Genomic DNA, 144179 nt, shown 5'->3' with positions numbered 1-144179 from the left:
CTGCAACAGGCTCTGATTTATACAGGGGATCGATCTCTAGTGACAAGGTCCCACCTCTGACCATTGTTATTGAACAAACAAATTACATCACCGGCAGTGTCTCAGGTGAAAATGCTGTAGGGATGGAACATTAACACGTCAGTATCATTGGCATTACCTCAGTCAGATCCCTCTGTGTAATTAGAGCAAAATGTGTAATGAGACCAATAAGTGAGCAATGAGCGGCTCTATTTCCAACATTCCACAGTTGTATTAACAGCGGTCACGACTGTTCCCATTTTCCAAATTGAAACTTTCTCTCTGATTCTCTTTCCACAAGCATTCCGGAATCGCTGCTTCCAGCATTTTCAGCAATTTTCAGTGTCATGCCTGATATTTGATCGACAATTAGATCCGGTTTCCCATCAGATTGGATCCAGGGACACATGAAAACCCCTCCCAGTCTCCTCCAGCAGACTTTCATTTTATTTTTACACAGCAGCTCCACTTTGTCCGTTCAGTCACCAAACCCACCACACCCACTTCGTGCCATCAGATATGAAACATGCCCGCTGTGTACAGAAACACCCTGTCCAGTTCCCCATCAGACACCAAACACAGCTCGCCCCGTGTCCATGCCATTCCCTCCGAGGCGCCCTTGTAGAAATAAATGCAGGATCGCCAGGTAAGGTCACATCATCAGATAAGGTCAGATTAGAAACCGTTATAATCACACACACACGCACACACACGCACACACACACACACGCACGCAGACACACACACACACACACACACACACACACACACACACACACACACACACACCAGTGCATGTATTGAATTATTGCCCTGCCCGTTCATTTATCTTCCCTCACTGAACCCGTTAAACAGGGTATTGTACGGCCGATCATATCATCGGTAAAGGGACAGAAGAGACATTTAAACAGCCGCAGTACCTTTTTGCAGAACCGAGAGAGATAAAATAAGAATAGTGAGTTGGGAGAATACAGCGTAATTACTCAGCCTACCAGAGAGCAAAGTATTTATTATGCAGTAGGCTTCAAGCTGAAAATGTAGAGCGAGTTTCTGTGCATTTCACATGAAATGAGTCACTAGTGAGAGAGAACGACAGCAGTGCAGAGACAATCAACCAACGGGAGACATTCAGTCGAATTATATGAAAGTGTTTGTTTAAATTTATACTTGATTGTCGCCGGTGACGTGTGGCTCATTTTATATCCACCTGGCTCTAGTGCAATGTGAGAGCATGGGGTTCATTTCCTAGATTGAGAGTGTGGGCTTCTGTTTGTATCACTCTCTGGTTCAGTATGAGATAGTACATTTCATTCTGTATCTATCCGTCTCTATTACAGTGTGAAAGTGGGGATTTTGGGTGTCATTCTTTATCTGTTCGTCTCTTCTCGAGCATTACGTGTGTCGTCTCAGTCCTGTACCTGTGAGCCTCTGATTCAGTGCGAGCGGGCCTATTTTCCTCATTTTTTCCGCTGTTTCTCAAATTCAGAAAATACTCTGAAAATAGATTCTTTATTCCCTGAGCTATTTTTAGAACAAGAGTCTCCTGCAGTCGATTTATGTTAAAATTGTGAGAGAGACAGTGCATTGATGAATAATGACGGCTGTATGATGCAGTACATACTGTTTAATAGAGTCATACGGCAAACAGACCAATCGGCCCGACATTATTCTGCTTGCGACTGTTGATAACACATAGAGCCAATAGAACAGCACTCAATCTGCAAAATTTCTGCGGTTTGACAAAACGATCACTGAAATGTTGAACGAAAAACAGGAAAATAAATATTTTAATTAATTTGATCAGATAAGTGTATAACTAAATTAATACACAGATCGAAATGAAACCCATAGAGTCACCGAGTTTCATGTCTGAGTAGGATTTACTCGGAGCGATTGATAAGTTTGTGGGTTAATGTAGAACCCATTTTCTTAAGGACCATTTTTTTTTCGACATGGTCCCCTCCTTCATTTACACACTTAGTCCAGCGGTCGTGAAGGGTATGGATTCCTTCTTTGTAGGAGTCCCCGTCCTGGACCTCCAGAAGTGGTCCACAGCAGGGGTGATTGATGTTCGAGGGGGATGAATTATACAGTTCACGTTACATGCACGTGCATTTCAGCACTTTGAGTAATTACGTGGAAAGTTTGAAGTTAACAACTCATCATAACTCATTGAAAAATAAATGCACTAGTTTTCCAATGTTGACTCCGTCTACCGCAGACCACGAATTTATCAATCACCCCCGGTATAGACATTTCTCTCACAGTTCTAAATGCGCCTTTCATCGTGTATTCTGCACTCTTATATTTGCCGATTTTGTCACATATTCCTCAATGTGCACCTGACCATGAATTAACTAGAGTTATTTCCCACTCACAAATAATATAATATTCATTTCGATTTTCTTATGACAGCTTCAGACTGCTCTGCAATATGCCATGCATTTTTCATTGATAAAATCTTGTCAGCCTTGTTCTGTGTAGCACTGAGAGAGTTTGTGAGTGGGAATGCGAGGGAAGCTCAGTTTCACATTTGGAATCATCCAAAGCTGCTCACTGCAGCACGCGGTTGATGGAAGAATCCTGAGAATTTGGCGTCACTGATTACGTCACTGCACAGCCGGGAATGTTCCCCTCGTCAGGGACATGATGGGCGGAAGAGTTGCTCCTGTGTTGCAGGACACAGTGTCCTATGTTACACCCATCAGTGCAGAAGAACGAGATGAATGGGGTTGAATGGACCGAAGATGATGAACAGACTGATGTCACAATGTGAACACATCACTTGGACATGTTGGGATCATGGAACAGCGGAGAGCAGGAACAATCCCTGTGACTCACTGCTCCTGCGCTCAACAAGATACCGAATGAAACTAAACTCTGTTGACTGTACATGACCCATCTCCATTCATTCCCTTCATGTTCATGTGCTACGCCAACAACGTGGTAAACAACAATGTATTACCGACTGCCACACATGACAGATTTTCCAGTCACCCACCATTATCTGTGGAAAATCCAAACTTGTCCCGCATCTCCTCTAAGCTACTGTCCTCTCGTGTTAAATACAGACCATCAAACACTAGATATTTCTACCTTGGCCACAATAATTAACCTTCTTGGCCTCTCATAACTCTATCATGTTCCGCCAGATCTCCCCTCAGTCTCTGTGCTTAGGAAGGCGAGGTCGATGGACCATCCAACAGTCCTCTCGTTACAGCCCCGAAGTGGAGGGAGTGAGCAGTTTCAATTTCACTGGTGTTAACCTCTTTGAAGATCCATCCCGGGTCCAAATTATTGATTCAATCTCAAAGGGAGAACGACTGCGGCGATCGTTCATTCAGAGTTTGAGAGGAATCGGTCTGTCACAAAGGATTCTCGCACATTTCGACAGATGTACGTGGAGAGCATTACAACTGAAAGCATCACCGTCCGCCATGGAGGGGCCACTGCACAGGATCAGCACATTGGTAGAAGAAATGAAAGCATTGAATCTTTTCGAAATGCAAACAGAAAATACAAACAGAAGCTCAGCCGCAAAGGGACCTGGGAGCTCCTGTGTAACAGTCCATAAAGCGGAATTTGCAGGTGGAGTCTGCGGTGAAGAAGGCGTGCAATGTGAGCGTGGATTTCCAGAGAACCAGAATATAAAAGCAAGAAAGTAACGTTGAAACTTTATAAAGTACTGGTGAGACCTCACCTGGAGTATTATGAGCAGTTATCGGCCCCTTATCTTAGATGTGTTTGACTGGAGTTGGTTCAAATCAGTTTCAAGAAAGCGATTCCAGGATTGGATGGCGTTCCATCTGAAGAAAGTTTGATCGCTTTGGGTCTGTATTCACTGGAATTCAGAAAAAAAAAATAGGAGTGGCCACATAGAAAACAATCGAATAGTGAAAGGTCTTGATAGTGGATGTGGAGAGGATTTTATGGAAGGCAATCCTTTAAAAACAGAATTGAGGAAGAATTCCCTCAGCCAGAGAGTTGTGAATCAGTCATATTTATCAGTCATATGTGTACCCCAAGTGTTTCTGTATATTTAATGCACTGTGTAATAGACTCTTGATTGTTCAGGACATGAATGGTTGTGGGTGGAAGGCAGAAGACTGGAACTGAAAGGAAAATTGGATCAGCCATGATGGAATGGCGAAGCGCACACGATGTAGCAAATGGTTTAATTCTACTCCTACATATTATGGTCTCATGGTCTTATGCCATTTCTGGTTAAACAGCCAATGAGTGGCACCTTCTCAAAGGCCTTCTGAAAATCCAAGAGCACAACATCCAACGATTCTCATGATTGACACAACCAAAGTAAACCGGACGTGGATCCCGTCCGAAGTTCGGGCTATGGGACAAATTTGTGAAAAATAGGTGGAAGCGTTGGTAGTGCTGAGGAGACAATGTGATTGCAGAAGGACACAGGCAAATTTGAAGAAAGAGCAAAAATGTGCAGATGGAATACAATATTCCATGGATTAATACCTGGAAATATGATGTTGTAGCTATTAGTGAAACATGATAGCAGGAGGGGTGTTATTGGCAACTAAATATTCCTGGATTTCGTTGCTTCAGGTTTGACAGAATCGAAGTAAAAAGAGAAGGAGGTGTTGCATTGTTTGTCTGAGAAGATATAACAGAGGTGCTTTGGCAGGATAGATTAGAGGACTCATCTAAGGAGACTATTTGGGTGGAATTGAGGAATGGGAAAGGTGTAGTAACACTTATAGTGGTGTATTATAGAACACCTAATGGGGAGCGAGAATTGGAGGAGCAAATGTGCAGAGAAATAGCAGATGTTTATAGTAAGCAGAAGGTTGTGATTGTGGGAGATTTTAATTTTCCAGACATAGACTGAGAAGCACATACTCTAAAAGGGATAGATGGTTTGTAGTTTGTAAAATGTGTGCAGGATAGTTTTTTTGCAGCAATACATAGAGGTACCGACTAGAGAAGGGGGCAGTGTTGGATCTCCTGTTAGGGAATGAGATAGGTCAGGTGACGGAGGTATGTGTTGGTGAGCACTAAGGGTCCAGTGGTCACAATGCGATTAGTTTCAATATAATTATGGAGAAGGATAGGACTGGGCCAAGGGTGTAGATTTTTGATTGGAGAAAGGCTAACTTTGAGGAGATTCGAAAGGATTTAGAAGGAGTGGATTGGGACAATTTGTTTTATGCGAAGTATGTAATAGAGAAATGGAGGTTATTTAAAGGTGAAATTTTGAGTGTACAGAATATTTATGCTCCTGTTAGGTTGAAAGGAAAGGTTAAAAGTTTGAGAGCGGCATGGTTGTCAAGGCATATTGGAAACTTGGTTCGGAAAAAGAGGGAGATCTACAATAAATATAGGCAGCATGGACTTGTTATGTGTGCTGAACGAACCAGATGGAAATGAAATCCAGAGCTGAACCCCGCTCCCCCACCCCCGGGAACTATCCTGCTAATGAGAGAGAGAAAAAGTTGAAGAACAGAGGTAGAGACTTCTGCTACAGATAAGAGAGTGAGACGAAGGATTTACGTATTATGGCTTCTTCAATTATTATTTACCTTGTTCTACAAGGACTCTCCTTTGCTCGTTTACATTCCTGAGGAGAGAGCAGGGAGTGGACTAGTTTGATGGACATGGACATGTGGAATTGATGGATAGCTGATACCCCGTCAGTGGGGATAAAAGACGGGCCTGGGGAGACACATTCAGACACCCCAGTGGACATTGAAAGAGTGTTGTGCACTCACAGGAAAATGGGGGCTGGAGGAACGGTTCAGAAGAATCGCTCCGGGACACGGTGTATGAAGGCAGCCCGGTGGGGACGCGTGTGTGTGTCCGCCCTTGCCTGGGTGACGAGTCCATCACCGAGGAACGGTCTAGCCTGGAACGAAAGGGTCATAACCGATTACCCCAACTGTACAACGGAACCAGACGACGGAAGGTTTGCCTGCTGCGCTGCTCATCTCTCTCTCTCTCTCTCTCTCTCTCTCTCTCTCTCTCTCCAACACTGCAGCACAACAACTACCTCAGCGAGAACTGAACTGATCTCTGTATTCTCTTATGACAATTCAACAATTCATTTACCCCTAGACTTCGATAGAGCTCGTTATTACTGTTGATTCCTATTCCTACACTTCTGTATCTATCATTGCTAACATGTTTTATATGGATATTGGCATTTTTGATACTGTATTGTTTAGTTTACTAATAAACACAGTTTAGTTACAATACCACCAGACTCCAACGTATCAGTCCATTTCTGCTGGTCAGTTAACCCAGTTACGTACGTAACAAAGGAAAGAAGGAAATAAGAAATGCGGTAGTCATAGGGGATTCCATGGTGACGGAAACAGTCAGGCGGTTCTGTCAGCCCGATAGAGATACCCACATGGTGTGTTTCTTTGCAGGTGCCAGGGTACAGGATGTCTCCAATCGGGGCAGACTATTATTAAGGAGAGAGTGAACAGCCAGAAGTCCTGGTACACGTCGGTACCAATAACATAGGTAGAAAAAGGGGAGGAGGTACTAAATGAAGAATTCAGGGAGTTGGGTAGGAAGCTGTAAAGCAGGAACACTAGGATAGTAATCTCAGGATTGCTGCCTGTGCTACGTGCTGACGAGCACAAGGATAGCATGCTTAGGGAAATTAATGCCTGGCTGAGAAACTGGTGTATGGGGTAGGGATTCGGGTTCCTGGATCATTGTGGGCTCTTCTGGGGGAGATAAGACCTTCACAAATTGGGCGGGTTACACCTGTACCCAAAGGGGTCCAATCTCCTTTCCGGCAGATTTAATAGAACTGTTCAGGAGGGTTTAAAATAATTTTGTAAGGGAATGGGAACCAGAGTGATAGGCCTGAGGAAGGGGAAAACTGAAATAATCAAAGAATTATGCAAAAGTGATGATAGAAAGGACAGATAGGGGTTGAGGCATAATCACAGCCAGTGGAGAGGGTTATATAGCATTAGAAGTGTGGTTCAGTTAAAACGGAAAGCAAAAATACTTGACTGAACTTGTAATGTTTGAATCCACGCAACATTAGAAAGGAAATGGACGATCTTGAAATTCAGCGGCAGATTGTCAAGTATGACGTATTGTCCATCTCTGAAACATGGCTAGAGGATGGCTGCCATTGGGGTCTGAACGTCCAAGGATATACGGTGTATCGGAAAGTTAGGTCAGTAGGCAGAGCAGGTGGTTTGGTCCTCTGTATAATGTTATTTCATTGGAACGGGATGATATAGGATCGGAAGGTGTGGCGTCTCTATGGGCTGAGTTAAGAAATGACAAGGGTAAGAGGACAGTAATGACAGTTGTATAAGGCCTCCAAACAAAAGCCGGGATGTGGTTTACAAATTTCAGAAGGAGATACAAAAGGGCAGTCAGAGGGGTGTGTCATGATCATCGTCGGCGATTTTAACATGAAAGTAGATTGGGAAAAACAGTACTGGACCCCAAGAGACAGAGTTTGTAGATTGTCTGAGGGATGGCTTTTCAGAACAGCTTGTTGCTGAAGCCCATTATAGGATAGACTCTGCTGCATTCTGTGTTGTGCAATGGTCCGGAGGTGAGCTCAAGGTTAATGAACTTTTAGGGAACAGTGATCACAATATGATTGAATTTACATTGAAATGTGAGAAAAAGAAACAAAATTCCACTGCGGTGGTATTTCAGTGGAATAAAGGAAATTACAACGTAGAAGAGGGGAACTGGCCGAATTTGACTGGAAAGGGACACTTGCAGGAAGTACGGCAGAGAAGCAATGGCCGGAGCTTGTGTGAAAACTGAGGGAAGTGCAAGACAGATAAATTTCCAAATAAGAATACATTTCAGATTATTGTCATTTAGAAACCACAAATGCAATGTAGTTAAAAAATGAGACAACGTTCCTCCAGAATGATACCACAAAAGCACCTGACAAAACAAACTACACCAGAAAGTCCACATAACGTTTGGCAATCCCCAATCTAGAGTCCGGAGAGGCTGCTGCGGATTAATATCGCGCTACCGTCTTAGCGCGTTCCCTGGAAAGGAGCTCCAAATCCATCAGACAAACAAGACCAAAAACTAAAGCTACAAGACCTGCACAAAACCACATTTTCGAAGGGAAGAAGGTCACCACCGTGGCTGACAAGTGAAGGTTGAGCCAATCTAATAGCAAAAGAGCGGGCATGCAAGGAAGCCTGAGCTAGTGGGAAGATAGGGGATTGTGGCGCTTTTAAAAACTTACAGAAGGAAACTAAGAAGGTCATTCGGAAGGAAATTATGAACTATCAGAGGAAAATGGCGACTACTATCAAAGAAGATACTAAAAGATTGTTAAGTATATAAAGGGTAAAGAGGAGTAGAGAGTATATATAGAACATAGAATCATAACATTCCGCTTGGGGACTCGGCCTGTCCTGTGACAGACAGATCCCTGCACACAAACACACACACACACACACACACACACACACACACACACACACACACACACACACACACATACACACACACACACACACACACACACACACACACACACACACACACACACACACACACACACACACACAGACCTCCGCTATGTTTCAGTCTGATCACGTTCCCCTCACAGGCGTGGGGGAAGGTCTGAGCGAGGACAACGTGAGAGAAACTGGGAGTAAAACACCGTGAGCGTCACTGAAAAGGATGAAATACAAAAAAAGGAGAGAATGGAGAAAAGGGAGAGGATTCTTCCTTACTGGAACAACCCAGTGTAAAACGCTGTCAGATGTAAGGGAGATTATTAAAGTAAAACGGACGGGGCCTGACTATAGACCCTTCATCGGGGTGAATTACAGCTGAGGTGACCGCTACATATTACATATTTGATGAAGGACACATTTCACCCGTATGGGGTAAACAGCGAGTGAAATATATTATCACAAAACACATGCGTATTTCAGAGCGCTCAGCTGTTACCAGTGGTTCAACATATCGGCAAGTGGATAGATTATGGAGGAAACATGGTGTTTGACTGAAATCTCCGGCAGAAACCAACAAGTCGCTCTATGATTTAAGGAATTTGGTTAACAGTTTCATCGGGTATTTCACCGCGTTCTTCAGCTCCTCTCTGAACTTGCTTGAGTCACGGCGTAAATACCTGTGTTGGTGCAGGAGCTGAGGATCTGCAGCATCGTCGCCGTGGATTCTGCGATATAAATCCGATCAGTGTCCGAGTAATGAGGGATGTTTGCAATCAGTACGTAGAGATCAAAAACCAGCAGTGTTAACCACAGAAATATAAAACTACCGGTTATAGTGAATAGTAAAACCACCGATTTCCTTCGGTTCTCCATCTCCGGGTCCTTGTCATTCTTCCCGTTGCTGCGGCCCCGGAGCCCCATCCCGACATTATTAGCAGACACAATCCGTCTGACTGTCAGAGCATTGAACAATAAAATCAGAACAAACGGGAGACAAGGCATGAAAATGCGATGAATCACAAGAAGTGCGGCCAACGAGGGAGACGTATAGAAGTTCTGTTTGGTGACACAGCCATAGAAAACTCCATCAATTATCACCAAAGGCTCGAATGTAAAGTAGAAAGGGACACTTTCTGAACAGCCCAGAACACTCACTGTCCCGATAACCACAGCCGCCGTTCTTTCCGTACAATATTTAGTTTTCAGCTTTTCACAACAGATGGCCACATATCTGTCACAGGTGAACGCGACTGTCAGCCAGACAGAGACCACAGTGCTTCCTATGAGCAGGCAACGAACAACCCTACAAACGGGAGTCCAATAGAGGAAGGAAGAACTAAAGTATATGAAAACAGTCCACTTCAACAAAGGATCAGAGATAACGACCAGGAGATCGGCCGCTGCCATCCCAGCAGGTAGCGAGTGATGCATTTGGAGAGACCGCACTTTCCTCGGGACAGGATAACAATCGCCACCAGGTTAACTGCAACAGAAAGGGGAAAACAAAACAGTGAAGTTACTGACCTGGCAGGGCAATAGATAAAAATTATTATTATTATACTTCATCTTGCTTTTATTTTCTGCTTCAAATGGTGGAAACTGGACCAAGAACATATGACCCCGCTGACAGTGTGCAATATCGGCGTGACAGAGAACTCTCTGCGAGTTTTGTAAATGGGTTCAATCTGGGTGAATTCCCAAACCGACCAAACGACAGCTGGTTAAATGTTTCCTGGCCGCAAAAAAGATTGGGTCTGATATACCAACGTCTCTGCTCTGAGCCGCACAGGAATGAAATGAAATCCACACCGGCGGTTCTCTCTGCTCATATTTCTAACGTAAATGAGACATTCGCGTTGTTCCATCACCCAGTCAGGCAATTCACAGTCGATTTATACGGAGATGCTGTGCAGCCCGGTGTCCTCATGTGTCGACTTTTGACTTCACAATTTTTACAGGACATCGAGACAGCGGAAAGGATATCAGTCAAAGGCAGCATCTCGGCTCCAATATGGAGCTCTGTCTGCTCCGAACGCAATGGGGTTAATACTGTCAGCGCCTTCCGCCCATGACCGAAATGCGGGACCGGGCGGGTGGCTGCGGAAACAAGTAGCGAGAGAAATACTTCAGAACATCGGAATTAACTCTCTGTTTCTGCCGTTTACAGGAGTGACAGCGGTTTCCCGGGAATTCCAACGGCTGAAATAACAGGGTATAAATGTTTTCAATCCGCCAGATTACTGGATATTCCATTTGAGTGACGCAGTGAATATGATTGCTCTGAATTCCACAGCTCGGCAAGACACTCTGGGCTGACGTACAGAAACAGGCTCTGATTTAAACAGGGGATCAATCTCAAATTACAAGGTCCCACCTCTGTCCATTGTTATTGAATAAACAAATTACATCACCGGAAGTGTCTCAGGTGAAAATGCTGTGGTAATGTGACATTAACACGTCAGTATTATTGGCATTACCTCAGTCAGATCCCTCTGTGTAATTGGAGCAAAATGTGTAATGAGACCAGTAAGTGAGCAATGAGAGGCTCTATTTCCAACATTCCACAGTTGTATTGACAGCGGTCACGACTGTTCCCATTTTCCAAACTGAAACCTTCACTCAGATTCTCTTTCCACAAGCATTCCGGAATCGATGCTTCCAGCATTTTCAGCAATTTTCACGGTCAGGCCTGAAATTTCATCTACGGTTAGATCCGGTTTCCACTCAGTTCGGATCCAGGGACACATGAAACCCCTCCCAGTCTCTTCCTGCAGACTTTCATTTTAGTTTTACACAGCAGCTCCACTTTGTCCGTTCACCCGGTTTACCCGCTGTGTACAGATACACCCTGTCCAGTTCCCCATCAGACACCAAACCCACCCCACCCCGTCCCACTATGTGTCATCAGATATAAAACATACCCGTTGTGTACAGAGACACCCTGTCCAGTTCCCCATCAGTCACCAAACACACCCCACCCAGTCCCACTATGTGTCATCAGATGTAAAACATACGCGTTGTGTACAGAGACACCCTGTCCAGTTCTTCATCAGACATGGAGAACATCGATGTTCTCGTCTTTGAAAGTGTTGGTTTAAATTTATACTTGATTGTCGCCGGTGAAGTGTGGTTCATCTTATATCCACCTGGCTCTAGTGCAATGAGAGAGTATGGGGTTCATTTTCTAGTTTGAGAGTGTGGGCTTCTGTATGTATCACTCTCTGGTTCAGTATGAGATAGTACATTTCATTCTGTATCTGTCCGTCTCTCCAACAGTGTGAAAGTGGGGATTTTGGGTTTCATTCTTTATCTGTTCGTCTCCTCTCGAGCATTACGTGTGTCGTCTCAGTCCTGTACCTGTGAGTCTCTGATTCAGTGTGAGCGGGTCTATCTTCCTCATTTTTCCCGCTGTTCCTCAAATTCAGAAAATACTCTGAAAATAGATTCTTTATTCCCTGAACTATTTTTAGAACAAAAGTCTCTTGCAGTCGATTTATGTTAAAATTGTGAGAGAGAGACAGTGCACTGATGAATAATGACGGCCGTATGATGCAGTACATCCTGTATAATAGAGTCATGCGGCAAACAGACCATTCGGCCCGGCACTATTCTGCTTGCGTCTCTTGTTAACACATAGAGCCAATAGTACTCGATCTGTAAAATTTCTGCGGTTTGACAAAACGATCTCTGAAATGTTGAACGAAAATAAGGAAAATAAATGTTTTAATTAATTTAATCAGATAAGTGCATAACTAAAGTAATAAACTGATCGAAATGAAACCCATAGATGCACCGAGTTTCATGTTTGAGCAGGATTTACTAGCGGCGATTGATAAGTTTGTGGGTTAATATAGAACCCATTTTGTTAAGGACCATTTTTTTCAACATGGTCCCCTCCTACATTTACACACTTAGTCCAGCTGTCGTGAAGCGTACGGATTCCTTCTTTGTAGGAGTCGCCGTCCTGGACCTCCAGAAGTGGTCCACAGCAGGGGAGATTGATGAGTTCGAAGGAGATGAATTATACAGTTCATGTTACATGCACGTGCATTTCAGCACTTTGAGTGATTATGTAGAAAGTTTGAAGTTAATAACTCATCATAACTCATTGAAAAATAAATGCACTAGTTTTCCAATGTTGGCTCCGTCTACCTCAGGCCACGAACTTATCAATCACTCCCTGGTGTAGACGTTTCTCTCACAGTTCTAAACGCGCCCTTCACCGTGTATTCTGCACTCTTATGTTCGCCTATTCTGTCACATATTCCTCAATGTGCACCTGTCCATGAATTAACTAGAGTTATTTCCCGCTCACAAATAATATAATACTCATTTCGATGTACTCATGACAGCCTCAGGCTGCTCTGCAATATGCCATGCATTTTTCATTGATAAAATTGTGACAGCCTTGTTCTGTGCAGCACTGAGAGGGTTTGTGAGTGGGAATGCGAGGGAAGCTCAAGTTTCACATTTGGAGTCATCCAAAGCTACACACTGCAGCACGCGGTTGATGGAAGAATCCTGATAAATTGATTGCGTCACTGATTACGTCACTGTGCAGCCGGGAATGTTCCCCCCGTCAGGGACATGATGGGCGGAAGAGTTACTCCAGTGTTGCAGGACACAGTGTCCTATGTTACACCCATCAGTGCAGAAGACCGAGACGAATGGGGATGAATGGATCTAAGATGATGAACAGACTGATGTCACAATGTGTACACATCACCTGGACATGTTGGGATCATGGAACAGCGGAGAACAGGAACAATCCCTGTGATTCACTGCTCCTGCGCTGAACAAGATACCGAATGAGACTAAACTCTGTTGACTGTACATGACCCATCTCCATTCATTCACTGCCCACTTGATATATGTACTTCGGTGTGAAAGAACTGAAGACTCCTTGGATATGCAGGGGTTAACCTAATCGCTTATGAATGCTCTTGAAAGTTAGCTGAGGTCTGAGTTGCAAGTCTTAGAATCCAATCCTTGCTAAAGTGTTATCAAGAATGAATGTTCTGGCACCATATTTACGTCATGCTCTTGTCTGTTGAAAATTAGTCCGAAGTTCAAAGTCAGGATGTGTGTTAAAATCTAGTCCTAAGTTCACAGTCAAGCAATGTTATTCTTAAGTGTTTCTAGTCACCTACGCTGTGTCTATATAATAAATTGGGTCTGCAAGATAAGTAGAGTCCCTAAGCACCGCTTTTAGGTGGAAGGAGGCTCTCCATCATATCCTTTAGTCTGACACAATTCTCTCAGTCTGCCTGATTTATTCTATCTGTTCCTCCTCAGATTTTTCCAAAACACTTGGCCACAATAATTCACCTTCTAGGCCTCTCATAACTCTACCACCTTCTGCCAGATCTCCCCCAGTCTCTGTGCTCAGGAAGGCGAGGTCGAGGGACCATCCAACAGTCCTCTCATTGGCAGACCGGAGGTGGAAGGAGTCAGCATTTCCAATTTCATCGGTGTTAACCTGTTTGAGGATCCATCCCGGGCCCAGTATATTGATGCAATCTCAAAGAGAGCACAACTGCGGCGATAGTTCATTCAGAGTTTGAGAGGAATCGGTCTGTCACGGAGGACTCTCGCACATTTCCACAGATGGACCGTGGAGAGCATTCTAACTGAAAGCAACACCGTCCGCCATGGAGGGGCCGCTGCACAGGATCAGAAGAGTCTGCTGGAAGATGTTTCCTCGCCAGGCTGCATCATAGGCGCTAGCCTCCCACGCACACAAGACACCTTCAAAAGGCGATGCCTCAAAAAGCTGTATCCATCAGTAAAGAGCTCACCGCACTCCCCTCGCTCGCCGAGAGGGCACAAGGGCCCGACCACACACACTGAGCGTTTCAGGAGCAGCTTCTTCCATCCGCAATCGGATCTGAGAATGGAGATCGATCAGCTGATGAAATATTCCTCTGTATTTTTCTCTTTCGGTCTGCAACGATGTATATAATGCATTTCGGTACACACTGTAGTTATTGTAATTTATAGCTGTGTTATTCTGTAATTGAATGCACTCTTATCGCATGACGACAAAAGCACGTGACACGCATTCAGGATCAGTTCCTGAAAATTGGAGAGTGGCTAATGTTGTCCCACATTTCAAGAAGGGAGGGAAGGAGAAAACGGAGAACTATCGCCCTGTTAGCCTAACGTCAGTCGTGGGGAAGATGCTTGAGTCCATTATTAAGGACGAAATAGTGCACATCTAGATGGCAGAAATAGGATTAGGCCGAGCCAGCATGGATTTACCAAGGGCAAATCATGCTTGACTAATCTGGTTGGAGTTTTTTGAGGGTGTAACAAGGATGTTAGACGAGGGTAAGCCAGTGGATGTTGTGTACCTAGATTATCAGAAGGCATTCGATAACGTGCCACATAGGAGATTATTGAGTAAAATCAGAGTTCATGGCATGTGGGGCAGTGTTTCAACATGGATAGAAAACTGGTTGGCAGATAGAAAGCAAAGGGTAGCAGTGAATGGGTGTTTCTCGGACTGGCTGGAGGTGACTAGTGGGGTACCACAGGGCTCTGCATTGGGACCACAGCTCTTTAGGATTTATATCAATGATTTAGATGAGGGCATTGAAAACTATATCAGCAAGTTTGCTGACGATACTAAACTGGGTGGCAGTGTGACATGCGAAGAGGACGTTAGGAGAATACAGGGAGACTTGGATAGGCTGAGTTAGTGGGCAGATACTTGGCAGATGTCATTCAATGTGAAGTTATCCACTTTGGAAGCAGGAACAAGAGGGCAGAGTATTGTCTGAACGGTGTAGGGTTAGGTAAGGGAGAAATGCAAAGAGACCTAGGAGTCCTAGTTCACCAGTCAATGAAGGTGAATGAGCAAGTGCAACAGGCAGTGAAGAGGGCAAATGGAATGTTGGCCTTTGTTACAAGGGGAATTGAATACAAGAGCAAGCATGTCCTTTTGCATTTGTACAGGGCCCTGGTGAGACCACACCTGGAATATTGTGTACAGTTTCGGTTTCCAGGTTTAAGGAAGGACATACTGGCAATTGAGGAAGTGCAGCGTAGATTCACTAGGTTGATTCCTGGGATGGCAGGGCTGTCTTACGCAGAGAGATTGGAGAGATTGGGCTTGTACACGCTGGAATTGAGGAGATTGAGAGGGGATCTGATTGAAACGTTTAAGATAATTAAAGGATTTGATAGGATTGAGGCAGGAAATATGTTCCAGATGTTGGGAGAGTCCAGTACCAGAGGGCATGGATTGAGAATAAGAGGTCAGTTATTTAAAACAGAGTTGAGGAAGAGCTTCTTCACCCAGAGAGTTGTGGAGGTGTGGAATGCACTGCCTCGGAAGACGGTGGAGGCCAATTCTCTGGATGCTTTCAAGAAGGAGCTGGATAGATATCTGATGGATAGGGGAATCAAGGGTTATGGGGACAAGGCAGGGACTGGGTATTGATAGTGAATGATCAGCCATGATCTCAGAATGGTGGTGCAGACTCGAGGGGCCAAATGGTCTACTTCTGCACCTATTGTCTATTGTCTGTCTGACTGCAGCTGTGACAGACGGAATGACCTGAATGACGGGACCTTTGAGGACGACGTTGCTTTCTTGAGGAGACGCCTCCTGAGGCTGGCATGAAGGAGCTCAAGAACGAAATTAGGAGAGCCGGAAGGGGCCATGAGAAGGTCTAGATGTACAGGATTAAGGAAAACCCCAAGGCCTTCTACAAGTATGTGAAGGGTGAGGGGATAGGAAGTGAGAGAATAGGACCAAACAAGTGTGACAATGGAAAAGAGTGCATAGAACCGGGGGAGATAGCGGAGGTACTTGATGAGTACTTCGCTTCAGTATTCACAACGAAATAAGGATCTTGGCGATTGTATGGATAACCTATAGCGGACTGAACAGCCTGAGTATGTATATATTAAGGAAATGGATGTGCTGGAGCTTTTGGTAAGCATCAAGTTGGAGAAGCCACCGGCTCTTGTTAAAAGCCGACAGCAGCAACGCTCCCGAAATCAACCAACGCCACATCGACGATTGCACAGTTGCTGCTTCCCGCACTCGTGCAGAGCTCGTCGATTTATTCAACTTTACCTCCGACTTCCACCCTGCCCTCAAACCTACCCGGTCCAGTTCCGACTCCTCTCTTCCCTTCTGCATCTCTGCCTCCACCTCGGAGGACAGTCTATCCACTGGAATATTTAATAAACCTCCAGACTCACAGCAGTCCGGACGGTACCTCTTTCCACCCTGTTACTTGTGAATAATGCCACCCCTTCTTTCAGCTCCTCCGTCCCCTCTGTATCTGCTCTCAGGCTGAGGCTTTTCATCCCAGAGCAACTGAGATGTCCTTCTTCTTCAAAGAAAGGGGCTTCCGCTCCCCCAACATGAACGCTGCCTCACCCGCATCTCTTCCATTTCACACACATCTGCCCTTACACCACCCTCCCGCCGCCCCATCACGGAGAGTGTTCCTCTTGTGTTCACTTACCGCACCACAATACACACTCTGCACATAATTGTACATAACTTCCACCACCTTCAACAGGATCCCACTGCCGCGCACATCTTTCCATCCTCATGCAACTCTCGACCATTTCTGCTTTCTGCAGGGATGACTCCCAATGTGACTTCCCTGTCCCGCCTTACTGATCTTCCTCCTGACATTTATCATGGCACCTAGAACAAGCGCAACATCTGCCCTTACATCCCCTCCCTCAGGGCCCAGACAGTCCTTCCAGGTGCGGAAGAACTTCACCTGCGGGTCTGTTGTGGTCATCTACTGTATCCGGTCGTTGAGAGCTCCTATATATCAGTGAGACCCAATGTAGATCGGAAGGCCCCTCCCCCTCGTCGAGCACCTGCCGCGAAAAGCGCTGGCCTCCCCTTTCGATTCTACTTCCCGTTCCCATTCTGTCAAGCCAGTCCGTGGCCTCCTCTACAGCCAAGACGGCGACACACAGGTTCGAGTACTGACACCTTGTATTCCGTCAGGGTAGCCTCCAATATCCTGGCATGAACATCGATTTCTCTAATGGCTGGTCATTGCCCACACTCACCCCCACATCCTCTTCACCATTCCGCATTCATGTCTCCCTTTCACAAGTTCTCTTCTCACCTGATCATCCGCACCCTCTGGTGCACTTCCCTAACCAATCCCACCTCCCCCCACCCCACATTCTTCCCTTTTTTCTATGGACTTCATTCTGATTCAACCTTCTCCAGACATTCATTTCTTTCACCAATCAACATCCCAGCTCTTTGTTTCACCACTCCCTCTCTTCCTGTTGCATCTATCAACTGCCGCTTTAACTTTTTCCTCCCCTGCCGCAGTGTTTTAATCTGACTCCTCCCCTTCCTTTCCGGTACCGATGAAGGGTCTCAGCCCGAAAAACAATGATTGTTCACTCTTTTCCGTAGATGCTGCCTGACCTGCTTAGATACTCTAGCATTTTGTGTGCGTTGCTTTGGATTTCCAGTATCTGCAGACTCTCTGGTGTTTGGTATATCTGTCCGAATTTATTTACCCGCGCCTCCACGGAGCCGACAAAAAGGCAGACATAGCTGGGCCGCCTTGCGAGTGCTCATGGGTACACCTTTTGTTGTAAGGAAGTGGGAGGATCTAAAGGAGAAATGATTGAGAGTGAGGACAAGCTCCGCCAGTCGGAGGAGAGTGATGGTGGAATGCAACTCGTTGGTCTGGTGTCCAAATAGAAATGGGGAGCTTTAGGAACTTCCTTGTGAGGGATGGGGGTGTATAGGGACTGGGCATCGATGGTATACATAATATGATATGGATCAGTGCACCAGACAACATTGAGATGAACCAAAGCGTGTGAGCTGTCATGGATGTGTATAGGAAGGGAATGAACTACGGGGATGAAACTGAGTCAGTGTATACAGATATGAGATCAGCGGGGCGGAACTAGCTGTAACAATGGGTCTACCTGAACAGGCAGGATTGTGGGTCTTAAGTACGAGTTCGAAACTGGAGATGCCGGGTGCGGGAACTATGAAGGAGTTGCAGTGGAAGTTGATCCCCAGAGCTAATAAGGTCAGTGCTGGTGTGGCGGACAATGGCCTGGTGCTCCGCGGTGGGGTCCTGGTGGAGGGGTAAGCTGGACAAGATGTCTGAAAGCTGTCGCTGGGCTTCCGTAAGGTAGATTTGTCTGAACGAAAATTAATATGCCTGAATTTTAAAGCAATTATCAAGATCTGATCGCGCCTAATATTAGAGGTGAATTCCTAGGGGCGAGCAAAATCATATCTGATCCGTACACTGGGGCTTCGGTGTTTGCTAAAACTAAATAGCTTCAGCCAGACAGAAAAATAGAGACAATAAGTCTCCCAGCAACGTGCTGATACAGTCGGCAAAGCAGAAATTTAACTAAGGGAAATCTCCAAACATCAGAGAAAGAGAATGGATGTAGGGATTGGCAGACTCGGCCAGGTCATTCCAAAGGTATAGATAATGGGCATTTCCAAAATGGATCTGTGTGTTTGTAATACCGGATATTAGGGGGATTTAATGTGCAAGGTAAAATACATTTTACAGAAGAGAAATTACCTGAGCAATCTAATCTATAATAGAAAAATAAATGTTTTTCTTCTGAAATAACAGAAAGACAGAACTGCTGGGAGAAGTAACGTTTTCAGGGAGTTCAGTTCATCAATATGCTTGTAGAGCAGGTCTGATTATATTTCGGAATTGATTAATTATTTGACCCTTTCAACTGAGCGGTACAGGCTTCAAAAGTATTTCAAAATTAACACAGCTGTGGAAAGCAGAACTTTCACGTGCTCTCTGAATCTGGTCTGGGTCACTCCGTAGATAAAAGTATTCGTGCATCTGCTGAAATTCTGAATCACAGAACCCCAAAACGGTGCATGAAAAAGTCGGATAGACATTTCCAGGTCTGTGAGGAGGCATCGATGAGAATGAAGACCAGAGTTGTTGTCGCCCAACACAGAAGGAAACTCGCCGACAGGCTGAAGAGCAGAAAGATGGATTGTCTCCGACTCTCCATCTCCGGATCTCTCTGTTTCCCGCAATGTCCCCGTCCCTTCAGTCCCCTGCGGACTCTGCTCGCCGCCAGTATCTGTCTGACGGTCAGAGCATTGCGGGTCAAAATGAGGAAGAAGAAGTAGCGGATTCAACAGACGGTCCACCCAATAAAACCCCTCAAACGATGGCGAGAAAGGCACAGCAGGTCTACTGAAACAAATCCAATTACCCCTCACCAACAACGCTATTCTTTCCATATACATGAAATAAAATGGTATGTTTTTAAAAAAGAAACCGAGAGATAGTGCGCCCATCACCATACCCGCAATTCTGGGGGTGCAGTATTTTGCTTTAAAAGTAGGCGAGCAAATGGCCACAAAGCGATCGAAAGTGAAAGCGACAGTAAACCACACGGAACAGTCAACGGCCACGTGACACAGGACGTAGTGGACAAGGCAGAACGGAGCGTTGTCCAGGACTCCGTAATTAAATCGGTATGCTCGACCCATCTGGTAGAACAGGACTTCGATAATCACCACCATTAGATCCGCCGCAGCCATCGCCACCAGGTACCGCGTGACGCATTTGGAGAGACCGCAGTTTCCTCAGCTGAGAATGATGATCGCCACAAGGTTAACTGCAGTGACAAAAAAGACCAAAAATTAGAATTTTAAAAAATCTAACACATTTTACGTGGAGATACAGCCATGATCTGTTCCCTTGAAGTAAAATCCGTTGTTCATCTCTGCTGGACATTATCAGTGGAAGTAAAGAATACCCGTGTTTTTGCGGTTTGTTTGAAAGCCTGACTGCAGCACAAAGCGCTTTACAGGAGCACCTGCTGCATTGTCTCCTCACGTTCACCGATGCAGCAGCGATGAGTAGAGTCCAAGAATGATAGATCACAGAAACGCTCCCTTCGGCCCATATCTCCATGCCGACCGGCACGGCCATCTGAGCTGATCGCGTTCGTTCGCGTTTGGATCACATCTCTCTAAGGCTTTCGCATTTCTCAAACTGTCCAGGTGTATTTTAAATATTGTTAACGACTCTGTATCGCCCATTTCCTTTGTCAGGCTGTTCAAAACACAGTGACTTCTGTTTGAGAAAACGTCGCTCGGAATCCAGCTACATTTCTACCCTCTGATCTTAAGTCTACACCCTCTTGTTCACGATTGCCCAACCACACGGAGATGAATGTCTGTATCAATACATTATCGTGGCTTTATGCATCTTTAATAAGCCATCCGCCAATTGCCTGCCTCAAAGAATAAAATGCCACTCGGCCGAACCTTTCCCTGTAACTCAAGCCCTGGAGTTCCGGCAGCATCTTTGTAAATATTCTTTACATTCCGTTCAGCGTACAACTGCCTTTCCTATAACAGGGCGACCAAGACTGTTCACAGAACTGCAAGCGCGGTATCTCCATGGAGAGAGGTAGTGTAATTGAAGTGCGCGTCTACGCTTCTTTCTAGAGGCTTTAGTTATTATTCGATTGCAAGGTCAGATTCTGAAACCAAGATCTCGCACCCCAGCAACCTTCGGGGACAAACCTTTGCTCTGAGCAGAACCTTGTTACCCGGTCTTAAAAGTGCTCGGCACTTGTAATGTTTTTCTTATATTTGGAATATCCATGTCAAACAATGATAAAACACAACACAAAACAGGTAAAGGCTGTCAGGCAGTCACCCCTGACAGGGAGTGTGCCAACGTGAAATGTTCTGACTGAACGGCGTTGGTGGTTTCTGTCTTTATTGTGACCATTTTTGACAGTGTTGCAACCTGAAATAATGACAACACAAATAGGTTGAAGCTCTAAAATGTTTCAATGTAAATGTGGTACGTTTAGTATTTAGCACATTTATGGATTATATTCAGTAATACAGTTAATTTCACGGTATTTCATAATTATATTAACAATGATTTCAAAAAAAATATTTACAGAGTGACCCATTTCAGTTCTGGTGCAGCTGCGTACCCGCACATCTGCGAGGGAACAGTGCTGATACCAAAAAAACATAGATCAAAATTTGAGACTGGAAAAACTTGGGAATTATCAAAGAGTAGAAAATGGATCGTCCTTCAATTGAACAGCGCTGGGAGGGGAAAATAGAAGGGGGAAATGAGTTTACCTTTCAGAAAGATGGAAGAGAAATTTTTGGAGGAAATTGGTAAATTTGCACTTGGGCGCTCAGCCGCTGGAAGATGCGTGCGGGAGTGTTTGAGGAGCGACAAGAGTCTCTGGATCACAGCCGTGGCGGCGCACCGCTTATGGTGAAATGGAATCCCACCGCACGGAATCCCTGTCTTTAGACGAGTCTCTTTCACCCTTCCCTAACAAGCCGGCCTCGGTGACGAAGCACACGACACTACTGAATTGCTGTAAAGCCTCATTTGTTTCATAAATGTCCTATAGGGATGGAGAACATTCGCCTTTATCTGGATTTTATGTGACTGTAGACCCAAGAATGCTGTGGTTTGTTCCATTAATCATCATTTGATCGTGAAAATTAGAGAGACCGTAATAATATCAGTATTGTCTGCGATGCTCACTTCCCCTGAACCTGAATTAGAAAAGGGAACAGAATTTCACAAGTTGAAATCAAAGCTATTTACTGTGAGTTTAAACGCCAATCTACTGCTCACGTGACAGGGTTGGAAGGAATGAGGTCCGCTAATGACGGGAGGCTTTGCTGGACATGGGTTGTTTGTGTGGGGTCTGTACAGTTCTAGGTCTCACGTCACAAATGAGAAGATTACAGGCAGTTCCACTGGCAAGACCAGGTTAAAATATTAACAGGACAGGAGATTGAGAGGAACGAGACAGCGTTTTAGGAATTTTTAATAAACACCGATTAAAATCAAATCAGCAGTAGCTGAGAGCGGCGGGACGTATGTTTCTGTATAAGTAACGAAAGGCACTTACCCGGGATACCGACAATTATAATCACTGTGTAACAAATAGCCCTCTCTTCAAGCATTGTTAATCCAAGGCTGTTAGTATTTGCAATTCTTTTCGGAATATTTCCAATTTCTAAATATCATAAAAGTTGTAAATAGCCATTAAGTAAACTCAAACAGCTATAACAACGCCCAGAGAGGAAATTTCTTTTACGCCTGCAGACGAAAACTCTTCACCGATCACACGTTGTTGAGAGTCCACCGCGTCTGGATGTTTCCGTCCTCAATGTAGCTGAAGCACAGAATGACATTCTTTTATAGAATAATAGGTTACTAATGATGAAAACAACTTGAACATTACTACTATTTAATACTAATAATTACTACTAATTAGTATTTATTTCTCTGTTTTAGCGAACCGTAATGCCAATGGGGAAATAATACGCCTTATTTCATTGAACTGAAAACAACACCAGTCTTGTAGTCTGAAGGGACGGCTAACGCTGGGACCACATCACCTTTGCCCAGTAATTCGTTTTATTGCACATGTTAAATACAGCAAAATAATACAGAAAGACGTGGCAAAAGTAAAGGCAAACAAAATGAGGTAACAGTAAATTTCACTTTTGCCCAGTAACAAGCCTTATTGCATTTCGTTGTAGCTGTCGTCCCTTTCATCGGTGAAGACACAGCGGATGTAGGAACTGTTTCCAGCGCCACCTCTCTGTGGGAGTGGGGAAGATGTTGTGCAGTGGTGCATTGGAGCCACCCGGTGGTCTGTGTGTCCGTATGTGTTGCTATTGGAGTGGCTGTGAAGCTGGTATTGTGGCGAAGAAAAGTACTCGGGGTGAGCCATCATATTACTCATCATTGCAAATCCCTCTGTAACAGAGTTAGTCAGTTTTTCAATGTTCGTCAACAGTCGGGTCATACTATCCGTGAACTCCCTGTCTGTTGCCTCCATATGCTCCAGTGTTTGCTTTTTTTAACTCCTCCTGCGCGTAGCCAACAACTGTCAGTCGTTTGGCAATTTCCTTTCAGGTTTTTCTAGTCTCACCAACGCGCACCAAATCCTTCATGGCGAGGTTCGACACCAAACATGTCGCTTGATTATGTAAATGAGTCCGACGCATGCCCAGTAGGAGGAGATTCGCCCAAATAAACATTTTAATGTGGACGGAGGTACTTTCAAAAACGCCTGGTGTGGACGCGTATCGTTTTTACACGAAACCGGCGTTTTCAAAATTATCCGGTATAATGTGGACGAAGCTTCTGATTCACTTACTTTGCTCCGGTGACCTTTTCCTGGATATGATACATTGACATCAATATTTTGTTTTTTGGCGCAATCCCTCATTGTTTGCACTGTCACCGAGTCAGTTGCAAACACAGATGTTGGCAAGTATGCGGTGCGAAATGCAAACCAATTACCCCAGCATTACAGACATTATCCGCTGCTGTAACAGAGAGAGAGAAAAATAGTAAGCATTGTATCAACATCGGTGTAAATGCAAATAGCTGCCAGTAAAGATATTACTGAGTCACCAGGTTGGATTTCAGAAAGAAATTGATTCAGGGAAAAAGTGCGTATTAGCTGCTAAAGTTACGTATGTAAGTCTGTTCCTCTAATATATCTTATAACGTATCTGTTTAAAATTTCCTACTCGTTCTGTGGATTTTGAAACGGTGAAGTAACGGACAAAGCAAATGATGAATCCACACGAGGAACAGTGAGATGCTGAACAACTGTGGCGCGCAATTCGCTGTTGGAATACAATGGGCTCATAAGGCTGCCATTCACTGTCCTGTTGGTTACAAGCACAACCATCCACACCTTTCCCCCTGGTGGGAATACCGGCATAATTTAACAGAATACTTTCCGCCCTCTATAGATTCCAAACCGATTCTTTTCATGGTCGAACGTAAAAATGCCCGTGTTCTTGGCGTTACCTTCGCGGTGCCGTGCAGAAATAAATGCAGGACCGACAGGTAGTGCCACACCATCACACAAAGCAATATTAAAAGCCATTAATAGCAAACACACAGGCAAATGAATGTCAGCACATGTATTAAATTCTTTGTCGATCTCCCAGTTCATGACTTTCTCCTCCCAGTCGGAACGCGTTGAACACGATATTTCACGGTGGAGTCAGAATATCGATTAAAGGAGTGAAGAAACAAAAGCGACATTGAAACAGCTGCAAGGCTATGTTGTAGAAACAAGGATTATTCAGAGCAGAATGAAAGAAAAAGAACAAAAAATTGGCAGAACAGTGTCATAGGCCAGTCTTCCAGAGAGAGGAAAGGATTGAGCATGCAGTTGGCTACAAGGTGAAAATGAAGAGAGGGTTACAGTGCTACAGTGTGAGAGTGTGGTTGTCATTTTGTATCTGTCAGTCTCTGCTACACTGTAAGAATGTGGGGTTCATTCTGTATCTGTCAGTCTCTGCTACAGTGTGAGTGTGTGGGTTTCATTCAGTGTTTGTCAGTCTCTGCTACAGTGTGAGAGTGTAGGTTTCATTCTGTATCTGTCAGTCTCTGTTACAGTGTGAGACTGGGTTTCATTCTCTATCGGTCAGTCTCTGTTACAGTGTGAGAGTGTGGGTTTCATTTTCAATTTGTCTGCCTCGGCTCCACTGTTAAGTTTGCCGTCTCAGTCCTTTACCTGTGAGACTCTGATTCAGTCTAAGCGAGAGTATTTTTTCTCATTCTTTCCCGCTGTTCCGCGAACCCTGTAAATACTCTTAAAATACACTTTGTATTTCCTGAGCTATTGTTAGAACACGAGTTGCTTATAATTGTGAGATGGACCGTGCACCAATGAATTATGACGGCTGTATCCAACAGGACATTCAGCATCGTAGAGTCATATGGCAAACAGACTATTCGTTACTGAACCACTTAGAGCCAATTGAGCAGCACGTGATCTGTCTGTGGTTTGGCAAACCAACCTCTTAATTGTTTAATGAAAATAATCAAATTAAGTAAATACATTAATTTATATAAATAAGTGAGTAATTAAATTAATAATTTGATTGAAGTAAGACCAACCGAGGTAGAGCGTTTCATGTTCCAGCATCATTTGTATGAATACATTTCTTCTCAGCAAATCCAAATTGTTACCTTCACCGTGTATCTGCTCTCTTATGTTTGCCGATTCTGTCACATTTTCCTCAATGTGCACTAGACCATGAATCTATTCGAGTTATGTCCACCTCATAAATAATATAATATTCATTTCGGATTTCTTCTGATAACTTCATACTTGTCTGCAAATGCCATGAACTTTCCATTGCTAAACGTCTGTCTCCGTTGTTCTGTGCAGCACTGAGAGAGTTTCTGAAAAGGAATGCGAGGGAAGGTCAAGCTTCACATTTGGAATAATCCAAGTTCCACATTGCAACATCCGGTTCATTGATGACGTCCTGAGAATTTGGCGTCACTGGTTACGTCACAGCTCAGCCGGGAATGTTCCGCTCGTCAGGGACAGGGTGGACGGAAGAGAAGGCTCCTGTGTTGCAAGACACCGTGTCCTATATGACATAGTGCTGAAGAACGAGATGAATGGAGGAGAATAGATAGCTGATAATTAATAGATTGATATTACAATCTGAACACGTCAGCTGGAGATGTTGGGATCCTGGGAACAGTAGAGAACAGGAACAAGCCCTTTGACTCCCTACTTCTGCGCTGAACAAGGTACCTAATGAGATTAAACTCTGATGACTGTACATGGCCCGTCTCCCTTCATTCACTGCATACTCATGTGCTTTGACTGAATATTTACCGTTACGGGAAGCTAGAGGTTATATATCAAAAGATGGCAAACCTGTACCATCAGCTCCCATGTTGAGGTAAATATTTGAGGAGGGAAGTGGAAACACTTATGAATTAAACAAGAAGGTTAAGGCTCATTTACAGACTTCCCCGGAAGGGAGCAGGAAGACTGGTGGGTTCGGCAAACCAGAATCAATCTGCGTGGTGAAAGGGAATCCAGATGTAGAGCTAGGGATGACGGAGAAACCAGCAAACTGTACAGATATGGACTTAGTCATGACTCATTAACAGGGTCAGGAATTAGCAAAGATACAAAGAGGCGAAGATTCTGAAGAGTTTGGGAAGTATCGAGGGATACAGGCACGGAATCGGGTTGTACTTAATAATAGCAAATTTGTGGTGCCAAAATGGCGAAAAAAAATCAGGTGAGGTACTGGCACCATGACATTTGTGGGCATCAAGGATCAGAGAGAACTATGGAACAGTTGAAGAAACTGTGTTGGTGGCCGAAATTGCGATGAGATGTACAATATTATTATAAGAATTGTTTGATTTGTGCTCAGTGGTAAATCGGCTAGGGAAGCAGTTTTGAGACACCTCCCGTAGAAGGACCATGTGTTAATCTGCAGGTTTATTTTGTTGCTTCTTCACCTCCATCGCCTGGAGGACTGAAATAAATCCACGAGATAGTGGTAGCGGTCAACAAGTGGATAGAAGTTTCCACAACTAGATCATGAAAACTGCTGATGTTACAGCCAGGATTTTGTCCGAGAGAGTTTTTCCCCGTTGGGGACTGCCATGGACCCTAGAATCAGCTCATGGTCCCCGCTACACTGCAGAGGTGACATGAAATATAATGAAACTGTTTGGGGTAAAACGAAAGTTCCATATTCTCTAACGAGCACAATACTGCGCGATTGTTGAACGGATGAACTGGACTTTAAAGACAATGTTGTCTAAAACGGCGAAACGGCTCCTGGGTAAGTGTCTTACACTATGTTCTTATGATAGTCCTCGTCATAGAAGCATCCCCTCCTGCATTTGCACGTTATAAGCTGACAATTCGTAGAACAATGAAAGTGTTAGTATTCCTGTTTGTCTAGACTTATCACAGACTGAGTATGATGGCATTGGAAAGGACAAATGCAAGCAGCAATTAATTGAACCTATTAAGGAGGCCCATTATGATGCCGCCCATAATACGTGACGGAAAAAAACGGCAAAGCAAAGTTTGTTTCAAGGTGCAAGCAAAACCGCGGGCGTTGGAAATAGGATAGAAGGTTCTGATGACATTGCACCAGCAGAGCCCCTTTACACCTTCCAGATTTGTCGGCAGCGATCCAGTCCATCAGCATATCGAATCCAGACCGCTCCAAATAAGATCGGAGGGTTGTGACTAGTGGTCTCCCACAAGGATCCGTTCTTGGACCTCTACTTTTCATGATTTTAACTAACGAGCTGGATGTGGGGGTAAAAAGTTGGGTTGGCAAGTTTGCAGACGACAAAAAGGTTGGTGGTGTTGTAGAAAGTACAGAGGATTGTCGAAGATTGCAGAGAGACATTGATAGGATGCTGAAGCGGGCTGAGAAGTGGCAGACGGAGTTCAGACCGGAGAAGTGTGAGGTGGTACACTTTGGAAGGACGACCTCCAAAGCAGAGTACAAAATAAATGGCAAAATGCTTGGCAGTGTGGAGGAACAGAGGGATCTGGGAATACATGTCCACAGATCTCTGAAATTTGCCAGACTGGTAGATAGGGTAGTTGAGAAAGCTTATGGGGTGTTAGCTTCATAACTCGAGGGATTGAGTTTAATGGATGGGATGCAATGATGCATCTCTATAAAACTCTAGTTAGGCCACACTTGGAGTACTGTGTCCAGTTCTGGTCGCCTCAATATAGGACCGATGTGGAAGCATTGGAAAGGGTACAGAGGAGATTTAGCAGGATGCTGCATGGTTTAGAGAGTATGGATTATGATAAGTGATTAAGGGAGCTAGGGCTTTACGCTTTGGAGAGAAGGAGGATGAGAAGAGACTTGATAGACGTGCACAAGATATTAAGAGGAATAGATAAAGTGGACAGCCAGCGCCTCTTCCCCAGGGAACCACGGCTCAGTACAAGAGGACATAGCTTTAAGGTAAGGAGAAGAAAGTTCAAGGGGGATATTAGAGGAAGGTTTTTCACTCAGAGAGTGGTTGGTATGTCGAATGCACTGCCTGAGTCAGTGGCGGAGGCAGATACACTAGTGAAGTTGAAGAGATTACTAGACAGGTATATGGAGGAATTTAAGTTGGGTGGTTATATGGGAGGCAGGGTTTGACGGTCAGCATAACTGTGGGCCCAAGGGCCTGTAATGTGCTGTGTATTCTATGTTCTATGTAATGGCAAATAATAGCACAGTGTGGAAACCTGCAGATTGTTTACAGATTTCACTTGCTACTTTTGTTCAGAGAGAAAGGATGGAAAATAGTGATAGTATTGTGGCAGGTTTGAGAATATCTTTAAAATTAAACAGACTACATCGCTCGTCACGGGTATGTGGTGGTCAAGTCATTCACTGAGAGAGGGCAGGCTCCTGCCAAACGGCCCATGAGTGCGCTGGAAAACATTGCCTTCAAATTGTCCACAGCCCTCGCTAATTTCCAGAGGACACGTTCCATTTTTGGCCACAGGTCTTTGAACGTGTTTGGAGGAATATGGCAGTGTATTTTATTGTAACACATGTCAGCTGTCACTGTGATTTCCATCACTCAAACCGCCCGGAATGACTGGAACGAAAGAAACAAAAGAATGAACGAATATTCCCCTTTAATAAAGAAGTGTTCTCCATTTCACCTGCCAGAACAAACTCCTTCCCTCAGTTTCAGAAGCGAATGTGCTCCGTCAAATGTTACAAAATAAATGGACTTCAAGCTAAAAGCCTACTTTGAAAGCTACGCTGACATTAAAAATATCCTAATTAAATAGCTGAAGCCATGTATCCTGGAAAATAACATGGAAAATTCACATCATATTTTGCTTTAACGAACGAAAAGATGAATGAATATTCCCCGTGAATAGAGAAATGTTCTTCATTGCAGCCGCCAGCTCCTTCCCACAATTTCAGAAGCGAATGTGCGCGATCAAATATTACAAAGTAAACTGACTTCAAGATGAATGCCTGTTTTAAAGCAGCAATGATATAAATTTATGCTACTTAAATAGCTGAAGCCAGGTATCATTGAAAATAATATCCCTTGAGGAGTCAAATTCGGGATACGGGAGAAGTGAGTAAAAATAGCTTAACGTAAGTGTTTGTGCATTTGTTTGCCACTAATGTACCTGACGTGATAGCCACGCTAATTGCCGCAGTGGAATTTCTCTCACCCCAATAAAAGTCCACTAAACCAATCCCCAGTCCATCTGAGCAGCTGAAACGCTCCGTACAACTGAATGCTGTTTCTGACGGAATATGGGATATGCGGCGATTTACTACATCGCGGCCATTTTCTATCCCACACTTGTCGCGGTTGGTGTCCCCGGTAAGATGCCGGAGCTGGTCACTTTATGTATGGTGCCGTCGTTACTCTGCTGCGTTATCCGCACTGTTACTGAGCACAGATACTACCATCGGCTGCAACGTGTTTCCTGAATGTGGATTCAGGCATCTAATGGTTTTATTTCCATTTTCCATACTTCCATAGCGGTGTTTTCTACTTTTGTTAATTAAGTTGGTGCCGATATCGTCACTGTTTCATAATTTCACCTCGAAAGGCTTTCGGAAGTGATGCTGGTCTCTGCTTTTCTAGGCCCGAGTCGCTATCAGTGCAGACACTTCGACCTTATAACAACGTGGCAGCTTATTTAAATGACTGTCCAGTCTATTTTCAACACGTAGGGCCGTTCTTCGGTAAGTCTGTAAATGAGAACTCGTGCTTTATATCTCCTAGACTCCACTATGTCACCGCTACAAACAATCCCCTCAGCTATTTCACCTCTAATAACGGAAGTGGTGTTGTTTACAGGAGCGATCGACTGCTCACCGGTCCGTGAGTCGTGGAACTCGGATGCCTCGCTCTGCACTGTGGGAAGGTCGCCAATCCACTGACACTCACATCCGTCATTGTCCTCCAGCCGGAGTGCAGCGACGGAGACCTCACACACTGCATTCCCGCTTTCCACTTCCAAAGAGACCATCCCTGCATAGATTCGGTAAAATGGGGACAGTCAGCGAACTGACCATATTTCTATTCTGTTTTCAAATTTATTGCAGTTAACTTAACGGCGATTGTGATCCTTTCTCGGGGAAAATGCGGACTGTCGAAATGCATCACCCGTTACCTGGTTGGAATGGCGACAGCGGATCTGATGGTGGTTATCGTTGTTGCTTTAGTGGAGCAGACCAACAATATCTACATTTATTCCAGATCCCTGCTCATCACTCCGGTATGCGCTCTGACACTTGTATTTCGGGTAGTAACGACGGACTGTTCTGTTTGGTTCACGGTCAGTTTTACCTTCGATCGCTTCATCGCAATATGTTGTCGAAAGCTGCGGGAGCGATACTGCACCGAGAGAACAGCAACGGTGGTTATGGTGACCGTGGTTATAGTGAGCTGCGGGAAATGTGCCCCGTTTTACTTTGCCGTTGAACCTTACGTCATCATTGACAACACGCCGTGGCGGTGCACCGCCACATATGAATACGCCACTTTACCCGTGTGGAGAGGATACCAATTACTGCTCAGTATTTTAAAACCATTGCTACCAATCGGATTAATTCTGGTGTTTAACGGGTTAACCGTAAGACATATCGTTGTGGCAAATAGAGTCCGCAGAAAGCTTCGTAACAGCAGCGACAGTCAGAAAGATGCCGAGGTGGAGAAACGCAGAAAATCGATGATTTTGCTGTTCTCTATATCAGCTAATTTCATATTATTTTGGATGCCCTATGTAGCCCATTCCTTAAAATGGCAAAGGCAAAATTATTTTTACGAGAACAGATATTTGAGCTCCCCCGTATACATCCTCCAACAATCTGGGTACATTTTGCAAATCCTCAGCATATGCACCAATACCTGCATCTATACACTGACACAGAGGAAATTCAGAGAAGAGCTGAGGAATGGAATGAAGTATGTGTTTACATTAAATGGCCATCTGTGTTGATAACGCCCGTGTCTAACGGCAATTCAGTGGAGTTTTCAAATAAAGCCATTTTACAATGAACAAGTTTGGCAAATATGTCATAGATTCAAATAATCATATGCCTTGTCATCCGGAAATTGCAGAATTGGCGGAAGATTGCTAACCATACATTTCGGGCAGCTAGCTATACAAACGCTCAATGCTGCTGGCGTGATTGTTGCATTGGTTGAAGTATCTTCCAAACTATCACAGATACTCTACTCTCACAAGTGCAGGAATGGCTGGTGGACTTCAGGGCTTTCCGGATTTTAGATGTTGAAGAATTGACAGGGTTGGGTAACAGAGTGTAAAGGGAGTGCGATGGGTAACCAGGGATAGCATCGCAGACCGAGAAAGGGAGGACAACGTGGAGCGTTCGTTTGTTAATAGACTGGGAGACGAACACAGAAACGTGATCTCCCCATTTGGAGCATTCTGTACAGTCGCCCACCAGATCAACCAAATAAGTGCAACGGGAACAGTAAAGAAGCGATCGTAGCGGATATTGCACATCGATCATGTTATTGGCACGGGTATCTGAAACTTCCACAATATTCTTTGGCATCTCCCCAGGGTGAAAGTTTCAGGTAAAGCATAATTTCTCAGTTGTGTCCAGGAAGGATTCATGTCACTATATGAAGACAGGCGGACTAGCGAACAGGCGGACTAGCGACTAGCCATACCGGATGTAATATTAGAAAAAGAAACGTATCAGGTGACAGATCTCTGGGTGGGTCAGCAGTTCAGAGCAATAGGATAGATCTGCCCTCGATCTACTTTGCACATGGATAGGACCAGCGAGCATGGAATCTGTTTCAATGTCAGTCTGAGAATTCTGGTGCTACCTGTCAGGAACTTGGGAACGTACATTGTGAAATGATATAACTATAGAAATATGCAACAGATATGTGGAGATTGTTTAGGAAGACCTGTTATGGGGTTCAGTAAGGACTTGTTTCATTGTCGCAGGACAAGGATAATAGCATAAGAATACCCTGGGTGACAGGAAAGTTGGAACAACTCGTCAAGAGGAAGAATGAAAGGCACTTAAGATCTAGGGAGAAAGGATCAGGTAGGGTTATGGAAGTTCACAATGCAGACAGGGGACTTAGAAAAGACTTAAAAAAGTTAGAAGGGGACTTGAGAAGTCCTTGGCGAGTTGCACTGTGAAGAACAGGAGGAGACTGGAAAGAGTGTGGGCAGATCAGATGTAAAAGAGGAAAACTTGTGTCTGGAGTCCAAGGAGGCGGTGAGGCTCCTCACTGAATACATTGATCAATGTGAACTTAGGGTAAAAAGGCAGATATGCTCGGATACGACGACGCTGAGAAAGAGGATGCGCTAGAAACTTGGAAAACATTATGATAGATGATTCCCCGATGCCGGAAGGGAAATAGTCCAGGTGATTTTGAAAGGGAACAAAGACATTGCTGAGCTTCTAGACAGGATATTTGTGTTTTTCCTGGCCAAGGAAGTAGAACTAGAAGATTAGAGGTTGGCAAATGTTTTTCATCTGTTGAAGCAAGATAATAGGGATACTCGTTGGAAGTATAGACCAGTGAGTCTTTCATCAGTAGTGGGTAAACTATTGTAGAGGATAATTGAAGAGGAAATTTATGAGTATTTGGAGAAACGTAGTCTGGTTACGGAGAGACATCGTGGCTTTGAGGGGTGTGTTGTCCTATATAAGCCAGATTGAATTATTTGTTAAAATGAAATAAAGCAAACAGAAAAATCTGAATAGTCGATGTAGGTGTATTAATTCAGAAAGTCAGGCAGTATGGGATCTAGGTAACCCTGCGTTGACAGAAGGCAGATGATGTAGTAGATAGAGTGAATACTGGCTGGAAGACAGCGGGCAGCCGCGTCCCACTAGGAGTGTGGACATTTCGGGATATTTTACAACGTTTGCACTCTGCAGTTGCAGTGTTCCGAGAAATAGGGCTGAGGGAAATAATCGATTTAATCTGACCACAGAACGCAGCTGGATAATTTATGGAATTAGGGCTGACAAAGTAAGCAAATCGCTGAGCTATTTACTACACCGACACATTATCTAATCTGGCCTGTCATTTACATATTACAGGGCAGATGCTACAATGACCTCAAAGCAATATTTTCCAATGCAGGCCTTCATCTTAAACCCAGTATTTAAAAGGTTTCAGAGCAGCTTCTCATTAAAAGAACCGACCTTCCAGAATGACAATTCAAGTACGCACCAATTTATCCCAATACCCCTGAATCATGCTTTCATCGTATCGGCTGCAGATACGCACAAACCTCGATCCATTTAACCCTGAATCCACATGGCCAGTGTGAATTCCGTGTCTCGCTCTGAAATTAATAATAAATGAAACATACAAAACGACACAAACTAAAAACAGCGAGCAAAGCAAACATCCGGTCTCACAGTTGTCTTCCTTCAACACCATCGCAGGAAATTGGAGAATATAGAATAAACAACTTCCAAAGCAGAAGGCCTGAGCACGTATTCTGTGGAGGAGATGGGAGAGTGAGATGTGGAGACCTGAGGCGAGCATTCCTCAGCACATCATAGAATTTCGGAAATATACGCAGCCTCCGAATTTCACATCATTTCCTGGAAATCACTTCTGGCAAGGAGACATTTTTTTTTTTTTGGTCACGAGTATGATGAAAAAGAAGATTAATTAAATCACCCCCCAAACACAACCTAAAGAAAACACGACTCACATAAAGCCATTTATGACCCTAATCTTTCTCTCTCTCTCTTTCAATTGACATCACTTTTGTCCAAACCGCATGCTGTATTTCAAATCGGCAATGCATTCATATTTTCAAAATATCACAGAAAATAGCATGGTCTTATTTGTTCCACAGTTAACAAACAGCTGTAATGGCAAGCAGACAACATTAAATAAAGCCTTTCGATTCCAGGTCAAAGAGACACAGAAAGTAATACATCGTCCACGAGTTAATATTCAACACAATTAAAATCTCCACAACTCCAGGCATCCAACGACTTCCAAGGCTGCTCACCACCAATTTCTGATCAAGGATAGGATTCGGATTAAATGACCGTTTGTTGTATAGTATCGGGGCGAATGATCCCTATTACCACCTCTGAAGCAACAGATTTGTTTACTGTACTGGGACCACTGTCACACTCACCTCCAACCCGGAACTACTGTCTCTACCGCCTTACCTGTAGTGTGATAATCCCTTCATGATCTCACATCTGCACTTCACTCTTCTCCTGCTATAACCACCCATTTTACTCCGTCTCCATGCTTCAGTGTGTGCAAGGACAGAGGAATCGAACAGTATCAACGTCTTTCTAGATCGGTCGGTGCTGTGAGACACTGAAGTTCTAACCCAGACAGACAGTGAGACAGTTGTAGGAAACCACTGCACAGAGCAAGGATCTTCAGCCCGTCAGGTCCGGGAGAAATTATTTAAACAGCCTACTCCCATCGACCCGCACCCGGTCCATGGCCATCCATTACCCATTCAACCATGTAATCATCCAATCATCTCTTAAACGTTGACATCGGAAACTCAGTTACCATTTACATTGGCAGCACCGTCTACACTCCGACGACCCTCTGGGTGAAGAAGTTTCCCCTCATGTTTCCCTTAAACATTTCACATTTCACCCTTCACCCATGATCTCCAGATGCATTCTAGCCCAATATATGTGGAGAAATCCCGCTTGCATTTACACTCTCTATACTCATAATGTTGTCTACCTTTATCAAATCTCCCATCAGTCTTCTACCTGCTAAGGAATAAAGTGCTGACAAATGTAATCTTTCCTTTTAATTCAAAACATTTAGTCCCGGCAATAGCCGTGTAATATTTTTCTGTATTCTTTCAAACTTATTTACAGCTGTCCTGCAGGTAGTTGAGACAACAGCGCACAATATTCCAAATTAAGCACCAATAAACAACATCAGCACAACATCCTCACTCCTGTACTCAGTACTTTGGTCTGTGAAGGCCAATATGGGAAAAGCTTCCTTTTTTACGACCCTTTGTAACTGCGGACAACTTTCATTGAATTATGGACCTGCATTCCCAGATTCGTTTGTTCTATCGTACTCCTCAGTGCCCCATTTCTCATTGTGTCAGACCAACCCTGGCTGGTGTTCCCAAAGTGCCAATTCTAACACTTGTCTGGGCTAAAACCGATCGGCCATTTTTCAGCCCATCTCTCCAGCTGTTCCACATCCGCCTCCTGCTGCGGTAGTATTCCTCGCTGTGGACTACTCCCATAGTGTTGGTGTCATCGGCAAATTTGCTGATCCAGTTAACGACATTATTATCGAGATCGTTGATTTAGATTACAAATAACAACGGACACAGCGACGATTCCTGCGGCACTCCTCTCGGCACTGGCCTCCAATCAGAGACAACCGGCCATTCCCACACTCTCGCTTCCCCAACATTGCCAATGGCGAATCTAATTTACTACCTCATCGTGAAAGCCAAGTGACTGAACCATCCCGAGCATTCTCCCATAAGGAACCATGCAAATTCCTTGCTGAAGTCCCTGTAGACGGCATCCGCTGCCTTGCCGTCAACACCAGTTCTGGTAACATCTTTGTAAAGCTTTGTAAGTTTGGTTAGACATGACCCACTAGGCGCCGGCGACTCCTGACTATCGCTAATGATCTTGGTTGTCCGGATACTTCCCTTCATAGCCCAGGACCAGCGTAGTCTGAACACCGAGGACAATTCCTGATTGCATAATAGTTGACGACTCCATTCTGAGCAAAACTATCATTATCATCCTGTGGCCGGCATTGACATTTACGTCGTATTGTTAAATTATCCTGCAATGTTATCAGGCTTATTGAGGGTAGTTAATTAACAATTAACTACTAAAGAATAATTAATCGACTGGACTTAAATAGTGAGATGCGGTACACTTGATAGAGCACAGAACATAGAATATGACAGCACAGTACAACCCTTCGTCTCACGAGGTTCTGACAGGCTTTCAACTAATTCAGAATGACGCCTCACCACTGCAACAGAATCAGAATTAGAACCAGATTTAATATCACAGGCATACGTCGTCAAATTTGTTAACTTTACGGTAGCAGTACAATTAATCTCCCTCCCGGTGGTAACACTGTGCAGAGCGCGGGACCTGTTGGTGGGCAACTTTAATGATGGACGCCACTGTTACAAGAGTCACCCCCAGTAATAATGATCAGTGAGGATCAGAAAATCTGCATTTGCCAACAAGAAACTTTTATTATTTCAACTAAAAAAACACGTAGGTTCACACACCATCTTCACTCCATGACTCTCCATGAACAGTCAATGAAGAGAAAAGATAATACTCGGGAACGGAGTCGACGCCGGCCAGAGAGACGGGAGAGAGGGACTGGGGAGAAAGGGACGGGGACAGAGACTGGTGAATTAGCGAGAGAAAGGTGAAGTTAGAGAAGTCCGGGAAGTCTAGAGATCTGGCGTGGGAAGAGAGTGGGGGTTGGGGAAAGGTTTTAGATGGGGAGGGAGATCGGAGTCGGGAGTTTGGTGTCGGTAGAAAACGAGAGGGGGATAGTCGGGACAAAGAGACGTGGAGTGGGACTTAGCAGACACCGGGGGCCGAGAGAGTGTCTGGATGAGAAACGGATGGAAGAGGGATAGACTGGAGGGAGAGCGATTGGTTGAGGTAGGTAGAGGGAGAGGTCGGTGTTATGGAGAGACCGGATAGAGAGATTGGGAGAGACGGGTGGGGGGAGAAAGAGACTGGGGAATGTAGAGAGACGACGGCGAGAGTCTGAGAATAGAAGGACGGGTGGAGGAGAGGGAAGAGAGAGAGAGACGGCCGAGATTCTAAGAGAGGAGAAACAGCAGAGGGAGAGGGAAACTGAGTGAGACAGAGTGGGGGCGGGGTAGACTGATAATTCTATGACAGAGCTAGGGTAGAGAGATGAGGCAGAGACTTGGGACGGAGGGACTGAGGGGAGAGTCAGGGAGAGAGACCGGTGAAGCAGAGAGAGATCGACGGGTTTGAGAAAGACGAGCGGGAGGGGGCTGGGAAAGTCGAGAGTTCTGGGGTGAAGAGAAATATCTGGCAATCTGAGTGAGGAGGGAAATTAGAAGAGAACTCGGAAGGGGAGACTCCGAGTCGCGGCTCTGTGATGGATAGGGTAGGATTGACGGCAGGTAGAGAGAGAAACTCGTGGGAGGGTGAGGTGGGAGGGAGAAAACAGGATTGGGGAGACAACCGAGAGAGATAGAGGCGGTTTAGGTACTGTTGGCCGGTGGGGTTGGAGAGACAGGTGAGCAGAGTGAGACGGGAGATTATAAGAGCTGGGGAGGAAAATAGACACGGGAGGTTGAGAGAGAGAGAGAGAGTGTGAGAGAGAGAGAGAGAGAGAGAGAGAGAGAGAGAGAGAGAGAGAGAGAGAGAGAGAGAGAGAGAGAGAGAGAGAGAGAGAGAGAGAGAGAGAGAGAGAGAGAGAGAGAGAGCGAGAGACTGGGGTGAGGTAGCAAAGTGTGAGTGAGATAATGCAGTCCATAATTTCACTGAGCGATTAGAGGTCTTCCCTACCTGCAGGGCATTCTGGGATTACAGTGCTTCCATTCTATAGTCTATCTGAAAAAAGCAACCCAAGCCAGCTCGCTGACCTCCCGCTCCCCTTGCACTTGACCAGCGTCCTTCCCACACCGTATCCGCGATCTCACTTTCCTCAACCCGTCTTCGCGATATTCATCCTCCCTCCCCGTCTCTGTGACCACAAAACACTGCGGCTGTAACGAAAGCGCAGACGAGTATAATGAAACTATTATACTGAGTCATGTTAGTAACGGAATACTCTGGGCAATTTACAGCGTGGGAGCTAGGAACCGAACCAACCCAGAGGCGAAAAATACGGAGACTCGAAATCCCGCGCGAAGACAGCGCCTAGTACGTTCAAGAGGTCCAATCGACAGTTGATGGTTCAACTCTATTTTGCTTAAGGATTTAAATATTTTTAATTTCATTAAAGAACCGATTGCATTTTTCTTTTCAACAAACTCAAAAAGAAATTTCCAGTGGACTTTATGGGATACCTTTTGAGTATATTGTCATGAGTGATGAACAGCTCTGATGGACAATGGGGTGCAGAGTTACCTCCCCCCCCCCCCTCCCGAGAACCAGGAACGATTACTGTTACTATGCTGCTCATGAAAGAGAGAGAGAGACGAAAAACAGGTAAGGACATCAGTGAAGGATAAGAGAGAGAGAGAGAGAGAGACTGCTGATTGAATGCATTGTGACTCTTCCTGGATTATTTTTTCTTTTCGCTGAAAGGACAGTAGATTGCTCGTTAACATTCCTCAGTGGACTGCAGGAGTGGTATGATTTGATGGACACAGTCATTCAGAATTGATGGATAGCTGAGACCCCGTTGGTAGGGATAAAAGACAGGTCTGGAGAGACACCCTTCAGCCACACCAGTGGACCCTGATCAGTGTGGTAAACCTCACGGGAAGGTTGGGGCTGCGGTGAACGAACCAGGAGATCGATCAGTAAAGCTATCAGTGTTACAGCAGTGCCGGTGGGGACTTGTGTGCGTGTCCGCTCATTCCAGAGTGACGAGTCCACCACAGAAGAACGGTCTGGCTGAAGGACAGAGGGGTGATAGCCGAATGACCACAAGGGTGCAACGGAATCAAAAGCCACAGAAAGGTCTGCTTGTTGCTGCAGCTGTTCCAACTCTCTCTCTCAAACGATTACAACACAACAACCATATCTACCTCAGCACTCATGAACTGAACTGAACTTTATACTTTTCTATGACAAACTGATTTACCCCTAGATATCGAAAGATATTATTATTTATTATTATTCCCACACTTTTAGGTTTATTATTGCTAACCTGTGTTATTTGTATATTTGCATTATTGGTATTGTTTTGCTTATGTTACTATTAGTATTACTATTACGATTAGTAAAACTTTTGAATATAGTACCACCAGACTCCAATAGATTCTTCTCTCTCTGCTGGTCTGACCCACAGTTACGCTGTACGTAACAATATATTCGTGCGCAAATTATTTCATACTCGGTCGGATTGGAAAAGAAAACGAATTAATAGCAAAATACGTACATTCATTGTTAAGATTAAAGACATTGATATAAAAATTCTATTACTCCCAATCTGGAGCTTTATAAAGAGAGAATTGAACTTCAGATGCAAAATAGTCTGTCATTAACATCCCCGATTAAAAATCAATTACCTAAAACGAAGAGTTATTTTAGATACATGGTGATAAATTATTTGCTAAGCAATTGATAGCTGCTTTGGTGAAACGTCAGATTAACAAAGTTCGTAGACGGGATGGTATCTTGACGGTTGATCATGATGAAATTAATAAATCTTTTCAAGAATTTGATACCAATTTATACCAATCAGAATTTCCTGATGATTCTACCATATTACTTGAATTACTGAAGTAACTGAATATTCCGGAAGTACCAACTGATGAGCGTTTAGCATCAGATGTACCCATTACTGAAAAGGAAATAAGGAAAACAATTTTATTGACGTATTCTAGTAAAGCACCTGGTCCGAATAGGTATACAGCTGAATTTTAAAAATATTTTTCAGATTTACTTTCTCCCTGGTTATGTATATTTTTTTAAAGATGTTTCTTATTTGTAGGTAAATTATCACAATCCCTTTATGAAGCATCTATTTCTTTAATTGCTAAAAACGACAAAGATCCCACTGAATATGCATCATACAGACCCGTATCTTTCTTGATTGTGGATGGTAAAATCTTTTACAATGTATTAGCGATTAGATTAGTGAAGACATTGCCACTAATTGTGTCCGAGGATCCGACAGGATTTATTAAAAATCATTATTCACATTTAAATGTTAGGAGGTAAATGAACATTGTATACACTACTTCATCTAATACTCCAGAAGGTCTTTTTTCGCTTGACGCCGAGAAGGTGTTTGACAGACTTTAATGGAAATATTTATTTAATATACCTGAAACTTTTAATTTTAACCCCAAATTTACATCTTAGGTAAAATTCAAATATCATACAGCTTTGGCTGCTATATTTACCAATAATCAGAGATCCCCCTTTTTTGTTAAGGCTTTTCCGAGGTCCTAGACAGTGTTGTTCATTGCCCTTACTATTTGATATTGCCCTGGGGCACTTGGCAATCGCTCTTCGTGATTCACCCAATATATTCGTCATTATCCGTGGGAATGGGACGTATAAAGCATCATTATATGCAGATGACCATTGATCATCGGTACGCAGTGCATAACGGAAAAGTAACTCACTTCGTGTAATCCATAGGAGTGGATTTATTCGAATATCCCATGAAACCACGTGTGTGTTAACCCTTGCCTGGGTATGTTGTGTGGCAGCCCCTGGAAGAAGATATTCCTGTGACAGGTCACTTTTGGTGATAATTCTTAGGTGGATGCGGAGCGACTCGACGGGCACGATCCTTGGTGACTGTTATCTCGTTTCAACAGCGCGGGACCTGTGGAATTCTACGTGAATCAGCCTGTCTCTATATTCCACTCTGTATAACAAAACAAAACCCCAGCCTCTCCGCGAAAAGATAAGTCATCTAAAGTTTTACTTCAGTACAGCTCTGTCTCTCCGTACGAAGAAGAGTTTTGTCCGCCGTTTCTTTCTCGATGGTCCGATCCAAGATAAATTCTGTCCGTCGTCTCCTGCCTACCTGCTTTTCCTCCTGATACCCTTTCACATCTGTATCCTGACCAAATCTCCGTTCCTGTGGCCTGCACTTGGGTTCGCTTCATTCGTTGTAACAAGAACATCCTTTGCCTTAACATCTAGACACTTAATCTTTTAAGTCGACTGCAAGTCATATCAACTATCGCCAAGATTCTTTTCCTTCATGTAGTGAATACTGAAGCAAAGTATTCATTAAGTACCTCTGCGACCTCCTGCTGTTCCGTACATACTTTTCCATGCTCACAATTGATTGGTCTTATTCTCTCACATCTTATCCTCTTGGTCTTCACATACTTTTAATCCGGCTTGGGGTTCACCATAATACAGCTCGCAAAAGACTTCTCAGAGCACCTCAGGCTCTCGTAACTTCGTTCCTAATCGCCATTCTGCTGGCATTAAAATCTTCTGGTTCATTATCATTACCTGTTCTTTTGGACATTTCGGAAGCATTTCATTCTCTATCTGTCAATCTGTGCTGTAGTGTGAGATTGCGGGTTTCATTCCGTATTTGTCAGACTCTGTGAGAGTTTGGGTTTCATTCTGTATCTGACGGTCTCTGTTACAGTGTGAGAGTATGGGTTTCATTCTGTATCTGTCAGTCTCTGTTACGTGTGAGAGTGTGGGGTTCATTCTGTATCTGTCAGTCTCTGTTACAGAGTGATAGTGTGGGTTTAATCCCGTATCTGTCAGTCTCTGTTGCAGTGTGAGTGTGGGTTTCACCCTATATCTGTCAGTCTCTGTTGCAGTGTGAGAGTGATGGTTTCATTCGGTATCTGTCAGTCTCTTTTACAGTGTGAGAGTGTGGGTTTCATTCTGTGTCTGTCGGTCTCTGTTACAGTGTGAGAGTGTGGGTTTCATTCTATATCTGTCGGTCTCTGTTACAGTGTGAGAGTGTGGGTTTCATTCTGTATCTCAGTCTCTACTACAATGAGAGATTGTGGGGTTCCTTATGTATCTGTCATTCTCTGCTACAGTGTGAGAATGTGGGTCTCATTCTGTATCTTTCTGTCTGCTCAGTCCAGTACCTGTGAATATCTGACTCAGTGTGAGTCGATGTTTTATTTTCTCCTTCTATCCCTCGGTTCCACCAATCTAGTGAATACTCTTAAAATAGAATCTGTAATCACTGAGCTATTCTTAGAACAAGAGTGTTCTGCAGTTGGATGAAGTTAAAATTGTGAGAGAGAGAATGCACTAATGAATAATGACGGTTGTGTCTTAGGGTCATATGGCAAACAGACCGTTCTGCATGTTATTCTTTGCAAAAGCGCACAACGCAACTGAGCTGAATCTGATCCGTAAACCTCTGTGGTTCGGCAACACAACTTCTGAAAGGTTGAATGAAAATAAACAAAGTAAATACTGTGGCGACCCATTTCCTAGCGTATCCGAACCGACTCACAATTAGATAGCCTACGGGGGTTTGCGAGCACAGAGCTTTGGAGCCTCTGCGCCATGGGGGGCCGGTTGACAGAGGCTTAAAAGTGAGGCTGAAGTTTTCGAATAAAGTTTTTTCCTTCGACTGCAGTTACCGACTCCGTGTCGTAATTTTAACGCTGCGTGTAGCACACCGCTACAATATATTAATTAACTTAAGTAATTAAGTGAGTACTAAATTTCATAAATTGATCGAAATAAAAACCACCAAGAAAGCCTATTGCATGTACAAGCATTATTTAATTGAATGCATTTCTCTCAGCAATTCTAATTTGTTGTCTTCTCCGTGTATTTCTGCACTCTTGCATTTGCTGAATTTGTCACATATTCTTCAATGTGAACCAGAGCGTGGATCTATTCGAGTTATATCCCACTCATAAATAATATAAGAATCTTTTCGATTTTCTTATGACAATTCCGGACTCGTCTGTTATATGCCATGCATTTTGATTGAGATAATTGTAACTACACTGTTCTGTGCTACAATGAGAGAGTTTGTGAGCAGGTTTGCGAAGGAAGCTCAGGTTTGAAGTTTGGAATTATCCAAAGGTCCGCATTGCAGCAGGAGGTTGACATGGCTGGCGGGAGAGCTTGTTCCGGTGTTGCATGACACCGTGCCCTATGTTACCCCCGTCAGTGCAGAAGAACCAGATGAATGTAGGTGAATGAACAGCAGATGATGAATAGACTGACATTAAAATGTGAACACATCACCTGGACATGTTTGGATCATGGAACAGCAGCGAACAGGAACAAGCTCTTTGACTCACTACTCCTGCGCTGAACAACATACCGAATGAGACTAAACTCTGATGTCAGTGCATGATCCATCTCCATTCATTCACAGATGCTCATTTGCTTTTACTGAATATTTAACGTTATGGGAATCTAGAGGTTATATCCCAATCGAAGGCAAACCTTTGTCAACAGTTCCCTTGATGAAGTAAATATTTGAGAAGTCAAGAGAAAACACTGATGGATTAAAAAGGTGGAGGCTCACTTAGAGACATCCCCGGAAGGGAGTAGGAGGGCTAATGAGTTAGCCAAACTAGAATCAAGTTGGATGGTGAAATGGAATCTAGATATAGAGGTAGGAATGACAGAAAAACCAGCAAACTGTACAGTTGTAGACTTAGTCGTGACCCAGCAACAGTACCAGGAGTTAGCAAAGGTACAAACAGGAGAGGACTCTGAAGATTATTGGAAATATCCTTGGATACAGGCACGGATTTGGATTATACTTGATTGTGGTAAATTTGAGGTGAGACATTGTGAAAGAAATCAGATGATGTACTTACACCGTGACATTTGTTGGCATCAAGGAGCAGATAGAGCTATGGAACAGTTGAAGAATCTGTGTTTGTGCCCAAAACTGCGAGGAGATGTACATTATTGAAAGAATTGTTTGATTTGTGAACAGTGATAACCCAGATAAATCGGCAATAGAAGCAGTTTTAAGACCTGCTCCGTAGAAGGTCCATATGTTAATTTGTAGGATTATTTAGTTAGATTTTCACCCCCATGCCCTGGAGGAATCAACTATATCCTCGAGATGGTGGATGCGATCACCAAGTGGAGAGAGGCTTTCCCAACAAGATGATGAAAACGGCCGACTTTACAGCCAGGATTATTTTGGACGGAATTTCCACCCTTTGGGGATTGCAAAGCTCTAGAATCATTCATGTCCTGGCTACTCAGCAGATGTGATACAAATGTAAAACACAGGTTGGTGTCCCTTATCGAACACAACAGAGTGCAATTACTGAATGGATGAGCGGGACTTTAAAGACAATGCTAGCCAAAATAAGGTTTGGTATCCAGGGATAGTTGGCTGGTGGATTCAGAAATGGCGCCCACAGAAGGCAGAGGATAGTTGTGGATGGAGTGTTTTCTCCCTGGAATTCGGTGACCAACGGCGTGCTGCAGAAATCAGTTGAGAGCCTCGGATTTTATGAACGAGTTGGATGAGGAGGAGGAAGGGTGATTTATTGTATTTGCGATTATGTGGAGGATGGCGGAATTATGGATAGTACCGATTACAACAGGACAGTGACAGGACGCAGACCAGCGCTGAGAAGTTACAGGTGTTCAAAGCGGAAAGTTACGGAGTGATTCACGTTGGAAAGATGAATTTGAAGGCGGAGGTGATACGTTATCGAGTTAACCGAGGGCCGCACATTAGTGTGAGTTCCACAATGGAAACAGAGTGATGAGACTCTCTACAATAAGCCGAGGCCCGCTCATCGGTACGAGAACCACAATCGTCACGAAGCGGTTCACTGCAGGAGCAGAAGGAAGTGTGATTGAAAGATGAACTTGAACACATCCGCTGTTCTGCCCATACTCATGGTGACGCTAGAAAGGCAATAAAAAATACAACTTCGTGGCAAATAACAGAACAGCCTGGGAAAGTGCGGATGGTTCACAGATTTCAGTAGCTACTTTTGTTCAAAGAGCGAATGGATGGGAAAGACTGGTAGAATTGTGGCAGATTTGAGAATATTTGTAAAGCTAAATAGAATGCATCGCACGTCACGGGTATGGAGTGGTAAGGTCATTCAGTGGCAGAGGTCAGGTTCCTGCCAAACGGACATTGTGTGCGCTGAAATACACTATCCAAAGCGCTCGCTAATTTCCCGAAGACATGCTCCCTTTTTGATCACAGGTCTCTGGGGAATATCGCTGTGGATCTTTTAAAGTGTTTGGAGGAATATAGCTGCAGTGTATTTAATTGTAACATATGTCAGCTGTCACTGTGATTTCCATCACTGAAACAGTCCAGAATGACTGGAACGAACAAACGAAACGATGAACGAAAGTTCCCCTTTAATAAAGAAGTTTTCTCTATCTTTCATATCAAAACAATCACCTTCGCTTAATTTCGGAAGCGAATGTGCTTCGTCAAATGTTAAAAGCAACACAGATCTAGCAAATACGCTATTTAAACACCTAAACCCAGGTATCATGGAAAATTACATGGACGATTCACATTGTATTTTGTTTGAACGTAAATAGATTGCAATATCACTTGGGGTATCAGATTAATGACAGTGAGATTAAATCGTTTGAAGTAAGTATTTGTGCATTTGGTTGTCACTAATGTCCCTGACGTGATAGCCACACTAATTGCCTCAGTGGAATTGCTTTCTCCTCAATAAAAGTCTGCTAAACCGATCACCAGTCCATCTGAGCAGCTGAAACGCTCCGTACAACTGAACGCTGCTTCTGACGGAATATGGGATATTCGACGATTTACCACATCGCGGCCGTTTTCTATCCCACAATTGTAGCGGTTGGTGTCCCCGGTAAGATGCCGGAGCTTGTTACTTTATGTACGGTGCCGTCGTTACTCTGCTGCGGTATCCGCACTGTTACTGAGCACAGATGCTACCATCGGCTGAAATGTGTTTCCGGAATGGAGGATTCAGGCATCTGATTGTTTTAGTTTCATTTTCGTACTTTGATAGTCGTGAATTATTTTTGTCAATTTCTGAATTGATGCGAGCCTTCCTGAAGTGATGCTGGTCTCTGCTTTTCTAGGTCGGAGTCTCTATCAGTGCAGACACTTCGACCTTATAACAGCATGGCAGATTATTTAAATGACGGTCCAGTCTATTTTCTACACGTAGGTCTGTTCATACAATGTGTAAATGAGAAATTGTGCTTTGTATCTTTTGATTCCACTTTCTCACCGTTGCAAACAATCCCTTCAAATGTTTCTCCCCTAATAATGGGAATGGTTTTGTTTACAATCTTCCATTCACCGGTCCGTGAGTCGTTGAACTCGGATGCCTCGCTCTAAACTGTGGGAAGGTCGCCAATCTACTGACACTCACATCCGTCATTGTCCTCCAGCCGGAGTGCAGCGACCGAGACCGCACACATTGGATTCCCGCTTTCCACTTCTAAACAGACCATATCCATGGATGCATTCAGAGAGTTGCTGTTGACCATATATCTATTCTGCTTTACAATTTCTTAGGTTGATTTACCGGCGACTGTGAGGTTAATTTACCGTTACCTGGCTGGAATGGCCTCAAGGGATCTGATGGTGGTTGTCGTTGTTGCTTTAGCGGAATATCTACATTTATTCAAATTATTTTTCGATTTTTTCCCAATTTGTTGCAGTTAATTTAATGGCGATTTTGATCCTATCTCGGGGAAAATGCGGACTATCCAAATGTATCAGCCGTTACCTGGTTGGAATGGCAACAGCAGATCTGATGGTGATTATCGTTTTTGGTTTAGTGGAACAGACCAACAATATCTACCTTTATTCCAGATCCCTGCTCATCACTCCTGTATGCGCTCTGACACTTGTATTTGTCCAGGTAACGACGGACTGTTCTGTTTGGTTTACGGTCAGTTTTACCTGTGATCGTTTCATCGCAATATGTTGCCAAAAGCTGCGGGAGCGATACTGCACCGAGAGAACAGCAACGGTGGTTATCGTGACCGTGATTATAGTGAGCTTCGGGAGAAGTGTCCCGTTTTACTTTGCCATTGAGCCTTACGTCATCATTGACAACACGCCGTGGCGGTGCACCGGCACATATGAATACGCCACTTTACCCGTGTGGAGAGGATACCAATTAGTGGACAGCATTTTAACACCATTACTACCAATCGGATTAATCCTGGTGTTTAACGGGTTAACCGTAAGGCATATCGTTGTGGCAAATAGAGTCCGCAGAGGGCTTCGGGACAGCAGCGACAATCAGAAAGATGCCGAGGTGGAAAAACGCAGAAAATCGATGATTTTGCTGCTTTCTATATCAGCTAATTTCATATTACTTTGGATGCCCAATGTAGCCCATTCCCTGAAATGGCAAGTGCAAAATTATTTTTACGAGGACAGATATTTGAGTACCCCGGTATACATCCTACAGCAATTTGGGTACATGCTGCAAATGCTCAGCGTGTGCACCAATACTTGTATCTATACACTGACACAGAGGAAATTCAGAGAAGACCTGAGGAATGGAATGAAGTATGTGTTTACATTAAATGGCCACCTGTGTAGATAACACCCTTATCTAATGGCAATTTAGCTGAGTTTTCAAATAAAGCCGTTTTACAATGAGCAGTTTTGACAAATATGTCATTAATTCAAACAATCATATTCCTGGTCATCCGGAAATTGCAGAATTGCCGGAAGATTGTTTGCTTCATACAGTTCAGGTAGGTAGCAATACAAACGCTCAATGCTTCTGGCGTGATTGTTACACTATTTGAAATATGTTCCAAACGATCACAGACACTCGACTGTCAAAGGGCAGGGACGGCTGCACGACCTTCCGGGTTTCAGATGTTTCAAAATAGACAGGGTCGGGTACGGAGTTTAAAGGGAGTGCGATGGGAAAACAGGGATAGTATCGCACCTGCAGAAAGGGAGGACAACGTGGAGCGTTCGTTTGTTAATAGACTGTGAGACGAACACAGAAACGTGATCACCCCATTTGTAGTATTCTGTACAGCCGCCTCTCAGACAAAAAAATCTTCAACGGGAACAGTGAGGAACCGATCGGGAAGCGGGACTTGGTAATTTCCATGTTATTCACATGGGTAACTGAAACTTCCGTAATATTCTTCGGCACCTCCCCAGAGTAAAATATGTAGTCATGGCATAATTTCTCAGTTGTGTCTGGGAAGGATTTATGTCACTATCAGAAGAAAGGCGGGCTAGCGAACAGCTCATACCCGATCTTGTATTGGGAAAAAAAAGTAACGGGTCAGGTGACAGATCTCTCCGCGGTTCAGCATTTCAGAACGATAGGGCAGAACTCCCCGACATTTACCTTGCACAAGTATAGGACCAGGAAGCATGGAATGTATTTAACTGGGGGTCTGCGACGTGTAGTGCTACCTGACAGGAACTTAGGAAATGATGCACTCAGGAAAATACGCGATTGATATAACCATATAACCACATAACAATTACAGCACGGGAAAAGGCCATCTCGGCCCCTCTAGTCCTTACCAAAGCTTACACTCACCTAGTCCCACCTACCTGCACTCAGCCCATAACCCTCCATTCCTTTTCTGTCCATATACCTATCCAATTTTACTTTAATTGAAAATACGGAACTTGCCTCTACCACTTCTACTGGAAGCTTCTTCCACACAGCTACCACTCCCTGAGTAAAGAAATTCCCCCTCGTGTTACCCTTAAACTTTTGCCCCAACTCTCAACTCATTTCCTTTTTTCTGAATCTCCCCTACTATCAATGGAAAAAGCCTATCCACGTCAACTCGATCTATCCCCCTCATTATTTTAAATAGCTCTATAAAGTCCACCCTCAAACGTATACACTGCAAAGAATAAAGACCTAACTTTTTCAATCTTCCCCTGTGACTAAGGAGCTGAAACCCACCTAAAATTCTAGTAAATCTTCTCTGTACTCTCTCTAATTTGCTGATATCTTTCCTATAATTCGGTGACCAGATCTGTGCAGAATATGTGGAGATTGTTTAGGGAGCACTGTCATGGGGTTCACTAAGGGCTTATCTCATTGTCGCAGGGCAATGATAATCGCATAAGGTAACCCTGGGTGACAATAAAGTTGTAACAACTCGTCAAGAGGAAGAAAGAAAGGTACATAAGGTTTAGAGAGAAAGGATCATGTAGGATTATGGAAGGTCACAATACAGACAGGAGATAATTTAATAATAGACTTAGAAGAGTTAGAAGGGGACTTGAGAAGTCCTTGACGAGTTGCACTGTGAAAAACAGGAGGAGACTGGGGAGTGTGTGGGCAGATCAGAGGAAAAAGAGGAAAACTTGTATCTGGAGTCCAAGGAGGCAGTGAAGCTCCTCACTGAATACATTAAGGAATGTGAACACAGCATAAAAAGGCGGATATGCTCGAACATGCCGACGCTGAGAAAGAGGATGTGCTGGAAACTTGGAAAACATTATGATAGATGATTCCACGGCGCCGGAAGGGATATAGTCCATCTGAATTAGGAAGGGAAACGAATACATTGCTGAGATTCTGGATAGGGTATTTGTGTTTTCCCTGGCCAAGGAAGTAAAACTAGAAGATCAGAGGTTGGCAAATATTATTCATTTGTTGAAGCAAGATAATAGGGATACTCGTTGGAACTACAGAGCTGTGAGTCTTTCATCAGTAGTGGGTAAACTATTGAAGAGGATAACTGAAGATGGAATTTATGGGTATTTGGAGAAACGTAGTCTTGCGACGGAGAGGTAACGTGACTCTTTGAGAGGTATGTTGTCCTATATGAGCCAGATTGAATTATTTGTAAAAGTGAAAATAAAACAAACAGAGGAATCTGAATAGTCGGTGTATTAACATCGAGAGTCAGGGACATAGGATCTAGGTAATCCTGTGTTGATTCAGAATTGGCTTCCTAACAGAAGGCACAGAATGTAGTAGATAGAGTGAATACTGGCTGGAAGACAGCGGGCAGCCGCGTCCCGCTAGGAGGATAACTGGGAGGGTAACTGCAGACTCCAAAAGTTGTAAAATTTTAAAACATTTTACAACAATTGGACTCTACAGTTATTGTGCTCCGAGAAATAGTCGACTTAATCTGACCACACAGAGGCAACTGGATGATTTATGGAATCAGGACTGATGATGTAAACAAATCGCCGAGCTATTGACTACAACTCCACATTATCTGAACTGACCTGCCATTCGCATATGACAGGGCAAATGCTACAATGACCTCAAAACAATTCTTTCCAGTTGAGACCTACAACTTAAAACCAGCATTTAAAACTGTTCAGATCAGCTTCTGGTGCTCATTAAAACAACCAGCCTTCCAGAATGACAATTTATCCCAATACCTCTCAATCGTGGTGTTTTGGTATCGGGTGTAGATACGATCAAACCTCGATCCATTTAACCCTGAGTCCACTTAGCTGGTGTGAAATCCGTGTCTCCCTCTGAAATTAATAATAAATGAAATATACAAAACGACCCAAACTAATAACACAGCGAACAAAGCAAATTCCGGTCTCACAATTGTCTTCCTTCAACACCATCGCAGGCAATTGGAGAATACAGAATAAACAATTCCCAAAGCAAAACGCTTCAGCGCGTATTCTAACGAACTTGGGAGAGTGAGATGTGGGGAGCTGAAGGTAGCATACATCAGCACTTCATAGAATTTCGGAAAGATATGCATCCTTCGAATTTCGCATCAGTTCCTGGAAATAACTTCTCGCAAGGTGTCACAAATTTTTGTCACGTGCATAGAGAAGAAAATGATTAATTTAGTCACCCCCCTCCATCACAAACGAAAGAAACACACAACTCACATAAAGCCATTCATGGCCATAATCTTTCTCTTTGTCTTGCATTTGAACTCACTAATGTCCAAACATCGTGCTATATTTTAAAACAGCAATGCATTAACATTTTCAAAATATCGCAGAAAATGACATGCTCTTATGTGTTCAATGGTTAACAAACATCTGTAATTGGAATCATACAACACTTAAACCCTTTCGACTCTCAGAGAAAGAGACACAGAAGGTACCGTATTCTCCACGAGTTAATATTCAACACAATTAAAACATGACGTCCCCACAACTCGAAACCTCCAACGACTTCCAGTATTTCTGGCCTCCAGTTTCTGACCAAGGATAGGATTCGGATTAAGTGAACCCACTGTTGTATAGTATCGAGGCGAAAGATCCCCATTACAACAGATGAAGCAACAGATTTGTTCATGTACTGGGTCCACTGTCACACCCACCTCCAACCCGGAACTACTGTGTTTACCGCCTTACCTGTACTGTGATACTCGTATCATCATTTCACATCGGCTTTTCAATCTTCTTATGCTATAACCATCCATTTTGCACAGTCTCCATGCTTCAATGTGTGAAAGGACAGAGGGATCGAACAGTATCAACGACTTTCTAGATTGATCAATGCTGTGAGACGCTAACGTTCTAACCCAGACATACAGTCAGACAGCCACAGGAAACCACTGCACAGAAACAGGGTCTTCAGCCCGTCAGGCCAGTGCGGAATTATTTACACTGCCTACTCCCATCGACCTGTACCTGGATATGTCCATCCATCTCCCTCTCAGCCATGTGCTTATCCAATCACCTCTTAAACGTTGACGTTGGAATCGCAATCACCATTTGCGTTGATAGCACCGTCTACACTCTGACGACCCCTCTGAGTGAAGAAGTTTCCCCTCATGTTTCCCATAAATATGTCACGTTTCACTCTTCACCTATGATCTCCAGTTGTACTCTCGCCCAGCATCAGTGGAGGAAGGCCGCTTGCATTTACACTCTCACTACGCTTCATAATGTTGTACACCTCGATCAAATCTCCCCTCAGTCTTCCACTCGCTCGGGAATGAAGTGCTAACATATGTCATCTTTCCTTTCTATTCAATATAATTGGTCCCGGCAATAACAGTGTTGTATTTTTCTGTATTCTTTCAAACATTTACATCATTCCTGCAGGCAGTTCAGCCCAACCGCACACAACAGTCCAAATTGTGCCCCATTAAAATTTTAAACAGCATCAATATAACATCCTAACTTGTGTACTGAGTACTTCGGGCCAGGAAGTTAAATGTGGGAAAAGCTTATTCTTTACGACCCTGTCTAACAGCGCGGCAGCTGTCATTGAATTATGGACCTGCATTCCCAGATTCGTTTGTTCTATCGTACTCCTCAGTGTCCTATTTCTCATTGTGTCAGACCAACCCTGGCTGGTCCTCCCAAGTTGCAACATTTAACATTTGCCTGGACTAAATCCTATCGACCATTTTTCAGCCCATCTCTCCAGCTGGTCCAGATCCCGCCTCCTTCTACGGTAGTTTTCCTCGCTGTGGACTAAACCCAGAGTGTTGGTGTTATCGGCAAATTTGCAGATCCAGTTAACGACATTTTTATCGAGATCGTTGACATAGATTACAAATAACAGCGGACACAACAACGCTCCCTGCGGCACTCCTCTCGTCAATGGCCTCCAATCAGAGAGACATCCATCCATTACCACAGTCTAGCATCCCCAACATAGACAATGGCGAATCCAATTTACTACTTCATCGTGAAAGACAAGCGACAGAACCATCTTAAGCATCCACCCATGTGAAATCTTGCAAGTTCCTTGTTGAAGACCTTGTAGACGGCATCCACTGCCTTGCCTACAACACGATTCCTGGTAACTACCTCGTAAAGCTCTGTAAGTTTCGTAAGACGTGACCTACAACGCATTGGCCCATAATGACTATCGCTGATGTTCCTGTTTGTCCAGATGCTTCCCTTCACTCTCCGTGACCAGGATAGTCTGAACACCGAGGACAATTCCTTATTCCATAGTACTTGCCGTGTCCCTTCCGAGCAAAACTATCGATATCATCCTATGGCTGTCACTGATATTAATGGCCTATTGTTAAATGATCCTACAATATTATCAGGCGCATTGAGAGTAGTCTGGAAAGGAAGGCGTCGGAGCTTTAACTAATTAATCGTCTGGAGTTAAATAGTGAGATACGCTACACAAGATAGTGCATAGAACATAGAATATTACAGCACAGTACGGCCCATCGTCTCACGAGGTTCTGACAGACGTTCAACTAAATCAAACTGACACATCCCCACTGCAACTGAATCAGAAGCAGAACTAGATTTCATATCACAGGGATACGTCGTGAAATTTGATCCCTGTACGGAGGCAGTACAATTAATCTCCGCCCCCCCCCCCCCCGATGGTCACACTGTATGGAGGACGTATCCTGTTGGTGGGCAAACGCCACTGTGATAAGAATCAACCCTTGCAAAAGCGATCAGTGAGGTACAGAGAATCTGCACTTATCAGCAAGTAAATTTTATTACTTCGAGGATAAAACACGTAGGTTCAGACGCCATCTTCACTCCACGACATTCCATGAACAGTCAATGAAGAGAAAAGGTATTACCGGGGAAAGGAGTCGACTCTGGCCAGAGAGACGGGAGAGAGGGACTGGGGAGAAAGAAACGGGGACAGAGTCTCGTGAGGTAGCGAGAGAATGATAAGGGTAGAAAAAGCCCATGGGGAGGGAGGCCGGAGAAGTCGAGGGATCTGGTGTGGAGAGAGATCGTGGGTTGTGAAAAGATTTTATATAGGGAGAGAGAATGGAGTCTGGAGTTTGGTGACGGTAGAAAGCGAGAGGGTGAGGGGTGCAGTCGGTAGAGAGAGAGTTGCTGGGAAAGAGTGGCCGGGGTTACGGAGAGACGGGATAGAGAGAATGTGAGAGACTGGTGGGCGGGGAAAGAGACTGGGGAATGTAGAGAGATGGCGGCGAGAGTCTGAGAAGAAGACGGGAAAGAGAGAGAGAAGCAGCCGAGATTCTAGGAGAGGAGTAACGGCAGAGGGAGAGGGAAACTGAGCGAGATAGGCTGGGGGCGGAGTAGAGGGAGAATTGTATGACAGAGCTAGTGTAGAGAGATGAGGCAGAGACCGGACGGAGAGACTGAGGGGAGAGTCTGGGAGTGAGACCGGTGAAGTAGTGAGAGATCAGGGAAGTCGAGAGATCTGGGGTGAGGAGAGGTTTTTGGGAATCGGACTAAGGAGGGAGATTGGAAGAGAACTCGAAAGGGGAGAACCCGAGACGCGGCTGTGTGATGGGTGGGGTAGGAGTGACGGCGGGCAGGGAGAGAAACATGCGGGAGGGAGGGAGAGAAAGACAGGGATTGGGGAGTGAATGGAGGGAGTGACAGAGGTAGGTTTAGGCACTGATAGCCGGAGGGGTTCGAGAGACTGGTGAATACAAAGAGGCGGGACATTATAAGAGCTGGTGATGGAAATAGACACCAAGGGTTGAAAGAGAGAGACTGGGATGAGTAGGGAAGTGTTAGTTGGAGAAAACTCTCCGTACATGCACTGAGCGATTAGAGGATTTAGCTGCCTGCGGAGCATTCTCGGATTATAGCGCTTAGATTCTATAGCCCCTCCTAAGCAGCCTGTGCCATCTCGCTAACCTCTGCCTCCCCTTTTACTTGACCTAATTCCTTCCCACACCGTATACGCGATCTCATTTTCCCCAACCACTCATCACGATATTCATCCTCCCTCCCCATCTCTGTGACCACAACACACTGCTGCTGTAAAGAAGCGCAGAGTGGTATGATGAAGCTCTTATACTGAGTCATGTTAGTATCGGAACACTGGGCAATGTACAACGTGGAGGCTAGTAATCGAACCCGCCCGATACGAAAACTACGGACACTCGAAAGCCCGCGTGGAGACGTCGCCTAGTCCTCGCCAGAGGTCCAATCGACAGTGGAGGGTTCAACTCTATTTTGTTTTAGGATTTAAAGTTTGTTAATTACATTGAAGAACAAAATACATTTTTCTTTTCAACTAACTCAATGAAAGCAAGTTCCAGTGGGACATTATGGGATAACTTTAAAGTATATATTCGTGGGCAAATTATTTCATACCCTGCTGGATTGAAAAACGGAATTAATATTGCAATATGTACATTAATTGATAATATCAAGTAAATTGATAAAATAAAATATTCTGTTGCTCCCAATCTGGATCTTTATAAACAGAGAATTGGAATTCAGGTGCAAAATAGATTGTCATTAACTTCCCCATTTTACAATCAATTACTTAAAACTAAGAGGTATTTCATATACATGGTAATAACTCGGGTAAATTATTTGCTAACCAATTGATAACTGCTTTGCTGAAACGTCAGATTAACAAAGATCGTAGACGGATGGTATTTTGGCGGTTGAACATGATGAAATTCATAATTTCTTTCAAGAATTTTATAGCAATTTATATCAATCTGAATTTCCTGATGATCCTACCATAATGCATGTATTTCTACGGAAACTGTATATTCCGAAATTACCAGCTGATGAACTTTTAGCATTAGATGCACCCATTACTTTAGAAGAAATAAAGAAAGCAATTTTTCGATGACCTCTGGTAAAGCACTTGGCCCGGATGGGTATACAACTGAATTTTTAAAATCTTTTTTCAAATTTACTTTCTCCATGGTTATGTAGAATTTTAAAGATGCTTCATTTGTAGGTAAATTACCACTTATGAAGCATCTATTTCTTTAATTCCTCAAAAAAGTCCAAAGATCCCACTGAATGTGCATCATACACATCAGTATCTTTGCTGAATGTGAATTCTAAAAATAATTACTAAATATTAGCAATTAGATTAGTGAAGGTATTGCCACAAATTGTCTCCGAGGATCAGACAGGATTTATTAAAAATCGTTATTCGCATCTTAATGTCAGGAGGTTAATGAACATTGTATACACAACTTCATCAAATACACCAGAATGTGCTATTTCGCTTGACACTGGGAAGACGTTTGAAGGACTTGAATAGGAATATTTATTTAATATACTTGTGAAATTTGATTTTAGGCCAAAATTATATCTTAGATAATATCTTTGGCTGTATTTACCAATAACCAGAGATCACTTTGTTTTCGGCTTTTTCGAGGTACCAGACAGGGATGTCCTTTAAGCCCTTTAATATTTGATATTGCCCTGGAGCCCTTGACAATCGCTTTTCGTGATTCACCCAATACATTTGGTATTATTCGTGGGAATGGGACGCATAAGGAATCACTTTCTGCAGATGACGATTGATCATCGGTACGCAGTGCATAACGGAAAAGTGACTGTCGCGTCGTATAATCCATAGGAGTGGATTTATTCGAATATCTCGTGGGCCCACTTGTGCGTTGACCCTTGCCTAGGTACGTTGTGTGGTAGCCCCCGGAAGATGATATTACTGTTACAGGTCACTTTTGGTGATAATTCGTATGTGGATTCGGAGCGACTCGACGGGTATGATCTTTGGTGACTGTTGCCTGATTTAACCAGCGTGGAATCTGTGGAATTCGACGTGAATCAACCTCTCTCTATATTCCGCTCTGCATAACAAACAAAAACCCAGCCTCTCCGCGCCAAGATAAGTCTTCTCAAGTTTTACTTCAGTGTGACTCTGTCTCTCCGTACTAAGAAGAGTTTTGTCGACCGTTTCTTTCTCGACGCTCTGATTCAACATAGGTTCTATCCGACGTCTCCTGCCCAGCTCTCCCTCCTGTTTGCCCTTCACGTCTGCATCCTAAATAAATCTCCGTGCCTGTGCCCTGCACGTGGGTTCGTGTCATTCGTTGTAACAAGCACACCCTCTTCCTTAACATCTGCAAACTTAATCTTTACAGTCCACTGCAAGTCATATCTACAATCGCCAAGATCCTTTTTTTTCAGTAGTGAATACTGAATCAGAGTATTCATTAAGTACATTTGCTATCTCCTCCGGTTCCATACACACTTCTCCGCGCTAACAATTGATTGCTACTATTCTCTAACATCTTTTCCTCTTCGTCTTCACATACTTTTAGACCGCCTTAACGTTTTCCTTAATAGTGCTGGCAAAGGCCTTCTCAGGCTCTCGTAATTTCGTTCCTAATCTCCAATCTGCTAGCATTTAAATCTTCTGGTTCAATATCATTACTTGATTGTTTTGAATATTTCTTAAGCACTTAATTCTGTATCTGTCAGTCACTGCTCTCGTGTGAGAGTGTGGGATTCATTCTGTATCCGTCAGTCTCTGCTACAGTGTCAGAGTGTGGGTTTCATTCTGTATCTGTCAGTCTCTGTTGCACTGTGAGAGTGTGGGTTTCATTCTGTATCTGTCAGTCTCGGCTACAGTGTGAGAGTGTGGGTTTCATTCTGTATCTGTCAGTCTCTGCTACAGTGTCAGAGTGTGGGATTCATTCAGTATCTGTCAGTCTCGGCTACAGTGTGAGAGTGTGGGTTTCATTCTGTATGGGTCACTCTCTGTTACAGTGTGAGAGTGTGGGTTTCATTCTGTATCTGTCAGTCTCGGCTACAGTGTGAGAGTGTGGGTTTCATTCTGTATGGGTCAGTCTCTGTTACAGTGTGAGATTGTGGGTTTCATTCAGTATCTGTCAGTCTCGGCTACAGTGTGAGAGTGTGGGGTTTCATTCTGTATCTGTCAGTCTCGGCTACAGTGTGAGAGTGTGGATTTCATTCTGTATCTGTCAGTATCTGTTACAGTGTGGGAGTGTGGGTTTCATTCTGTATGGGTCAGTCTCTGTTACAGTGTGAGAGTGTGGGTTTCATTCTGTATCCGTCAGTCTCTGCTACAGTGTCAGAGTGTGGGATTCATTCAGTATCTGTCAGTCTCGGCTACAGTGTGAGAGTGTGGGTTTCATTCTGTATGGGTCAGTCTCTGTTACAGTGTGAGAGTGTGGGTTACATTCTGTATATGTCAGTCTCTGTTACAGTGTGAGATTGTGGGTTTCATTCTGTATCTGTCAGTCTCTGTTACAGTGTGAGAGTGTGGGTTTCATTCTGTATCTGTCTGTCTCTGTTACAGTGTGAGAGTGTGGGTTTCATTCTGTATCTGTCAGTTTCTGCTACAGGGTAAGAGAGTGGGTTTCATTCTGTATCTGTCAGTCTCTGCTACAGTGTGAGACTGTGGGTTTCATTCTGTATCTGTCAGTCTCTGTTACAGTGTGGGAGTGTGGGTTTCATTCTGTATGGGTCAGTCTCTGTTACAGTGTTTCATTCTGTCTCTGTCTGCTCCAGCGTTATGGATGTTTTCTCAGTCCCGTACCTGTGAATATCTGACTCAATGTGAGCCGCTAGGACTTTTCTTCTTCTTTCCCGCTGTTTCACCAATCTAGTGAATACTCTTAAAATAGATTCTATATTCACTGAGATATTATTAGAACAATAGCCTTCTGCATTTGGATGATGTTAAAAATGTGAGAGAGACAGTGCATTGGTGAACAATGACGGTTGTATTGTGCAGCACATTCGAGGCCTCAGGGTCATCTGGCAAACAGACAATTCGGCCCGACGTAATTCTGCATGCTATACGTTGCTAAACCACACAGCGCCAATTGAGCAGCATCTGATCCGTAAACCTCTATGGATTGGCAACACAACTTCTGAAATGTTGAATTAAAATAAACAAAATAACTGCATTAATTAATTTAAATAAATAAGTGCGTAACTAATTCCATAAATTGATTGAAATAAAACCCACCAAGGCAGCTTGTTTCATGTATCAGCATTATTTGTATGAATACATTTCCCTCATCAATTCGAAATTGCGCCCTTCACCGTGTGTCTCTGGACTCTCTTACTTTTGCTGATTCTGTCACACATTCCTTAATGTGAACCAGAGCGTGAATCTATTCGATTTATGTCCTACTCATAAATAATATAAGAATCTTATCGATTTTCTTGCGAACTCGTCTACAATATGCCATTAAATTATTGATTGAGATAATTGTAATGTTACGAACCTATGGTCGTTACTGACTGTTCGTTTAAGAGCACCTGAGTGAGGCGGGGCTATGACGTCAGTCACAGGATGACGTGGCCTGTGCAGATTATACACAGAAGGACACGATGAGAGTAAGAGCTGGGGTTTGGAACTCTCCTATGTCCACAAAGTTGTTTTGATCATTTAACGGAAAAGTGCCCGCCACTTCGTATAATCCATACGAGTGTTTTTTTTCCCCAATATCCCGTGGGATCTCTCGAGTGTTGACCCTTGCCTAGGTATGTTGTGTGGCAGCCCCTGAAAGACATATTCCTGTGACAGGTCACCTTTGGTGATAATTCGTATGGGGATTCGAATCGACTCGACGGGCGTAATCTTTGGTGACTGTTATCTCTTTAAACCAACGTGGAACCTGTGGAACTCGACGCGAATCAACCTGTCTCTACATTCCACTCTGCATAACAAAATATCTCTCCAATCATCAGTTCATCCGTGGATTACTGAAATTTACTAATTTACCATTTGAACCTTAAGACTTTAATAACTGCTCTTAAGCTTGATCGTTATACATATATACACATAACACTGTTAACTTTGTTTATCTCGTTAAGTTACTATATTATGAGTAGATACTAATAAATATAACAGTTTGAACATTCAAACCTGACTGAGTGTATAACCTATTGCTACGGATTCTCTTTTCAACCCTTATAATTCGTAACAAAAAATTGGGGGCTCGTCCACGATGTGAACAAATGTAGCTTACTGAAAGATTAAATATCTATTTGATAGTATAAAGGGAAATACCCATTTCCTTTTGATTTACTTGTTTGTGGAGATCAGTAGAAATAGATGGTGGGGAATTTCTGGCAACACCAGACCCTGAGATATTATAGAATGCCGAAAAAGATGAATTGTCGGCCATTGCTTAGGAGCTAAAACTTACTGATGTAAAACGGTCCATGTAAAAGGTACAGATTCAGAGGATAATAGCTGAGCACTACATACACAAGGAGGAACTTGAGAGAGATGTGATAGAGAGGTTTCCTGAAAGTTAACTTGAGACCCTGTTACGAATGGAACAAATGAAGTTAGATGATTCGAATTAGAGGTTGAGGAAAGAGAAAGAGACAAACAAAGGCAGTTTGATATATATATAGAGAGGGTAGGTCTCGGGAGGCAAACGCCTGGCTCTAGGGAGGTGGTTATACCGTTTGTGGCCAGTCAGGAAGTTAAACGGGTCCCTCCAATTGATGGAGGCTGAGGTTGATAAGTCCTTTCAGCATCTTGAGAAGATGGCTAATGCTCTACAGTGGCCGGACGAATGCTGGACAGCCCATTTACAGAGTGTAATTAAGTGTAAGGCTTTGCAAGCTTACTCGGCCCTATCAATTGAAGATGAAGCTAATTATGTGACAGTGACACAGGCTTTGCTTAAAACCCATGAACTGGTTCCAGAAGCCTATAGACAAAGGTTTAGAAAGTTGAAGAAAACTGTGAATCAGACATGTGGAATTTGCTTATGAATGTCTGCATTTTTCCAGCGACGGTATACATATGAAAGTGTGAATGATAATTTTACAACTTGAAAGCGTTGGTTCTAATTGAAACATTTGGAAGGTGCGTCCTTAATGACATAAAGAGATATCTGGATGAGAACGACGCTGCCACTTTGCAAGAGTCTGCTAAGTTAGCGGTGAGTTTGCCTTAACACACAAATTTAAGTTTACCCCGAGTAAGACCTTACAAAAGAGCAGCATGGACGGTCAGGGTAAACCAAAAAATAAGTTTGGGTCTGGTGACAAAAGTAAGGGTGAAGGAAAGCAATTGAAGGAGAAATATTCTGGTCTTACTTGTCACTATTGTAGGAGAGCTGGTCATGTAATGGCTAACTGTTTGCTTCTGAAGAAAAAGAAGGAAAAGGAGGCAGTTCCAGATGCTTCCGTTCAACGTGTTGAAACACTCATGGGTTTCTGAACATTCTGAAGAAACACTATCGGGGGCTAAGAGGTCTGACCGAACTAAGAAGGGAATCAATCATTTTATGTCAAATATGTTTGTGTCAGTGAAAGAAGCGACAACCCCAGTACAGGTGAAAATTATTCGAGACACTGGGGCTTCTCAGTCACTTATGTTAGAAAGTGTTCTAAAATGAGACAGCCACTAGTGAGGTAAACCTGATTAAAGTAATCGGGATCGGCGTTGCTCTTGCACCCCTGCACAAAGTAATTCTGAAGTCAGTGTTAGTTAAAGGACTTGTTAAAATAAGACTACGACTCAGCTTACCAATGGATGGTGTTTCTTTGTAGTTAGGGAATGAACTAGCAGATGGTAAGGTTGTTCCTGCAATGCAGCTGACAGCTAAGCCAATCATTGCGGATTCAAAGATGAATTTTCACATTTACCCTCCTTCGCATTAACTCGAAGTTTGACTAAGAAGTCAGCCAATGCAGACAGATCTGTGCAGGATGACTCTGCTACCCCGATAGCCAAAATCGTGACTCAGGTTTTGATGACTTGGCAGGGACTTTTCTGCCTTCATTGTGCCACCAGGATCCAGGTATTAAATCTGACGATAAAGATTTGTCTCTGTCTAGGAAGGAGTTTATATCAGAACAGAAGAGAGACCCTGACATTGAAGCTCTAAAAAAAAAGGCTCTCTCAGATGATTATATTAGGAAGGTGCCAGTAGGATAGTATCTCCAGTAGGAGTGTTAATGAGAAAGTGGAGACCACCTGGTATTTCTGCAAGTGGTGAATGGACAATTATTCACCAAGTTGTTGTTCCCAATCTCTATAGGAATGATGTTTTAAATTTAGCCCGTAGCGGGCCCTTGGATGGCCATCTAGGTGTGCATAAAACTGTGAACAAAGTTTCGAAGCAATTCTTCTGGCCCAGTTTGCGGAAAGATGTCGCAACATTTTGCAGGACTTGTCACACTTGTCAGGATGTGGGTAAAACTAATCAGTCCCTTCCTCCCCCCCCCCCCCCGCCCCATTGCAACCTTTTACGGTAATTGGTGAACCCTTTTCTAAGGTTATTGTGGATTGTGTTTGCCCATTCCCAAAGACTAAAGCTGGTCATCAATATTTGCTAACCATCATGTGTAGAGCATCCAGATTTCCCGAGTCAATACCTGTCAGAAATATAGAAACCAGAACTGTGTAGAATGATCTTATAAAGCTTATTTTTAAACTTTATTTAGTTTACCTGATGAGATTCAGTATGATCAATGAAGCAATTTTACGCCCGAATTTTTCCAGCAGGTAGTTTATGAACTGGGTGCTAAGCAGATTATGTCGTCCGTTTATCATCCAAAATCACAGGAGGCCTTGGAGAGATTCCATTCTACCCTCAGAACAATGATTAAGCCATACTGTGTTCAAAATGAAAAGGATTCGGATGAAGGAGTTCATTTACTTTTATTCATGGTGAGAGAATCAGTAACAGGATTCACTAGGTTTCAGTCCATTTGAACCTGTATTTGGTCATAGGGTTCGAGAATATTTGACCCTGTTAAAGGCAGAGTGTATTAATCAGGGCATGCGTATCAATTTGCAGGACTATGTTTTGAAATTCAAAGATAGATTACACAAAGCCTGTAACCTAGCGAAGGAAAACCTAAAAGTTTCTCAGAACAGGATGAAAACATTTTTGATAAACAAGCCAGGATGAGGTCATTCCAGAAGTGTGACAAAGTATTAATGTTTTTACCGACTGTAACGAACCCACTTCCGGCGAGATACCATGGCCTTTATGAAGTTTTGGCTAGGATCAATGATGTTAGTTATTTAGTCAAAATACAGGACCGACGGCAGCCAACACAGCTGTTAAACGTAAACATGGTAAAACCATTATTCGATAAACAATCCGCAGCTGTGACCAGAGTGCAATATAAAAATGAGTCTAACAACCCTGGGAACGAATTGATTGACCCATCTGAGGCTTATCATAATCCGAACATTGTTTCTGCTAAATTGACCAACTCGAGTATTTTGAATTCGATAGATGAGAAATTGGCCCATTTACAGCGCTGCAGTGGCTGGAGATGAAACAGTTAATTATAGAATTTTATGATTTATTTCTCGATGTCCCAGAGAGAACGGCAATAGGTGTCCATGATGTCGATGTCGGTCATGCTAAACCAATTAAACGACATCCTTATTGCATGACATGGAAAAATGTAAACTTGCTGAACAAGAAATTGGGTATATGTTGAAAAATTGTATTATTAGGCCTTCTAACTCATATTGGAGTTCGCCTTGTGTTATTGTACCTAAACCAGATGATGGTGTTAGGTTTTTGCACTGATTATTGCAACAAAAACAGAAGATTATCCTATCCCCAGAGAGGATGATTGCATAGAAAAGGTTGGAAAAGCTAAGTTTCTTACAAAAGTTGCTCTGTTAAAAGGGTACTGGTGTGTTCCATTAACGGATAGAAGTAGATAAATTTCGGCATTTGTAACACCTTCTGGGTAGTATGAATACAATGTTTTGCTATTTGGAATGAGAAATGCACCACGGACATTCCAGAGAATGATTCATTCTGTAATTCGAGGGATAAAACACACAGATGCCTATATTGATGAACAATTACAGGAAGTGACACATGGGAAAGACATATCACTGCGGTGGAAAAGTTGTTTGAAAGGCTCTCGAAGGCCAATCTTACAGTTGACAAAGTTTCATTCTGAAAGAATATGATATGATGACAACTCACATTAAAGGCCAAGATAATATAATTGCTGATTGTCCTTCCAGATGTTAAGCTCGCAATGTTTTTATGATAATATTTGTATACGCCTGCTATGTATTTTATTGGTCAGTAGTATGCTAAACATGATTACCATATATGTACTGTCTCTCATACTGTAATTTGCAGTTAAAAGTTTTCTCTTTTAGATCAAAATTTCCCTTTTTGGAGGGAAGTGTTACGATCCTGCGGTCGTTACTGAGACTGTTTCTTTCAGAGCGCTTGAGTGAGGCTGGACTATGACGTCAGTTACAAGAGGTCTGTGCAGATTAAGCAGAGAGAGGGGGGGGGGGAGAGAGAGAGAGGGACTGTGGAAGCCGGTAGATTCAGCTTGTCGCAGCTGGGGTTTGTAACTCTCTCAAGCCCACAAGCGTGGGTTGATCATCGGCACGCAGTGCATAAACTAGAAGTGACTGTCTCTTCGTATAATCCATAAAATGGGATTCTTTGGGATATCCTGTGGGACGACTAATGTCTTGTCACTTGCCTGTGTATGTTGTGTGGTAACCCCGCGAAGACGATATTCCTCTTACAGATTGCTTTTGGTGATAAGTCCTCTGGAGATTCGGAGCGACTCGACAGACATGATCTTTGGTGACTCGTTTAACCAGCGTGGAACCTGTGGAATTCAACATGAACTGACCACTGTCTACATTCCACTCTGAATTACAAAGTCTTTCTACAATCATCAGTTATTATGTGCATTACTGAACCTTATTAACTTGCTATTTGAATCTTAAGACTTTAATAACTATTATTAAGCTTGATAGTTACACGTATATACACATAACGCTGTTAACTTTTGATTATCTAGTTAAGTAACTATTATATGAGCAGGTACTAATAAACATAGTAGTTTTAATTTTGAAATCTGTCTCAGTGTATGATCTCTTGCTGCTGATTCGCTTCTAAACCTTTACAATTCGTAACAGTAACTATGTTGTTCTGTGCAGCACCGAGAGAGTTTTGGAGTAGGATTGTCAGGGAAGCTCAAGTTTGACATTTGGAATCATCCAAAGTTCCACATTGCAGCAGGCGGTTTTCTGATGAACTCTGAGAAATTGCCGACACGGCTTACGTCACTGCACAGCCGGAAACATCCCGCTCCTCAAGGGCATGGCTGGTGGGAGAGCTTGTTCCGGTAATGGAAGACATCGCCTCCTATATTACACCCGTCAGTGCAGAAGACACAGATGATTGTAGGAAAATGGACAGAAGATGGTGAAGAGATTGATATTAAGATGTGAACACATCACCTGGACATATTAGGTTCATGGAACAGCAGAGCACAGGACCAAGTCCTGTGGCTCACTTTTCCTGCGCTGAACAAGATACCGAATGAGACTAAACTCTGATGGCTGTACATGACCCATCTCCCTTCATTCTCTGGATGCTCATGTGCTTTGACTGAATATTTACCGTTATGAGAAGCTAGAGGTTATATCCCAGTAGAGACAAACCATTGTCATCATCTCCCTTGTTGAAGTAAAAATTTGAGAAGGCAAGAGGAAAAACTGATGGATTAAAAAGGTGGTGGTTCACTTAAAACCATGCCCAGAAAGGAGCAGGAAGGCTGGTGAGTTATTCATAACTGGAATCAACTGGGTGATTAAAGTGAGTGCAGATGTAGAGGTAGGGATGACAGCAAAACCAGCAAACTCTACACATATAGACTTAGTCACGACACTGCAACAGGATCAGGACTTAGAAAAGGTACAAACAGGAGAGGATTCTGAAGATTATGGGAAATATCGATGGATACAGGCAAGGATTTGGATTATCCTTGATAGTGGTAAATTGTAGGTGCGGAATTGTGAAAGAAACCAAATGATGCTTTGACACCATAACATTTGTGGGCATCAAGGAGCAGATAGATCATAGAAACAGTTGCGGAATCTGTGTTGGTGGCCAAATCTGCGAGGATATGAACATTATTGCAAGAATTGTTTGATTTGTGCCCAGTGAGAAACCAGATAAATCGGCTAAGAAAGCCGTTTCAGGATACGCTCCATAGAGGGACCATGTGTAAATTTACTGGTTAATTTTGTTCGATCTTCACCTCCACCCTCTGGAGGACTGAACTATGTCTTCGAGATAGTGGATGCGTTCACTAAATGGGGAGAGACTTTCCCATCTAGATAATGAAAACCGCTGACGTAAAGAGACAGGATTTTGTTGGACAGAGTTTCTACCCGTTGGGGATTGCAAAGCGCTCTAGAATCAGTCATGGTCCCTCTACATCCATATGTGAGACTGTCTGGGGTAAAACTCAAGTTGGTATCTCTTATCGACCACAATAGAGTGCATTTGCTGAACGGATGAACAGAACTTTAAAGACAATGTTATCTAAAATGACATAGTTAGAATCCCTCTTTGGGCTAGATTTGTTACACACCGTGTATGATGTTATTGGAAAGGACAAATGCAAGCAGCGATTAATTGGCTCTATTAAGGAGGCTCATTATGATACCGTCCATAATAAGGGATGGAAGGAACAGCAAAGCTAAGCTTGTTTCCAGGGGTGAACAAAACAGCTGTTGTCGGAAATTGGACAGATGGTTAGGAACTCAATGCATCAGCCAAGGCTCTTTAGAGCATCGCGACTTGCAGGGACATATGATGTCGCTGACAAAGCAAGTCCATCAGTATATCAAATCCAGACCCCCTCCAAACAAGTAGGAGTGATACCATATTAACCAACTCAAACCCCTTAGAGATAGTCAATGTCCTGTAGTAAGTAGCTGAGTTCCAGAAAACATATTGTCAATGGGAGGCCTGGACCGAGATGAGATGATGCTCTTGGATTTACGTTTCAGGCCATCGACGGTGATGTGGATGAAGGAGTTGGGTAACCACTACCAGATTACCCCCGGAGGGTGAGGATAATTCACATCTTTACACTCGCCCGAGCGAAGGCGGAGACTAAAAGAGAGAAACAGATGGGAGAACGTGTTTGTTCCGTCGTCTTCCGGAAATAACGTGGGGGATACATGATCTGATATGAATGGATTTTAACATGGCGTTAAGATTAGCCATGGTAGGACCGTTCATAACGTCAGAAGGTTTGGTATCCAGGGAAAGTTCGCTTGCGGATTCAGGACTGACGCCCACAGAAGGCAGAAGATAGTTGTGGATGAAGCGTTTTCTCCCTGGCCTTTGGTGACAGGTGTCCTGCAGAGATTTATTCTGAACCCAGGGCTATTTGTCTTTTTATCAATGACTTGGATGAGGAGGTGGAAGGATGGCTTATTGTGTTTTCGATGACGTGGAGGTTGGTGAAATTATGGACAGTATAGAAGATTCTCACAGATTAGAACAGGACAGTGACAGGACACAGGACAGCGCTGAGAAGTTACAGAGGGAGTTCAACCCGGAAAATTACGGAGAGATTCATTTTGGAAGGGTGAATTTGAAGGCAGAGGTGATACTTTCCCGAGTCAACCGAGGGCCGCATATTGGTACGAGTTCCACAATGGAAACTGAGTGTCGGGACGTTCTTCAATAAGCCGAGGGCCGTTCATCGGTACGCGAACCACAATCGGCACGGAGCGGTGCACGGCAGGAGCAGAAAGAAGTGTGATTGACAGGTCAGCTTCACCACATCCGCTGTTCTGCACATACTTACAGTGACGCTCGGAAGGCAATATACCTGACAGTAAATCAGGAGAAAGAAAATACAACTTGCTGGCAAATATAAAACAGCCTGGGAATCTACGGATTTTGATCACAGGTCTCTGGAATATCGCTTTGGATCTTTTACAGTGTTTGCAGAAATACTTGCAGTGTATTTCATTGTAACATATGTCAGCTGTCACTGTGGTTTGCATCACTCAAACCGCCCGGAATTACTGAAACGAACGAACGAAAAGAAAGAGCGAATGTTCCCATTTAACAAAGAATTGTTCTCCATTACACCTGTCAGAACAAACTCCTTTCCTTTATTTCAGAAGCGAATATACTCCGTCAACTGTTACAAAATAAATCGACTTCAACATGAATGCCTAATTTAAAAGCAACACAGATTTAAAGAAATACCCTATCTAAATAGTTTAAATTGTTTTAAAGTAAATAGATTGCAATATCCCTTGAGGAGTCAAGTAAATGACACGGGAACAGTGAATAAAAATAGTTTAACGTAAGTGTTTGTGCATTTGGTTGTCAATAATGGCCCTGACGTGATCGCCACGCTAATTGTCTTAGTGGAATTGCTCTCACCTCAATAAAAATCTGCTAAACCGATCACCAGTCCATCTGAGCAGCTGAAACACTCCGTACAACTGAACGCTGCTTCTGACGGAATATGGGATATTCGACGATTTACTACATCGCGGCTATTTTCTATCCCACACTTGTGGCGGTTGGTGTCCCCGGTAAGATGCCGGAGCTGGTCACTTTATGTATGGCGCCGTCGTTACTCTGCTGCGGTATCCGCACTGTTACTGAGCACAGATGCTACCGTCGGCTGAATAGTGTTTCCAGAATGGAGGATTTAAGCTTCTCATTGTTTTATTTTTATTTTCGTACTTTGATGGAAGTGACTTTTCTTTTGTTAGTTAGGTTCGTGCCGATATTGACATTGTTTCATAATTTCACCTCGCTAAGCTTTCTGAAGACATGCCGGTCTCTGCTTTTCTAGGGCCGAGTCTCTATCAGTGCAGACACTTCTAACATATGACAATGTTGCAGCTGGTTTAAATGACGGTCCAGTCTATTTTCGACAAGTAGATGTGTTCTTACATAAGTCAGTAAATGATAAATTGTGTTTTGTATCTTTTCATTCCTCTTTCTCACCGCTGCAAACAATCCCTTCAAGTGTTTCTCCCCTAATAATGGGAATGATGTTGTTTCCCATCTTCCATTCACCGGTCCGTGAGTCGTTGAATGCGGATGCCTCGCTTTAAACTGTGGGAAGGTCGCCAATCCACTGACACTCACATCCGTCATTGTCCTCCAGCCGGAGTGCAGCGACCGAGACCGCACACACTGGATTCCCGCTTCCCACTTCCAAACAGACCATACCCTGATAGTATCGGTAAAATGGGGACATTCAGGGAACTGACCATATTTCTACTATGTTTCCAAATTTCATGCAGTTAATTTAACGGCGATTGTGATCCTTTCTCGGGGAAAATGCGGACTCTCCAAATGCATCACCCGTTACCTGGTTGGAATGGCAACAGCGGATCTGATGGTGGTTATCGTTGCTGCTTTAGTGGAACAGACCAACAATATCTACATTTATTCTAGATTCCTGCTCATCACTCCTGTATGCGCTCTGACACTTGTATTTAAGGTTGTAACGACGGACTGTTCTGTTTGGTTCACGGTCAGTTTTACCTTCGATCGCTTCATCGCAATATGTTGCCGAAAGCTGCGGGAGCGATATTGCACAGAGAGAACAGCAACGGTTGTTATCGTGACCGTGGTTATAGTGAGCTGCGGGAAATGTGTCCCGTTATACTTTGCCCTTGAACCTTACGTCATCATTGACAACACGCCGTGGCGGTGCATCCGCACACATGAATACGTTACTTCACCCGTGTGGAGAGGGTACACATTACTGCAGAGCATTTTAACACCATTGCTACCAATCGGCTTAATCCTGGTGTTTAACGGGTTAACCGTAAGACATATCGTTGTGGCAAATAGAGTCCGCAGAAGGCTTCGGCACAGCAGTGACATTCAGAAAGATACCGAGGTAGAAAAACGCAGAAAATCGATGATTTTGTTGTTTTCTATATCAGCTAATTTTATATTATTTTGGATGCCCTATGTAGCCCATTCCCTGAAATGGCAAACTCAAAACTATTTTTACCAGGACAGATATTTGAGTTCCCCGGTATACATCCTACAACAATTTGGGTTCATGTTACAATTTCTCAGCATGTGCACCAATACTTGTATCTATACACTGACACAGAGGAAATTCAGAGAGGAGCTGAGAAATGGAATGAAGTATGTGTTTACATTAAATGGCCATCTGTGTAGATAACGCCCGTGTCTAATGAAAATTCAGCGGAGTTTTCAAATAAAGTCGTTTTACAATGAACAGATTTGGCAAATATGTCATAAATTCAAATAATCATATACCTGCTCAACCGGAAATTGCAAAGTTGGCGGAAGATTGTTTGCTTCCTACACTTCAGGTAGGTAGCAATATAAACGTTCAATGCGCCAGGCGTGATTGTCACTTTGGTTGAAGTATGTTCCAAACTATCACAGACACTCGACTGACGCAAGGACAGAGATGGCTTCAGGAATTTCTGGGTTTTACTTTCTTCAAAATGGACAGGGTCGGGTAACAGAGTGTAAAGTGAGTGCGATGGGAAACCAGGGATAGTATCGCAGCTGCAGAAAGGGAGGACAACGTGGAGCGTTCGTTTTTAAATAGACTGGGAGACGAACACTGTTTCTGTTCTTCCTTTTGAAATGGGCGCGATCTCCCCATTTGGAGTATCCTGTACAGCCGCCCACAAGATTAACAAAAAAAAACGCAACGGCAACAGTGAGAAAACGACCGGGAAGCGGAAACTGGAAATGAGCCGTTATTGGCACAGGCAACTGCAACTACCCTAATAGTCTTTGGCACATACCCAAGGTAAAATGTTTAGGAATGGCATAAATTCTCAGTTGTGTTCAGGAAGGATTCATGTCACTATAAGAAGAAAGGCTGACTGGCGAACTTTCCATACCAGATCTAATATTAGAAAAGGAAACGGGTCAGGTGACAGATCTTTCCGCGGGTCCGCATTTCAGAACAACAGGGAGAATTCACCGACATTTACCTTGCACAGAGTTAGGACCAGGGAGCATGGGATCTATTTAATTGGGGGACAGCGATGTGTGGTGACTCCTGGCAGGAGCTTCAGAACGTACATTGGGAAATGATGCACTCGGGGTATTGCGCAACACATATGTGAGGATTGTTTAGGGAGCACTGACACGGGGTTCAGTAAGGCTTGTCTCAGTGACGCAGGGAAAGGACGATAGCGTAAAGTAACCCTGGGAGACAAGAAAGTTGGAACAACACGTCAAGAGGAAGAAAGAACGATACTTACAGAAAAGGAAGAAATGATCAGGTAAGGCTACAGCAAGTCACAATGTAGACAGGAAGGAATTTAACAATGGACTTAAAAGACTTCCAGGGGGATTTGATAAATCCTTGACAAGTTGCACTGTGAAGAACAGGAGGAGGCTGGCGAGAGAGTGGGTAGATTAGAGGTCAAAGAGGAATACTTGTATCTGGAGTCCAAAGAGGATGGGAAGCTCCTCACTGAATACATTGATCAACGTGAACACAGCGTCAAAAGGCAGATATGCTAGAGCATGCCGAAGCTAAGAAAGGATGCGCTGGAAATTTGGAAAACATTATGATAGATGATTCCCCGATGCCGGAAGGGATATAGTCCAGGTAATTTTGGAAGGCTATCTCGGATATTGCTGCGCTTTTGGACATGATATTTGTGTCTTCGCTGGCCACGGAAGTAGACCTAGTTGATTGGAGTGTGGAAAATGTTGTTCATTTGTTGACGAAAGATATTAGGGATAGTTTTTGGAATTATAGACCAGGGAGTCTTACATCGGTTGTGTGTAATCTACTGGAGAGATTATTGAAGGAGGAACTTATGAGTATTTGGAGAGATGTAGTCTGGCTGCGGAGAGAAAACATGGCATGTTGTCCTTTATGAGTCAGATTGAATTATTTGAAAGTGAAAATAAAACTAACAGATGAATCCGAACAGCCGATGTGGCTGCATTAATTATAGTCAGGAGTTTGATCAGTTCCCTACAGAAGACTCAATCAGAAAGTCAGGAGGCATGGGATCCAGGGAAACCTGGCTACGTTGATTCAGTATTGGCTTCCTAACAGAAGGCAGATGATGTAGTAGATAGAGTGAATTCTGGCTGGAAGACAGAGCGCAGCCGTGTTCCTCATGCAGAGTCGAAATACTGCTGCAGTTTACAACTCTATTGCGAGTCTGCAGTTACAGTGCTGCAATAAATAGGGCTGAGGAAATAATCGATTTAATCTGATCACACAGCAGCACCTGGATAATTAATGGAATTAAGGGGGACGATGTCAGCAAATCGCTGAGAGATTGACTGCACCAGCGCGTTTTCTAAACTGACCTGCCATTTACATATTACAGGGCAAATGCTACAATGACTTCAAAGCACCTTTTCCAATGGAGCCCTACAACGAGAAACCAGAATTTCAAAGTGTTTAGCAGCAGCTACTGGTGCTCACTACAAGAACCAGCCGTCCAAAATGGCAATACGAATTCCCAATTCAAGTACACACCAATTTATCCAAATGCCAATTTACCTCTGAATCGTGGTTTTATCGTATCGGGTGTCGATACGCTCATATTTCGATTCATTTAACCCTGAATCCACATGGCCGGTGTGGAATCCGTGTCTCCCTCTGAAATCAATAATAAATGAAACACACAAAACTACACAAACTAAAAACGCAGCGAAGGCAAAGCAATAATCAGGCTCACACTTGTCTCCCTTCAAAACCATCGCAGGCAATTGGGGAATACAGAATAACCATCCAAATTACTTCAGTGTTGCATGGACAGAGGGATCGAACAGTATCAACGACTTTCTAGATCGGTCGGTGCTGTGTGACGCTGAAGCTCTAACCCAGATACACAGTCAGACAGCCATAGGAAACCACAGCACAGAAACAGGGTCTCCAGCCGGTCAGGTCAGTGAGGAATTATTTAAATTGCCTACTGCCATCGACCTCTCCCGGACCGTGGCCATCCATATCCCTCTCATCCGTGTACTTCTCCAATCATCTCTTAAACGTTGACATCGGAATCTCAATTAGCACTTGCGTTGGCAGCACTGTCTGCACTCTGACCACCTTCTGGGTGAAGAAGATTCCCCTCATGTTTCCCTTAAACATTTCACAATTCACAATTCACCCATGATCTCCGGTTTATTCTCGCTCAACTTCAGTGGAGAAAGCCCGCTTGCATTTACACTCTCCATACGCCTCATAATGTTGTCTACCTCAATGAAATCTCCCCTCAGTCTTCTACCCGCTCGGGAATAAACTGCTAACATGTGTAATCTTTCCTTTTAATTAAAAACATTCAGTCCGTCCCGGCAATAGCCGTGTCATTTTTTCTGCATTATTTTAATCATATTTTCATCTTTCTTGCACACAATCTTCCAAATTAGGCCCCAAAAAAGCCTTAAACAGCAGCAAAATAACGTCCCAACTCCTGTACTCAGTACTTTGGTCTATGTGCGAAAAGCTGTTTTTACGACCCCGTCTAACTGTGCCGCAACTTTCATTGAATTAAGAACCTGCATTCCCAGATTCGTTTGTTCTGTCGTACTCCTCAGTGCCCTATTTCTCATTGTGTCAGACCAACCCTGGCTGGTCCGCACAAAGTGAAACATCTAACAGTTGTTGTGTTAAATCCGATCTGACATTTTTCAGCCCATTTTTCCAGCTGGTCCAGATTCCGTTTCATGTTCCGTTACCCTTCATCACTGTCGACTACACCTGTAATGTTGCTGTCATCGGCTAATTTGCTGATCCAGATAACGACATTATTATCCAGATCGTTGATATGGATTAAGAATAACAACGGGCACAGCAATGACCCCTGGAACTCTCCACTCATCACAGGTCTCCAGTCAGAGAGAAAACAATCCATTACCACACTCTAGCTTCCACAGCATAGCCAATGACGAATCCAATCTGCTACCTCATCGTGAAAGCCAAGCGACTGAACCTTCTCGAGCATCCTCCCATACGGAACCTTGAGAAATTCTTTGCTGAAGTCCCTGTTAGACGGCATCCACTGCCTTGTCTTCCACACCATTTCTGGTAACTACCTCGTAAAGCTCTGTGAGATTGGTTCGACATTACCTACTGCGCACTGGCCCTGTTTGTCCAGATACTTCCCATCATACCCCATGACCGGCGTAGTCTGAACAACGAGGACAATTCATCATTACATAATACTTGGCGAGTACCTTCCGAGCAAAGCTATCGAGATCATCCAGCGGTGGGTACTAATATATATATGGTCTATTGTTTTTTTTAATTCTCCTGCTCTTTATTATCCGACGCATTGAAAGCAGTCTAGACAAGCAAGGCGTCATAGCTCCAAATAATTACTCGACTTACTTAACTATAGCACAATTCGGTATGCTAGATCGAGCATAGAACATTGCATATTACTGTACTGTACACGAGGTTGGATAGGCTTTCAACTAATTTAAGTTCGACCTAACACTTCCTCCCCCCGCCCCCGCATCTGAATCAGAATCAAAGGTTTCAAAGGTACATTTAAAGAATCAGAACCAGATTTAATATCACAGACATACGTCGCGAAATTGTTAACTTTACGGTAGCAGTACAATGAAATACAGGATAAATAAATATAGAGAAAATAAAACTGAGATACAGGTGGCAGCGGGGAAAAAAGCTGTTCCTGAGTTGCTGAGCCTGAGCTTTCAAGTTTCTGTATCTCCTTCTGATGGTAACACTGTGTAGAGGGCACGTCCTGTTAGTGGGCAATGTTCATGATGGACGCCAATGTGACAATAATCATCCCTTGTACCAATGATCAATGAGATACAGAGCATCTGTATTTACCAACAAGTATCTTTTATTATTTCTAGTAAAAGCACGTAAATTTACACACTATCGACCTATGTGCACCCTACTGGAAACCCTGACACCCCATGAACAGTCAATGAAGGGAAAAGGTATTACCCGGGAAAAGAGTCTACGCTGGCAAGGCATTCCATAGAAACATAGAAAACATAGAAAACCCACAGCACAATACAGGTCCTTCGGCCCACAAAGTTGTGCCGAACATGTCCCTACCTCAGAAATGACTAGGCTTCCCCATAGCCCTCTATTTTACTAAGTTCCATGTACCTATCCAAAAGTCTCTTAAAAAGACACAATCGTATCCGCCTCCACCACTGTTGCCGGCAGCCTATTCCACGCACTCACCACTCTCTGAGTGACATCGAACATCTCCTCTGTACCGACTCCCCAGCACCTTCAATCTGTGCCCTCTTGTGGCAACCATTTCAGCCCACAAGAACAATGCCTGTCATCATCTTCCGATCCTCATGTTCCCGATCTCCACGTGTCCGTGTGGTCCTACCTTTCGGCAATGGTTGGACTCTGGCCGCTGGTGAGTTATCACCCCTGCATGTTTGAAGCTCCGGAAACTTATATTGTTCCTCATCAATTGAACCATTGGCTCAAGGTCACCTGGTTACTGATCACTGTGCAGAGCTACAACCAACATATTGTACCTGGCTCTGCCCGCCCCGGCCTTGTGTATTCGTATGTTTACACCCTGACTGGTCCAAACCAGTTAAATGATGCAACCCAGACAGAGTCTGACGAGACTACAGATTGCTTCTTTGATATGTCTGGCATTTTACACAACAATTAGCTGCTCCTCTGAGCATGGTCTTAGGTTTATTACTCTGATTAGATTGTCCCTGGGTCAAGAATCAGTTCAGGTTCCTCGCCCTTTACATAACAAATGGCGACTTGTTTGAGAATGGTCTCAGGTTTAGCAGATCATTACCTGAAGTTCCCTGTGTCCACATTCAGTTCCTCTGATTCAATTATTCCAGTGTAAGAATCAGTTCATAGTCCAAAAAATGGTCTGGGGGGGGGGGGACAGAGAGAACTGGTTTGTCTGCTTTCCTGTCCTTGATCAGTCTGTAGTTTCTACTGTCCAACAGTGTTTTATGAACCATTCAATCTGAAACGACGGTATCTTTCTCGGGTCTGCTATCGTCTGAATGCACCAGGGTGGATGATGGAGGTTTTGCTGAGATGCCGAGTGCTATAGGGGTCGAAGGGTTTTACAGAAAGGCGGTGTGATGTAGGGGTTGGAACGGTTTTGTTACGTGCCCCGTAACGGGTTAAAAGAATCAGCATAAATGGAACACGCCTGGAGTATGGTATTGTTACAAACAAAACACTATTTATTATTAATATAGTATTATAAAACCAGATAAGTCAAACTTGTTAGCAGAGCTAATGCATATATAAATGTGTAATTATAAAACCGCCAACTCCTTCAAGCTTACGAAGTAAATGATGGTACAGGAATGACGTCAGTTAAGTTCTTGATATTAAACTGAGTAGAATTGAGGGGAGCGAGAGAGAGAGACAGAGAGAGAAAGAGAGAGAGAGAGAGGGAGAGAGCGGTGATTTGTTTTCCAAGTAAGCCGATGTTATCGATCTTTCCGTTGTGCTCCGAAGACCTGTTGCAGTTATGGACTGTGGGCACACAAAAGGATACCTTTTTTACCTGGTAAAGCTATCAACACAGTCAAGTGTTAAACACCCCGAGAGCATGACACCGGTCACCTCTTTTCCACACTGCGAACAAAACCCACTCTTTCGTGGGCACTGAAATCTCATACAGTGTCTATTTCTTCTGAATTTCTGTCCGTGTCTTCCTTGTGTCTGTGTGTCTGTCTGAAAAGCCAGCTGACCTTGTATATATCCCAAACATGCTGAAGGCCAGCTGTACATTATAGAGCTGCGCCCTTCCGTAACCATGGAGACTCACGAGCTGTTCTGTGGTCTCTCTCTCTCTCTGATTCAGTGTACACCCACTCTCTCTATTTTTAAAGGCACATTCCATATTGAATAATGCTTTGGATCTCGTCAAATCTCTCTCTTGTTGGGAAAAAAACTTTGATCAAGCAGCAAAATTTTGGTCTGACTGTAGATTACAGAATAACCATATAATCATATAACAATCACAGCAAGGAAACAGGCCATCTTGGCCTTCCTAGTCCGTGCCGAACCCTTAATCTCACCTAGTCCCACCTACCCGCACTCAGCCCATAACCCTCCACTCCTTTCCTGTCCATATACCTATCCAATTTTACCTTAAGTGACACAACTGAACTGGTCTATACTACTTCTACAGGAAGCTCATTCCACACAGCTATCACTCTCTGAGTAAAGAAATACCCCCTCGTGTTTCCCTTAAACTCTCAAATCATGTCCTCTCGTTTGAATCTCCCCTACTCTCAGTGGAAACAGGCTGTTCACGTCAACTCTATCTATCCCTCTCAAAATTTTAAATACCTCGATCAAATCACCCCTCAACCTTCTACGCTCCAATGAATAGAGACCTAACTTGTTCAACCTTTCTCTGTAACTTAATTGCTGAAACCCAGGTAACATCCTAATAAATCGTCTCTGCACTCTCTCTAATTTATTGATATCTTTCCTATAATTCGGTATATAATTAATATATAAAGCAATACATATCTGATTTACATGTAGCAGACTGGAGAAGCGGATAAAAATACTAGTTTCTGTTTCATTCTTAAATTAACACCCAGACAATCAATCCAACATGTTATTGTCTTTACCTTTCACATGCATTGTTATAAAACCAAAGCCTGTTACCTTCAAAATGGCGTTTGAACACCCATTTTCTCCTTTCCACTTCACCACAGAACAATTAGTTATCAGTGATCAGATCCAACAGGGGTTTCATGAACGGCCTAAACATCTTGCACAGGTGCTAACTCCTCACTCATGTTTTCTAAACCAAGCCCATTCACTTAACTTCCAAATAAGTCCTTTATTCATTAATTCTGTCTCCAAGATCTTTAGTTCTGCATGTTTCCATAAGAACATCTGCAGATGGCCTCTCTTGGACAAAACAGCACTTCCCTTTGTTTTGAGATGTCTCCGAACCCTGACTCTCCAATTCACAAACTTGAACAACATTACCAAGTTGTTTATCTTTAAATTCAAAAATATAGTAAAACAAATCAACGAGTACTGTCTCAGAATCTGAGAGAGCTGTTTCTGTCAGCAAGGTCAAAGGTCTTGAAACCAATCCAGACTTCACATGTACTTTACACAAAAGTCCAGAGACAGCACCCTTCTCAATATCTTCAATAACATTCACCTCATCAATGTACTCATCCGAACTTTCATCTCATCATCAACTTTTAGAACACTGTCTAACTCCAGCGATTGAGAATCCTCAATTTCCGCTGGTACCAAGGTTAACCCATTATTCACTGAACCAAGACTATCTGACACAAAAGGACTGCGTTCCTTTTCAACCGAGTCAGACACCTCAGACCTTAACTGAGTTTCAACACAAGGTTCAGTATCCTGTGAATTCACAAGGGCTTCAACAACCTGAACACAGGCAATCGGGCCAGCTGCCTCTTCTACGCTTTCATTACAAGTCCCAATTTCAACTTCCAGTTCACCATCATTATTCCAGCTACTCTCTTGGAAGCTCTTATTGAGGAAAAACTTAACCTCATAGGTTAAAGAAAACTCGTCTGCTGACTTAGCAGATCCTGAAATGGTCTCAGCCACTTTCTCATCCTCCCTCTTTATTTTTTACGACCGAAACTGAACCTTAGCCTCAGTAGGTTTACTTTCAACAACATTTCCCACACATCCTCTTCAAACGTTCCCTTGGATATATAATATTCCGCTATTGACGCCTGTATTATCGACTTCCTCATTCTAGTGTTCAGCTTAAGTTTTTCTGAGTAATTCGCAACAGCGCATCCCTCAAACATCAACTAATGATTCAGGGGGTGGTTCTAACGTAACAAAATGAAACCCGTATTGTGTTGGAGTGCTTTGCTAATAATGCAACATTATTAATAGTGAAACATTACGCTGAGCGAACCTGAGTACCTGACTGCAGACCGCAGTCCCTACACTGTATTTCATGTGCCACTTCATTGTCTGTTCTTCAAACCTGTCTGAGTCCTTCTGCAGACACCCACTTTGCTCTAAGCTGCCTATCCGGCACCTACCTTCGTAGCAACTGCAAAGTCGGTCACCAAGCCAATAACTCTGTCTTCCAAATCGTTGATTTTAACATGACCATAAATAATCTTATTACCGACTCCAGAGAAACGCCATTGGTTACCGGTAGCAAACGGAATAGGCTCGCATTGTTCTAACTCTTTGCCTCATGCCGGTAAACCAATCTTCGATCTGTGCCAGTATCTTTCCTGTAATGCCGTGAGTTGTGATCTTGTTTGGCAGCCTCGTGTGCAGCAGATCTTCAAATACTATCTGAAAATCCAAGAGAAAATCATCCACCGGATCTCCTTTTGCCTATTCTGCTTGCAATTTTCTCAAAAAGAATTCCAAGAGACTTCTCAGGCAATATACACCCTGAAGAAAGCCGTGCTGAATTTGGCTTACTTTAGCATGCGCCAAGTACCCCGAAAAATCATCCTTAGTGGAATCCAATCATTGAGGTCAGACTAACTGTTCTATAATTTCCTTTCTTCTGCCTCCCTTCCTTCTTAAAGTGTGGGTGACTTTGCAACTTCCTAGCCCGCCAGAAACATTCCAAAATCGGGACAATTTAGAAAGATCATTTCTTATTCTTTAAGAGAAACGTGAGGGGGGAACGTCTTCACTCAGATGCGGTGAGAATGTGGAATATGCAGCCATAGCAAGTGGCAGGGTCGGTATTCAATATTTCAGAGAAGTTCGGATGGGTATATGGATGGGAGCGAATGGATGACTATTGTCTTGTTCCAGGTTGCTGGAACTAGGCAGATTAATGGCTTGGCACAGACTAGACTGGCCGAATGGCATTGGCCTTTGTTGTAATGTTCCATGACTCTAATGCCTGCACAAACTCTTCAACTATCCCTTTCTGTACCCTGGGGTGTACATCACCTGGTCCAGGAGGTTTGTCTACCTCCAGGCGTTCCAGCTTCCAAAGCACATTTCCTCATTAGTAATGGCATCTACACTCACTTCTCTCCATGGTAATCTTGGAGTATTGGCTTTTCTAAAAAAAAAAGATGATAAGTCAGAGTAAGAAGCGTACTGGGGCAGGAGAGGAATAATAACAAGGAGTTTCTTCATCGGTGAAACTGGGAGATAGGGAGGGGTGTTAATTAAAAAAAACCTCTTCAGGATGTTTTTCTAAACGAAAACAGAATTGAGCACTGCATGCCGGCATGTGTAAAACTAATACAACATACACAGCACTAAACTTAAATGAGAGCACAATCCAGAAACATGAAGAAATGGTGACCATGGAAGATCAAGTGAACCACTCATGTCCGTCCACAGAAGACATTCCAGCGATCTGAGCACACAATTTCTTAGCCAACTGAGAAATGAGTGTACCTCGTGACCGCTGTACCTCAAGTTATACCAGCTTGAGCTGAGAAACAAGTAAAATAAAATAATTATTATAAGTGGTTGACAAACCCTGTATAGACAGTCAATCGCTCCTTCACCATCAAAGTTAGAAGAATTAATTAAATAGTAGAACCATATTCTAAAGATATAAGTATGAACTTTTACAGGATAAGTGCAGAGCAAAATTGTAAAAGTTGCAATAGAGCTGGTAGTGTTGGAACCAGATAAGACAGATACGATACAACTGAGAGATGGATATTTAAACATAGACCAAAAGACGTGAGAGCAGAGTTAGGTATTCGAGTCTGCTCCGCCATTTCATCATGGCTGATCCAATTTTCCTCTCAGAGCCAATCGCCGGCTTTCTCCTTGTATCCCTTCATGTCCTGTCTCGTCATGAATCTATCAGTCTCTGTCTTAAATAAGCACAAAGTCTTGGCCTCCACTCTGCCTGTGGCAACGAATTCCACAGATTCACCACACTCTGGCTAATCTCATCAACTTTGCAAATGGACGACTCTTTGTTCAGAAACTGTCTCCTCTGGTCCTAGACTCTCCCACCATAGTACACATTCGGACATCATCCAATCCATCGGGGACATTCGATAGATGTAAATTGTATCACCCATCAAAGTCTCTTCATATGACAAGATATCCAATACTGTAATCATTTTGTATAAACCTCTGTTAAACTCGCTCAAGTGTTAGCCCATCCTTTCTAAGATCAGGTGCCCAAAACAGCATACAATCTCTAACTGAGCTGTCGTGCCTTTTTCTGTTCACAGCTGGTATGTACAGACCACGTGAGGTCCTCGGTGATGTGGATGCCGAGGAACTTAAAGCTGTTCATCGTCCCAACCCCAGATACATTGATGTCAATAAGGGTTAGCCTGCCTCCATTCCTCCTGTCGTCCGCAACCAGCTCCTTAGTTTTTGCGACATTGCGGGAGGTTTTTTCACGACGTCACAGCGTCAGAGAGATAAATTTTTCCCTGTAGGCCACTTCGTTATTTTTTTGAGATTAGTCCAATCAATAGAGTATCGTCGGCAAATGTAATTAACAGACTGGAGATGTGGATTGCGATACAGTAATGGGTATACAGGGAGTAAAGGAGGGGACTCAGTACATGGCCCTGAGGGGCTCCTGTGATGAAAGTCAGAGGAGTGGAGGTGAGGGAGCCCACTCTTACAACCTGCTGGTGATCTGAGAGGGAGGGTCAAGGACGAGATCTCTGAGCTTCCTGTCGTGACTGGGGGCAATTATGGTGTTGAATTCTGAACTGTAGTCCAATAATAGCATTTTCACATAAGCATCCTTCTTCTCCAGATGTCTAAGGCGTTGATGGTGTGGTATGCATATCATAATGGTCCAGCGCCATCCTTTCGTAAAAGGATTTCATACACTCCTGACACAGGCCCGCGTCAGTCACCAAGTAATCGCCACGCCCCGCTGTGTCCCCACATCCTCATGTCATTCCGCATACCCATCCCATTGTCCCATTCTTTGTCCACTGCCCCGTGTCAGGGTCCAAATTAATCACACCACCCGCTCCCGTCCCACAGCCCTGGTTCAATTCCCAAAGTAATTAAACTTGTAAGTGGAATTATGATGATATTAGGCTGAAACGTCAAAGTATCAGTCGGGAACGGAGATGTCCTGGGAATTGCACAACTGAAATGTGAAGTTATTTTAGGCTGCACTTACATGGGGATCTGGACAGGTTTGCCCCAATCAGACAGGGAATGGACGGTAAGGTGAAGGAACCATGGTTGACAAGAGATGTGAAACTTCTGGTCAATAGGAAGAAAGAAGCTTTAGGAAGTTGAGCTCAGGATTAGAAAGCAGGTATCAGACATGACTGTAGATTTACAAAGTAGCCGGGGACAAACCGAGGAATGGAATTATGATAACTAGAAACATCTACAAAAAGTCTGCAGTAACATTAAGGAAAACCCCAAGCCATTCTTGATGTATGTGAAGAAAAGGATACCTGGAGTGAGTGTAGGACCTGTTGGGGATAGAAGATGAAATAAGCCCCTGAGTTCAGGGAAAGTAATGCTGGTCCTGAATGAAGTCTTCAGTACAGTATTCACCAGTCAGAGGGACGTTTGTGAGGAGAGCGTTAAACGGGTGATGTGCGACAACATATCGAAGTTAAGAGAAAGGATGTGTTGGAACCTTTGAAAAAAATACATAGGATAGTTAAGTCCTCTTGTGTGGTCAGGAAAATCGCTGGGTGACTGCTGGCAGCGGTGACTCCTACCTCAGTGACGGGCAAATTATTGCAGAACATTCTTAGACACAGGATTTAGATGAATTTGGAGATGCATTACCTGATTTGGGAGAATCAGTATGGCTTTGTGAGGGGCAGATCATCTTTCACGGGCCTGGTTCGGTTAAACATGGCAGGACCTTTCAGAACGTAAGAAAAATTGGTATCCTGGTAAAGGTGGATTGTGGATTCAGGACTGATGCCTAAGAAGGCAGAGAATAGTTGTAGATGGAACGTCTTCCCTTTGGACGCTGGTGCCTGTAGTGTCCGGCAGAGATCTGTTCTGAGACCCCCCCCCCCCCCCGGATTTCTGTGCTTTAAAAATGATGTGAATAAGGAAGTCGAACGGTGAATTATTGTATTTTCAATGATTTGGAAGTTGGAGGAATTATGGATAGTATAGAAGATAGTCAGAGTTTACAACAGGACAGTGACAGTGCTGAGAAGTTACAGATGGTGCTCAATCCGGAAAAGTACGAAATGATTCACTTTGGAAGGATGAATTTGAAGGCAGAGGTGATACTTTCTCGAGTCAAACGAGGTCCGCACATTAGTACGAGTTCCACAATGGAAATAGAGTCGTGACACTTTCTCCAATAAACCGAGGGCCGCTCATCGGTACGAGAACCACAATCGGCACGGAGTGGTGCACTGCAGGAGCAGAAGGAAGTGTGATTGACAGATTGACAGGTGAGCTTGAACACATCCGCTGTTCTGCACATGCCCATAGTGACGCTCGAAAGGCAATATACCTGACAGTAAATCAGGAGAAAAACACAACTTCTTTGCAAATAAGAGAACAGCCTTGGAATGTTCCAGCCTTGGAAGCCTTGGAAGGATTCACAGATTTCACTTGCTACTTTTGTTCAAAGAGAGAATGAATGGAGAAATAGTGGTAAAATTCTGGCAGGTTTGAGAATATGTTTAAAGTTAAATAGACTGCATCGCAGGTCACGGGTGTGTGGTGGTCAAGTTATTGACTGGCAGAGGATTGATAGATAGATAGATAGATAGATAGATAGATAGATAGATAGATAGATAGATAGATAGATAGATAGATAGATAGATAGATAGATAGATAGATAGATAGATAGATAGATACTTTATTCATCCCCAAGGGGAAATTCAAAATTTTTCCAGTGTCCCATACACTTATTTTAGCAAAACTAATTACATACATTATTTAACTCAGTATAAATATGATATGCATCCTAAATTACCCTCCCAAAAAGCATTAATAAATAGCTTTTAAAACGTTCTTAAATAGTTTACTAAAGTGCATTAAGTGGTAACTTCAGCTCAGTCCTAACCCCAGCACTTTAACATGTCTTGCCTCTGGCGGTTGAATTGTAGAGCCGAATGGCGTTGGGGAGTAATGATCTCTTCATCCTGTCTGAGGAGCATTTCATTGACAGCAACCTGCTGCTGAAGCTGCTTCTCTGTCTCTGATTGGTGCTGTGCAGAGGATGTTCAGGGTTTTCCATGATTGACCGTAGCCTACTCAGCGCCCTCCGCTCTGCCACCGATGTCATACTCTCCAGTTCTGTGCCCACGACAGAGCCCGCCTTCCCTACCAGCTTATTAAGACGTGAGGCGTCCCTCTTCTTAATGCTACCTCCCCAGCACGCCACCACAAATAAGAGGGCGCTCTCCACAACTGACCGATAGAACATCTTCAACATCTCACTACAAACATTGAATGACGCCAGCCTTCTGAGGATGTACAGTCGACTCTGTGCTTTCCTGCACAGGGCATCTGTGTTGGCAGTCCAGTCTAGCTTCTCGTCTAACTGCACTCCCAGATACTTGTAGGTCTTAACCTGCTCCACACATTCTCCATTAATGATCAGTGGCTCCATATGAGGCCTAGGTCTCCTAAAGTCCACCAGCATCTCCTTGGTCCTGGTGATATTGAGACGCAGGTAGTTTGAGTTGCACCATATCACAAACTCCTGTATCAGTTTCCTATACCCTTCCTCCTGACCATTCCTAACACACCCCACTATGGCCGTGTCATCAGCGAACTTCTGCACATGGCAGGACTCAGAGTTATATTGGAAGTCTGATGTGTACAGGGTGAACAGGACTGGAGAGAGCACGGTCCCCTGCGGTGCTCCTGTGCTGCTGACCACCGTGTCAGACCTACAGTCTCCCAACCGCACATACTGAGGTCTGTCTGTCAAGTAGTTCGTTATCCAAGCCACCATGTGTGAGTCTACTGTCATCTCCGTTAGTTTGTACCTTAAGATCCTGGGCTGGATGTTGTTAAAGGCACTCTCTGGAATATCGCTGTGGCTCTTTTAAGTTGTGTCGTTGTAACACGTGTCAGCTCTCACTGTGATTTCCAACACTCAAACCGCCCGGAATGACTGGAACGAACGAAAGAAAAGAGTGAACGGATATTCCCCTTTAATAAAGAAGTGTTCTCCATTTCACCCGCCAGAACAAACTCCTTGCCTCAATTTTAGAAGCACATGTGCTCCGGTGAATGTACAAAATAAATCGACTTCATTATGAACGCCTCCATGAACACTGATACAAAAATGTCCTGTTTAAATAGCTGAGGTCAGTTGTCATGGAATTTAAATTGGCAAATTCACATTATACTTTGTTTTAAAGTAAGTAGATTGCAATATCCCTTGAGGAGTCAAATTCATGGCACGGTGACAGAGTGAATAAAAATTGTTTAACGTAAGTGCTTGTGCAGTTGGTTGTCACTAATGTCCCTGACGTGATAGCCATGCTAATTGTCTCAGTGGAATTGTTCTCACCTCAATAAAAGTCTGCTAAACCGAACCCCAGTCAACCTGAGCAGCTGAAACGCTCCGTACAACTGAACGCTGCTTCTGACGGAATATGGGATATCCGGCGATTTACTACATTGCAGCCATTTACTATCCCACACTGGTAGCGGTTGGTGTCCCCGGTATGATGCCGGAGCTGGTCACATTATGTCTGGTGCCGTCGTATCTCTGCTCCGGTATCCGCACTGTTACTAAGCACAGATGCTACCGACGGCTGAAACGTGCTCCCGGAATGGAGGATTCGGGCATCTGATTGTTTTATTTTTACTTTCCGTATTTCTATAGCAGTGTTTACTTTCTTTTGTCAATTAAGTTGGTGCTGATATTGTCGTTGTTTCACAATTTCACCTCGCTAGGCTTTCTGAAGTGATGCTGGTCTCTGCTTTTCTAGGTCGGAGTCTCGATCAGTGTGGACATTCCGACCTTATAACAACGTGGCAGCTTATTTAAATGAAACGTAGGTCTGTTCCTCTGTAAGTCACTACATGATAACTCGTGCTTTATATCTCCTTCATGGCACTTGTCACGGCTACAAATAATCCCGTCTGTTCTTTCTCCTCTAATAACGGAAATGGTGTTGTTAACAGGGGCGATCGACTGCTCACCGGTACGTGAGTCCTGGAACTCGGATGCCTCGCTCTAAACTGTGGGAAGGTCGGCAATCCACTGACACTCACATCCGTCATTGTCCTCCAGCCGGAGTGCAGCGACCGAGACCGCACACACTGGATTCCCGCTTTCCACTTCCAAACAGACTATACCCTCCATAGCATCGGAAGAATGGGGGCAGTCACGGAGATGCTGCTAACAATATTTCTATTTTATTTTCAATAATCTTGTATTTAATTTAACAGCGACTGTGATCCTCTCTCGGGGAAAATGCATCACCTAAACCTGGTTGAAATGGCTTTTGCTGATCGGATGCGGGTTATCGATGTTACTTTAGTGGAATAGACTGACTTTATCATCATTTCGTCTAATTATATTTCTTTTTGCATTTTCAATTTCTTGCAGTTAATTTAACGGCGATTGTGATCCTCTCTCGGGGAAAATGCGGGCTCTCCAAATGCATCACCCGTTACCTGGTTGGAATGGCAACAGCGGATCTGATGGTAGTTATCGTTGCTGCTCTAGTGGAACAGACCAACTTTATCTACATTTATTCAAGATCCCTGCTCATCACTCCTGTATGCGCTCTGACACTTGTATTTGTGACCGTAACGACGGACTGTTCTGTTTGGTTGTCGGTCAGTTTTACCTTCGATCGCTTCATCGCAATATGTTGCCAAAAGCTGCGGAACCGATACTGCACCGAGAGAACAGCAACGGTGGTTATCGTGACCGTGGTTATCGTGAGCTGCGGGAGATGTGTCCTGATTTACTTTGCCATTGAACCTTACGTCATCATTGACAACACGCCGTGGCGGTGCACCGGCACACATGAATACGCTACTTCACCCGTGTGGAGAGGATACGCAATACTGGACTGTATTTTAACACCATTGCTACCAATAGGCTTAATCCTGGTGTTTAACGGGTTAACCGTAAGGCATATCGTTGTGGCAAATAGAGTCCGCAGAAAGCATGGGCACAGCAGCGACAATCAGAAAGATGCCGAGGTGGAAAATCGCAGAAAATCAGTGATTTTGTTGTTTTCTATATCAGCTAATTTCATATTATTTTGGATGCCCAATGTAGCCCATTCCCTGAAATGGCAATTGGAAAACTATTTCTACGAGGACAGATATTTGAGTTCCCCAGTATACATCCTTCAGCAATTTGGGTTCATGTTGCAAATGCTCAGCATGTGCACCAATACTTGAATCTATACACTGACACAGAGGAAATTCAGAGAAGAGCTGAGCAATGGAATGAAGTATGTGTTTACATTAAATGGCCATCTGTGTAGATAACGCAGCTGTTTAATGATAAGTCAGCGGAGATTTCAATTAAAGCCGTTTTACAATGAAATGGTTTGGCAAATATGTAATTAATTCAAACAATCATATTCCGGAAATTGCAGAATTGTCGGAAGATTGATTACTTCATACAGTTCTGAAAGGTAGCAATGCAAACGTTCAATGCTGCTGGCGTTAGTGTTACATTGGTTCAAGTCATCACAGACACTGAATTGTCACAAGGGCAGGGATGGCTTCAGGACTTTCCTGTTTTAAGATATTTCAAAATGGACAGGGTCCGGTAACCGGTTCAGGTATGGCATAATTTCTCAGCTGTGTCCAGGATGGATCATGTCACTATAAGAAGAAAGGCGGACCCGCAAACAGTCGATACCGGATCTACTCTTAGAAAAGCAAACCGGTCCGGTGACAGATCTCCCCGACAGTCACATTGCACAGGGATAGGAGAAGAGAGCCTGGAATTGGGGGTCTGCAATATATGGTGTTACCTGGCAGGAACTTGGGAACGTACATTGTGAAATGTTGTACTCATGGAAATGCGCAACAGATCAGTGGAGATTGTTTAGGGACAACTGACATGGGGTTCAGTTAGGCTTTTCTCGTTGACGCAGGGAAAGGATGATAACGTAAAGTAACCCTGGGTGACAAGAAAGTTGTAACAACTCGTCAAGAGGAAGAAAGAACGAAACTTAAACAGTAGGAAGAAAAAATCATCTCGGGTTATGTCGAGTCACAATGTACACAGGAAATAATTTAACAATGGACAGAAGATTTAGAAAGGGACTTGCGAAGACCTTGACGAGTAGCACTGTGCAGAACAGGAAGAGACTGGAGTGAGTGTGGGCAGATCAGAGGAAAGCTCGTCTCGGGAGTCCAAGGAGGCAGTGAAGCTCCTTACTGAATACATTGACCAATGGGAACACAGCGTAAAAAGGCAGATCTGCCAGAAAGAGGATGCGATGGAAACTTGTAAAACATTGTGATAGATTATTTTCCGATACCTGAATTTGGGATACCAGGTAATTTGGGAAAGAGAGCGAAGATATTACTGCGCTTTTGGACATTGTATGTGCGTCTTCGCTGGCCACAAAAGTAGAACTAGAAGATTGAAGGGTGGAAAATGTTATTCATTTGTTGACGAATGATAATAGGGGTATTTCTTGGAATTATAGACCAAACTCTTGTCAAAATCTTCAACTACCTCTCTCTGAACCCTGGGGTTTACATCATGTGATACAGGATTCTTATCCACCTCTGGGCGTTCCAGCGTCCAAAGCAGATTTTCTCATTAGCAGTGGGATTTATACTCACTTCTGTCCACGGTACTCTAGATTTATTGACTTTTAAAAAAAAAAGATTATAAGAGAGAGTAAGAAGGGTAGTGGGCAGAAGAGGAAGAATAACAAGGAGGTATTTCATCAGTGAAACTGGGAGAAGAGGAGGGGTGTTAATTAAAAAGAACCTCCTCAGGATATGTTTTTCTTAACGAAACCAGAGCTGAGCACTGCATGCCGGCATGTGTAAAACTAATACAAAATACACACCACTAAACTCAAATGAGAGCACAATCCAGAAACCTGAAGAAATGGTCAGTATGGAAGATCAAGTGAACCACTCAAGTCCGTCCATTGAAGACATCCCAGCGATCTGAGCACACAATTCCCTTGCAAACTGAGAAATGAGTGTGCTTAGCCACCGCTGTGCCTCAAGTTATACCAGCTTGAGCTAAAAACAATTAAAACATAATAATAAGTATTATAGGTTGACAAACCCTGTATAGGCAGTCGATCGCTCCTTCATCATCAAAGATAGAAAAATTAATTAAATAAATAGTAGAACTATCTTCTAAAGATATGCGCAAGAACTTTAGACAGGACAAGTGTAGGCCACTCCGTTATATTTAGAGATTAGTCCAATCAATATAGTATCATCGGCAAATTTACTTAACAGACTTGAGCTGTGTGTGGCGATACAGACATTGGTATATAGAGAGTAAGGGAGGTACTCAGTACATGGCACTGAGGGCTCCAGTGATGAAAGTCCGAGGGGTGGAGGTAAGGGAGCCCACTCTTACAACATACTGGCGATCTGAGAGGCGGAGTCAATGACAAGATCACTGAGCTTCCTGTCGAGCCTGCGGAGAATTATGGTATCGAATTATGGTAATGTAGTCCAAGGATAGCATTCTCACATAAGCATCCTTCTTCTCCAGATGTGTAAGGACGGTGTGTCGAGCAGTGGCTATTGCACCGTCCGTCCATCGGTTGTGTCGGTTTGCAAATTATAAGGGGTCCAACACCCTCCTTTCGTAAAAGGGTTGCATACGCTAATCACACAGGCCCAAGTCAGTCACCAAGTAATTTCAATGCCCGGCTGTGTCCCCACAAGCTCGTGTCATTCCCGATACCCATCCCTTTGCCCCACTCTCTGCTCACTGCCCCGTGTCTGGTTCCAAATAACTCACACTGCCCGCTCCCGTCCCACAGCCCCATGTCAGTTCCAAAGGTTATTAACTGTGTAAGTGGAATTATAATGTTATTAGGTTGGAATATCAAAGCATAAATCAGGAACGGATATGTCCTGGAAAATGCACAACAGAAATGTGAATATATTTTAGCCTGCACTTACACGGGGTTCTGGACAGGTTTGCTCCATTCAGACAGGGGAATGACGGTAGGGTGAAGGAACTAAGGTCGACAAACGATGTGAAATATCTGGTCAAGAGGAAGAAAGAAGCTTTAGGAAGCTGACCTCAGGATTAGAAAGCAAGGATCAGAGATTACTGTAGATTTACAAAGCAGCCGGGCACCAACTGAAGAATGAAATTAGGATAACTAGTATTATGAATTCCTGTAACTGGATTACTTACCAGCAAGGATAGAGAGGTCCGTTGACGTCTGATGGTACTATTTTTAAAAGGCTTTATCTACAAGGGAGCAGACAAATAAGATTAATACAAACATTCAGATAATATACGTCGTCAATACTTAATCTAAAAGCGCGGGTATAATAATAATCATCAATAAGAAATAGCTCGATCGTTTGTCTAGGGTATAATATATTGTCCGATGGAAATACAAAAGTCACTCAGTTACTGCAGGCTTCAGCCTTTGGTGACCGCTGGGTTTTTACTTGTTGGAGAGAGAAAGATTTGTGAGAAAAGAAACTTGCCCGGGTCTTTTATGAAGCAAATCCGTTGAATCGGGAAAGTTGGTTCCCCGTTGTGACTACAAGAAAATCGTTTCTGTGGTACAAGGATGTTGCCGGGTCTGGAGTTCATGCTAATCCATTGGTTAACAGTGTCTACTGTCGTGATACTTCGTTCCTATTTCATCCTTGTACTTTCATTTAATTTCAGTTTCGTGTACTTCTTACCAGAATAGTATATGTTCGTTGGAGTGGTTAATCATGTTTCCGTTAATGAAAATATATCCTTAGATGATTTATCTGACTGTTCTGTAAAGTATTTATGTCTTATTCTGTTCATCCTTCTTTCCCAGGTGGCGTTAATGTTAGTGGGTTCGAGTGTACATGGTGTTTTCTAAAATTCCTCATTTCAGTCCTTATTTTCCTTTGTAAAATATCCAGATTGGTGACAGACCGGGATATTATGTGATATGTGTGTTGTACACGTCAATACGTATTATTTTATTTCTCTCGGCTCAAGCTGATAAAACCAAAGGTCCGGGCACACTCGTTTCCCAATTGCTCAGAACTTTCCGACTATTCTAATGGAGGTCAGTATTGAGCTTTTCTGGAGATTTACTGACATACTGCTGAGTGAAGATGGTGACGGGGGGGAGGATGGGGGAGTTGGAGGCGGTGATGCGTGTGGTCAGACGAGAGAAGATGGTGAGGGAGCTACACACACGCAGACAGGGAATTTGAAAGTTCCATTCTCTCTGACACAAACACAGTCACCAAATTAGCACCATGGGAAGTTTCCCATTCTCGCTCCGGTCGCCAGTTCCTCCTGTTCCCGAGCTGCGGTGCGAGTTTCTGCTGCTCTGAATGGAGCCTTTCACGCGTCGCTGTTCCGTCCGAATCTCGTCTCCGATTGACACTGATCCTGACACTCACTGTCTCTCTCCGTATCTCTCCCTCTCACTCCCTCTTTAACTATCACACTTTTTATACGCTGACTCTCTGCCTCACTCTCTCTCTCTCTCCCCCCCCTCTCTCTCTCTCTCCCTCCCTCCCTCTCATTCTCTTGATTTCTCTGTCTTTCTTTCTCTCAGTCTCTCCCTCTCTCGGTGTCACTCATCGCTCTCTCGGACTTAATCTCTTACACTCTCCCTCGGGTTTGCCTTCTGTTTTTCTCTGTCCTCTCCCGTATTTGTCTGCCTGTCCCTCTCTTTATTTCTACTCCCTCTAAACTTTTTCTCTATAACAATCCTTCTCTTCCTCGCACTTCCTACCGTGGGAAAGTGTGTGTGTGTGTGTGTGTGTGAGACAGAGAGAGAGAGACATTTACCCCACCACACTTCTCACACTCCACGTCACCATTGAGACGATGGGGAAAGAGAGGCAGACGGCAGAGAGTGAGAGAGAGAGAGACGAGAGAGACGGGAAAGAAAGAGCTCTGGAGTAGAGAGTATGGACAGGGTCTCAGAATCTGAGGCAGACAGACTGTGGTGAGGAGATAGTGGAGAAGGACTCCGGAGGAAGGAAACCCTGCTCAATTACCATCAGCAGGTATAGTTCATTGATTCTATTATGATCATTATTTTATGTTGTTTTTGTGTATGCCTGCAAGAAAATGACTTGTTTAGCACATCTTTGTGGGCCGAATGGCCTGGATGGTGCTGTAGGTTTTCCATGTTTCTAAACTGAATCTCAGAGCTGTATATGGTGACGGTAGATGTACTTCCACAATAAATTTGCTTTTATCTTTGAAAGAGACTGTCGGAGAGAGGGAATCTGGGACGAAGGGAAAACGACTGGGGAGGGAGGAGAGTGAGACGGGGAGAAAAGCCAGTGAGGGAGACGGAGAGACCACGACGGGAGATAGAGAAAAATCGTAGATTAGCGAGCAGCCGGGATGAGGAAGAGATTTGGGATTAGATCAAGGATATAGAGACAGGACGAGGGGACGTGGAGCAGGATATTAAGATAGATAGCTTGGGGGCAAGAATCTGTCACATGGTCCGGCCGTGAGAGCCCGAATGCTTAGGTGCCTTTTCTCAGACTGCAGGAGGGAGAAGAGTTCATATGAGGGGTGCGTCGGGTCCTGCATAATGCTGTTTGATTCGTGGATGCAGCGTGTTTTGTAATTGTCCGTAATGGCGGGAAGAGAGACCCCGATTATCTTCTCAGTTGACCTCACTATCCGCTGCAGGGTCTTGCGATCCCTGCAGACCATTTTCAGTCAAGCTTTTACCCCCTCCCTATTGACCATTCTAAATCCATCTGTCGTTCCCTCCCAATTCACCATTTTCAATCAGGAACCCCTCGCAGGACAGACACTCTCGACATCTCTCCACTCGATTGCGCAGACTGTTTATCAAAAGCAGTAAATATATCTCAAACAACAGAGACCGATCCGACATCCTCATCTCCGGATCCTGTGCGTCATCACTCCGAGTGTCGTGGAGAGAGGAGGATACAGACACCAGGAAACGACACCGTGCGCGGTAAAACTCTCGGTGTGGAGACAGAGATCGAGAACCGTGCCTGGCAAAATTCCCAGCTTGGGATGTGGAGAAGGGAAACCGTGCACTGTCTAACTTCCTGTGTGTTATGTGGACACCGGGAACCGGGCACAATGAATCTTCCGGCGTGGGTACACGGAAACCATAAACCTCTCTCACACCCACCTCCACCCCAGCCATCTTCAGGAAGACGTGCTGAAAGTCCTTCCGTCCGATGTTATCAATCGTCTCCGCCAGGAGATGAGCAACGTCAGTGTTACAAAGCCGTCAACATCCACACCACCCTTTACTTTCCTAGCAACTGATAAACCCATCGGCGTTATCGTCAAATTTCGTAAACCCCGCTTCGAGTTCTGTCAAACACGGAATTCGGGCGTCCCCGCCAATTTTCAGGTTCACAGACCCGTTGGAGATGAACCGGAAGAGGTCTCATTGGGAGTTCGGACGATAGAAGTGATTGGGAAGCGGTGCAGACGATGGGGGTAAATGGGAAGGGGCGTGTCCCCACTAGCAGGCAAACGGTTGGAGTGAAATGGAAGGAGCAGGACCCACTGGGAGGCAAACGGTGTGACTGAATGGGAAGAGGTGGGATACTTTGGAAGTTTGGACGACATAAGCGAATAGGTAGGTGTACATCCCGTTCGGAATGCAGATGGTTGGAGTGAATGGGAAGGGGTGGGATTCATTGAGAGTGCGGATGGTGGGAATGAATGGGAAACATTGGCATTTGTTTGGGATCGCGCTCCGTGTTAGTGAACGGGAAGGGACGGTATCCTGTGAGGTGTGCGGACCGTGGGAAAGGACGGGAAGGTGTGTTTTGCAAAATTATCCTCAGCTTCGATTTCATCGTGGGCTACTTCTCGACCAGATTGTTAACCGCTATGTTTAGGATTTCATCTGTACTCCCCTGCCCGTTTGTGCCCCCTCCCAACCTCTCCTGTTCTGTGCACACTGCTGCCCTCCCGTCTAGTGTGTATGTGTGTGTGTGTGTGTGTGTGTGTGTGTGTGTGTGTGTGTGTGTGTGTGTGTGTGTGTGTGTGTGTGTGTGTGTGTGTGTGTGTGTGTCTGTCTGGTTCCACGAGATACAGTTCCAAGGTGAACACAGTGTTGAGAGTCTCCTCTGTAATCTGTTTCAACTCGAAAACTACAGACTTCTTTTTTTCCTGTGTCTGACCATAGGAGTGTGTGATGGGACGGTGTGGAGGGAGGTTCACTCTGTGTCTAGCCCCGGGAGTGTGTGATGGGACGGAGTGGAGGGAGATTCACTCTGTGTCTGACCCCGGCAGTGTGTGATTAGATGGTGTGGAGGGAGATTCACTCTGTGTCTGACCCCGGTAATGTGTGATGGGACGGTGTGGAGGGAGATTCACTCTGTGTCTGACCCCGGGAGTGTGTGATGGGACGGTGTGGAGGGAGATTCACTATGTCTGACCCCGGGAGTGCGTGATGGGACAGTGTGGAGGGAGATTCACCCTGTCTGACCCCAGGAGTGTGTGATGGGACGGTGCGGAGGGAGATTCACACTGTGTCTGAATCAGGGAGTGTGTGATGGGACGGTGCGGAGGGAGATTCACTCTGTCTGACCCCGTGAGTGTGTGATGGGACGGTGTGGAGGGAGATTCACCATGTCTGATCCCGGGAGTGCGTGATGGGACGGTGTGGAGGGAGACTCACTATGTCTGACCCCGGGAGTGTGTGATGGGACGGTGCGGAGGGAAATTCACTCTGTCTGACCCCGGGAGTGTGTCATGAGACAGCGTGGAGGGAGATTCACTCTGTCTGACACCGGGAGTGTGTAATGGGACGGTGTGGAGGGAGATTCACTCTGTCTGACACCGGGAGTGTGTGATGGAATGATGTGGAGGGCGATTCTCTCTGGCTGACCCCGGGAGTGTGTGATGGGACAGTGATGAGGGAGATTCATTCTGTCTGACCACGGGATTTCGTGATGGGGCGGTGTGGAGGGAGATTCACTATGTCTGACCCCGGGAGTTTGTGATGGGACGGTGTGGAGGGAGATTCACTCTGTCTGACCCAGGGAGTGTGTGATGGAATGATGTGGCTCAACGCAGTTAGCCACGATGGAGATCAGATCCTCAGCACCCAGACGCTGAGACGCTGCTCTACCAGTGTGAGGAGCTCAGACGCATGGGGGCAGCAGTAACCCCAGGTCACTGTTTCTCCTCTAATGAGACCGAAGTCCGACACCAAGACGGGAAGTTACAGCGTTTTATTGATTTCATCATGACAAATGTAAACTAAACAATGTGTGAGCTTCTGATGTGCGGGACTAAATAAGCTGCTCCCGACTCACTCACAGTCGCAGACAATTAACTGACCGGCGACAAGGAGTGACAGTTTGAACAATGAGTCCCGTTTCTCAGCGTCACACTGCATCGGGGAACCGATGATTTTAAAATCACACTTTCGGGCCGTGTCCGGGATCGCTGCAGATCCAGGGTCACTCCATCAGCAAAGGGAGCAAAATGATTCTCGCCCGGAAAATTCACCCCCCCCCCTCACCGCAGGACCCTGGTGTCCCAGAAATAAAATCGCCATCCTCAGGATCTTCCAGTCTGTGCCGTTCCCCGGGGTGTCACATGGGGGAGTCGAACGCGAATGTCCGGCGAAAGCAGCTTTCCTGGACAGGAGCCAGATACAGGCGGAAAAACGTCAATGCGGGAGCGAAACGAACGACACAGGAACCACTTCCGTTAAAACCGTTGGGAATTACGCCTGAAGCGCGCCATTAAATTTAAGGGGGGGGGGATTTAAAGGGGAGGGTGTGAGTTAAAGGGTCGGGCGGGGAATCGGCTTAAATGACGCCACCCCGTGATGGGGATGTTCACACATTCTGATGTTCAGGATCACTTTCAGTCCGTGTCTAACTCCCTGCAGAGGTCCCAGTTCGTTCTTCCCGGTCTCACTGAACTGATTCCCGTACAGCCTGAAACAGATGGGAGACTAAAGATAAAATAAACGATTGCACAACAGTATCTGTAACAGGGGACTGGGGTTAATGTTTCAACAACGCTCACAGACAAATACCACCAGAAAACCCGCGGATCCGCTGATATTTTATCACATTGAACATTAACACAAACACTCACCCGATCACCTCCAGACTCGGGAGGGTCAGTATGAGGCGGCGGAGAGCGGAGACAGATCGGTCTGTGAGCGAGTTTAATTCCAGGTACAGCTCCGTCAGTGATGGGTTTGTACCGAGAGCAGAGACAAGATCGTCGGCACCAGAATCTGTGAGACCGACATTACTGAGCCTGGAGATGAGAGAGAGTGAGGGTGAAGGACACAGAGAGACAGGAGACGGTACAAACCTCCTGTGTTTATCAGTAACACAATTACTGATCACATTAATGTTCAGTGTCAGACACCCAGTGACTGTAAACACAATCTCCCACAGTCTGGAGATGAGAGAGAGTGAGGGTGAAGGACACAGAGAGACAGGAGACGGTACAAACCTCCTGTGTTTATCAGTAACACAATTACTGCTCACATTAATGTTCAGTGTCAGACACCCAGTGACTGTAAACACAATCTCCCACAGTCTGGTACTTACCACAGTCTCTGTATTTTACACTCCGGATTTCTCAGAGCCGCAGACACCAGTTTCACTCCTGAATCTCTTAGTTTATTACCACTCAAGCTCAGTTCCCTCAGTAATGGGTTTGTACTGAGAGCGGAGGCGAGATCCTCAGCACCAGTATCAGTGAGACCGACATCACACAGCCTGGAGATGACAGAGAGTGAGGGTGAAGGACACAGAGAGACAGGAGACGGTACAAATCCCCAGTATTTATCAGTAACACAATTACTGATCACATTCATGTTCAGTATCAGACACCCAGTGACTGTGAACAACATCTCCCACAGTCTAGTACTTACCACAGTTTCTGTATTTTACACTCCGGGTTCCTCAGAGCCGCAGACACTCGTTTCACTCCGGAATCGCCCAGACTGTTAACACTCAGGCTCAGCTCCGTCAGTGATGGGTTTGTACTGAAGGAGGAGACGAGAACTTCGGCACCAGAATTTGTGAGACCGACACGTTTCAGCCTGGAGATGAGAGAGAGTGAGGGTGAACGACGGAGAGAGAGACAGCAGACGGTACAAATCCGCAGTGTTTATCAGTAACACAATTACTGATTTTCTTTTTTCGTCAGCACGACTGCGCAAGTCGGCCAGTGTGAACAGCGAGAAGAGTTTAAAAGGAAGTCAGGTTTACAGAGCGAGCGTCAGAGGAGCGGGAGACAGAGGAGGAAGGCTTTGGCTCAACGGGGCTTCGGCGATGAAGGGTCGAGGCGAGGTAGGTTATCTGTTTACAATACAGACAGAGAGTATGTGTGTGAGGCTGGGTTTCTGTGCTCGGTGTCAGATGTAGGGATCCTGGAGACTCCCACCCTACCGGACGGCAACATCCGCACCCGGTGCGTCGAGCTGCAGCTCCTTAGGGACCGAGTTAGGGAACTGGAGATGCATCTCGATGACTTTCGTCTGGTCAGGGAGAGCGAGGAGGTGATAGAGAGGAGTTACAGGCAGGTGGTCACACCGGGGCCACGGGAGACCGAGGAACTGGGTCACAGTCAGGAGAGGGAAGGGCAAGAAGCAGGTACTAGAGTGTACCCTTGTGGCTGTACCCCTAATCAAGTGCTGCTGGAGTGGGGAACGGCATATCTGGGCGGAGCAACAGTAGCCGTGGGAAGAGTTAGTTCTAGAGAGCACCCTGTGGCACCCCATGACAATAAGTACTCCTCTTCGAGTACTGCTGGAGGGGGGGGACGGTCTACGTGGAGGGGTGCGGTTTGAAGCAATAGTGGTCCCTCTGGCACAGAGTTTTCCCCTGTGGCTCGGAAGGGTAGGGAAAGGAAGAGGATAGCAGCAGAGTATGGGGACTCTAGAGTTAGGGGATCAGACAGACGATTCTATGGACGCAAGAAAGAAACTCGGATGGTAGTTTGCCTCCCAGGTGCCAGGGTCCGGAATGATTCAGTTCGCGTCCTTGACATCCGGCAGTGGGATGGAGAACAACCAGAGTTTGTGGTACATATTGGTACCAGTGACATAGGAGGAAAAGGGAAGAGGTCCTGGAAACAGACTACAGGGCGTTAGGAAGAAAGTTGAGAAGCAGGACCTCAAAGGTAGTGATCTCGGAATTACTGCCTGTGCCATGTGACAGTGAGAATGGGAATAGGATGAGGTGGGGGATGAATGCGTGGCTGAGGGATTGGAGCAGGAGGCAGGGATTCAGATTTCTGGATCACTGGGACCTCCTTTGGACCAGGTGTGGCCTGCCTGCAGAGGAAGAACGGGTTGCGGTTGAATCCCAGGAGAACCGATATCTCCCACAGTCTTGTACTTACTCCAGTTTCTGTATTTTACACTCCGGGTTGCTCAGAGCCGCAGACACCAGTTTCACTCCGGAAGCTAGCAGTTTATTACCACTCAGGTCCAGTTCTGACAGTGATAGGTTTGTACTGAGAGCGGAGACGAGATCCTCGGCACCAGAATCTGTGAGACCGACATCACTCAGCCTGGAGATGAGAGAGAGTGAGGGTGAAGGACACAGAGAGACAGGAGACGGTACAAATCCCCAGTGTTTATCAGTAACACAATTACTGATCACATTAATGTTCAGTGTCAGACACCCAGTGACTGTAAACACAATCTCCCACAGTCTGGTACTTACCCCAGTTTCTGTATTTTACACTCCGGGTTCCTCAGAGCTGCAGACACCAGTTTCACTCCTGAATATCCCAGTTCATTCCCACCGAGTCTAAACACAAACAGACAGATTGATGAACAAAGTGATTTAAACCGTTTGTCTGAGGGAGTTTCGCTAACTCGGGTGTTTTCAAGAAACATTAAACAATTCAGTAAATCACTGATTGGGGTTCCCATCACTGTCAGTGTCCCTCACTGCCCAGCTCCAGGTTATTCACCGAATGTCAGTAATTTAGAATGTCGGTGTGACCCTGTAAACTCCACATATTCTGTCACATTCTCCGATGGTTAGAAAAGTGTTCCTGACGTGGGAGGGTCGGGAAGGGCAGGGATGAATGATGGGAGAAAGTCCCACATTGAGGAGGATTTGTGAATGGGAAAGTGTCGATGGGAGATGGTGGAACAGACACAACCTGAGTAAAAGGGATAGGAAGACGGGAGGGGCGGACCTGAACTGCGGCCCAGATGGACTGATGGTGATAGTCACACATGGGGAATGGCAGGGGAGGACAATCTCACAATGGTATTTCTTTCCTTCTCACTGGGACATTCTGCTGATGGTCTCTTGTCCCTCACCGGGAAGGGGGTGTGAATCTCTGACCCACCTGCTGCAGTCAGTGTCGGTCTGGCTGTCAGTAAAAGTGAGAAGGAACATTGTCAATGGACGTGTCACAGGCAGCGAGAAACACGGCCATTCCTGTGATTTACTACCATTAAACCAATGGCCGTCATTCACTGATCTAATGAAGTCTGCAACATCCCTTCACAAGGAAACAGAACCCTCCCGTCCTTGGGGAATGACTGACCGATGCCCCGGGCATTTGTCACAATTCTTCACAATCTGATTTACTACAAATTTACTGAAATTCTTTTACAATGAAGCAACACAATGGAACAGTTTCACAGTTCAGAATGAGAGATAAATCAAGTTACCTCAACTCCTGGCACTTGTGCAGCCCGGGTCCCAGCCGCTGGATTCCTTCACACTGAATGTGGCAGTCCTGCAGGTCGAGGTGTTTTATTGTATCACAGAGTCCGATGACATGAGACAGGACCGTGCAGTCAATCGGGGTCAGTGTCATTCCACAGAATGAAAGTGTTTTCACAGATCCCAGTGCGGCCTGAGCGAGTCTACGATTCTGAGACTCAAACAGGTAGTGCAATGTGTTCAGGAAACTCCTTTTCCCAGCTTCATTCTTTATGTTTCCACTCTGGCGTTTAACCTCCTCCTTCACCCAGTCAATCACCTGGCAGGTCGTTTCATTGGGAAATGGGCCCAGAAACTCCTCCAGACCCCGAGCTGTCATTGGGTTGGAGAGACCAGCAACAAAACGGAGAAATACCTCAAACCGCCCATCCTTCACGCAGTGGGCTTCAGTGAGCTGTTTCATATTATCTCTGCCATCTTGGATCAGAAATTGTGCGACTGCAGCTACAAACTCTTGGATGGTGAGGTGTGGGAATGTGTACACCACACAGCGGGCAGAATCCTCTCTCTCCAAAAGCTCCATCAGGAACCCGGACAGGAACTGAGAAGGCTGCAGATTGTAGTTGATCAAATCTCCATCTGTAAACACAATCTTCTTCTCGGACACTCCTCTGAAGGCCATCTGACCAACCCTGAGTAACACATCACGGGGGTTCTCAATCTCACGGCCGTGGTTTTTCAGGATGTTGTAAATATAGTAGGAATACAGCTGGGTGATGGTCTTGGGAACTCGCTGCGGGTCCGTGACTCTTTCTGTGAAGAAGGGGCCCAGTGTCAGAGCGAGGATCCAGCAGTAGGAGGGGTTGTAGCTCATGGTGTACAGGATTTCGTTCTCCTTCACGTGTTTGAAAACAGCTGCCGCCACTGTCTGATCTTCAAAATGCCTAAATAAATATTCCTTCCGTTCTTCACCAACAAATCCCAGGATTTCAGCCCGAACACTGATCTCCGCCTTTTCCAATAAATGTAACGCTGTGGGACGGGTGGTCACCAGCACTGAACACCCTGGGAGCAGCTTGCCCTGGATTAAACTGTACACAATGTCAGACACTTCACACCACCACTCGGGATCTGGGCACTGGTGCTTGGGTTCTGTATCTCTCCGACTGTCTGCAAAATCGATTTTGTCTTTGAATTCATCTAAACCATCGAATATAAACAGCAATCCCTCTGGGTTCTTCCAGACCTCTCTCAAGATGTTCCCAAAGTAAGGATATTGATCCAGAATCAGTTCCCTCAGGTTTATTCTGTTGTTAATTGAGTTTAAATCCCGGAATTTGAAACTGAAGACAAACTGGAACTGTTGGTATATTTTCCCTGTCGCCCAGTCATAAGCAATCTTTTGAACCATTGTTGTTTTCCCAATCCCTGGGACTCCGGCCACTGCTGCCGAACTCCCAGATGTGGAGATATTTCGGGAAAAGCTGCTCTGGAATAACTGATCCGTCCGGATTATTTCCAGCTGTCCACAGAGATGTGTTTCTCTCCATTCCTCATGGTCTCTGCCTCTTGCCAGCAGCTCATGTTCCACCAGTCTCCGATCTCGAACAGTAGAAATGACCGTGAGCTCAGCGTATCGATCAACCAGCTGGAAAACCTTCACCTTCTCCCTCATCAGGATCGTGTTCACTCTCAGTGTTTCAGTTTGTGCCCGCAGAGTCTCCTTGTGTTTCTGTTGAACATCTTCCATGAGAACAGACAGTGGACAAACTGTTAGCTGACAACTGACAACTCAGAACTCAGTATTTAAGCACACAAGGGTTAGCTCAAATCTATTGCATTAACTGGATTCATCAATGGATGCTGGTGATGTAAAATAAATTCGATTAACAGACCCCCGACTGAACAGAGAGGCCTGGTCTGGATAAACACCAGATCATCACATTTCCACATTAGTTGTGTTGTGAAGGTGAGCATTTCCCTGGTAGTTTACCATCCCCCGACTGTCCCGTACCGAACAATCTCCCACTACTGTCCCAGCTGTCATTGTTCCTGTGGAAGAACTTTGAAAGCTCGCTGTTGATGTGGTGTATGGAGATGTAGAAAAGGGTAGTGGCCATTCTCTCAAAGGAACAGGCCAGAGAATCACAGCGCCCCCTCCCCTCCCAACATTACTGATCCAGCGTACAAAGTGTATTTGTTGGTCAGCACGTGCACTGTGGCTGGGTGATTGGTGGAGAAAATGTCAATGTCTTGTTCACGAGATTGAGACAGTCAGCATTTGACAGAAAACAGAGACAATTCACCCCTTCCGTCATTACAGACGCTGCTCAGCTCACTGAGTTCTTTCAGAAAATGGTTTGAGACGGCAGATCTTCAGTCTCGTGTCTCTGAAAGAGTATGTGTTGTAAATACTCAACAGATTCCAGATTGAAGATACACAAGTGTAAAGGAGAAAGAGATAATTGTTATTCCTGATCAAATGCAGCACAAAAACTCAGATAATGTATGCAATGAAAAATATAAATAAATACGTTCGATACAGGAGTCACTCTGAACTCAGGTGGTTCTGATAGACAACTTTAAAATCGTGCTGGTGGTGGGGTGGGGTTTGTTAGTTGTGGAGGGGTTTCTTAGCCATTCAAGGTGTTGATCAGTGTTACTGCTTGAGGAAAGTAACTGATTCTGAGCCTGCTGGGCCTGCTGGGCCTGCTGTGGAAGCTACGTAGCTTCCTACCTCATGGGAGAGGGGCACACAGCCCATAGGCAGGATAGGTGGGATCCTTCCTGATTCTACTGGCCCTTTTCCGGAGCTTTCTGTATAAATGTCCCTGATGGAAGGTAGGCTGGGATACTGGTGATGCATTGGGCAGATTTGACTCCCCATTGTAGAGACTTCCAGTCGGCCACAGTTATGCAGCGTGTTGGCCTGCCCTCTGCAGCACGACTGTAGAAGAACGGGTGTGTAGATGTGAGTACAGGTCTGACAACGTCTGTGGAAAGGGGAGAAAGGGGAGATACTACAGGTCTATGGCTTTAAACACAAGTTTGAAAACCATGCTGATTACAGGTCGGATGCTGAAGAAGAGAGCAGAGACCGAGGATTTTCTGTAGCAGGTGTTTCATGATTTCAGCTGTCGCATGACCTGCATAGAACACAGAACAGCACAGGAATAGGCCGTTCGGCCCACAACGGTGCCACATTAAACTGTGATGTTTGAACATTCTCCCTATTGAGTTAGCAGTCTGGGTTAATGTTATTTTTACCAAAATTTACCATACAGTCTATTTCCCAACACCGTATTCCATCTGCCATGTTTTGCCCATCCTTCTAATTTGTCTATGTCCTGCTGCAATCGCATTATTTCCTCAGCGCTACCGATCCATCCACCTATCTTTATATCATCTGCAAACTCTGCCAAAAAGTCATCAAATCCGTTATCCAAATCATTGACAAACAATGTGAAAAGTAGCGGTCCCAATACTGACCCCTGAAGAAAACCACCAGTTACCGGCAGCCAAACAGAAAATGGTTCATTTTATTCCCACTCACTGCCTGCTACCTGTCAGCCATTCCGCTATCCATGCCAGTAATTCTTCTGTAACGCCATCTGAGTTTATCTTGTTAAGCAACATCCCAAACGCCTTGTGAAAATCCAGGTAAATGACATCCACTGACTCTCCTTTGTCCACACTGCTTAGTGTTTCCTCAGAAAACTCGAGCAGATGCATCAGACAAGATTTCCCTTCACAGAAACCATGCTGACGTTGACATATTTTGTCATTATGTTTCAAATACAATGAAACCTCATCCTTAGTAATGGACTCCAAAACTTACTTAACACTGAGATTAGACTAACTGGCCTATTATTTCATTTTGTTTGCCTTCCTCCCTTCTTTAAATTTCTTTGTTGCCTTTTGTTAGATTTTAAAAGCTTCCCAATCAACCAACTTCCCACTTACTTTTCTTACCTTATATTGCGTTTCCTTGCCTTTTATGTGGACACCAATTGCCTGTTAAGGGCTCCTTTATATTAAGCTCCCTGATAAGATCTGGGTCTGACAGCGTGTCAGGACCCTGACAGGGGACTGTGAGATCTCTGTGTAATCGAATCCTGTCATGGGTGTGTGGGATCTCACGGTATGTCTGAAGTCTGCCAATGGCGTGTGTGGTTTCGCAATGTGTGTGGACCCTGCCAGAGTTGTGTGGGGTCTCACAGTGTCCCAGGACCCTGCCAGTGGTGTGTGGGATCTCAAAGTGTAATCGAATCTTGTCATGGGTGTGCGGGATCTCATCGTGTGTCGGGACCCTGTCAGGGACATGAGGGGCCTCGCAGTGCATCAGGACCCTGTCAGAGAGCGTGTCTCTCCAATCAACATATCAAACGCCTTCTGAAAATCCAAGCAAATAACTTCCGTATAACCATATAACCATATAACAATCACAGCTCGGAAACAGGCCATCTCGACCCTTCTAGACCGTGCCGGACTCTTAATCTCACCTAGTCTCACCTACCCGCACTCAGCCCATAACCCTCCATTCCTTTCCTGTCCATATACCTATCCAATTTGACCTAAAATGACAAAACTGAACTGGCCTCTACTACTTCTACAGGAAGCTCATTCCACACAGCTATCACTCTCTGAGTAAAGAAATACCCCCTCGTGTTTCCCTTAAACTTCTGCCCCCTAACTCTCAAATCATGTCCTCTCGTTTGAATCTCCCCTACTCTCAATAGAAACAGCCTATTCACGTCAACTCTATCTATCCCTCTCAAAATTTTAAATACCTCGATCAAATTCTCCCTCAATCTTCTACGCTCCAATGAATAGAGACCTAACTTGTTCAACCTTTCTCTGTACCTTAAGTGCTGAAGCCCAGGTAACATCCTAGTAAATCGTCTCTGCACTCTCTCTAATTTATTGATATCTTTCCTATAATTTGGTGACCAGAACTGTACACAACATTCCAAATTTGGCCTTACCACTGCCTTGTACAATTTTAACATTACATCCCAACTTCTGTACTCAATGCTTTGATTTATAAAGGCCAGCGTTCCAAAAGCCTTCTTCACTACCCTATCTACATGAGACTCCACCTTCAGTGAACTATGCACTGTTATTCCTAGATCTCTCTGTTCCACTGCATTCCTCAATGCCCTACCATTTACCCTGTATGTTCTATTTGGATTATTCCTGCCAAAATGTAGAACCTCACACTTCTCAGCATTAAACTCCATCTGCCAACGTTCAGCCCATTCTTCTAACCGGCATAAGTCTCCCTGCAAGCTTTGAAAACCCACCTCATTATCCACAACACCTCCTACCTTAGTATCATCGGCATACTTACTAATCCAATTTACCACCCCACCATCCAGATCATTTATGTATATTACAAACAACATTGGGCCCAAAACAGATCCCTGAGGCACCCCGCTAGTCACCGGCCTCCATCCCGATAAACAATTATCCACCACTACTCTCTGGCATCTCCCATCTAGCCACTGTTGAATCCATTTTATTACTCCAGCATTAATACCTAACGACTGAACCTTCTTAACTAACCTTCCGTGTGGAACTTTGTCAAAGGCTTTGCTGAAGTCCATATAGACTACATCCACTGCCTTACCCTCGTCAACATTCCTCTTAACTTCTTCAAAAAATTCAATAAGGTTTGTCAAAAATGACCTTCCACGCACAAATCCAAGCTGGCTACTCCTAATCAGATCCTGTCTATCCAGATAATTATTAATCCTACCTCTAAGAATACTTTCCATTAATTTACCCACCACTGATGTCAAACTGATAGGTCTATAATTGCTAGGCTTACTTCTAGAATCCTTTTTAAACAATGGAACCACATGAGCAATACGCCAATCCACCGGCACAATCCCCGTTTCTAATGACATCTGAAAGATCTCCGTCAGAGCTCCTGCTATTTCTACACAAACTTCCCTCAAGGTCTTGGGGAATATCCTGTCAGGATTCGGAGATTTATCCACTTTTAAATTTCTTAAAAGCGCCAGTACTTCCACCTCTTTAATTGTCATAGGTCCCATAACTTCCTTACTTGTTTCCCACACCTTACACAATTCAATATCCTTCTCTTTAGTGAATACCGAAGACAAGAAATCATTCAAAATCTCTCCCATCTCCCTCGGTTCCACACATAGCTGACCACTTTGATTCTCTAAGGGGCCAATTTTATCCCTCACTATCCTCTTGCTTTCAATATAACTGCAGAAACCTTTCGGATTTACTTTCACCTTATTTGCCAAACCAACCTCGTATCTTCTTTTAGCTTTTCCAATCTCTTTCTTAAGATTCCTTTTACATTCTTTATATTCCTCGAGCAATTCCTTTACTCCATGCTGCCTATATCTATTGTAGACATCCCTCTTTTTCCGAACCAATTTTCTAATATCCCTTGAAAACCATGGTGCTTTCAAACCTTTAACTTTTCCTTTCAACCTTACAGGAACATAAAGATTCTGTACCCTCATAATTTCACCCTTAGGTGACCTCCATTTATTTATTACATCCTTCCCATAAAACAACTTGACCCAATCCACTCTCTCTAAATCCCTTCGCATCTCCTCAAAGTTAACCTTTCTCCAATCAAAAATCTCAATTCCAGGTCCTGTCCTATCCTTCTCCATAATTATATTGAAGCTAATGCTATTGTGATCACTGGACCCGAAGTGCTCCCCAACACATACATCTGTCAGCTGACCTATCGCATTCCCTAACAGGAGATCCAACACTGCCCCATCTCTAGTCGGTACTTCTATGTATTGTTGCAAAAAACTACCCTGCACGCATTTCACAAACTCTAAACCATCCAGCCCTTTTACAGAATGAGCTTCCCAGTCTACGTGTGGAAAATTAAAATCTCCCACAATCACCACGCTGTGTTTACTACAAATATCTGATATCTCCTTACACATTTGCTCTTCCAACTTACGCTCTCCATCAGGTGGCCTATAATACACTCCTATCAGTGTTACTACACCTTTCCCATTCCTCAATTCCACCCAAATAGCCTCGCTAGAGGAGCTCTCTAATCTATCCTTCCAAAGCACAGCCATAAGATTTTCGCGGACAAGCAATGCAACACCGCCCCCCCCGGCCCCTCCTACTCTATCACACCTGAAGCAACTAAATCCAGGAATATTTAGTTGCCAATCACACCCTTCCTGCAACCAGGTTTCACTAATAGCTACAACATGATAATTCCAGGTATCAATCCACGCTTTAAGCTCATCCACCTTTCTTACAATGCTCCTAGCATTAAAATAGATACATTTAAGATACTCTCCACCTCCCCCTCTCTTTTCATCCCTAACAATGCATTCAAATTTATTATCCTTTTCTTTTTTCTCCCCCACATCTTCGGGCTGAGTGCATCCCTTCTCCATCACCTGCCTTTCCCCCCTCACACACTGTCTCGTTACTTGCTCTACTGGTTAACTAACCTCCTCTCCCATAGTTTCCTCAATTTGATTCCCGCCCCCCCCTTCCACTGCCTCTCATTTCCCTTCATAGAAACAACACTGACTTTGACTTATTTTATCATTAGGCTCCAAATATCTCGAAACTTCAACCTTAATAATAGAGTCCAACACATTCAAACCACTGAGGTTCCGCTAACTGGCCCATAATTTTACATAGAAGAGAACATCTGTAATGCTGGAAATCCGAGCAACACGCACAAAATGCTGGAGGGAGGCGATGGGCGGACAAAGAGATAATATGAGAGAAGAACAACGTGAAAGAGGAGGGGAAGCTTCACTGGAAGTTTGAAAAATCGATGTTCATTCCATCCGGTTGGCGGTTACTCAAACGGAACATAAGGTGTTGTTCTTCCAACCTGAGTCTGGCCTTACCCCGACAGTGCTGGAGGCCACGGATGAACATATCGGAATGGGAATGGGAAACAAACTGGGTGGCCACCGGGAGATCTCGCTTGTTCTGGCAGACGGAGCGTAGATGCTCGGTGAAGCTGTCTCCCAATCGACGTCGGATCTCACCGGGTGCACCTAAGCCTCCCTTTGGTGCTCTCTCCCCACCCCCCTCGTTTTTATTTCTTCCATGGTCTTCTGTCTCTTTCACCAATCAACTTCGTAGCTCTTTGCTCCATTCCACACCCACAGTCCATCTCACCTGTCGCTGGAGATTCTTTACACCCCCTCCCCCAGCTTTCAATTTACTCCTCGGTTTTCTTTTCCCCCTGCAGTCCTGCCGATGTATTTCGGCTCGAAACAGCGACTGCACTTTCTCCATAGATGCTACCTGGCCTGTTGAGTTCCTTCAGCATTTTGAGCGCGTTAGCCTGTAATTTCCAATTCTTTTGGCTTCCCCTTTTTTATGCTTCAATTGTTGCCTTTTGTTAGATTTTAAAAACGTCCGAATCGACCAGCTTCCCAGGCACTTCTGCTACCTTATATTACGTTTTCTGTCAGGGGTATCTGGGGTCTGTCAGGAGCTTTAAGGAGTGACAAAGATCTCACTGTCTCCGGACCGTGTCGGCGTGTGTGTGGCCTTATAGTGTGTCAGGACCATGTCGGAAGTGAGTGCGGTCTCAGAGTGCCTCAGGATGCTGCCGGGAGTATATGGGGTCTTCAGTGAACGTATTCAGGTGGGTTAGGGAGCGTAGGAAAACATTGATTGTGGAAATATTGACCTTACAGAATGTGACAGTGGTAGACATAATGTTCTTCAAATAATCAGGAAGAGAATCTGTTTTGTGTTCAGAAATCGGTGTGGGAATTTCACCTCCGGGTCTGTTGCCCCGGCAAACAGCATGAAGAAAAGTGAAGAAAAAGTTTGCAGGCAAATTGTAGAGAATTGTCAAATCCTTAGTGCAGAGAAACTGAGGGATTTTATTGTCTGAATGTAGCCTGGAATAGCATTAACAGAGGTGACAGGAATGTGAGCAGTTTGGAAAACCCTCTGGTGCCATTTGACAATTATCATCTTTGTTGTTCTTGTTTGTTCTTGGAAATGCGACAGGCTGTACGAGGGTTGTATCCGAGATTCCTTAAGTTTCTGTTCAAGGGCATCGAGTAATCAGATAAAACATGGACTACTGTAAGATCACTAATTTTTACGATATCTGTCTTTCCTTCGCTCTCTCCTTTGTGAAATGTGCAGTTGAGTAATCAAATTCAGTCTGCGATTATGAAGCTTCACAATAGCTTGAGCCCATGCACTGCCCCGGGCTCCATTTTTTACAGACACGGTGTGCTTACGGATGTAGTGAGTTTCTTACCCAGACGACCACATTTCATTAATATTATTTATAGATATTTTCAGTCCTTTCCGCCTTCCTTGCCACAATCCCAACACCCTCGGTTTTTCTGTCCTAATTTCCATCTCTCATCCTTCCACAGTGTCCATCACACAACACCGGCAAACAGGAATTTCAGCTTCTGTTGTCTGAGCAGAGGATTTTTTTCCCGAATCTCATCCTCACCAACACGGTCTCCTGATGGACTTCACAGGATTATTGAGTGGGAAGTTAAACTGAATAAATTTAGCAGTGTGTGCACTAAGGGAGTGCAGATGTGAACAGAGTGGGATTCAAATGCTGCTTTGCGGTTTAACAGACTAGTTGGGGTGTTACCTGCTTTTCTGATTAAATTATCATTGTTAATCTGCGACGAGAATTTCAATGGACTCCCAGTTCTAAAACCGATTACCTGTAGGATCTGAGGGAATTTAGAAAAGTGGTTTCTGATGAGGGCTGTGTCAGAGGCTGGGTGGTCGTAGGGCCTTTCGGAGACTGAAAGGCCCATAGTTTCGCTTCTCAGATCGTCCTCTTCTCCATTCTGACCCTAGTAGAGGGATGTGTAGTTGCAGGACCCAGACAGGAGTGATCCCTTTCAGCAATGCCCCCAGCTCTCTGCGTGGTTCCTTATGATGTCCTGAGAAAACACCCCCTCCAGCAAAAATGTTTCCATGTGTCTCACTGTGCGTTGTGTCATGGTGGAACATTTACCTGATCAGTTTTCCATGGTTCGACAACGACATGGCCCTACATAATATCAACCACTGATGGTAACAGCGGTTTCTTCACTTACCTTTCAGCTCACTGGGAATCTCCGGTACGGGTCGATGGACCGGAACAGAACCTGTTCGGATTTAAACCATTTGACACATTTCAATTCCTCAAATTATAAGTATGTAATGTTTGAATCCAAAATTAAATTAATCTCTGATACTATCTCACCATGTTCCTGTATTTCTTTCAGGATTTTGTCCAGCTTTGGAACACCAATCCGCATTTTCACAAAGGTTTCCCACATCACCCTCCAGGCGAGGGAGCCTTTCTCCATCACCAGGCTCAGGAGGAGTTTAGAACTGTCCGCCCGCTCTCCCTTATCAGCCAGATCAGAGATTGTCTGCGAAGAGTAACAGTGAACATACTGGGGACTGACAAATTCACACAGAGAATGAAAAGTAAATGATGTGCTCTCTAACGGGATCACACTGAGCAGTCACCCGGACGGGTGCTGATCCTGTCTGGACATGGACTGTACAATCTGAGTGCAGAGCACACGGAGGGACATTCACTGTAAACCTGGTCCACCAGTCAATGAGATCCTGGCTGGTCTGTGACCTCCTCGTTGAGGTCACTCTCCGCTATTTATGGAGGGGGCAAGGGAACAAAAAGGAAATTATAGACTTGCCAGTTGTTCAGGTCGATCGTCAAGGATGAGGTTACAGAGTACCTGGAGGCATATGACAAGATAGTCAGAACTCAGCATGGTTTCCTTGAAGGAATATCCTGCCTGACAAACCTAGTGCAATTTTTGAGCAAATTACATATAGGCGAGACAAGGGTGATGTAGTGGATGTTGTGTATTTAAATGTTCAGAAGGCCTTTGACAAGGTGCCGCATTTGAGGTTGCTAAAAACTATAAGAGCCCATAGAATTATGGGAAAGTTACATACGTGGTTAGAGCGTTGGCTGGTGGGCAGGAAGCAGAGAGTGGGAATAAAGGGATCCCATTCTAGCTGGCTGCCGGTTACCAGTGGTGTTCCACAGAGGTCCGTGTTGGGACTGCTTCTTTTTACATTGTACATCAACGATTTGGATTATGGAATAGATGGCTTTGTGGCTAAGTTTGCTGATGATATAAAGGTAGGTGGAGGGGCCGGTAGTGCTGAGGAAACAGAGAGTCTGCAGAGGGACTTGTGGAGAATGGACAAAGCAGTGGCAAATGAAATATAATGTTGGAAAGTGTATGGTCATGCACTTCTGTAGAAGAAATAGACGGACAGAGAGAATTCAAATGGAGAGAGAATTTAAATGGAGAGAGAATTCAAAGTTCTGAGATGCAATGGGACTTGGGAGTCCTCGTGCAGGATACTCTTAAGGTTAACCTTCAGGTTGAGTCGGTGGTGAAGAAGGCGAATGCAATGTTGGCATTCATTTCTAGAGGAATAGAGTATAGGAGCAGGGATGTGATTTTCAGGCTCAATAAGGCACTGGTAAGACCTCATTTACAGTACTGTGTGCAGTTTGGGGCTTCTTATTTAAGAAAGGATGTGCTGACGTTAGAGCGGGCTCAGAGAATATTCACTAGAATGATTCCGGGAATGCCAGTTTTAACATATGAGGAACGTTTGACCGCTCCTGGAATGCACTCCTTAGAATAATGAGGGGGGACCTCATAGAAGCATTTCCAATGTTGAAAGGTATGGACAGAGTGGATGTGGCAAAGTTGTTTCCCATGGCGGGGGAGTCTAGTACGAGAGGGCACGACTTAATGATTGAAGGGCGCCCATTCAGAACAGAGTTGCGAAGATTTTTTGTAGCCAGAGGGTGGTGAATCTGCGGAATTTTTTTGCCACGGGCAACTGTGGAGGCCAAATCATTGGGTGTATTTAAGGCAGAGATTGATAGATATCTGAGTAGCCGTGGCATCAAGGGTTATGGTGAGAAGGTGGGGGAATGGAACTAAAGGGGAGATTGGATCAGCTCACGATAAAATGGCGGAGCAGACTTGATGGGCCGAATGGCCGATTTCTACTCCTTTGTCTTATGGTCTAAATCAGAAAATAACGATGGCAGATGAAGAAAGAAATCAGGAAGGTTTTTTTTTACAGCAGAGTGAGCAGTTGCAAAGAAGTTGCAGAAATGATTATGTGAATCCTCTCCTCAGTCCGCCAGTGTCCAACATGACAGCGGATTACCGGCTGACACCTGATGCATTTCCTTTGCCTTTTCCATTGGAGGTTTATTCAGTGATTACACATTAAAACATGGCAGTATTCCCCGATCCACACCGTTTGCAATTACAGATTGTAACGGAATCATCTCCACCCGGAACAGAACTCACTGGAGCTCCTGTGGCATCCAGTCGTAATGCCCCGGTTCTCACTGACATCCTGCCGTCACGCTGCACGGCCTTCCCAAACTGAAACTTCCCGTCATATTTCCATTTAATACTGTAAGCCCACACAACAGCAGTACTTATTTCCCAGTTGTTAATTTATCCAATTTAATATCCGATGAGTCAGAGTTCCGACACCCATCAGTCCTGTGATGTCTGAAAATTCAAACCCATTCTCCCTCCCACTCACCCGATGTTCCTCTTCACTGAACTGATTCTCGGCCGTTAACGCCAGGCTCACTCCGTGCACCCTTCCTTCCATCGCCTGCTCCAGCCTGTCCCGGTAGAAGTCCGTCAACTGCAGGAGCTGGGAATCGTCCCAGTTTGCCAGGAGCTCGGTGATCTCTGAGCTCGGACCTGTGACGGACAATTGGGAAAATTAAAGAAATTAATGACCCCATATTGGGCAGCAGATTTCTCTCAGGAAGCCAAAGATCGCCAAATACATCCGAAATATATATATAATGAGGCGGGCAGTAGGAACAGCCTCGGGCCGGGGGTTGGGGGGAACAGATCCGGGGTAGGTGTCGGGGGGCTCTCGTTCCATCTGTTGAAGACTGCTCTTTTGTCTCCGGGAATATACCTCTCTGTTTGGAAAGGACTCTGCTCATTCCTGAGAATATAGTAACCATCACCATCACTCTCTTGGTACTGTCCACCACCACCGCTTTGCTCTGAGTTACTGTCTGCCTGCCTGGGCAACCGCTTCCTCGGCAAATCTCTGGGATTTCGGACAAAATGCTGGAGGTGCTCAGCGTGTCGGGCAGCATCAATGGAGGAGAATAAACAATCAACGTTTCAGGCCAAGGCCCTTCATCGGACTGGAAACTGGGGGGCAGAAATTCTAGATATTGTCACATTACTTTCTATTCCTCGTGGTTCTGACCCGAAACCTCAACTGTCCATCCATCTCCATGGATGCTGCCTGACTTGTTGAGTTTCACCAATATTTTGTGTGACTTTCCGTAGTGTTTCTGGAGATATGATCACAGCAATGCATCGCTGCCTGCTTGCATTCAGCCTGAGAAATTGGACTGTTGAGTCAACTGACTCTGAAGACTAGCAGTAATAGTTTTATATTTAGTTGTTCATTTCTGCCGCAGTGTCGGCTTGGTTTTCCACTTGCGAGTCATAGTCAACGGCCCTGTTTGGCCTAGTGTTTATTGGCTTGTTTTTCCCTATAACACTGTTTGTATTAAAGTCTGTGAGCTACCGACCTGTTAGAGGTTCTTTTCAACCGCAATGGACCCAGCAAACTATCGATCCGCGGTAGAGCCTCTTACTCCGCACTTGGGCAATATCCGAACCGGGTGACTAAAAGATTTGTGTCAACGTGAAAACCTCTCTGTAAAGTGATCGAAATTAACTCTAAATATAAAATGCAAAGTGATTAATTGCTTAAGTATTCATCCTCCTTTAGTATTGCACAACAAGTCAACACTGATGCAGCCAATTGGTTTTTGAGGTCACATAATTAGTTGAATTGAGATCAGTTTTCGGACACCTGTGTCCTGTCAAGGTGTCTCATTGATTGTAGTAAAACTACAACTGTATCTGGAAGGTCCAACTGTTGGCGAGTCAGTATTCTGGCACGTGACACCCTGAAGACAGAAGAACTCTACAAGCAACTGCATTAAAGGGTTATTATAAAGCACAAATCAGGAGACTGATACAAGTAATTTCCAAGTCGCTGAATATCTCTTGGAGTACAATTCAGTCAATCATCAAGAAATGGGAAGAATATTGCACAGCTGTAAATCTGCCTTGAAGAGCTGTCCTCAAAAAACGAACGACTGTACAGGAGGAGGACTGGTGAGGGAGGCCACCAAGAGCCCAAAAACAACTGTGCAGAAGTTACAAGCTTCAGTGACTGCGCAGATAACAACTGTTGCCCGGACACTTCACCAGTCACAGTTTCATTGGAGAGTGACAGAGAGAAAGGAAGTGATGAAAATAACTCATTGTGTTGAAAATAAGTTTTGGCAAGAGTTTGCCAGAAGGCATGTGGGAGACTCTGAAGGTTCTAAGGTGAATGAAACAAAAACTGAGCTTCCTGACCATCAGACTAAATGCTATATTAAAGCCAAACACTACACATCATCAAAATCACACCATCCTTGCCATCATGCTTTAGGGACGTTGCACTGCAGCAGGCTCTGAAAGACTTGTACAGGTAGAGGGTAAAAGGTATGTAGCAAAATACTGGGAAATCCTGGAGGAAAACCTGATGTCGTCTGCTGGAGAGCTGCGAGTTGGGAAAGTAGTTGATTTGCAGCAAGACAATGGTTCCAAACATAGAGCTAAAGCTATACAGGAAGAGGTTAAAAACAACAAACTTACTGTCCTGGAGTGGCCAAGTGTGAGTACAGACCTCAATCAAACAGAGTATTTTTGGCTGGAAGTGAAAACGGCTGTTCACATACGATTCCCATGCAATCTGACAGAGATTGAGCAGTTTTTGTCAAGGAAAATGGGGAAACATTACAGTGTTCCGATGTGCAAAGCTGAAAGAGATCTATCCACACAACTCAAGCCTGTAATTTATGCCCCAGTTTGATCTACTAAATATGGACTAGAAAGGAGTGAATGCTTATGCAATAAGTTATATAAATTTACAACCCCTGTCGGTGATAGTAAAACTGTTTTTGATTTTGAGAAGTTTTATCTGACAGTTGTGTATTTTTTTATGTCGGTTAGTCATCCTGTCCTAGGTTGTGTTAACCTAAGTGTGCTGGAGTCCACCTGGTGTTTTCTAAAAGTTGCTATTTCAATTCTTATTTTCCCTTATCAGTTTCAGACGGAGATATTATGCCAAAGGAACACATTTCTATAAGCAGAGTGAACGTGTTTATTGCCTTTGCTACATTGTTATTATTCAGCTCTGTTTGACAGACTTTCTTTAGTCCTGAAGTAAATTCTGTTGAATGATTTGTCTTTATCACACGTTGATCTATCTTCTTTGCTTGTTGATATCCTAAATATTCTTATATGTGTCATTCTCATCTATCTGCAATATTGAATCCTGATGCTCTGTCATATACTACTAGCTCTACAGCAACTTTCGTAATGTTTATGTTCTATACTTTTCTCGTCTAAAGCTAACGTATATATGTTTGGAAATTAGTTCCATTATTTGAATTAATTGTTTTAGCTTTACAGATGCAAGAACGAGTATTTTCAAATCATTCTGTACAGCAAATGTGTCAAGCAATAATTTATTTGTTTTTTTCCTGATTTGATACCTGATTTTTCTCCAATTCGGTAGATTAGAGAGCGGGTTTAAAGCCAGACAAGACCATAGTAGGCTTAGCGTTTCGTTCTGGAAAATGCTTCCATTTATTTAGATAACAGTTGCTTTTTCCATTGCGGTTGGTCGTAGGTGATTATTGTACGCCATTGCTTCGTGAGATGTTGTAAATATTTCAGAGGTTTTGGGTGTATATATTAGAATCAGGGACAGAATCAAATGTTCAAATATGTTTTTGATTGTCGATATAAAACACAGAGGATTTCTGCTTTTCCTCAATGCTTGATATAGAATTACATCATTTATTATCATTTGTCCCTTAAATCCCTTCATAACGTAACAGTATCTTTTCTGCCCTTCTGTACGTATACTCGGGTTATCTCAATGCCTGGTAATTAGTTGCAACATGCACGATGTTATAATTTTATATATAAGATTGTCTTATTACTAATAAGAGTGAATTATAACATAGTTGCTGACCATCAATAGTTTTATAATTGCAGAATAAAAGCTGTCCTTGAGGCTGGTGGTACATACCTTCAGCCTTTTATATCTTCAGCTCAATGAGAATATGAAAGCGAGAATATTAGAGTTGGTTAAGGTTCAGCAGCAAGGCTTTGGGTGGGGGAACTTGCATCTTACTAACTTGATTGAGTTCTTCCAGGAAGTGACAAACTGATGCATGAAGTTTACACAATGGATCTTGCCTACTTGGAGATTAGTCGGGTGTTTGACAAGGTCCCGCATGGGAGTCTCATACAGAAAATTAACATGCTTGGCCTTTTGGATTCATAGTCACCTTCCCCTTAGCAGACATGTCGAAATACGGCTTAACCTGGCTGGCGATCTTTGACCAGTCATGTTCCACAAGGATCCACACTGGGATCAACCATGTACACATGTCCATTTCCCAAGACTGTCCGCAAAACCAACCCAACAATGCTCTGAGAATTACTTTACCAGAAGGACTGCTTTGCCAGAAACGAACTACTCCAAACCCACCCACTCACCTATTTCAATTTAGGATGGGAGTAAATGCTGGGACTGTCAACGAGAGTGGCCTCTCAGAGATGCTCTCTCCATCCTGGCGAAAACATCTCCTTTAATTCGTATCCTGGAAATCCTTGAAACATGTAGTACGTTTACTCTAGTGGGGTCACGGGTGCCCCACTACCATAAGTACCACACCCATACATTTCTCCTCTCCTCTGACCAATCTCTATGTTTATAACCTTCCAACAAAGCCTCACATTTACCCTTCTCCGGACCACATTCTGTGAACATATCACCCTCACATCTCACTCACCCACTCCTTGTCGGGGACTTGACAATTCCATGGTTGATGAGCTTCCAGGTTGACAGCCAGACACCTCACTTGTGCTGGTTCCAGGGTCCTGCTCAGTGTCTCTGACGTCACTGTCTCTGGGCTGACAGACAGTCGCCTCACTTGTGCTGGTTCCAGGGTCCTGATCAGTGTCTCTGACGCCACTGTCTCTGGGCTGATTTTGCTCTCCCTCCTCTGCGGCCGGACTGCATTCAAATGGGACATTGCTCGCAATCTGACCCTGCTTTGGTGCTTTCTTTTCAGTGTCCCGATCATCCTCACTGGATGAGCTGCCTAGTGACAACCTCTTGAGAAATTTCTGTACCCGATTTAATTTCCCAGCTGAAATAAATGACGAATTACAAGTTATACTAGTGTGATTCAGAGCTCAGCAAAACAAGGATTTACAGTGGGTGGCTACAATAAGATCATGAGACATAGATACAGAATTAGGCCATTTGGCCTATCGGATTTGCTCCGCCATTCAATCATGGCTGATCCTTTTTAACCTTCCTCAAACCCATTTCCCAGCCTTCTTCTGTTAACCTTTGATTCCGTCTCCAATCAATAATCTCCAGGTCTCTGCCTTAAATACATCCAATGACCCAGCCTCCACAGCTGCTTGTGGTAACAAACTCCACAACTTCACCACTCTCTAGCGAGAGAAATTTCTCTGCATCTCTGTTTAAATGGATGACCCTCTATCCTGCGGTTGTGCCGTCTTATCCTGGACTTCCCCACCATGGGAAACATCTTTCAACATGTACTCTGTCTAGCCTTTTCAACATTCGAAAGGGTTCATTGAGATTCCTCACCCCCTCATCTTTTTAAATTCCAGTGAGAACAGCCACAGAGCCATCAATCAATGAAGCCGAGACACTGGCTGACCGATGTGGAGTGGAACTGTGCTGGTGATTGTGAACCGCACTGCCTGCCAGGTGACCATCCCAATAAGCCAGTGACCAGGCACATCCAGTCCCAGATACAGAACAGGATAGACACAAAATTACTGGTCATTGGTTATGCAGTAGTTGAATACATTGATAACCAGGGGATCTTAATGGAATGGTGTCAATTGATACCTGGAAATATCACTGGGATTATTTTACACAAGAAAATTCTCCCCAGATCTGAAGATTTCGGGCCCGAAACGTTGTCACTACCTCCTCCCATAGATGCTGTTTGGCCTGCTGATTTCTGCCAGAATTTTGTGTTTTTATTTAATTCCAGAATCTGCAGATTCACTCGTGTCTCCCTAGATCACAAACTGTTCAGTCACCAGCGTCATACACAGATCAGCCTGCTGATTACAAACTGTCAGATCCCCTGAATCACATACTCGCCGTCTGCTGTGTCAATGTGTCCGGTCCCCTGGGTCACAGACTGACTATTACCTCGAGGCGCAGACTGTCCTGTCCCATGGGTCGTAGACTAACAATTATCTCGAGCCCCACTCTGTCCTGTCCCCTGGGTCACAGACTGACCATTACCTCGAGGCGCAGACTGTCCTGTCCCATGGGTCATAGACTAACAATTATTTCGAGCCCCACTGTGTCCTGTCCCCTGGGTCACAGACTGACCATTACCAAGATACGCACACTGTCCCTTCCACAGGGTCACAGACTGACCATTAACTCAGGATTGCAGGAGACAATGTGCTGGGTGGACATTTGGCAGGGTTGCATTCATTTGCTGCAGAGCCGAATACAGGCGCAGAGATATCCGGTGACAAGTTTATAATCCATTGGTTGGACCAGTTGAAATGGCCTGTACAGTTCTGGGACCAATACTACAGGAAGGATGTATTAGTACTTGACATACTGCAGATTGAATATTCTATTTACAAAAGATTGAATCGGATGACTACATTTTCTGACTCAGAGAAAATCATTTGAGCATATCAGCATTGAAGCTCCTTAAACGTCTTTTGAGAAAATGACGTTCACCGTTTGTCCACAGCCTAGACATTCATTGGGGGGGGGGGGAGGTTAAAACACCGAAACACACCACAAATATACCGACAATGAGCTGTCTGCTGATCGTCAGAAATTCTAAAAGTTGGCAATGTTCTCGGCTCGGCTACAGAAAACAGATATCGGAAACTCCCTTCATCTCCTTTGCGCAGCCGTCAACAAAACCAAGGGGAGGTTGACAGCTACCCTACCAAAACCTGAAATGTTGTGTTATCACACAACCCCTGAAATCCAGGAAATGCTCCAATCATCTGGCTCTGAATTTTATAAATGAACGTTGGAGATGTCTTTCACCTCTGAACAGGCCCTGATGTGCAACAATCCCTGAACCTGGACTTTAACTTAACAAACAACACATTTTTATGGGTCTTTTACTCTCAGCCACCTGATTCAGGATACTCTGCTGCTTCCACTCAGGTGAAGTTTTGCACGGTGACCTGAGTAATTCCACCATTACCGGTGACATGTCCCTGCACTGGAAATGTTAAATCGATCGATTATTCAAGACCACTTTTCCATGGGATTCAATGACCCTGTTCGATGAAACTTTTCTGTGTCCGTTAGCATCTGTGTCAGTTACTTCATCTGAACTATTGTGCACAAACACGACGGAAGTTTAATTATAAAGATCCCTGTTATCACACCTGTAGACATTTTGATTCCGACTGACGATTCCTGGTTGTTGTTTTCTTGTTTACTCTTTGTTCCCGGTGTAGAAAAGCTCCGCCTGCGGGTGATGGTCTGAATTACACACAAGCAGACAGTGAGTCAGAGACACGATTACTTTATAAATATGACAGAGCCTACATCAGTACAGGAGTTGGCTTCGGGACCAACCATTCCCCTTTTCCATCAACTTCCACACCATGTCTGTATGTCTCTCCAGTGATATCTGGAGCATCCTTCTGACAGAGTCACACCACAACAGAGCACAGATACAGGCCCTTCAGCCCAATTAGAAAGTGCTAACCATATTGCCCACAGAGATAATCCTAATTTCCTGTTTTGAACCCATTTCCCTGCTGGCCTACTCACTCCATCTTCACATCCCAACTGCTTCTGGAATTATACAATTGTGTTTCCTCATACACTTCTTTTGACAGGTGCCTCCACATCATCACAAAACTCTGCGTGAAACCGATGCTGCTCGTGTTGATTTCCAATCTGATTGCTATTGCTTTACCCATTTAGATCCCCTATAAGCTACGATAATCTTAATCATGAACACCATCTATTAATTTTGGGTCATCAGTGAACTTACTGGTCAAGCCTTGTGCATTTGCATTCAAATCATTGCTTTCAAATAACGAATATCAAATGTCCCAACTTGTAGCCTTGCGGTCCTTTTTCAAGGAAAATCCGTCAACCAGCCCTCTTTGCTTACTACCTTCAAGGCAATCTTGAATACATCTAACTTTCTCTCCCTGGACCGGATGTGAACTTATCTTCCAGACCGAGCTTTGTCAAAGGCTTTACTGTAGTTCAATGTACAACATCCATTCCCGCACCCTCATTGACACTTATCTTCAAAAAACTTCAGAAGTCTTGTTAAACACAATTTTACATGCACAATGCTATGGTGTCTCCTGATCAATCTCTGTCGATCCGAACGTCGGTGCATGACTGTCATATATTGTGGAAAGTTATTTCTGGCACCACCCCTACCCTTTTCGCCACTCACCATCAAAACGCCGAAGTGGCAACCCGTAGTAAGATAATATTTCTCCAAATGCTCAAAATTCCTCTTCCCAAGTAATTATTCCAAGAGCTTTCCCAGCACCGATGAGACGCTCACTGGTCTATAATCCCCAGGATTATATATATTATGCGTATCGAATTACAGAACAAGAGATGCCATCCTCTAATGATTACTACGCCTGTGGCCAGAGAGGACACAAAGATAATTGCCAATGTCATTGTAAACTCCTCCCTCACTTCCTGTCGTAAAGTGGTATATATTGGTTGCTTCAACAACACCTCTTTCTGAACACTGCCATGCTACTATGCTACGTCACAATCACTGTCCATCTCATTGGTAACTCTGAAACAAGGCATTCATTAGGCACCTCACCTGTCACCGCATCCTCCAGGCACTTTGCTCCTGCGTAGTCCTACTCTCAATCTATTCACCCTCCTCTTCTTCACCTACATGTAGAACGCCTTGGGCTTTCCTTCATCCTACTTCCCAAGGACTTCTCAAGTTCACTTTGACCTCTAAGTCAGTTCTTAAGCTACTTCAAGGCTACCTTATGTTTCTCTAGAGCCTTGCTTGAATGTTGCTTCTTTTTCCACTTGCGAAATTTTCTAATCTCTTGTGAACCACGTTTCTTTTCTCCGAACATTCTTCCCCTTTCTGAAGCGACCTTCACAGTTCCATTGTGCATTTGTCTGTGAAAATGTTTTCCCAATTTGGAGTGATTGCAACTGGGTCTGACAGAGGTATAACTGGTACTTCTGGGCACATTCAGTCACACTCAAACTATTTCCTACCTTCCTTTATACAGACATGTAATGTCTAAAGGACGAGTATTTGAGTAAATGAGACTCACCAAACTTCCTCCTGACTGAATGAAGGAAAACTCTGAGTCCGCAGGGTTTCTCCAGTTGGTGCTCTCAGTCTTCGGCTCGTTCAATTAATGCTGTTCCCTCGTCTTCAGTTGTTCTTTGTTTCCAGTTGTGGGCTTTTCTTCCGATAAATCCTTTAGCACAGGACTTACTTTAATCAGAGGGATAACGAAGCACGTTAACAATACAAAGAAGAACAAAACATTTCAGTTTAATGTTCTTGAAAAGAAAACTCTTTGAAATTTAAATCTTGAACACAAATATAATGATCCGTGTGATTAAATCTGTAACTGTCCTGCACATTTTTCAAAACCCCACACGGGATATAAAAGAACACACATAAAGCTGGAGGAACTCTGCAGGCCAGGCAGCATCTATGGAAAAGAGTACAGTCGACATTTCATTTCAAATCCAGTCAGCATCTTTAGCACCCTCTCCAGCTGAAATGTATGCATGACAAGTTTTTCACTGACCCTCGGCACATGAGAATAATAAACGAGTCTTCACTTTAATTGTGTGGCAATAATAGACAGACTGAGCTTCTGCTCTGGAACTTCTGGGGGAAGAATTCGCGGAAGTGTACAAATGTTTGAGAAGCCGGTAAAAATGGAAAGGCTTCCTTCTTGCATTAATAGGGTTATATACCTGGAGACATTTGCTCTCTTCGGCAATCCGTAACAGTGGAATGGAGTCAAGGAAAAAAGAAAGCCCACCCACAATGCGAGGACGTGACATATACTCACTTTCTTGTCTGAACGGAAGAAAGATTAAACTGCACAACCACGAGAAACAAATCCTCAGATGCAAGGAACTGCGCACGCGACGTCAGATGGGCCGAATGGCCAAATTCTGCGCTAATATTTTATGGCTTTGTCTGGTGGCGCCAGAGTGACGTCACGTGTGGGTGAGAGCTTCTATTCAAAAGCTGTTTAGTGGAGGTTTTAATGATTTCAGGGGAAGAGCGAAGGAAATATAACGGGTTTCGATCACTGAATCCGATGTTGTGGATGTAAAGTCCTTTGCCAGTTGCCCTGCTCTGCCAGGTTGTCCGTAGAGTGGGCGGTGTGGTACCTGTCTCGAGTTCGGTCACAAAACCCAGAATGTTTCTACGGAAGAGTTTCCACGGTGATTTGATTTGAGATGGTTCGGTCAGTGCTGTGTCTCGTTGTTTAGTATTTTCAAAAACAACAGTTTTACTACTGTAAACAGGAATTGCCAGCGGGGAAAGACAGATTTGTATCAGTTAACAGAAGACCTCTAGTCTCTGCTGTCCTTGCCTCCCGGCAATCTGAACAACCCGACAGTGAGCGAATCATTTAGACAGCTGATCGATGAGGTGGATTATATTTCTTGGTCGTTGAAGTTCGCCCAGAGTCAGTTGGACGGGGTTGATGTGAAGTTTGGAGGGTGTCACAGTGAATGAACCCACACCCGAACGCTCTGCGTTGTCCCTCCGACGTCCTGCCACAGATGGCGCTGCGGGGACCTCCAGCAGATCAGAGCACAGTGCGGAACCCAGCAGATACCGGCGATTCTCCTGAGCGGGCGGCGGTGAGGAATCGTGGGTTTGTGCAAACTGAAGGTCGGTTGCAGTGGGTACGGGCCGGGACGGAATCAGTCGCCAGTGCTGCAGGCCTGGTTTCAGTTTTGCGCCCGAGCCGGGAATGTATGATCAGTTAGTTATGATACCCAAGTTGAGAGTGTAGATGAGGGTGAAGGGAATCTGTCCACGGGTTCGATTCTGGGGTGAGCGATGGGAAGGATGTGGGGCTATTGGCGGGGTGGGGGGAGGTTTGGGGCTTACGGATTATCGGACGCAGCGTCCCGGGAAGGATGGGTCCCGAGGCAAATCAAGTTGTAAACAAAGGAGGATCTTTCTCTTTGGATCAGACATGATTCGCGCCCTTTCAGGAAGAAGCAAGTTCCTCTTTGTATTAGTTACTGTCTAATCTTGCTGTTAACATTGAGTTTGTTACAGGGCCCCAGAGTCTGCAAACAGGTGATTGTTAGGAAAGGGAAGTTCACGGTGAGAAGCTGTTACTTGGACTTGAATTCCGTGCTTAGTGATGTTCCCGGGGTTACACCCATTCCTACTTGTCGTGTATATCGATAATTTGGTTAAGGAGGTACAGGATATGGTTAGTAATTCGGCACAAATTAAATTCAAGCAATTACATTTCTGAAAGACTGTAAGTATAAACTAAGCCCTCTGATTCCCGCTCCCCACTCAGAACTGACCAAAATCTACTTCAAAACACGCAAAAGCTTGAAATGAGCGAACACTGAGGGAATGTGAGTGGCTTTAAAGAGCTGGGCTGCTGACAACACAATACTAGACTTGAAGTGATTGCAGCTGGGTCTGACAGAGGCGCACCTGGCACATTCAGTCTCATTCCAACTGTTTCCTGCCTTCCATTGTATAGATATGTAATGTCTAAAGGACCAGTGTTTGACTAAAAGAGACTCACCAGACTTTCTGCTGACCCAATCAATGGTATCTCTGAGTCAGATGGGTTCTCTTCAGTCGGTGCTCTCAGTCTTCGGGTTGGTTCTCTTGTTGCTTTTCCCTCGTTTTCAGTTGTGGTTTCCTTCCAGTTGAGGTTTTTCTTCCAATAAATCTCTCACCGCAGGTCTATCTAACTAGACATATAATAAAACACATTAGCAATACAAATGAGAAAAAATATTTCTGTTTAAATGTTGAAGACAAATATAACGATCTCAAAGAACAAATCTGAAATTTCCCCTCCCACTTCCCAATGCCTGATATGGGATACGAAGGAGTCATCGTTCAGTTATGGTCCGACACAAGGTGTAGGATGAGAATTATCTGTCCATCGAGTCTGCTCCACCATTCAAACATGATTTTTATTCCAACACCATATTCCTGTCTTCACCCTGCAACCCTGAAGCTATTGAGCAAACACGAACATATTTAAATCTACCATAAATATGCGCAAAGGGCAGCCTCCACCAACCTCTGCGGCAACAGATTCCACACAGCAGCCATCCATATAACCATATAACCATATAACAATCACAGCACGGAAACAGGCCATCTCGGCCCTCCTAGTCCGTGCCGAACTCTTAATCTCACCTAGTCCCACCTACCCGCACTCAGCCCATAACCCTCCACTCCTTTCCTGTCTATATACCTATACAATTTTTCCTTAAATGACACAACTGAACTGGCCTCTACTACTTCTACATGAAGCTCATTCCACACAGCTATTACTCTCTGAGTAAAGAAGTACCCCCTCGTGTTTCCCTTAAACTTCTGCCCCCTAACTCTCAAATCATGTCCTCTCGTTTGAATCTCCCCTACGATCAATGGAAACAGCCTATTCACGTCATCTCTATCTATCTCTCTCAAGATTTTAAATACCTCGATCAAATCTCCTCTCAACCTTCTACGCTCCAATGAATAGAGACCTAACTTGTTCAACCTTTCTCTGTAACTTAAGTGCTGAAACCCAGGTAACATCCTAGTAAATCGTCTCTGCACTCTCTCTAATTTATTGATATCTTTCCTATAATTCGGTGACTTGGGCTGAAGAGATTTTTCTCAAGCAACGCTGCAAGCCCGGGTGTTATCAGCCCCAGGGTGCTCAAAGCCTGTGCCCCCCAGCTATGTGGTGTACTTCACCATGTCTTCAACCTGAGCCTGAGTCTCCAGGGGGTTCCTGTGATGTGGAAGTCGTCCTGCCTCGTCCCTGTACCGAGGACACCGCGCCCCAGTGGCTTCAATGACTACAGACCGGTAGAAATGACCTGACATATCATGAAGACCCTGGAGAGACTTGTTCTAAAGCAGCTCCGGCATTTGGTTAGGCCACACTTAGACCCCCTCGAGTTCGCCTACCAGCCCCGACTAGGAGTTGAGGATGACATTGTCTACCTACTGAACCGTGTCTACGCCCACCTGGACAAGCCGACAATCACTGTGAGGGTCATGTTTTCTGACTTCTCCAGTGCGTTCAACACCGTCCGCCCTGCTCTGCTGGGTGAGAAGCTGACAGTGATGCAGGTGGATGATTCCCTGGTTTCATGGATTATTGATTACCTGACTGGCAGACCACAGTACGTGCACTTGCAACACCGTGTGTCAGACAAAGTGGTCAGCAACATTGGGGCTATACAGGTCCTTTCTCCCTTATTTTCACCATCTACACCTCGGACTTAACTACTGCACAGAGCCTTGCAATCCTCAGAAGTATTCTGATCACTCTGCCATAGTTGGATTCGTCAGCAAGGGAGATGAGGCTGAGTACAAGGCTACGGTGGGAAATTTTGTCACCTGGTCTAAGCAGAATTATCTGCAGCTTAATGTGAAAAAAAAAAATACGCATTCTCAGGTGGTGGACCTGAGAATGGCTAAAACACCGGTGACCCCTGTTTCCATCCAAAGGGTCAGTGTGGACATGGTGGAGGATTACAAGTACCTGAGGATACGAATTGACAATAAACTGGACTGGTCAAAGAACACTGAGGCTGTCTACAGGAAGGGTCAGAGCCGTCTCTATTTCCTGAGGAGACTGAGGTCCTTTAACATCTCGTTGGTCTCGCCCCACAGAGAATGTTCGTTCCCCCGGCTCCCCGTCTGAGGGGGCAAGGTCACTCTCCTGATCCCAACTCCACACGATCCCCCACATCTATCCAAAAAAAAATCACTGCCCGTCCCGTGACTGAGCATGCGCAATGTGATCGTATCTCATAGCGCAGAGGGCAGGGCCTCAGAAAAAAAATAACCTACAGATGCTGCCGATCTGCAGTAAAAAGGGAGCAGGAAACAGGATCGTGTGATGCACCCATGGTCTCTCATTTAAACCCGTGACTCTGCTTCTCGCTCCTCACAGGCTACCTGATCCATCTGCCACATTTTCCATTTTTCAAATTAACACCAGCTACGTTTTTAATTTTTCTCACTGTATCATTCCCATCCCATCCCTATACCCCCTTGGTCACAGAAATACGGGTTTGATTCCCATTGCTGTCTAGCAGATGATTCAGACCCAAAAAGAAATTGTGCAGTTTTCATTCAAATCACTTCTACAAACACTAATTTATATTTACATCCTCTGGGCTCACTGGACAGGAACACTGAAATATCAAGTGAGAAACGGCATGTGGAGGCCATTCCGCCCCTTTAACCAATGACAATATGATAGCAGCTCTCCCATCTCAGCCACATTTCTTCCCAATCCTCATTGACTCGATCCCTTCAGTCTCCACCCATCTCCCAGCCTCTTTATTCAGTGAGGGTGATCATTGAGTCTTCACCGCCTCTATGGTAGGGATTTACAAGCATTCACTAACCCTGGAGTGGAGACATTTCCTCTCATCTCAGTCGGGGACAGTCCACCCTCTTTTTCAGAGACCGGTTCTGATTCAACCGATAATGATGTTGTGCATTTCAATGTTCACATCTCAGTCCTCGATTCTCTAAATGAAGGGGTTTTTGCATTTGATCTTTCTTCATATGATGACCCACCACCAGGGATCAGTCTGGTGAATCTTCATTGCACTCTCTATAGCAAATATTCACTGACGTCTTTGTTAATCCTCTGTGGAATTAAGTTCCATCGACTGCAGTCCGAATCACTCACCTCTACCCTTGTCACTATTTCCACCTTCCCACCTCCCCCTCTCACCCGGATCCACCTCTCACTCCCCAGCTCTTGCTCCATCCCCACCCCTCACCACTTTTCTCTGACTATTTCCCGTCCAAACTCAGTCCAGAGGGAGGGTCTCGGCCCGAAATGTTGACGGTCCACTTCCCTCCACAGATGCTGCCCGACCCACTGAGTTCCTCCGGCAGTTTGTTCTTTGGTCTGTATAACCCGTGTTAGTATGAGGAGCGGGATTTTACACCATATTCCAGGTACAATCTCAACAAAGCACAAATAATTGTTAAAGTTATTTTCATTCTTATACCCAGTAACTCTTGCAATAAATACAATGCACCTTTGTCTTCTCTCCCTACCAACTACACTTCAGTCCATCCCCATTTAATCACATTCAGGATTTCGGTTTGTCCTACAGAAGTGGGAGATCTCACATTTCCCAGACTGGGCTCCAGCTGACCTGTTGTTCCCACTCACTTGTTTTGCCTCCGTAACCCCGGAACCTTTTGACAACAGCCACAGAACATAGAACAGTACAGCACATGAACAGGCCTTTCGGCCCACAATGTTGAATTCAAACTATTCAAATTGCCAACTAAACTAATCTCTTCTGCCTACACAATTTCCCCTCACATTCATGTGTCTATCTAAACATTTCTTAAAAGTCCCCGATATACCTGCCGCTATCATCACACCAGGCAGCACATTTCACCAAACCGCCACTCGGTGTAAAAAAAAACACTTTCCCCTCACATCTCCTTTCAAACACATTTCACCTTAAATGCATGCATCTTGATCTTGACATTTCTACCCCGGGTAAATAGCTATTCTCTGTCTACTCTATCTATGTGTCTCGTAACCTTATTAACCTCCATCATCTTGCGTGAGTCCAGAGAAAACTGTCGACTAAATCACATAATCTTATACACCTCCATCGTCCTATTCCTGCGCCGCTCCAGAGAAAACAAAACAAGTTTGTCCAACCTTCCGTTATAGTTCATGCCCTCTAATCCAGGCAGTATCCTGGTAAACATTTTCTGTGCCCTCTCCAAATCCCCGACAACCTTCCGAGAATGGGGACGACCAGAACTGTATGAAACACTTCAGATGTGGCCTAACTCAAGGTTTATGAAGCTGCAACATAACTTTCTGAATTTTGAATGCAATACGTTCACTAATAGATGCAAGCATGCCATTTGCCTTAACCACCGTGTCAATCGGTGTAGCCACTTTGAGGGAGCGATGAACTTGGATCTCCAAGATCCCTCTGCTCATTGACACTGTTAAAGGTCTTGTACTTAACAGTATATTATCCCTTTATAATTGACCTAACGAAATGCCAAGATGATCTTCACTATTCAAATCTCAGAGTTTTCGCACGTACTGTTGAAATTATTGACAAGTGTGCATGCATGTACAGGAAGATGCAGATACAGAATAGCACTGACTTGCAGCAAAATCACAGGCAAGTACATTCAGATAACACATGGAACATAATTTATACAATTTTATGTAATTATCAATATAGTAATACAAATTTTATATCATTAACAATATACAAATATATATGTTGTGTCAATAATCATAAATATACATTCTCTGTCATTAACAATGTACAAATATACTTTCTTTTGAAGAACAGACTTGGAAATGTTGAATTTGGTCCCTGCCAAATTGTTGACACAGTCTGGGAAAAACTAGGCTCCAAGCAGCAGTCCCTACTACACCCACTGGGACATCCTGCAGACCCAAGAAGAGATTGGTTATTCCTTCTCATTAAATACACAGACAACAAGAATAGGAGCAGGCCACTCAGCCCATCCAGTCCATCCTGTCATTCAATAGGACCTAAGACCAGTCATTCCTTGCCCCCAACACCACTCCAATCCACTTTGCCCAGATCATTAGCCCCACAGGCATCTCAGTCTGCCAGTGCTTGCCACCCCCCCCCCCCCCGAAGAGGTGAATATCTCTGCTCGTCACCACCGTGGACTCAGACATTTCCACAGACGAGCCCCTCATGTCCTTTCCCCACTGTAAATGGGCTCATCCCCCCATCCTGCGCCTTGATCCCCAAAGGAGACAAACATCCTCTCGGACTCTGTCCACCCCCTCTCACACCTTCTTTATCCTCTCAGCAAATTCCCTCACACTCGCCATTCTGCCGAGATCCCTCCCTATGGGGCCAGCATCAAGCCGATGAACCGAGCGGTATCCTCCTACCTCTCAGCAATACATCAGACTCTGGCCGCAGGAGACGCTTCACAAACGCCTCAACTTCCCTCGGAGGGAAGTGGAAATAAATCAAAAAGCAGGACATTTACTTGAGCTTTGTTCCGCTTTGACGGGGAGTTCGATGCGGAAGCAGGAGATGAAGGCAGCTGAGTTAACGCCCTCTCAGCTGGTCTGCCTCTGCTATTGGGTGTAACCAGTGATAAACATGGCTTCACATGTGAAGAGTCTAACTCCTCTGTTGATTGTAGGGTGGGGTGGGGCGGGTGGGTCAGGTAATTGCAGAATACATGATAAATATAGATGTTTTCAGTCAATATCAGACTTGTAAATATTGCATTTTGTCCCTCGGATAAATTGCTAATGCAGACAAGGATCAACCATGCTCCAGGTGTCTGTCCCCACAGCACCCGCTGGGACGGCCTGCTGGCCTGAGGTGGGTCTGTTTACTCCGTTGTTTAAACCCAGACACGTTAAACAAAAGACAGCCACTGGGTCCCTCCAGCCCATTGTGTCATATAGTATGATCGTGACTTGCTTTCAAAATCACCCCCACAGCGCACTTGCAGGGCAACACTTTACCAGTGTCAGCTACAAATATGCTGAAGCCTTCTTCGTCCTCGCCACTTCAGAGGAGATAAGCCCCCTGCACTCCCACTTCAATGCGTCACCCTTGCCGCTCTGCCAACTCCTTGGCGAGGAAAAGTGACATTAATAAAACGAGCTTGTTGTATCTTTCCCGGGAGTCGGGTGAGGAATGCCCATATCCCCATTGGTCGGTATACTAAATTGGCATTTGCTATCACCAATGAGAGACAAGTAAATTTCACGTCACTTCACGAGTCATACCAGGCACACTCAGCATGCTTGAATTGTCTCAACGTCAGCCCGGGAGCGCGAGGGAGACGAAGCTCCGGGAGAGGGCGCGCGTGGGGCAGTGGGCGGGGCGGTGAGCGAGAGCGCGCGGTAGATGGGTAGACTGTAGAGTCAGTAACAGGGAAAGGGAAGCGCATCCCTCGGTCCCGCACCGCGCTGGCCAGCTCACCGAATGAGTTATGTTCGATTTGCAAGCCGCTGGGGTACAACTTTAACACGCAAATCTCGATGTATAGACTTAATCAAGGTAATATTTCTTTTCAGTTCCACCATATAATTGATATGCAGAGGTTGTATTGGCTTGCACTAATTAAACTGCCAGAACTTTTCTAATCAACACAACAAATGCATAACTGGACCACTCGGCCCACAGAAACTATTACTGATCATATTTAAACTTTCTTTACGCATTCCCCAAAGTTTATCTCGAAAAACTTCAACCCCACTCTTTATAAAGAAACTGGGCTTTGCATGGAATCACAGGCTTTACTTTCCCTGGACAGTGAGTATAAAGAGATCACAACTCCCGCAATTAAATTCGGCAAAAAATAGGAGGGTGAGAGTGGGAGTGAGGGAGGAAGGGGAAACTGTTGCTGCATTTAATGTTGATGCCCTGTCCACAGCCAATCCTTCCAATGCGTCCCTTGGCATTGCATCTACCTTAACATCAACTCCTCCATCACCTGACCGAACACGCTGCATCCCATCCCGAAATCACTGCGTTTATACCGACCCCGGCAGCTCCAGCAGTCCTGGCTGCAAGGACGTTCATTCATCACAAGTACAGATATAATCCGTGCCTTTGATCCATGGTCAGATGGGAACATTGCAAAACCTATTTCTGCTTAATCACATATTGATAGGTTCTGACAATTTACTCGTAGAAAAAATACTTGATGACTAGAGGGTATGTAAATCAAAATTATTCGTTGACATTTGCTAGTTAGGACTGAATGAAATGCGGTGCCGGGACATTTGGTTTCAAGAGGATTTGATCTTAGCAGAGGCTTGCACGACGATATACTCGAGGGCAAGTACATCATTGCAGCTTGCAATAGACAGAGGAGTCAATGACAAGTTTCTGTAGTTCATGGTAATTCCACATTTCTGCAATCACTACAGCAGGAACCGCTGCCTTGTCTCATAAAGGGAGAAAATTCTGATCGCATTTTGAGATTATTATGACCTAACACAGCAACCAAGGAAACACGTTTGAAATGAACGAACGATATGAGGGAATGTGCTTTGCTTCACGGAGCTGGGATGCTGACAGCACATTAGCAGATCTAGAATGACTGCAACTGGCATAACTGTCAGTTCTACATTTTTTTTCAGTCCCGCTCCAGCTATTTCCTATTTTCCTTGGTACAGAAATGTAATGTTTAAAGGACCAGTGTTAAATTAAATTAGACTCACCAAACTTTCTGCTGACAGAATCACTGGAATCTCCGAATCAGAAAGGTTCTCTCCAGTTGATGCTCTCAGTACTCAGGCTGGTTCACTTGTTGATGTTCCCCCGTCTTCAGTTGTGGTTTGCTTTCAGTCGTGGAGTTTTCTTCCAATAAATCTCTCACTGCAGATCTAACTTTAACCAGACAGATAATGATGTATGTTACTAATACAAACGAGAACAAAGCATTAACCTGACATTGAAATCTTGAACGCATATATCATGATGCGAGTGAAGAAATCTTGAACTATCCCTCACACTTTACAAGGCCTGACATGGGATACAAAGGAACACACACGAAATGCTGGAGGAACTCATCAGGCCAGGCAGCATCTCGATGTCGACACTACTCTCTTCCATAGATTCTGCCTTGCCTGCTGAGTTCCTCCAGCATTTTGTATGTGTTGCTTGAATTTACAGCATCTGAAGATTTTCTACTGTTTGTGATGGGATACAAAGAAGTCATCACTCAGTCATGGTATAAGATACAAGTCATAATATATAGGAGTAGAATTATGTGATTCGGTCATTCTAGTCTGCTCCATAATCAATCATGGAGGATTATTTTCCAACACAGTATTCTTGCTTCCCTGCTACAATTTTCAGCCTATTTAGCAATCCAGAACATGAATATACCAAAGATCACCTCCATCACCCTTTATAGATATAGATATAGGTGCAGAAGTCGACCATTCGGCCCTTCGAGCCTGCACCGCCATTTTGAAATAATGGCTGATCAACTACTATCAATACCCGGTACCTGCCTTGTCCCCATATCCCTTGATTCCCCTATCCATAAGATACCTATCTAGCTCCTTCTTGAAAGCATCCAGAGAATTGGCCTGCACTACCTTCCGAGGCAGTGCATTCCAGACACCCACAACTCTCTGGGAGAAGAAGTTATTTTTAACTCTGTCCTAAATGACCTACCCCTTATTCTCAAACCACGCCCTCTGGTACTGGACTCTCCCAGCATCTGGAACATATTTCCTGCCTCTATCTTGTCCAATCCCTTAATAATCTTATATGTTTCAATCAGATCATCTCTCAATCTCCTTAATTCCAGCGGGTACAAACCCAGTCTCTCGAACCTCTCTGCGTAAGACAGTCCAGACATCCCAGGAATTAACCTTGTGAATCTACGCTTCCTTTACAGCCAGGATGTCCTTCCCTAACCCTGGAGACCGTTTGTGGTAACAAATTCCACAGATCAACCAACCTTTGTCGGAAGTAATATCTCTCATCACATTTAAAGTGAAGCTTCTTTATTCTGAGACAATGCTGTCCGATTTCGGACTCTCGGTCTAATGAAGGCATCCTCTACATTCCCACTGCATCCAGACTTGTTATTCAGTTGGTGTAAATAATCATCCTCGCTCTAACTCCACATCCCCCTCCACCAACCCCCAACCACCATCCCTCTGAACTACACTGAACTCAAGCCCAGGGCCATCAAATGCTCCTCGTGCATAATGCTTATCATTCCCCAGATTATTTTGTGAACCTTGTTAGCAACAACCGTACTGAATACATTTCCGGGAAATACGGGACAATTGGGACCAGGATAATGTACCGGGAAAAGCTTTGGTTTATTTACTCTTCTATCAACACAAAAGAGCCCTGGTGCACTGGTCGATTCGTAGGAGATTTAAAATGTTCCAAGGTGAATGTACTAAAGAGAAACTGGAATCATTGGAAACGCTCAGCAGGTAAGGAAAAGCCGTGGGGAGAGGAAAATGTTAGCGATTCGGTTTCCTGACCTTTCGTCAGAATGGATTCAAACATCATCCAGGTTTTAGTGGAAAATCTTGGGTTGTTCTCCATCGAGCGGTGGGGACTGAATAAGATCTGGTTGAGGTTTATAAGATTATGAAAGACATAGATAGAGTAAACAGGGAGTATCGTTTCGATGTTTTGAAATGTCTAATACCAGAGGACATGCAATGAACGTGTGAGAGAGTAGATGCAAAGAAAATGTTGCTTTACTCAGAGAGGTGAGCATGTCTGGAATGAGCTGTCTGTTATGGTGGTGGAAGCAAATACAATGGACGCTTTTAAGAGACTTTAGATAGGCACATGGGTATGAGGAATATTGAGAGGATATGGACATTGTGTAGGTAGGAGTCATTAGATTTTTTGGGGGGTGGGGGTTGATTTATTTTTCAGCTGGTCTGGCACACCACTGTGGCCGAAGGACCTGTTCCTGTGATGTACTGTTCCATATCCAGCATCTTGAGTTTCTGTTTGACTCCCACTGGCAGACAGACAGGTGAGAGTGAGGGGGAATTTCCAAATGTGAATTGATTTCTGAAACCCCAGTCTCTCTCTACTGGTGCAAACACGAAACAGCGTATTTAATCAGAGCCTCTCCCAGTGAGGGATGGAATGGGAACTCATTCTCTGCTTTGCTTCCGAAGGTACTTCAGAACCAAACATCTGAGTACAGAACATCTCATAAAACCGGACAATTTGATCTCCGGTTCACTTTATCTGGGTCAAAGCAAGTGCGGTATCCCAGGATCCAACTTTAGAGGGTCACAGCCCTCACCGAGAGCCTCGCACATCTTTTCCACATCTCACATTAAGAGATTCACGCTACCAATATCCAGCCCCCGGAGACGTCTGCTTCATTGCGGAAGGATGAACTTCCAGCCGCATCTGTAAAGGCAACAACGTAGACCGAAGCCCAAACACTGACAGTCCCATATTCCTGGAGCCCCCATCCCAAGATTGTATCTCAAGCACCAGCTTCCCCAGGGCTCTTTGCTGCCGGTAATATGCGGCAGTGTTTTAGCTAATCCCAGTTCAAAAATTTACACTCACACACCAACCGATGACAGAACTGGAGCCTGATGATCCTTTGTCTGGACAGGGATCCGCCGGGAGACGTGGACACTGGGTCACGAAGAGGGTGCTGATACTTTTCAAATTGTCTCCACAGTTACATTGAGCATATTTATTCATTATTTTATGAGAGTGATCAAGCCCAGGTCAATTAGCAGCCACTTTCCCCGTCGTGTAACAGGAACAAAATGTTTTAAATATAAGATTGAAAATATAGCACTGGAAACTCAGTACAGAGATTTTTTTTTGTTCTTTTGATGCACAAAACACTGACTGACTGCAAGATGTTTGACACACTGAACAGAATCGCACTAAAGCAATCCCTACAGTCATTAGTTGTTTCTTCATTCCAACAGAGACACAGTGAATGATCAAAGCATCCTCGCATCAACACTGGCTGCTGAGGCCCCTGTCTCTCCGCTGAGAGTCAGCAAACAGAGAGAGATAAACATGTTCATCTCTCCCTGCAGCTCCAGCGAGCAGTTGCCCTGTCGACGGAGGAAGTGGCTTGCAAAGATAACTGAAAAAGGAAATAATACTCAACGTGACATGTTCTGAATTTTATTATGGCAAAGATGAAATGAACATTCAGCCATTTTGTAACGGTGCAACTAAAATTCCAGTGGTTGTATTTACCCTGTCGAGGTGCATTCAGCCAATCTCACGGTGGTTCCAGCTCTGCAGACGCTGGTCCAAAATAAAAACACATTGTTGGATACAACCCGACTGCAACAAATGTCGATTATGCGTAGAAGTTTCAATGTAGATTAATAGAGCTTTTGGAGCACAGAGACAGGACTCATAGCCCGTCCATTCCGTGCTATGTTCGGTCCGGTACCATCAGCCTGTACCCAGAACATTGCCCTGAAGACCACCCTCACCCATGTACCTACACAGACATCTCTTACATACTACAAGTGAACCTTAATCTCTAATACGGCTGGGAGCTCTTTCAGCATTCGCACCGCCCTCAGAGTGAAGCAGATTCCCTTAAGTATTTCACTTTTTAAGGATGTTTTTTTAAGGATGCTTGCAGCTCCTCTCCTCTTCCACCAATGGGAAGGTAAGAACACAAATTGGTGCATCTCAAACCCTGCTGCGTGCCTCTGGTGAAGAGTAAACCTGTAACCTCGAGGTCAGTTGGGAGGCTTATGAGGTACTCCAGGATTGTTTTGAGGTGACAGACAGGCAGGCACTCTGTGAGCCACATGGAGAGGACATTGATGGGCTCACAGATGCCTAGTCACATCAACCTCTGTGTGGACTGCAATGTTCCGGTAAGAACTGTCCTTTGTTTTTCAAATAACAAGCCATGGATAACAAAGGACATTAAGGATATCCTGAACCCTAATAAGAGAGCGTTTCGAGATGGAAATATGGAGGAGCTGAGGACAATACAGAGGGACCTGAAAGCCAAGATCAGGGAGGCTAAAGACAGGTATAGGAGGAAGCTTGAGTGGAAACTCCAGCAGAACAACATGAGAGAGAACTGGAGTAGGATGAGGACCACCACTGGGTTCCGGCAAACTAGCAACAGAGGAGCAGAAGGCAGTGTGGACAGGGCTAACGAACTTAACCTGTTCGTTAACAGATTTGACACAGTGGCCCCTGCTCATCCTCCTCACGATTCTTCCGTTGTCGGCTCCCAACCAACACATACTCCATTGTCCACTCCTAGCATTCCTCACAGCCCCCACCCTGTTCTCGTGCATAAACACCTTCTACGTCTGAAACCACCACGGTGGGCTTCACAGCTGAACAGGTGAGAAGACAGCTGAAAAGTTTCCACCCAACCAAGGCTGCAGACTCGGATGGTGTCAGCCCCAGGGCGCTCAAAGCCTGTGCCCCCCAGCTATGTGGGGTACTTCACCATGTCTTGAACCTGAGCCTGAGTCTCCAGAGGGTTCCTGTGCAGTGGAAGATGTCCTGCCTCGTTCCTGTACCGAAGACGCCGCGCCCCAGTGGCAACCGTGACTACAGATCGGTGGCATTGACCTCCCACATCATGAAGGCCCTGGAGAGACTTGTTCTAGAGTAGCTCCGGCCTATGGTTAGGCTACACTTAGACCCCTTCACTTTGCCTATCAGCCCCGACTAGGAGTTGAGGATGCCATTGTCTACCAGCTGAACCGTGTCTACGCCCTCCTGGACAAGCCGGTGAGCACTGTGAGGGTCATGTTTTTTACTTCTCCAGTGCGATCAACACCAACCGCCATGCTATGCTGGGTGAGAAGCCGACAGTGATGCAGCTGGATGCTTCCCCAGTGTCATGGATTATTGATTACCTGACCGGCAGACCGTGATCTTGCAACACTGTGTGTCAGACAGAGTGGTCAACAGCACTGGGGCTTCACAGGGGACTGCACTGTCTCCCTTTATCTTCACCATCTACACCACGGACTTCAACTATTCCACAGAGTCTTGCCATCTTCAGAAGTTTTCTGATGATTCTGCCACAGTTGGATGCATCAGCAAGGGAGATGAGGCTGAGCAGAATCACCTACAGATTAATGTGAAAAAGACTAAGGAGCTGGTGGTGGACCTGAGGAGGGCTAAGGCACCAGTGACCCCTGTTTCCATCCAAAGGGTCAGTGTGGACATGGTGGAGGATTACAAATACCTGGGGATACCAATTGAAAATAAATAAAGTATGTCTGTCTGTCTGTCTGCCTGCCTGTCTGCTTGTCTGTCATTTTTGCCCTAAATTCACCCTCAGATGGACAAGCGCTTACTGCATTCACACTATTTATACCACAATACATTTGTATAAATCCAGCAGGGGGTTTCCAACATGGGATCTCTTTCAGACACTATCTAACTCAGCTTCTACCTTAATGGATCTGTATTCCCATGTCAAATTGTTTTGTCCCACATTGCGGACCCCCTAATAGTCAATGAGTAAGTCCTCGTTTGCCCTGCCAAAATGCAACACCCCACACTTATCTGTATTAAATTCCATCTGATAATTTTCAATCTAATTTCCTAGTTCCACACAACTCCGTTTCCCAAGAGACTTGAATCTTTCCAAGGCAGTGTGCTAAGAAGCTACAAATGAAACAAAAACTCAGCAGATAATCTGTCGCAAGATAATTTTTTCCGGTCTAACACCCTGTGTCGGATGGGTTTGAACAATATCTAATTTGATTTCAAGTCCCTAGCATCGTGGGTGTTTTTGTTAATTTCAGCTGCTCACAGACAGACGACAGTGAGCGGGAATTTCCAAACACGGTGAGGATACTGAACCCGACGTGATAACCAATGATGCAAGCACTGAACAGCTCATTCCAGGTACTCACTGCCTCTGTGTATTGAGATTACCTCTCAGGTCCCTTTGATCGGACTCCCCAACCCTGGGAAACGAAACCTGGTGTATGTAGCTGGGCACCAAGGGCTTCACAGACTACGTGAAGGAAAAGGTAGCCTTGACTTTACCAGTAACGCTTCCCTCCCTGGCGCTCTAAACACCGCTTCGAAACTCAATACAAGCCAGTCACGAAAACTATCCCCCGCCACCCCGAGAGGCTGAGCGTCAATGTCTGTAACAGAAGACGTAATAAGGCTTCTGCAAGGGTGCTGGGCCTGAAATCATCCCGGCTGAGCTCGCATACAGTGTGCACATCAGCGCATTGATCTCTTCACGGCCATCGCCCAACACTTCTCTCTTCCAGGCTGCCGTTCTCACCTGCTTCAAATCAGCCATCATCATCCCTGTACCAACGAACTCGACACATTCAGAACAAACCGACCTGACGCCAATTCAGTGTGGCGTGCATTGAACGGCTGATAACGGCGCAGATCAAAAATTCCAATCCTTACTCACTGGGCACTCACCAAAAAACCTACGTACGGAATCACTCCAAGAGAGATGCATAGCTGCTGTCATTCCCCTTGGCCTGACACACACTGAAAACAGGGACACTTGTGTCAGAATGCTGTTTCTGAATTTCAGTTCGGCATGTAACACTATTGTCCAGAGACATTGGCGAAACAATTCCTTCTCAGCCATCTAATTACACCACTGCTCAACTGGATGTTGGGCTTCCTAGCTAACAGACCGCAGACAGTCAGGGTGCACAACCGCTATTCCTTCCCATTATACTGAACTTGGCTGTGTGCTGAGCCCACTGTTGTACACTCCACTCACACATGTCTGCATGGCCAAACACCCAACAACCACACTGAAATTAAAATCGCCGATGACACAGTGTGGTGGGGGCTCATCAGGAACAATAATGATATGTCATACAGAGAAAACAGCTTAAGACTTGGAGCCAGTCAAATAAACTCCTTCCCAATGTCAACAAGACAAAGGGGGATGGTTATCGATTTCTTTAACCGCTTGATTTTATAAACCTACAACGTCACCCAATTTTTTTCTGTGCTCCGTGGAATAAAGATCCAGCTTGACCAACCCTCTCCCTATAACTCGGCCCTCTAGCACAGGCAGCATCCTCATCAATATCTTCTTCACCCTCTGAAGCTTGATAATAGTTTTCCTACAATATGGTGACCACAACTGTACAGAATACTCGTGTAGCCTCACAGGTATATTTATCTAACTACAATACGATGTCTGCAAACCAAAACTCAATGTCTGACTGAATAAGGCCAGCATGGATAAAGCTTTCTTTTCCACCCTCTATAGTTGCACGTCCGCTTTCAGCGAACATTACCCTAACAATCTCAGATCGCTCTGTTCCGCAACCACTTGATGCCCCGCCATTCAGCATACCAGGCCCACCACGGTTTCACTGTCCAAAACGCACCATCTTTCACTTGTCCAAGTTGAAAACAATTTGTTGTATATCAGTCTCTCTCCATCACTGACCAACATCTCTTTGAAATACATTATAACATGTTGCAATATCAACAAGACCCCCTAAAGGACTCCCTAGTATCACAACTTGCTAGCCGTGCTATGTATATTCATGAACAAATCAAAGTCATGAATAACATATTTCAATACCAACACGCACATCACAATCGTCACAAGCCTCCATTCGCTAAATCCAACTTCAGCTATCATCCTTTGTTTGCTGACATCGAGTCGGGTCAAAATTGTTATCTCTTTCTAAAACATCAAAATAATTGGCAAGCTAGGTTCCACCGGGAGGTGTAATCGGTGATTTCCCCACAACTACGAGTCCAAACGCTCCGAACATCTTTATCGCTGCAAAACTGAAGGAATTCAAACCCAGCTGAACAACCTGGAGAAGAGCTTGTATACTGCCTGTTCTATAATCTCAGAGACTCCATCCCAATATTGTAGCTCCCCTGCGACACTTTGCTGCCGGCGATTTGCCGTGGTTTCCTGCCACTTCCGATTCACCTATTAAGGTGGAACTCGAACCAAAACAGGTATTATAACCTACATAAAGACTGCCCACTGACTCTTTGGCACCAACGATTTGCCGTGGTGTTCCTGGCATTTCCGATTCACAAACTAAGGAGAACTGAACCTAATGATCGTCTATACATCTTACTTCAAAATTCCTGCAAAAGAACATTGTCTTCTCTCTCTCTCTCTCTCTCTCTCTCTCTCTCTCTCTCTCTCTCTCTCTCTCTCTCTCTCTCTCTCTCTCTCTCTCTCTCTGTCTCTCTCTCTCTCTATTCTCTCTCTCTCTCTCTCTCTCTCTCTCTCTCTCTCATCTCTCTCTCTCTCTCTGTCTCTCTCTCTCTCTCTCTCTCTCTCTCTCTCTCTCTCTCTCTCTCTCTCTCCCCCCTCTCTCTCTCTCTCTCTCTCTCCCTCTCTCTCTCTCTCCTCTCTCTCTCTCTCTCTCTCTCTCTCTCTCTCTCTCTCTCTCTCTCTCTCTCTCTCTCTCTCTCTCTCTCTCTCTCTCTCTTTTACTGCACAGATATTATCTGACTGCAATATGTTGGGGGCGCGCAATACTGTTCAACAGATCTGTGTAATGCCAGCCCCACCCCTCATAATTTGTTAGTTCTCAGTCCATCCCTAATTGTGTGCAATACATTCCATACAGTCAGTGCTCACAGCATCCTTTCCTCCCACTATCTCTCTGTTGCAGTTGCACCCGAGGCCACTGTCTCTACGCAAAGAAGCGGTGACCACAGAGCGATAAATATGTGCAACATTTCTTGCAGCTACCGAGGGCTGTTACCCTGGAAACGGAGGAAGTGGTTCACCGAAAATCATCGAGAAAGGAAATAACAAACTCAACATAATATACTCTGCTTTTCATTGTGACAAAAATTAGCACAGCAGCCATTTTGTAAAGCTGAAACTAAAATTTAAATGTCTTAATGGCTGCCTTTATCCTGCCTCGAGCTGTATTCAATTAAACATTAAGTTATCGAACAAAGAAACACAGTTCCTGGAAAACATTGTAAAGTAAAAGTGCAGTACAATACTTGAGAATGAGACAAAGGTTAGAAAAAAGATTGTTGACATATATCATTGACGTGGTGAGGTACAGGCTGGAAGGCAGCTGAACAAGAAATTGTAGTGTCTTGATCTGTGTCGATGGTATGGAAGACAGGATTTTCACTGTCGGTTGGCACATGACAATAATAAACCATTCCTCATTTAAATTGTGTGGAAATATTAGACAGTCTGAGTTTCAGCTCCGGAACTTCGGGGAGGGCGATTTCACCGAAGTGTACAAATTTTTGAGGAACAGGCAAGAGGAAAAGGCTTAATTCTCGCATTAATAGGGTTATGTACCCGGCAACATTCGCTGCGCTTCGGCGGGTCGTAAGAGTGAAATGGAGTCAAGAAAAAGAAAACTGCCCACACAGAAAGAGGGGACGTCAGAAATCTTCCTTGTCTGAACTGCTGAAAGATAAATCTAGTCATACACATGGAGCAGAGTCCCGAAACGGATTACTCTGTTTAACCTCCAGCTGCAAGAACACGACAGGCCGAAGTTCCCCAGGTACAGCGCAACGGATGATTGCAGTCCCGGCATCACCACATTACCCGTTCCTCGGCTAAAGCAACAAGTGCTGAGCGGCGGCTCATCTCAGGCGGTTGGCTGTGAAGGTCCTACAACCCGGACCGACCCGCCAGTTCGGGTGAATTAACGGGACTCAAACATGCCCGCTCGGAAGGGCCTCAAATACTCACCGATGGGAACTTGATGTATTTGCCTCGCAGACAGCGATCCTTCCCCCGTCTCCCCCGCGACGATCCGCTTCAACACAGAACGGAAAGAAAAGCAAGACTGAGCATGCGCAATTTGAGCCCCCCCCCCCCACCGCGTCTTCAGAACCGGGGCGGGGCTTTTGGAGGCGGAGCAAAGAGCATAGACCATAGACCATGGAGCACAGAGTTGTTCCAAATAATAATAATAATAATAATAATAATAATAATAATAATAATAATAATAATAATAATAATAATAATAATAATAATAATAATAATAATAATAATAATTCTACCCTATCTTATTTTGGTGGAAATATTAGAGAACCTTGTTTGCAGATTTGAATCTTCTAGAAGGAGGCATGATGACCCCGACCACTCCATGAATCAGTCTGGTGATTCTTCATTCCATTCCCTGTCACAGAAACACTCTAAATTCAGTGTTACTCCTCTATGAAATGAAAGCTTACAAAATTCTTGAGGAACTCGGCTGGTCAGGTCGCATCTGCAGAAAAGGGAAGGCAGACGACATTCAGAACTGAGACGGAAGATGGGAGATGCCTGAATTCTCGTTCACCAATCAGCATTCCGGATCCTTGCTTCACCAATCGCCTGCGACCTTGTACTACTTCCTCCACTCCCACACCTTTTTTCTTTGACTTCTTTCCTTCCATTACAGTCCTGAGGAATGGCCTCGGCCTGAAACGTCAACGGTTGACTTTTGCCCAGAGATGCCGCCTGACCTGCTGAGTTTCTCCAACACACTGTGTGTTTTGCTTTCTGAAAAGTTGCTAATTAAAGTTGCCAATGATACGGGCAAAGTGTTAAATATTTGGCTTCTCCTGCGGTCGGAGTCTGATGTATCCCTGAGAGGTAGGAGGAGACCGCTCGGCCCATCGGGGATTCCGGCTCCCCGGGGTGGCGTGAGGGAAGAAGGGATCCCGGCGAAGAAGGAGAGAGGGGGGATTTTATTAAAAGGATGAAGATGGTGAGACAGGAGGCGGTCAGTATGTTTGGCCCGTTGGGGACAGGAGGGTCCATCTGTGGAAATGTTTGAGCCCACGGTGGTGGCGAGCAAAGGGATTCACCACATTAACAGCAAACACCGGCTGGCTGTTGACCTGCAAGTGGAGCCTATGGTCCGGGCAAATTGTGGATAGCAAGGGTGTTGGGGGGTGGGGGATGTGCAAGGATGGTTCGGCCCGGGTTCTTATTGACTGACAGGATGGGCTATAGGTGCCGAGTGGTCTTCTTCTGTTCCTGTTGTCTGTGTGATTAAAGGGAAGGTATGAATCGAACCTATTTGGGTCGGCAGAATGTCCCAGAGGGTGTTGTAGGAACCGGTGCATGGAGCCTAGTTGTTCCTAAACTGCCGCCAACTATTTGAGGGCTAAGTATAGCATTTCCAAGGGCTGTTATTCACACAAAATGTATATTTTTATATTGATCAAGGCATAAAATGTGTATTTATGCATCGTTAATGCATCATAATTATATATTGTTAACGGCATTTAAACTTGTATTTCTATACAGTTACTTACAGAGTGTTGTATAATTTGTGTTCTGTGTGTTATCTGAATGAACTTGCCTGTGATGCTGCAACAAGTCAGTGTTTTTATGCACCGGTACCTTCCATTACTTGTGCACTTGGCAATAAAATTCAACAGGGCCTGGTAGAACTCAGTGAGATTTCAGTAGTGATGTTCAACTTGGTAGGGTCAACGGTAAAGAGACAGTACGCTGTTAAATGCCAGACCCTGAACAGTGTTAATAAACAGAGGGATCTTGGATCCAAGATCACAGTTCCCTGAAACGGACCACACTTATTAATAGGGACATGAAGACGGCAACTGGAAATCTTGCCTTTATTCGTCAAGGCATTGAGTTCAGAAGTCAGAAAAATATGTTGCAGCTTTATAAAACACGAATTAGGTCACAACTGGACTATTTCATACAGTTCCGGTCGCTTCATTCTAGGAAGGATGTCAAGGCTTAGGACAGGATGCAGGTGAGTTTTACCAGGGCATTGCCCGATACTGGGGCATGAGTTATAACGAGAGGGTGGACAAACCTGGGTTGTGTTTTTCTGGAGCCCTGCAGGCTGGTGTGAGACTTCCAGAAGGATTATAGGATTACGACAGGCAGAGATAGAGTACAGAGAAAATGTATTTTCCTCGAGTTGAAATTACTTATACAAAAGGCCATGCATTTAAGGGTGAGATGGGGGTTATTTTAGAAGAGATGCGAGATGTGGGAGACAAGTTCTTTTACACAGAGAGTGGTGGGTCGCTGGAATGTGCAGACTGGCTGATGGCAGATGCAGATACGTTCGTGGCCTTTAAGAGCCATTTACATCAGCAGGTTGATGTGAGGAAAATGGAAGAATATGGCCGCTGATAGAAAAAAAACCGTTAGTTTAACTGAATGTTTAATTAGCAACTTTTCTGAAAGCAACACACAGTGTGTTGGAGAAACTCAGCAGGTCAGCAGGCCGAGGCCATTCCTTCAGGACTGTAATGGAAGGAGAGAAGTCAAAGAAAAAAAAAGGTGTGGGAGTGGAGGAAGTAGTACAAGGTCGCAGGCGATTGGTGAAGCAAATATCCGGAATGCTGATTGGCGAAAGAGATAAAGGGCTGAAGAAGGGGAAATCTGTTATGAGAGGGCAGAAATGATGGATAAAAACGAAGGGGGAGGAGCTCCAGCGGGAAGTTATGGGAAGATAAAGGGGAATGGTGAAGGGGGTGGCAATTACCAGAAATTCGAGACTTCGATGTTCATAGTGACAGCTTGAAGGCTACCCCAACGGAATACAAGTTGGTCCTCCTCGAATCTGAGTGTGCCCTTATCACGACAATAGAGGAGGACTGACATGTCGGAATGGGAATGAGAAGTGACATTAAAACAGGAAGATCCCTCTTTCTCTAGTGAAGTGGTCTCCAGTTTACGTCGTGGTTCACTGACATGCAAGAGGCCACACGGGAACCCCGGATACAGTAGATAACCCCAACAGGAGAAATAACGATTTCTCCTTCCGGTAATCAAAATTTTCGCCTCTCCCCCTTTCCCTATTCCACATTCTGTCCTTTTATTTCTTCTCACATCGTAATACTTTCTCTGGCCGCCCCTCCTCCGTCACTTTCTCTTATTGTCCATTCTCCTCTCCTATAAGATTATTTTTCTCCAGCAGCTTCCCACCCACCTGGCTTCCCTTCCCTGTGCTTGGAGCCTAGTTGCTCCTAACCTGTGTCAATAATTTGTCTGAAGGACCAAATACAACATTTCCAAGGCTGTTATTCACACAAAATGTGTATTTTTGTTGATCATGACATAAAATGTGTACTTACGCATTGTTAATGACATAAATATCATAATTATATATTGTTAATAGCATAAAAACTTGTATTTCTATATTGTTACATACAAAGAATTGTATAATTTGTGTTCCCTGTGTTATCTGAATGTACTTGCCTGCGATGTTGCCCACAATTCAGTGTTTCTTTGTACCTATACCTTCCGTACTTGTGCACTTGGCAATAAATTCAA

The 144179-nt window shown here is 44.5% G+C and overlaps 1 protein-coding gene across 7 annotated transcripts; it reads right to left on the bottom strand.

Annotated features, from left to right (window-relative positions):
• Positions 1-94543: 94543 nt before the first annotated feature.
• LOC132388608 (NACHT, LRR and PYD domains-containing protein 12-like) lies at positions 94544-140710 on the bottom strand. Of its 7 annotated transcripts, none has more exons than XM_059960981.1 (16): positions 140619-140710; positions 130654-130822; positions 122974-123145; positions 120490-120656; positions 118585-118681; positions 115950-116309; positions 111587-111753; positions 109227-109398; positions 109078-109128; positions 99001-100738; positions 98033-98119; positions 97707-97877; positions 96232-96402; positions 95906-96076; positions 95439-95606; positions 94544-95275 (listed from the first exon to the last, which is right to left on the bottom strand). In XM_059960981.1, the coding sequence occupies exons 5-16, from the start codon at positions 118592-118594 to the stop codon at positions 95119-95121; spliced, it is 3423 nt and encodes a 1140-aa protein (XP_059816964.1). In that variant the 5' UTR covers positions 118595-118681; positions 120490-120656; positions 122974-123145; positions 130654-130822; positions 140619-140710; the 3' UTR covers positions 94544-95118. The 7 variants fall into 7 exon arrangements, with proteins under 7 accessions (XP_059816964.1, XP_059816968.1, XP_059816967.1 ...); XM_059960985.1 differs by having other exon boundaries at positions 118585-118667; XM_059960984.1 differs by having other exon boundaries at positions 120490-120639.
• Positions 140711-144179: the final 3469 nt, after the last annotated feature.

Source organism: Hypanus sabinus, unplaced genomic scaffold, assembly GCF_030144855.1.
Source record: "Hypanus sabinus isolate sHypSab1 unplaced genomic scaffold, sHypSab1.hap1 scaffold_366, whole genome shotgun sequence".
Taxonomy (NCBI): domain Eukaryota; kingdom Metazoa; phylum Chordata; class Chondrichthyes; order Myliobatiformes; family Dasyatidae; genus Hypanus; species Hypanus sabinus.
The sequence above is the reverse complement of the archived record's forward strand: the minus strand, read 5'-3'. Positions and strand labels throughout refer to the sequence as shown.

Coding starts and splice junctions, on each gene's coding strand:
- LOC132388608 (XM_059960981.1), bottom strand. Junction 111,754..115,949: donor AAGTCCCCGACAAGGAGTGG/GTGAGTGAGATG, acceptor TGTCCGTCACAG/GTCCGAGCTCAGAGATCACC. Junction 109,399..111,586: donor TCAGTGAAGAGGAACATCGG/GTGAGTGGGAGG, acceptor TACTCTTCGCAG/ACAATCTCTGATCTGGCTGA.